Source organism: Callithrix jacchus, chromosome 20 (assembly GCF_049354715.1).
Source record: "Callithrix jacchus isolate 240 chromosome 20, calJac240_pri, whole genome shotgun sequence".
Classification (NCBI taxonomy): domain Eukaryota; kingdom Metazoa; phylum Chordata; class Mammalia; order Primates; family Cebidae; genus Callithrix; species Callithrix jacchus.
In genome coordinates this window covers 868,621-994,241 of record NC_133521.1, presented here as the reverse complement: position 1 = coordinate 994,241, position 125,621 = coordinate 868,621, and the positions used below count along the sequence as shown (strand labels likewise).

At 50.3% G+C, this 125,621-nt stretch overlaps 2 protein-coding genes, 3 long non-coding RNA genes, 1 other non-coding gene and 1 pseudogene across 19 annotated transcripts; 3 read left to right on the top strand and 4 right to left on the bottom strand.

The window, feature by feature from the left end:
- Positions 1-5,265: 5,265 nt before the first annotated feature.
- LOC144580599 (uncharacterized) lies at positions 5,266-19,311 on the bottom strand. The gene is made up of 3 exons (XR_013530520.1): positions 19,225-19,311; positions 6,996-13,568; positions 5,266-5,872 (listed from the first exon to the last, which is right to left on the bottom strand). It is a non-coding gene; the product is annotated as an uncharacterized LOC144580599 (long non-coding RNA).
- Positions 19,312-21,352: 2,041 nt separating this feature from the next.
- LOC118150991 (U6 spliceosomal RNA) lies at positions 21,353-21,452 on the bottom strand (annotated as a pseudogene).
- Positions 21,453-23,501: 2,049 nt separating this feature from the next.
- On the bottom strand, positions 23,502-41,589 carry LOC144580545 (uncharacterized). Of its 2 annotated transcripts, XR_013530192.1 has the most exons (9): positions 41,506-41,589; positions 38,746-38,804; positions 37,378-37,449; positions 32,447-32,543; positions 30,448-30,506; positions 28,620-28,807; positions 27,820-27,915; positions 25,476-25,564; positions 23,502-23,676 (listed from the first exon to the last, which is right to left on the bottom strand). It is a non-coding gene; the product is annotated as an uncharacterized LOC144580545 (long non-coding RNA). The 2 variants fall into 2 exon arrangements; XR_013530193.1 differs by lacking the exon at positions 32,447-32,543.
- Positions 41,590-43,063: 1,474 nt separating this feature from the next.
- On the bottom strand, positions 43,064-47,858 carry LOC144580582 (uncharacterized). Of its 4 annotated transcripts, none has more exons than XR_013530465.1 (5): positions 47,778-47,858; positions 44,675-44,793; positions 44,048-44,264; positions 43,659-43,747; positions 43,064-43,126 (listed from the first exon to the last, which is right to left on the bottom strand). It is a non-coding gene; the product is annotated as an uncharacterized LOC144580582 (long non-coding RNA). The 4 variants fall into 4 exon arrangements; XR_013530463.1 differs by lacking the exon at positions 47,778-47,858 and adding an exon at positions 45,360-45,535; XR_013530464.1 differs by lacking the exon at positions 44,675-44,793 and having other exon boundaries at positions 43,659-43,771.
- Positions 47,859-48,549: 691 nt separating this feature from the next.
- On the top strand, positions 48,550-77,059 carry LOC118150987 (mesoderm induction early response protein 2-like). 10 transcript variants are annotated; one of them, XM_078358205.1, is made up of 14 exons: positions 48,550-48,587; positions 51,973-52,056; positions 53,609-53,751; positions 58,137-58,262; positions 58,993-59,116; positions 59,661-59,752; positions 60,470-60,539; positions 70,394-70,545; positions 70,892-70,973; positions 71,049-71,143; positions 73,720-73,844; positions 73,989-74,077; positions 74,972-75,392; positions 75,954-77,059. In XM_078358205.1, exons 3-14 carry the CDS (start codon positions 53,617-53,619, stop codon positions 75,973-75,975), a joined length of 1,533 nt encoding a protein of 510 aa, XP_078214331.1. In that variant the 5' UTR covers positions 48,550-48,587; positions 51,973-52,056; positions 53,609-53,616; the 3' UTR covers positions 75,976-77,059. The 10 variants fall into 10 exon arrangements, 8 of the variants coding, with proteins under 8 accessions (XP_078214331.1, XP_078214332.1, XP_078214330.1 ...); XM_078358204.1 differs by lacking the exon at positions 48,550-48,587 and adding an exon at positions 48,610-48,851; XR_013530461.1 differs by lacking the exons at positions 48,550-48,587; positions 51,973-52,056 and adding exons at positions 52,923-53,204; positions 73,015-73,189 and having other exon boundaries at positions 73,720-73,823; positions 75,954-76,089.
- Positions 77,060-88,486: 11,427 nt separating this feature from the next.
- On the top strand, positions 88,487-99,007 carry LOC144580594 (phospholipid phosphatase 2-like). The gene is made up of 6 exons (XM_078358347.1): positions 88,487-88,544; positions 91,786-91,937; positions 92,529-92,806; positions 96,917-96,974; positions 97,199-97,375; positions 98,731-99,007. Exons 1-6 carry the CDS (start codon positions 88,493-88,495, stop codon positions 98,878-98,880), a joined length of 867 nt encoding a protein of 288 aa, XP_078214473.1. The 5' UTR covers positions 88,487-88,492; the 3' UTR covers positions 98,881-99,007.
- Positions 99,008-108,277: 9,270 nt separating this feature from the next.
- Positions 108,278-108,418, top strand: LOC144580629 (U4 spliceosomal RNA). The gene has a single exon (XR_013530541.1). It is a non-coding gene; the product is annotated as a U4 spliceosomal RNA (small nuclear RNA).
- The last annotated feature ends 17,203 nt before the right edge of the window (positions 108,419-125,621 follow it).

The window sequence follows — 125,621 nt, the reverse complement described above, 5'->3', positions numbered from 1 at the left end:
GTCAGAAGTTCAAGACCAGCCTGATCAATATGGTGAAACCCTGTCTCTACTAAAATTACAAAAATTAGCCCAGCTTGGTGGTAGGAACCTGTAATCCCAGGTATTAGGGAGGCTGAGGCAGGAGAATTGCTTGAGCCTGGGAGGCAGAGGTTGCAGTGATCCAACACTGTACCACTGCACTCCTGCCTGAATGACAGAGCAAGAATCCATCTCAAAAAATGAATTAATATACTAATGGATTAATTAAAAGTTCTTAGCCCTCAGACATACATTTGGAAATATTTTACAGCGGCAAAAGCAGAAACAAACAAAATAACTTCATCTTTTCTCAGGTACATCCAGGCCCTTCCTGGCCACCAACCATGCTCCAGGCCCCTCTCCAGCTATTCCTCCTTCCCAGCATCCTCTCTGGCTTTCCCTTCCACCCACAGCCTCCTCTGCCCAGATTCACGTTCACTCTGCTGGGCCCTGCAGCAGGTCCAGCCATCCTGCATGTATGCCTAGCCCTCTCTATTTCTTGCTCCCCTAAGTAAAAGAACTTGTGTTGGCTGCAGGGACCCAAAACTGGCCCAGACACAGCTCCACTGGCTTCAAAGTGCCACGAACTACAGAGCTGACAGTACTGGAGTCAGCTCAAATGCCTCTTCCAGGAAGGCCCCATCGACTACCCTCAGTGCCATAACACCTAACCCCCAGACCTATAGGAGATATAGCCCATAGGTTAAGAGCAAGGGCTCTGGGGCCAGATTGCCTGCTTGATGGTATATCCTGGGTCCTCCATTAGCTGAACTACCTTCGATAAGTTACTCCAATTCTCTGTGCCTCAGTTTCCTCCTCTGTAAAGTGAGGATACTAATAGCTATGGCCACACAGTGCTGTTTTGAGGATCAAATAAGTTAATGTATTTAAAAAGGCATCAAAATATAATGTATCACTATTGGTGCACTAATGGTGACAAGGCACCCTACAAATGTTTAAGATGTTAATCATAGGGCAACTGGGTGTGGGGTATATGGGAACTCTCTGTACTGTCTTTAATAAATGAAAGCTCCTCAAATTTCTATAGCTAAGATTACAAGCACTCACCACCATAACTGGCTAATTTTTGTGTTTTTCAAGAGATGTGGTTTTGCCATGTTGGCCAGCCTGGTCTCCAATTCCTGACCTCAGGCGATTCACCTGCCTTGGTCTCCCAAGTGCTAGGATTACAGAGGTAAGTCACCCTGCCTGACTGTAGTGGGATATTTCCTGCAACATTTGATGAACAGAATATTAGCATTCTTAGTGTCATTTTTATTTTCCTCACACTATTTCTCTTTGGACTGAATTACAATAACAGAAGTAAACATCAAATTATAAAAGTTAAAGAGCAATGCCTGGCTCAGTGGCTCCTGCCTGTAATCCCAGCACTTTGGGAGGCCAAGGCGAGTGGATCACGAGGTCAGGAGATCGAGTCCATCCTGGCAAACATGATAAAATTTTGTTTCTACTAAAAGTATAAAAATTAGCTGAGCATGGTGGCGGGCACATGTAGTCCCAGCTACTCAGGAGGCTTAGGCAGGAGAATCACTTGATCCTGGGACACGGAGGTTGCAGTGAGCTGAGATTGTGCCACCTCACTTCAGCCTGGTGACAGACCAAGACTCCATCTGTAAAATAAAAAGTCAATTCCAGGGAAGGCCAGCCCAGACCAGGCCAGGCCAGGCAATTCCAGGGAAGAAATGTGAGGCCAGGCTATTCCAGGCAAAAAAAGGCCAGGCCAGGTCAGGCTATTCCAGAGAAGGGAAGGCCAGGCCAGGCAATTCCAGGGAAAGGAAGGCCAGGCCAGGCCAGGCTATTCCAGAGAAAGGAAGGCCAGGCCAGGCAATTCCAGGGATGAGGAGGCCAGGCCAGGACAGGACAGGCCAGGCAAGTCCAGGGAAGGGAAGACTAGGCCAGACCAGGCCAGGCCAGGGAATTCCAGGGAAGGGAAGTTGTGGGTGAAGATAGAAACTGCAGATTAAAGAGAATCATGACACATTTATCATTTTCATAATTTTAATGAATGTTGAATGAAAAGGTATGACTTGCACATAGGCATTTATCTGAAGTTCAGAAATTCTCCCACCTTACTTTAGTTTCTGCAGCTTCTATTGTATCGGGCAAATGAAACATATATATTTAAACTAAACACAAACAACATATGTAGTTATTTTTTATCAATCGATCTATTCATCTAATTCCCTATTTGTACAAAAAGACTTTTGAATTAATTATCACCTTTTTTTGTGAGTCAGTCTCACTCTGTTACCCAGGCTGGAGTAAAATGGTACCATCTCGGCTCACTGCAACCTCTGCCTCCCGGGCTCAGGTGGTTTTTGTCCCTCAGCCTCTCGAGTAGTTGGGGTTATGGGCGCCCTCCACAATGCCTGGATAACTTTGGAATTTTTAGTAAAGAGAGTGTGTCACCATGTTGGCCAGGCGGGTCTCGAACCCCCAACTTCAAGTGATCCACCCACCTTGGCCTCCCAAAATGCTGAGATTGCAGGCATGAGATATAGCACCCAGCCATATCATGTAATGTTGAGTTATTTTTTGGTAATTGAAATTTTCATTTGTTACTTCTCTGTCTCTGTCTCTCTCTCAACAGGGTCTCACTCTGTTTCCCAGGCTGAAACCTCAAACTCCTGGGTTCTAGTGATCCACTGCCTCAGCCTCCTGAGTAGCTGGGACTGCAGGTGCTCATTACCATAACTGGTTTATAATTTTTTATAGAGATGGGATCTTGTTATGTTGCTCATGCTTGTCTTGAACTCCTGAGTTCAAGTGATCTTCTCACCTCAGCCTCCCAAATTGTTGGAATTACAGGCATGAGCCACATGCCCAGCCTCTTTTACTTTCTATAGGACTTAGATTACTTTATAATAATTACAAACAATTTTTTAAAAAGCCATCATTATTCTAAGCCTTTCAAAATTAAGCAGTAATTAAGAATGAGCTACAGAAAGTAGTATTTATTCAGCACCAATTATATACTAGGTATTTTGCATATAGTGGACCACCTAATTGACATATCAAGGCAGGAATTATGATCTTGATTTTCTGGGAGAGAAAATTGACACAATTATTTCTTAACTCTAGACTTACACAGTTACACAGCTGCTGCCAAAACAAGTGCCCATCCCAACAGCCTCCACCTTCTGCTTTTATCAAATTCAACCCCCTACTTCTGCCTCCATATCTGTGTACAAGAATGTATGCATGCATGCACACATGCACGTGTGTGCGCATGTGCACACACACACACACACACACACTCCTGCAGTATTTCATCTGCCTAGGCCAGGAAATTGTCATGACAAACCAAATGCAATAACTATTTCCTTACAAAAGCTGTTATTCAATATCGCCAGGATTTGGGAAATAGTTTGATTCCACACTGATGAGGGTCACAATGAGGTTTCAAGAGAAGCAATTACAAAGCATCCTAATGAATGCAAAAGGCTATGATGTTCAGATACATCAAGCCCTTTGAGATGCTCCACTGGAAGTTCGTTGAGCTGCCAAGTACTATTGACTCAGGGTCGTCTTGGTCCATGGTCATTAATAATGATACTTTGCACTTCTTTCCTATTTGTGCTAAGGCTCGTTTCGAAAGCTGGAAGCAGCTTATCGATTTCTGGGTATGCAAATATCTCTTTCACAATGTTTATGGGGGGTGTGTGTGCATGCTATGAAAAGGTATACACACAAATATTCACATATAAATATATACACACATATCTACATGTGTTTATACTACACTAATTAAAAGGTAAATCCTTAATGATCCATAAAGAGAAAATGGCAGACCAGGTGTAGTGCCTGACACTTGTAATCCCAGCACAGTGGGAGGTTGAGTGGGGAGGATCAGTTGAGCCCAAGAGTTTGAAACTGGGTGAGACCCTGTGTCTACACAAATATAAGAATTAGATGGGAATGGCAGCTCTCCCACCTACTCAGAAGGCCAAGGTGGGAGGATCACTTAAGCCAGGAAGGCAGGAGTTGCAGTGAGCCGAGATCACACCACTGCACTTCAGCCTGAATGACAAAGCAGTAACTTGTCTCAAAAGAGAAAGAAAAAAAATTGATATCCCAGAAAACTTTAAAATATCTATATATTCACAAAAGTATATAACCATAGTATATTAATCAAAAAGTAAATTATTAGTTGTACATGACAAGCAAAGGACAGGCCATGGATGATGGTTCATGTTTGTAATCTCAGCAGTTTGAGAGGCCCAGGAAGGAGGATTATTGTTGTCCAAGAGTTTAAGACCAGCTTACCTGAAAAACTTGGTGAAACCCCATCTATATTAATAATACAATGTGATATGGCTGGCCTAGAGTTAGAACCTGTACACTGCCGTTTTATAAAAGACAAAACTGTTTCCATTCTCCTCACAATACCTGCTAACCTTGGCCTCTGTAAACTGCTAGTTTACTTTGCAGAATGCAAAGACGTAAAGCTGCATACCTTCTCTTATCTGTAACTGCCAGAATTGGTGGCCTTTGTTTACCGGTAATGACCAGAGGAAGCACCCCCAGATAATTCCATCCTGATGCAAAGTAACTAAAAAATCTGTGGACCCCACACCTGCCCAAATAATGTTAAACTAATGTTTATCTTGACTTCTGTAAACCACTTAAGTGGCAACTGGAATGACAAAAGTCGCCTGGCCCTTGGACTGTCCAGAGCCCCATCACCCTCCGCTCTGCCCACGAGGTGATTTACAGCCCCTGAAATGTCTGAAGACTTTAATCCCATCCCCACTCCTCACCTCCACTCCCAAGGTGGTTTTGCGGGTATAAAAAAATCTTGTCACCCGTCTTTCTCTGCCACGGGCTGGACAGACGTGGGTCCTCTGTGGTCGCCGGCAATAAACCCTGCAATTTGGCATACTTTTGTCTTGGTGTTGACTTTCTATGCTTGGCCCGATACAACAACAAAAATTAGCCGGTCTTGGTGGCACGCACCTATCATCCCAGCTACTCAGGAGGCTGAGGTAGGAGAATCACTTGAACCCAGGAGGCCAAGGCTGCAGTGAGCTGAGATCCTGCCACTGAACTCTAGACTGGGCAACTGAGTGAGACTCCATCTCAAAAAAAAAAAAGACCAGCCTGAGCAACAGAGAACCAACTTCTCAAACCAAACCAGAAACTAGTCAGAAATGGTAACGTCTGCCTGTAGTCCCAGCTACTGAAGATTATGACTGGGGAAAATCAGTGGAGGCCAAAAGGCCAAGGCTGCAGTGGAGACATGATCACATGATGACACCCAAGCCTGGGTGACAGAGCACGAGGATAAAAAAGTTAACAGGAAAAAATATAAAAAACAAGACCTGAAATGAGCAGCTACCATGTCCAGGGCAAAGACAGACCGACAAAGCAGAGGCTTAATCTGCTCTGAACCCCCAGAAGACAAGAAAAACAATGAGACATTAAATAAAACAGACCACACTGTAAAATGACACAGGCAGAATTTACTACAAATCGGTCAGAAATACACTTTCAAGATTAAAAGTAGACATAGGCATTTAGCCAAGGCACACTGTGAGAAACTAAACACGAGAGTCCAGGGAAGCTTTGGGATTCTAGATGCAGTTGAAAATCAAAGACATATAGAGCTGGATCGACAAGAGGCCATTATAACGCACGTGCACTGCAGAAAAAGCCACCATGAGAGGAGATGAGACTTGAGTGTCCATTAAGAGGCAGGAGAAGAGCCCGAAGAGGCCATAGTGAGGCAGGAACTGAGGTGAAAATGTCCACGGCAAAACAGGAGTTGCATCTTCAGAGGCAGACATGACTAAGCAGATGGTCTTGGAGACGCCAGTGTGTACGAAAGGAAGACCTGCCAAAAGGGTTGAAAAACAGCTATTAAATAAGCCTCAGGAGGCCCACATGAGATAACATCTAGGCTTTGATAGACAGCTTTGAGGAAAGCACTGTGTCTGTCCGGACCACCGGGAGGCCGAAGGAGGGCCTGAAAAGTCCATATGAGGAAGGCTGAGGTGTACAGTATTTACCAAGACATGGGAAGAAGCTGGGCCTGTGATGCTTCTTGCAAGGAAAGACTGGGGCTTCCAGACACAGCAGGGAGGAAGAGCTGGGCCTAAAGAGGCTGACCTGAAGACATTTTGGGAATAAAGAGGATGCCAGAATGCCAGTGCTGGGCCTGGCAGGGCCACCGGGAGGCACCAGCTTGGTCTGATGGGGACACGGGGAGGCTGGGGGAGGGCCTGAAAATAAAGGCTGCCACAGAGGCAGGAACTAAGCCTGAGCAGTGGCCACGGTGATGCCACGAGCTGGGCCTGGAGGGTCCATTGAAAAGTGGAGGGCGGGCCCGGAGAGGAAGCTTCGGGCCTGGATAAGCCGCCAGGAGGCAGGAGCTGGCCCTGGAGAGTCCATGAGAGGCGAGCTCAGCAGAGGAAGGCCGCTACGAGGGAGAACCTGGGCCTAGACTCGAGGCCAGCGCGAGGTGAAAGCTGGGTCCGGAGACGTTTGTCACAGGCATGAGCTGGGCCTCAATGAATCAGTGTCAGGGAGGAACTGGGCCTGTGGACATAGCCGGGATGCAGGAAAGCAAGCAGGATCTTGGCCTGGGGAAGCCACCAGCAGGCAGCAACTGGGGCTGGGGAGGCTGTGGGAAGTCCAGGGCTGGCCTGGAGCAGCCAACATCAGGCGGTAGCAGGGTCTGTCAAGGCCACCAGGAGGCAGAATGGCAGCCTGGAAAGCCCCACTTGAGAAACCTTTGGCTGACAGATGAAAGGCCGCAGAAAGCTGGCCAGGGGCCGAGCCAAAAAAAGCTGCCAGAAGGCAGGACGGGCCGGTAGACAGGGCCAGGAGGAGGATCTGGATCTGGGGAGTCCCCCAGAGAGGAGGCATACGCTGGACCTCCCGAAGAGGCTGACAGGAGGCAGAGGCTGGGCCCACGGGGCCTTTGGGAGGCAGAAGCTTGACTTGGAGGAACCCACCTGATGAAGTTTTGCGCCCATGAGGAGGAGACGCCAGGAGGGCAGGAGCTGGGCCTGGAGAGGCTGAATTCAGGACCTAATACTGGGCATCCCATGGCCAGCAGGAGGAGGCAACAGGAGCTGGGCTGGCAGAAGCCGACTTGGGAATGTCTGGGGCCTGGAGATGCCCTGGGAGGACAGGAGCTGAGCTCAGAGAGGCCACTAATGAGGCATGAGCCGGGTGGGCCTGGAGAGCCTGAGTCGGTAGTCTGAGCTTTTGGGCCTACAAAGGCCATCGGGAGCTGTGCAGGAGCCAAGTCCACAGAGGTTGCTGCAAGAAAAATTCGCATGTTGGGCCTGTAGATGCTGCCGAGAGGAGGCGCTGGGCCCAGAGAGGCCGACCTGAAGATGTTCTGGACATGAAGAGGATGCCAGAAGGCCAACGCTGGGCTCGGCAGGGCCCCCGGGAGGCACTGGCTTGGCCCCAGGGGGCCATGAAGAGGCAGGGGTCTGGGCCCATGGAAGCAGGCTGCCACAAAGGCAGAAGCGGAGTCTGAAGGGTCCTCTGAGAGGCGGAGGCTGGGCCCGAGGGCCTAGCACAGGCAGGAGCCCGGTGTGGGGAGGCTGGGCCCAGAGAGAAACCTTCAGGCCCTGACAGGCCGCCGGGGGACAGGAGCTGGCCCGTGAGAGTCCATCACAAGTGAGCTGGGCTGAGAAAGGCCGGTGCGAGGGAGGACCTGCGCCCAGAGTAGAGGCCAGCGCCAGGACATAACTGGCTCCACAGGCGTCTTTCAGAGGCATGAATTGGGCCTCAACTGGCCAGTGTGAAGGAGGCGCTGGGCCTGTGGATGCAGCCAGAATGCAGGCAGGCAGCCAGGCAGGTAGGCAAGATCTTGGACTGCGGAAGCAGCCAGCAGGCAGCAGCTGGGGTCGCAGAGGCTGCGGGGAGTTCAGAGCATGGCCCTGGGGCCCAGTCCTGCTATGTCCTCCCGCTGGCCTTGGGAGGCCCAAGCACTGGGTCATGAAGTCTGCCTCAACAGGTCACCCTCCTGCCCTCCTGGCAGCACCGTCCAACGTGGGTGCAATACACCATCACGTGGTCCCCTCCAGAACCAGCTCCTACGTCCCAGTGGCCCCCTCGGGCCCAGCTTCTGATTCCCATCAGGTGGCCTCTCCAGGAGGCCCATCCTCTGCCTCCCTACTGGCAGCCTCACCAGGCCTGGATCCTCATCCTGGCCACGTCTACAGGCCCACGTTTTGCCCCCGCTAGCCTGTTTTGGCTTGGCTCCAGTCCAGCTCCCAACAGCCTTTTGTCTGTTGGTGTGAAGCTTCCTCAGGTGGGGCCTTCTAAGTGTCCCTTCTGTTGAGGCCACCGGGAGGCAAAAGGCAGGCCCGGAAGGCCTTACCTGAGAAAGCCTTGGGCCGACAGACTAAAGCCCGCCGGGAGCTGGCCAGGAGCCGAGCCAAAACCGCTGCTGGGGACCAGGTGTGATAACTCACGCCTGTAATCCCGGCACTTTGGGAGGCCGAGGCGGGTGGATCACGAGCTCATGAGATCGAGACCATCCTGATCAACATGGTGAAACCCCGTCTCACCTAAAAATACAAAAAATTAGCTGGCCATGGTGGTGTGTGCCTGCAATGCCAGATACTCAGGAGGCTGAGGCAGGAGAATTGCCTGAACCCAGGAAGCGGAGGTTGTGGAGAGCTGAGATCGCACCATTGCACTGCAGCCTGGGCAAGAAGAGCGAAACTCAATTTCAAAAAAAAAAAAAAAATTAGCTGGGCACAGTGGCGGGTGCCTGTAATCCCAGCTACTCAGGAGGCTGAGGCAGGAGAATTGCCTGAACCCAGGAGGCGGAGGTTGCAGTGAGCCGAGATTGCGCCATTCTACTCCAGCCTGGGTAACAAGAGCAAAATTCTGTCTCAAAAAAAAAAAAAATACAAAATATTAACTGGGCATGGTGGTGCATGCCTGTAATCCCAGCTACTCAGGAGGCTGAGGTAGGAGAATTGCCTGAACCCAAAAGGCGGAGGTTGAGGTGAGATGAAAACACACCATTGCACTCCCGCCTGGGTAACAAGAGAAAAACTCCGTCTCAAAAAAAAAAAAAAAAAGGCTGCCGGGGGCAAAATGTGGGCCCGTAGACGTGGCCAGGAGGAGGATCCAGACCTGGAGAGGTCGCCAGTACAGAGGAAGAGGCTAGGTGTCCAGAAGAGGCTGAAGGGAAGCAGGAGCTAAGCCTAGGGGGCCTTTGGGAGGCACGAGCTGGCCCTAGAATGGCCCACGTGATGACGTTTGCACCCATGTGGAGGAGACTCCAAGAGGACTGAAGCTGGGCCTGGAGAGGCTGAATTCAGAACCCAATGCTTGAACCTGCAGAGGCCAATAGGAGGAGTCCGGAGCTGAGCCTGGAGAAGCCAACTCTGGGACATCTGGGGCCTCTAGGCACCCTGGCTGGGCAGAAGGTGAGCCCGGAGAGGCCAGCATGAGGCATGAGCCGGGTAGTCCTGGAGAGCCTGAGTCGATGGTCCGAGCTTTTGGGCCTACAAAGGCCGTCAGGAGCTGGGCAGGAGCCGAGTCCACACAGGTTGCTGCAAGGCAAATTCAGAAGTTGGGCCTGTAGACGCTGCCGAGGCGGCGCTGGGCCCTGAGAGGCCGACTGAAGATATTCTGGACACGAAGAGGATGCCAGAAGGCCAACACTGGGCCCAGCAGGGCCCACTGGGAGGCACTGGCTTGGCCCCAGGGGGCCACGGGAAGGTTGGGGTCTGGGCCTGTGGAAACAGGCTGCCACAAAGGCATAAGTGGGGTCTGAAAGGTCCTCTGAGAGGCGGAGGCTGGGCCCGAGGGCCTAGTGCAGGCAGGAGCACGGTGTGGGGAGGCTGGGCCCGGAGTGGAAGCTTTGGGCCCTGACAGGCCACCGGGGGACAGGAGCTGGCCTGCGAGAGTCCATCACAAGTGAGCTGGGCTGAGAAAGGCCGGTGCGAGGGAGGACCTGCGCCCAGAGTAGAGGCCATCACCAGGCGATAGCTGGCTCCAGAGACGTCTTTCAGAGGCATGAATCGGGCCTCAACTGGCCAGTGTGAGGGAGGAGCTGGGACTGTGGATGCAGCCAAGATGCAGGGAGGCAGGCAGGCAGGCAGGAAAGATGTTGGCCTGCGGAAGCAGCCGGCAGGCAGCAGCTGGGGCTGCAGGGGCAGCGGGGAGTCCAGAGCTCAGCCATGAGGCCCAGTCCTGCTTTGTCCTCCCGCTGGCCTTGGGAGGCCCAAGCACTGGGTCATGAAGTCCGCCTCTGCAGGTCCAGCTCCTGCCCTCCCGGCAGCACCCCCCAACATGGGCGCAGTATATCATCACGTGGTCCCCTCCAGGGCCAGCTCCTGCATCCCAGTGGCCCCCTGGGGCCCAGCTCCTGATTCCCATCAGGTGGCCTCTCCAGGAGGCCCAGCCTCTACCTCCCTACAGGTAGCCTCACCAGACCTGGATCCTCATACAGGCCACGTCTTCGGGCTCAATTTTGCCCCCGGCAGCCTCTTTCGGCTCAGCTCCTCGCCTGCTCACGGCGGGTTTTCATCTGTCGGCATGAAGCTTCTTCAGGTGGGGCTTTCGGGCGTCCCTTCTGCCTCCCGGTGTCCTCAACAGAAGGGACACCCAGAAGGCCCCACCTGTGAAACCTTTGGGTTGACAGACAAAAGGCCGCTGGGAGCTGGCCAGGAGCTGAGCCAAAAGATGCAGCTGGGGTCCAGGCGCAGTAACTCACGCCTGTAATCCCGGCACTTTGGGAGGCAGAGGCGGGTTGATCAGGAGATCAGGAGATCGAGACCATCCTGGTCAACATGGTGAAACCCCGTCTCACCTAAAAATACAAAAAATTAGCTGGGCATGGTGGCGTGTGCCTTAATCCCAGGTACTCAGGAGGCTGAGGCAGAAGAATTGCCTGAACCCAGGAGGCGGAGGTTGCAGTGATCTGAGATGGCGACATCGCACTCCAGCCTGGGTAACAAAAGCGAAACTCTGTCTCAAAAAAAAAAAAAAGTAGCCAAACACGGTGGCACCTGCCTGTAATCCCACCTACTCAGGCAACTGAGGCAGGAGAATTGCCTGAACCCAGGAAACAGAGGCTGAGGTGAGCCGAGATTACACCATTGCACTCACCGCTGGGTAACAAGGGCAAAACTGCGTTTCAGAAAAAAAAAAAAAAAAAAAAAAGGCTGCCGGGGGCAAAGCTTGGGCCCGTAGACGTGGCCAGGAGGAGGATCCAGGCCTGGAGAGGCCACCAGTACAGAGGCAGAGGGTAGGCATCCAGAAGAGGCTGATGGGAGGCAGGAGGTAAGCCCAGGGGGCCTTTGGGAGGCACGAGCTGGCCCAAGAAGGGCCCACGTGATGATGTTTTGCACCCATGGGGAGGAGACGCCAGAAGGACTGAAGCTGGGCCTCGAGAGGCTGAATTGAGAACCCAATGCTTGAACCTGCAGAGGCCAATAGGAGGAGTCTGGAGCCGGGCCTGGAGAAGCCAACTCTGGAACATCTGGGGCCTATAGTCACCCTGGGTAGGCAGAAGGTGAGCCCGGAGAGGGCAGCGTGAGGTATGAGCCAGGTAGTGCTGGAGAGCCTGAGTCGATGGTCTGAGCGTTCGGGCATACAAAGGCCGTCAGGAGCTGGGCAGGAGCCGAGTCCACAGAGGTTGCTGTGAGGCAAATTCAGAAGTTGGGCCTGTAGATGCTGCCGAGAGGAGGCGCTGGGCCCCGAGGGGCCTACCTGAAGACATTCTGCAGCTCGAGAGGATGCCACCAGGCAAATGCTGGGTCTAAGAGGGCAGTCTGGAGCACCAGTTTGGCCTGAGGGGGCCACTGGGAGGCCAGGAGCTGGGCCTGTGGAGACAGGCTGCCACAGAGGCAGGAGCTGGTCTGAGCGGAGCCCACAATGAGCCCACGAGCTCGTCTGTGGGGGTCCACTGAGAGGCAGATGCTCAACCCGGAGGGGCTTAGCGCTGGCAGGAGCCAGGCCTGGAGAGGCCAGGCCTGGAGAGGAAGCTTCGGGCCTGCACAGGCCGCTGGGATGCAGGAGCTGAACAGAGAGTTTATGAGAGGCAAGCTGGGCTAAGAAAAGCCGGTGCGAGGAAGAAACAAAAAATACAAAAAATTAGCTGGGCATGGTGGCGCATGCCTGTAATCCCAGCTCCTCAGGAGGCTGAGGCAGGAGAATTGCCTGAACTCAGGAGGCGGACGTTGAGGTGAGCCGAGATCACACCATTGTCCTCGCGGCTGAGTAACAAGAGCAGGACTGCATTTCAAAAAAAAAAAAAAAAGGCTGCCAGGGGCAAAGCTTGGGACCATAGACATGGCCAGGAGGAGGATCCAGGCTTGGAGAAGCCACCAGTAGAGAAGCAGAGGGTAGGCATCCAGAAAAGGCTGATGGGAGGCAGAAGGTAAGCCCAGGGGGACTTTGGGAGGCACGAGCCGGCCCTAGAAGTGCCCATGTGATGATGTTTTGCACCCATAAAATGGAGACGCCAGGAGGACCGAAGCTGGCCCTGGAGAGGCTGAATTGAGAACCCAATGCTTGAACCTGCAGAGGCCAATACGAGGAGTCTGGAGCCGGGCCTGGAGAAGCCAACTCTGGGACATCTGGGGCCTCTAGGCACCCTGGGTGGGCAGGTGAGCCCGGAGAGGCCAGCGTGAGGCATGAGCCGGGTAGTCCTGGAGAGCCTGAGTCGATGGTCTGAGGGTTCGGGCCTACAAAGGCCGTCGGGAGCTGGGCAGGAACCGAGTCCACACAGGTTGCTGTGAGGCAAATTCAGAAGTTGGGCCTGTAGACGCTACCGAGAGGAGGCGCTGGGCCCCGAGAGGCCTACCTGAAGACATTCTGCGGCACGAGAGGACGCCACTAGGCCAATGCTGGGTCTAAGAGGGCAGTCTGGAGCACCGGTGAGGCGAGAGCTGGGTCCGGAGAGGTTTGCCACAAGCATGAGCTGGGCCCCAACAGGCCAGTGTGAGGGGGGCGCTGGGCCTGTGGACGCAGCCAGAATGCAGGCAGGCAGGCAGGCAGGCAGGCAGGTAGGAAGGCAGGCAGAACCTTGGCCTGGGGAAGCCACCATCAGGGAGCAGCTGGTGATGGGGCGGCTGCGGAGAGTCCAGAGCTGGGCCCGCTGGGGCCAATGTCAGGTGGTAACAGGGCCAGTCCAGGCCACCAGGAGGCAGAACAAAGGCCCGAAAAGCCCCACTTGAGAAAGCTTCGGGCCTACAGAAGAAAGGCCGCTGGAAGCTGGTCAGAAGCTGAGCAAAAAGCAGCTGCCGGGAGGCAGGACGTGGTCCAGTAGATGAGGCCAGGAGGAGGATCCGGGCCTGGAAAGGCCACCAGAAGGGAGGCATAGGCTGGACCTCCCGGAGAGGCTGAGGGGAGGCAGAAGCTGGGCCCCAGGGGGCCGTTGGGAGGCAGCAGCTGGCCCTGGAGGCACCCATGTGAGGATATCTTGCACCCATGTGGAGGAGACGCCAGGAGACCAGGAGGTGGGCCTGGAGAGGCCGACTTCAGGACCCAATGCTCGGGCCTCCTGAGGCCAGCAGGAGCACACAGCAGGAGCAAAACTCCATCTTCAATGACAATAATACTAAAATTATTAAGTATCAATATAAATAATCCTTTTGTTTCTTTGAGACAGAGTCTCACTCTTTCCCCAAGGCTGGAACCAAGCATATAATCTCGGTTCACTGCAACCTCTGCCCCACCTCCCAGTTCAAAGGATTCTCCTGTGTCAGCCTCTGAAGTAGCTTGGATTACAGGCACCCACCACCATGCCCGGCTAATTTGTGTTGTTGTTTTTTGTTTGAGACGGAGTTTCACTCCTTACCCAGGCTGGAGTGCAATGGTGCGTTCTCGGCTCACTGCAACCTCCGCCTCCTGGGTTCAGGCAATTCTCCGGCCTCAGCCTCCTGAGTAGCTGGGATTACAGGCACGCGCCACCATGCCCAGCTAATTTTTTGTATTTTTAGTAGAGACGGGGTTTCACCTTGTTGACCAGGATGGTCTCGATCTCTTGACCTCGTGATCCACCCGCCTTGGCCTCCCAAAGTAATCTTTGTTTTTCAGTAGAGATAAGGTTTTGCCATGTTGGCAAAGCTGGTCTTGAACTCCTGACCTCAGGTAATCCACCAGGCTCATTCTCCCAAAGTGTTGGGAATGCAGGCGTAAATCACTGCGCCCAGCCCGATTAACATAGTTTTTAAAACACTGATTAGTCAGGCAACAACACCGGGCAGGGGTCTCCTCATTCCCAGTGATGAAAACCACACTCCATGGCTCCAGGGTTGCAAGGGCTGCAGAGCCAAAAGGCTCTGACTTGAGATTTCATTACTTTATTTGTATTGCGAGACAAGGTCCTGCTTTGCCACCCAGCCTGGAGTGCAGTTGTGCACTTGTAGCCCACTGCAGCCTCAATGTCCTGGGCTCAAGCCATCTTCCTGCCTCAGCTCCCCAGTGCTGATACTACAGTTGAGTGCCACCATACCTGGCTAGTTTGTAATTTTTTTGTAGAGTGTGGAGTCTTGCTATGTTGCCCAAGCTGGCCTCAAACTCCTGACCTCAAGAGATCTGCCCACCTCAGCCTCCTGAGTAGCTGAGACTACGAGTACACAGCACCATGCCTAGCTACATTTATTTTATTAAATTTTGAAAAACATTTTTGTAGAGAGGAGGTCTTGCTATGTTTCCCAGGCTGGTCTTGAACTTCTGCTCTTAAAAGATACTCCCATCTCTGCTTCCCAAAAATCTGGGACTACAGACATGAACCACTGCACTGCACCTGAAGAGATTTCTTTAATCTAGCATCCCATATTTGGTAACACTGGACAAGGCTGTAGAGTTTTCAACACTTAATAATTCAGTAAGAATCAAACTCAACCTTGACCCCTGCCTTCTCTCACACCCCACATCCAGTCTGTCAGGAAATCCTGTTGACTGTCTTCACCATGTACTGAAGATCTCCACCCAGCAACTCACTGGAATCCTCCCCCCTACTTCTCTCTTCTGACCATCTCTCACCACCACCATGACCCTGGTCAGGACCACTATCATCTTCCACCTGGATGTTACCACAGCTTGACCCCCATGCTTCTACCCAAATCTTCCCACAGTCTTTCTCAACTCAGCAGCCAGAGAATGCTTTTACATCAGGAGACAGATCACGTCCTGACAGATCAACTCCTGACAGATCAGGAGACAAATCAGATCAGAATCTTCCCACAGGTCCCATCTCATAGTAAAAGCCAAAGCCCCAGCAATAGCCTCCCAGGGCTTACACAATCTACACCGATCCCCACCCAGCAACTCCATGGCCTCCTCCCCTAATTCTCTCCCCCTCTCCTGCTCCACTGGCCTCCTTCCAGAGCCTCGGACACATTATTCTGTTGTTTCTGCCCACAATGCTCCTCCTTCAGCACCTCGACCACCTCCTTCCCCTCTATGTCTTTGCTCCATTTTCACTTAGGAGGCCACCCCTGACCTTTCTATTTAACACCGCCATCTGTCTCCATTTTTACCGTGTTCATGTTTTTTTTGTTTTCAAAACAAGATCTCACTCTGATCCACCGAGGCTGGAGCAGAGTGGTGCAATCACAGCTCGCTGCAACCTCGAATTCCTAGGCTCAACCGATCCTTCCACCTCAAGACTCCCTAGTAGCTGGAACGACAGGGGCATGCCATCATGCCTGGCTAATTTGTTTTATGTTGAAATGGGGTTTCACTCTTCTTGCTCAAGCTGGAGTGCAATGGTGCAATCCCAGCTCACTGCAACCTCCACCTCCCAGGTTCAAGTGATTCTTCAGCCTCAGCCTCCAAAGTAGCTGGGATCACAGCTGTGTGCCACCATGCCTAATTTTCATATTTTTAGTAGAGATGGGGGTTTGTCATGTTGGCCAGGCTGGTCTCAAACTCCTGACCTCAGGTGATCCTTGGCCTCCCAAAATGTCAGGATTACAGGAGTGAGCCACCACACCCGGTCAATTTAATTTTTCGTAGAGACAGGGCCTCACTATGTTGCCCAGGCTGATCTTGGACTCCTGGCCTCAAGTGATCCTCCTGCTAGGATTGCTAAAGTGCTGGGATTACCACCATCAGCCACGATGCTTGGTGTCATGTTTATTTCCTCTTGCTGCTGCCACAAACTACTGTATATTAGTCCCTTGAAACACCACAAATCTACCAACTTACAGTTCTGCGAATCAGAAGCCCAAATTAGGTCTAATAAGGCTAAAGTTAAGGTGTCAGCAGGGCTGCATTCCTTCTCGAGGCTCTAAAGTGTTCCTTTGGCTTTTCCAGCTTCTAGAAGCCACCCCCATTCCTTGGATCATGGCCATTAACTCCATCTTTAAAGCCAGAAGTGAAACCTCTGCACATCTCCCTCTCTAACTCTGCTTCCACCACCACATCTCCTGCTCCAATTCTGACTCTTCTAACCTCTTTCTTTTATAAGGATCTTTGTGACTGCTGGGCATGGTGGATCCCACCCATAATCCCAACACTTTGGGAAGTCAAGGCAGGAGGTATATTTAAGGCCTGGAGTTTGAAACTAGCCTGGACAACATAGTGAGATCCCACCTCTACAAAAGCATAACAATAAATATTAGCCAGACATGGTGGTGAGCGCCTGCAGTCCCAGCTACTTGAGAGGCTGACGTGAAATAATGACTTTAGCCCAGGAGTTTGAGATCAGCCTGGGCAACATAACTGAATCTCATCTCTACAAAAATGAGCTGGGCATAGGTGACATGCATGTGTAGTCCCAGCTACTCTGAAGTCTGAGATGGGAAGATCACTTGAGCTCAGGAGGTCAAAGCTATAGTGAGCTATGATCATATCACTGTGCTCCAGCCTAGATGACACAGGGAGATTGTCTCAAAAAAAAAAAAAGAAAATAAATATATACTTGTTCTCTGTCCACGGTTCCTGGCACAGAGCTTTGAATGCTTATAAAGACCTCAGTCATAGAGGTTGATAGCATCATCTTTAGTTTTAATATTTGGTCTTGGCCCCAGCTTTCTAACACAAGAGACTCTAAGAACTTTGGAATCTCCAGCATGCTAGGATGCATTTGGGGATTCTTATCCCCAGTTGAGATGACTGGGTGGCTGCATGCTCCTTGATTTCTTCAGGAGGAGGGCTGATTGCCAGAGAAAGCAACCACATGATTAGAGGATTAGAACTTTTAGCCTCACCTGCTGAACTCCAGGAGGTGAGAGTGGCTGAAAATTGATTGAATTACCAATGGCCAAAGATTTTATCAATCATGCTTGCATAGTACAGCCTCTGTAAACACCCTGGACAACAGGGTTTGCAGAGCTTCTGGGTGCTGAACACAGGAGCTGCTGGGAGGGCGGCGTGTTGAACACAGGGCATGGAAGCTCTGTGCACCTCCCACTTACCTTCCCTTGGGCATCCATCTTTCATTTCTTTCTCCCTTTCATTCCTTTCTTTTTCCTCTTTCTTTTTTTTAAAAGACAAGTTCTGGCTCTTTTCTCCAGGCTAGAGTGCAGTGGCACAATTTCAGCTCACCATAACCTAAGTTTCCCCAGTCCCCAGCTCAATGCATCCTCACCTCAGCTTTCCTAGTAGCTGGAACTACAGGTGCACACCACCACACCTAGTTATTTATTTTTATTTACTTTTTGAGACAAAATCTTGCTCAGTAGCCCAGGCTGGAGTGCAGTAGCATGATGTCAGCTCACTGCAACCTCTGCATCCTGGGTTCAAGTGATTCTCCTGCCTCAGCCTCCTCAGTAGCTGGGACTACAGGTGCATATCAACACACCCACCTAATTTTTGTATTTTTTATAGAGAGAGGGTTTCACCATGTTTCCCAGGCTGAACTCAAACTCCTGCATTTAAGAGATCCTCCCAACTCAACCTCCCGAAGTGCTGGGATCACAGGCATGAGCCACTGAATCCAGCATGCACATCTCTTTCACTGGCTGTTTCTGAGACATATCCTTTACACTGAACCAGGAACAGAAAACGAACTGACAGATGTGGTGGCTCACATCTGTAATCCCAGCACTTTAAGTGACTGAGGTGGGAGGATCACTAGGGCCCAGGAATTTGTGGCCAGCCCAGGCAACAAAACAAAATCCCATCGCTACAAAAAAATAAATTAGCCAGATGTGGTGGTGCAGGCGTGTAGTCTCAGCTACTAGAGAGCGGGGAGGACCACTTGGGCCCAGGCAGTTGAGGCTGCAGTGAGCTATGACTGCAACATTGCACACCAGCCTGGGCAACAAAATGAGACCCTGTCTCTCAGAAAAAAAGAAAATAAACTGCTTTTCTGAGTTCTGTAAACTGTTCAAGCAAACGATTAAATCAAAGAAGGGGGTCTTGAGAACCCCTGATTTTTAATAGCTTGGTCAAAGGTACAGGTGAAAACCTAATACTTGCCATTGGCATCTGAAGTGGGGGTAGTCTCATGGGACTAAACGCCTAACCTGCAGGGTCTGTGCCAGCTCCAGGTAGTGTCAGAATAACATTGTGGGATGCCCAGTTACTATCCGGAACACTGGAGAATTTGGTGTATGAGCTCCACACACACAGTCAGTCAGTCAAAGTGTGTGACTAGAGAGAAACCTGGGCTTTTCTTTCACCTAGCGGCCTAACTGCATAGGAGAAGCAATACATGGTGCTCATGAAAAGAGCAAGCATTAAAGTCAATGCAGTCCCTACAGCTGACTCAGCTTAATATCCATGTGAGCTTGGGGAAATCACTCATCATCCCTGTCTTTATCACCTCATTCATAAAATGGGGATAACTGGTACCTGCCTGTGACTTTTTGAGAATTCAGGAAATATTACACTTGATGTTACTGTGATCATCACACCTATTCCAAACTATCTGACAGGGACAGTGATGGATGATAACATCACCAGATCAGAAACCGTAGTGAGGTCTCTCAGGCAAAATTCCATACAAACAAATTACTGTCTCTCCAGAGCCTTCCTGCCACACCTAATTCCCCACTCCCTGAACCGAATGTGCCATCTTAATTGTCCAGGTCTTTACAGTGCTGGTTTCCCTGCCCATTCCCCATCCCTCCACATCCCCCTTCGCTCCCTACTCTCACACAACTCTTCCTCATCTTTCAAAGGCCAGTTTCACTGTCACCTTATCTGGAAGCTTCTCACACTCTCCAGAAGAGCTTCCCATTGCCCGTGATGCATGCACTATTATTTGATCATTTTTGAGTTATTGTCCAAGTCTTTCTGTACCTGAGTAACATGATGCCCAGTCTCCTCCTGAACTCTGATGTCTTTCATGGTAGATGCAGCTGGAAGTGACAAAAAGACATTCTTTAAAAATAAAAGAAGGAATGAGGCGGACATCCATCCAATCCCATAAAAATTTTATAAGATACATGAAAAGCAAACAAAAGCCAAGAGCTTCTAGGAAAAACAGTAGAGGGAAGGTGTTACTGGGAGACATGCTAAAGGGTTAATTTTTATTGTATTTTACTTTTTTGAGAAAGAATCTTGCTCTATCCCCTAGGCTGGACCGCAGTGGTACAATCACATCACAGCTCATTGCAGACTCAACCTACACGACTTCAGCAATATTCCAACCTAATTTTTATTTTATTTAAGAAATGCATTCTTACTGTTACCAAAGCTGGACTACAGCTTACTGCAGCCTCGACCTCCTAGGCTCAAGTGATCCTCCAGTCTCAGTAGCTGGGACTACAGGTGTGGACCACAATGTCCAGCTCATGCTATCTTTAATTTTTTTTTAGAGACAATGTGTTGCTATGTCGACGAGGCTGGTGGTGATCCTTTTCCCTCAAGCAGTTCTCACACCTCAGCCTTCCAAAGTGCTGGGATTACAGGTGTGAGCTGCCACACCCACCGCAACCTGCTGAGGAGGTTAATTTTTAATGATATAAAGAGCTCAAAGCAAATATTAGAAGGAGCCTAAATGGCTATAGAGGCTGACTGGTCAATTGTGATATATCCATATAATAAAACATTAGGCAACCATGAAAAGGATTCAGATAGATCGATAGAAATTGACAAAGATGTCCACGAAATATGAAAATGAGAAGTGATATTCAATTAGCCCATATGTATTTGAAGAATATGGCCAATTATTTCCTGAGATAAGATTATGGGTCTAATGCGTAAAGGAAATTTTTCACTTCTTCATTTAAAAGTCTTTACTATTTTTATAATTTAATAAAAGATTAAATATATAGATCATTAATTAGTAAAAGACATGGTAACTCTATAAATAAACAGAAAAGACATGGACAGCCCAGCCTTGGTGGCTGACGCTTATAATAGCAGCACTTTGGGAGGGGGCAGTGGGAGAATTGCTTGAGGCCAGGAATTCCAGACCAGACTGGGAAACATGGCAAGACCTCGTCTCTATTAAAAATAAAAAATTAGCCAGACAAGGTCGCATGTGCCTATAGTCCCAGTTACTGAGGTGGAAGGATCACCTGAGCCCAGGAGGTCAAGGCTGCAGTGAGTCGAGACTGTACCACCATACTCAAGTCTGGGCTACAGAGTGAGACTTGGTCTCCCCCCAAATAAAGAAGGAGCAAAATAGAAAGCTAGCTGGGCACGGTAGCTCACACCTGTAATCCCAGCATTTTGGGAGGCTGAGTCAGTTGGATCACTTGAAATACAGAGTTCGAGACCAGCCTGACCAACATGGAGAAACCCTGTCTCTATTGAAAATACTTAGCCAGGTATGGTGGCACATGCCTGTAATTCCAGCTATTCTGCAGACTGAGGCAAGAGGATGGCTTGAATCCAAGAGAAGGAGGTTGCAGTCAGCAGAGATTGTGCCGTTGCACTCCAGCCTAGGAAACAAGAGTGAAACTTCATCTGAAAAAGAAAGAAAGAAAGCGACAAAGAGAAAGCTAATAAACTAAGATAAGAAAATATATATTAAAATGTAACAAAATTTATGAGGTCTTTCATTTATTAAAAATAATCAAACAAAAAATAACTTGTGATTGTACCCTGTGCCAGCAAAGGTGCAGTGAAATGGGCATTTTCTTTTACTATTAGTGATGTTAAATTGTATACAAGCCTTCCACCAGGGTAAAGCTTGGAAATTTTTAAAAAAGAATACAGTGACTCACTCTACTGCCTCCTCCAACTCCTGGCCTCAAGCAATCGTCCCACCTCAGCCTCCCAAAGTGTTGGAATTATAGGCCGACAGCCACCATGCCTGAAAGCTCGGCAGTTTACATCAAGTGTAACAAGAATGCCAATGTCCTGTGACTCACAGTAATCTCCTTTCTGGAAATATCATCTTCGGATACAATTCAACCTAAGCAGAAGGTCATATGCACAAACACGGTGAAAATCTAGGAGTAATATTTTTCTGTTTTAAAAACATATGGAACACTTCACAAATTTGCACATCATTCTTGCACAGAGGCCATGCCAATCTCTCTATTGTTCCAACTTTAGTATATGTGCTACTGAAGCAAGCATGAGTAACTTAAGATAGAGCGGTTAAGCAAAATAAGGAAGAGTTATGGGGAACTTAGAAATCTATGGTATTTATAGGCACCTAGTAACAGCTCAGTAAATATTAGCTGCTACTTTTATTATCTTTATGGTAATTCCACTGAATTAACAATTGTCATTTAAAATTTACCACTGTCATGGAACATCATGTATTTAACAGTGTAATTGTAAAAACAGATAGAGGCTGGGTGTGGTGGCTCACACTTACAATCCCAGCAGTTTGGGAGGCCAAGGCAGGTGGATCACCTGAGGTCGGGGGTTCAAGACTAGCCTGACCAACATCGAGAAACCCCATCTCTACTAAAAAATACAAAATTAGTCAGGTGCGGTGGTGCCTGTAATCCTACCTACTCAGGAAGCCGAGGCAGGTGAATCACTTGAACCTGGGAGGTGGAGGTTGTGGTGAGCTGAGAGTGCACCATTGCTCTCCAGCCTGGGAGCAAAAGAGCAAAACTCCATCTCGGAAAAAAAAAAAAAAAGTCCCAGCACAGAGACTCACAGCCGTAAGTCAGTCACCAGCAGCCAACATGAGATATTTGATCTACATGCTACAGGACAAACTGTTTAGGATGAATGACCTTGTCTCCACCACCCCGTTCTTCAAGTCCCTCCTGCCCAGTAGTCCCTACACTCTGCTGACATGACCCACATTCACAGGACTCTCCTGACCCCTTTGCGTGTTTACTCTTTTTTCCCCAATAACTATTTTCTTTTCTGGATACAGAGTTCACCTCTGTCACACAGGCTTGAAGGAAAGTGAGGTGATTATGACTCACTGCAGATTCCATCTCCCGGGCTCAAGTGATCTTGCCTCCCAAGTAGTTGGGACTACAAGCATGTACCACCATACGTAGCTAAGTTTGTTATGATGATGACGATGATTTTGAGATGGAGTCTCACTCTATCATCCAGGCTGGAGTGCAGTGGCACGATGTAGGCTTACTGCAACCTCCGCCTCCTGGGTTCAAGTAATTCTCCTGCCTCAGCCTCCTGAGTAGCTGGGATTAGAGTCATGCACCAGCAAGCCCAGCTAATTTTTGTGTTTTAGTAGAAATGGGGTTTCACCATGTTGGCCAGGATAATCCCAATCCCTTGACCTTGTGATCCGCACGCCTCGGCTTCCCAAAGTGCTGGGATTAAAGGAGTGCTGGGATTAAAGGCATGAGCTGCTGTGCCTGGCCAACCGTTTTTATTTATAAACTACTGAGCCTCACATGTATGCTTATAACAATGCAAAACAGACGAATATAGCAATCGTATGCCAACACTTACCAGACTGTGAGGGGCACAATGACAGAAGTACCGAGTGGGACTGAAATGCTCCCAAGGGGCTTTTTGTCGCATCATAGAGAATGGGGTGAGACATCTTGGCTGAGGCTAAAGATGAGCGAAGATGAGAGTCAAAGAGTGATGATGAGGGTAGGGGAAGGCTTCCTGAAGAAGGACACCAGTAAAGTCCCCCAAGGAAACTGACATTCCACGTGGCTGGAAGGGAGGGATATGGGGAGGGTGGTGCAGGATAAAACTGGAAAGGTAAGCCGAGGCCAGCTCTTACCAGGCCCTGTGGCCAAATTAGTTTGGATTTTATCTTAAAGGCAATGGGAAGTCACCAGCAGGTTTTAATCAAGTACCATTTTGACCCAAATTTGCCTTTTAGAAAAATTCCTCTGGCTTCAGTGAACAGGCTGAAGTGAGCAAGCCTGGAAGTCAGGAAGACAACTGGAGGCCTTCCCGATAAGCCAGTACCGAAGAAAACCGCGCCAGGCATGGCGGCTGCTGCCTATAATCTCAAAACTTTAGAAGTCTAAGGTGGGTGGATGTCTTGAGCCCAGGAGTTTAAGACCAGCCTGAGCAATGTGGTGAAACCACATCTCTACAAAACACAAAATATTAGTTGGGTGTGGTGGCTCATACCTGTGGTCATACCTCAGCTACCCCAGAGGATGAGGCAGGAGGACAGCTTAAGCCCGGGAGGTTGAGACTGCAGTTAGCCGAGATCACACCGCTGTGCTCCAGCCTGGGCAACAGAGGGAGACTGTCTCAAAGAGAAAAAGAATCCCATTCTTCACCTATTAGTGCCCCAATGTTCTCATGAGAACCTTGGTGATGCAGTGAATTCAACTGTCATTGTAATTCAGCAATTCACACATTTAAGTTTGTGTTTGATTTTTCATAATATCAACCCTGTGGAAACAAGAAATATGGAATTGTGTTTGGGCTATCATGGAAGCTCTCTGGATCTTAGACCGTGACTTATGCTAAGACGTGAGCTTTGCGTTCTTCTCTCTGTGAGTGCTCAAGCGCAGCAGTCCCCAGGTTTTATGGCACCAGAAACCAATATCATGGAAGACAGTTTTTCCACAGACTGGGGGCAGGGGGTCCGTTTTGGAATACTTCAAGCACATCACATGTATTGTGCACTTTGTAATTATTACACTGTAGTATATAATAATCATATACCTCGCCATCATGTACAATCAGTGGGAGTCCTGAGCTTGTCTGTTTTCCTGAAACTAGATGGTCCCATCTGGGGGTGATGAAAAATAGTGACAGGTTATCAGGCATTAGATTCTCATAAAGACAGAGCAAGGTAGAACCCTTGCATGCACAGTTACACAATAGGGTTCCTGCTCCTATGAGAATCTAATGCTGCCACTGACCTGACAGGAGGTGGAGATCAGGCGGCAAAGAGGGGAGTGGCCGTAAATACAGATGAAGCTTTGCTCGCCCACCTGCGGCTCACCTCCTGCTGTGTGGCCAAGTACAGGCCTGTGATTCAGGGATTAGGTGCCCCTGCTCCACTGCATCCAAAAGGACCCTCCCCACACCAGTCTTCATCGTGGTCAAGTACAGAAGCCACTTAGCTCCTAAGGCATGTGTCTCAGCTGGCATTTCATCACAATCAACAGTAAGTGGCACCTTGAAACATTATGTGGTCACTTCCTGAAAATCACCAGCATCCCATTTCCCATTGACAAGAAGTTCAACGCTGCCCCTTGGATAACCAAACCTATGCCCAAATCCCATTTTTTGTGGGTCTTTCTCCCAGAACCCTTCCTAGAATCAGTTCTGTATATGTCAGAGTCCAATCAAAAGGCATAAATCACCCAAAGTTTAAAGTGGAAAAATTTAAAATAAAAAAAGCAACTATGTAACCAGAAAACACCATATGAGAGATTGGTTACAAAAGTAAAGAGAACTCTAGAGAACATAGGGCTAGCAGAGGCCAGACATGGTGGCTCATGCTTACAATTGCAGCAATTTGGGAAGCCAAGGCAGGAGGACTGCTTGAGGCCAGCAGTTTGAGACCACCTTGGAAACACAGTGAGACCCTGGCTCTACCAGAAAAAGAAAACAAAGGCCAGGTGTGGTGGCACACACTTGCAGTCCTGGTTACTTGGGAGGCTGAGGTGAAAAAATTGCTTCAGCCCAGGAGGTTAAGGCTGCGGTGAGCCATGATTTCACCACTGCACTTTAGACTGGGCTAGAGAGACCCTGCCTCAAAAAAACAAAGTATAGGACCAGCTGTTACAATGAGCAGTAACTTCCTACTGTCCCTACACTGAGATCGAGTGACCAAGGAAGGGATTCCCCACTCAGGCTGAGATCCAGGCCCCCTTGGAGAGGGCACAGTCGTGGGTAATTCAATGGCAGAAGTGCTGCATTACCACATGGTGGAACATGCTAGCAATATGCCCTCTGCAATTTGCTGAAAATCCACCTTCTAGGGTGCTAGCTTTACCTATTAGTAAACAGTTGTCTCACCACAAAACCACCCAGGCAAATGCAGAGAAACTGCTGGTCACTGCCTGCTGCTAAGCACCATGCAGGGCAGCAGCCTGGTGCAGCAAAAGCTCAGCGCCTGTGAAGATGTGCACACGACTAGAAACAAAAGCCTCTTAGAACGCCCCTTACAACAGCACCATGTACTGACAACATTTAATAATGCACCAGTTGACAGAGGAAGCATTTAAGGAACCCACCTCTATGTTTGCAGAGCAGGCAGTGAAGGGTGAATTTGGAACTGAGGAGCAGTCATTGGACGAATAGCTGGTACCTGACACATTTCCATCTACCAAAGAACAAAAGGAAGAGAGAAAAATGAGATAAAAAACAGGCATGGTGGTTCTCACCTGTAATTGCAGCAGTTTGAAAGGCCACGGCAGGTGGATCACTTAGGTCCAGGAGTTTGAAACCAGTCTGGGTGACATAGAGAAACCTTGTCTCCACTAAAAATTATTAAAAATTAGCTGAATATGGTGGCATGTGCTGTAGTCCCAACTTCTCAAGAGACTCCTCGGTTCAAGCAATTCACCTGCCTCAGCCTCCCAAGTGGTGGGGATTATAAGTACGCACCACCATGCTCAGCTAACTTTTGTATTTTTAGTAAAGACAGGATTTCACCATGTTGGCCACATCAGTCTCAAACTCCTGACCTCGTGATCTACCCACCTCAGCCTCCCAAAAGCTTCCGCCCTGTCTTTGCCCACTTAATCTAAGAAAACTAAGCTAAAATACATTTTGTAACCAAACCTAAATGAAGCTAAGTGGTGTGGCTACTATACTCAAAATACTTGAAATTCCCTTCACACAAAAATAACTATCTGGAAGCCAAGAATGGCTATCTGGAAATCAACATCCTCAGAGTACATTTCAGGGGAAAACTAGAATATGTCAGTGTAAACTATGAAAGTCCAGAGCCTTTGTTTGAGTAAGACTAGGTGCAGCAAAACCATGGGCTCCATGCATGATTGGTATTGTAGAAGAGGCCACAGGGAGTAGAAGTAAACATGACACCCTCGGCTGGGCGCAGTGGCTCACATCTGTCATCCCAACGATTTGTGAGGCCGAGGTGGGCAGATCGTTTGGGGTCAGGAGTTTGAGAGCAGCCTGGCCAATATGGTAAAACCTCGTCTCTACTAAAAATATAAAAATTAGCCAGGCATGGTGGCAGGTGCCTGTGATCCCAGCTACTTAAGAGGCTGAGGCAGGAGAATCACTTGAATCCAGGAGGCAAAGGTTGCAGTGAGATGAGATCACACCACTACACTCCAGCCTGGGCAACAGGACAAAATTCCATCTGCCAAGTTTCTTCTAAACCCAATTTAAGGCACCATGTACCACAAACCAGATAGCAAGATAATTAAATAAACTGTAGCCTTTTTCATGCCATCCAGTTACATCTTGGTCAGTTCACAAACATGTTTCAGCCAATGCTAAAGGAGGTTTTCTCTTTAGGAGTCCTCTCTCCCTTTGCCCTGCTTAACACAAGACTGCACACACAAAGAGAACAAAGACAGCCCCGCTTCAGGACATGCTACACTGAAAGAACCGACTGTCCCAAAAAGAGAGGGCTCCACACTTCTCTGACAACTCCACAACAGACCAGCTACACACAAATGCCTGAAGTAAGGAAGTCCATTAAGAAAATGAACAGTTAGTGAGATCAAGACTTCTGACCCAAAGGGCCTGCAGCTGGTCTGATGATTCATCAAAAAGTCTGAATTTAAATGGAGACATACTGGACTGTGACATGTAATAAAAGAACTGAAGCAGCAAAGTGTCTTGGTTTGGGTTTCCTTTCCACTGTATACAGCTCCAATGAATAGAGAAGTGAGGCACGCCTGTGGTACTCCTGACACATCTGGGATAGTTCCCATCCACAGTGGTTGGCCTTTGGGATTATGCACACATTGCAGGGTCATTACCCATCTGTGCTAACCTAGAATGTCCACATAAAAGCTTCTGCTTAGAGACTGCAGAGAAAAATGTCAAACCTGAAAGCCCATGAACTGTCTCAGCCAGGGGGAACACATGAAGGAGACACTACAGAATCTCACATCAGAAGCCCAATTTCAGGTTGACCTCTAAAGCTTTACGATTGTGAGTAATCAGCTTACTTTCGCTAGGCTCTGTTATTCTCACATCAATCAACAGAAAAACAGACTGAATAGTCTCCCAGATCAATTCCAATCTTAACATCCTCTGGCTTTATGATTAAAGAATGATACTAATTAATAAGGTTGAAACTGTGGCTTAACCCCGATAGGAGCCTGCTGGGATTATGATAAGCAAAACTAGTCCACATGGACAGAGCCATTCTGACCACATCCCTCCCTATGCCAGCTATCATACAGATATGCACCACTGGCATGAGAAGTCCCTTCCACACAGGACTGACTGATTCAACAATAAGCTGATTTATTCATTCAAACAACAAATATTTCCTGAGCACCTTCTAGGTATTTAGGGTTACAACAGAACAAAACAGACGAAATCCCATCCCTTACTTACATGTTAGTGAAGGAGGAGGGGGAGTCAACTTACCTTTTAGCGAAGGAGGAGGGGGAGTCAGACATCAAATAGGAAATATAATGAAGGATATATTTTATGTAGGGCAGTGCTGGGATTCACTCAGGGTGGCTGGAAAAATATTAAGGGAAATATTAGGGAAGTATAGAGCATAGTCTCAAACCTTTGGGAAGCCGAAAAGTTTTAATGAGCCAGGCTGAAGCCAGCCAGTTCTTACATTCGAGCTTTAAGTCATAAGGTGAAGATTAAGATAATAAAAGCTTCCCTGGTTGAGTCTGTTTACCCCACATTCCTTTTTCTCAACTCCGTTTACTCATGTAAACTTCATGCTAGCTGCTCCTCTAAGGGGGAGGTTGAAAAAGAATTACTTTTTAATGGTATTTATTCTGGACCTCAGAACCAAAAGTTTTTATCATTCTTAAAACCACTCTTTTAACCATGTTAATTATCCACAAGCATGTTAACTTAAAACCTCTGTTGCTGCTTCTATACTGAATAAATGCAAGAATGAACAAGGAGTCAATTAGCTGCAATCACTCTCTAAAAGCTGATGATACCCTAGCCCAACTCTTACACTGTATTCTGTATGGAAGGGCATATTTTATTCATCCGATACTTACACTAAATAAATCTTGGTGAAACTAAATGTGAAATTGTAAGTACAAAGTGAAACTAAGTGAACTAAATCTTAGTGAAACTAAACGTGAATTGTAAGTACAAAGAAGTCACGAGAGGGAGACAAAAGGCCCAAGTTAATCAAATTAATGTCTCCTTAGGGAAGACACCGAATCTGTGTCTGCAGGTCATCATCTTACCTTTTCATAACAAATTTAATTTGATTGCCCACTTGAATGATGTTTTCCAGCCTTGGGATTCCCTATCATGAGGGACTTCTGAAAGGAATGTCTTCCAGTACTTCTTCCACACACAGATCATTCGCATGTCCTTCAAATTTTTGGTCTTAAAAACAATCTTCAAAGATTAAACTTTGTTTTTCAATATCCTTAAACAGAAGACAAAGAAAGAAAATCATTGTAGACAATAAACAACAGAACTGAAGCTGGTGTGCAGTGGCATGATCTCGATTCCTTGCAATCTCTGCCTCTCGGGTTCAAGCAATTCTCCTGCCTCAGTCTCCCAAGTAGCTGAGATTACAGGTGCCTTCCAGCATGCCTGTCTAATTTTTGTACATTTTTAGTAGAGACAGGGCGTAACTATGTTGGCCAGGCTGGTCTCCAACTCCTGACTTCAGCTGATCCACCCACCTTGGCCTCCCAAAGCGCTGTGATTACAGGCATGAGCCAACGTGCCCAGCCATAAACACTATTTGGAAGCAGCTTTTCACTACTATCTGCTCGTGACTGCAAGACCAGCCTGATCATTAAAAACCCTTGTCTCTACTAAAAATGCAAACTTGGCTGGGCATGATGGCACATACTTGTTATTCCACCTACTCGGGAGGCTGAGGCAGGAGCATTCTTGGAACCCAGGGGGCGGAAGTTGCCATGAGCCAAGATCACACCACTGCACTCCATCCTGGGCAACGAGAGTGAAACTTCATCTCAATGTATGTATGAATAAATAAATAAATAAATAAATAAATAAATAAATAAAATGAAAGTCAATCACTGGCCAAATGTGGGTGGCTCATATCTGTAAGCCCAGAATTTTGAGAGGCCAGGGCAGGTGGAGCATTCCAGGACAGGAGTCTGAGAGCAGCCTGGCCAATGTGGTGAAACCTCATCTCTACTACCTATGCAGAAATTAACTAGGCATCGTGGCAGGTGTCTGTAATCCCAGATTCTTGGGAGGCTGAGGCAGGCGGATCACCTAAGGTTAAGAGCTCAAGACCAGCCTGGCCAACAGGGTGAAACTCCAACTCTCTCATACAAAAATTAGATGGGCATGGTTGTTTGTGCCTGTAATCGCAGCTACATGGGAGGCTGAGGCAGGAGAACTGCTTAAACCCAGGAGGTGGAGGTTGCAGTGAGCTGAGATCACACCACTGCACTCCAGGATGGGCAACAGAGCAAAACTCCATCTCAAAACATAAGAAGAAGAAGAAAGAAAACATTTGCTATGGGGAGACCAGAAATGTGATCTGCTGGCAGTCCTTCCATTTTAGGAAATCTAAACAGTGTGAGTCCATCCTGTTTTGTCCCTCTCCACTTCAGAAACAAAACCAGTAACCGAATCCATTCCATTTCTTTCAAAAGACATCTAACAATTAAGAGATGATATGCATGGCTCCATACTCTAAAAGGAAACCTGATGTCCTGGGTATCACAGACAGTTGATGAATGCTTGTTCATTTGACTGCTGTAGACTTCAATAATAAACTGTTCAATGCACTATGCCAGATAAATATTGCATCTCAGAAGTAGAACAAATACTGTTATTTTAGTTCTGTCTACACATAAATGCAATAGTTACACATATTTATAATGGGTTAATACAAACAAACGGAGTTAATTGTTCTAGAGAGTAACAGAATTTGGACAACGTGAATTCTCCTGTCCTGACACATAATCAGTAGTTAGAGGCATTTTATTTCACGTGAAAGGTACCATTATAAAACCAACGGTAAGCATTAAATAATTATTGCACACGATCTTCTCATCTGAGTTAATACTGAAGACCTACCTCCTGAAGCTGGTTTATCAAGTTGTAAATCTTCACGTGTAGAATTAGTAAGTTCATGTCTGAAAGGTGAGAATAAACATTTACTATTCACTATGTAATATTCAGCAAAGTATTATCCACTAGTACATATTTAACATTTAATCATCAAGGGTGGTTTTGAAAAGAAAAGACAGGCTGGGGGCAATGGCTCAGACCTGTAATCCCAACACTTTGAAAGACCGAGACAGGCAGATCATGGGTTGAATGTTTGAGACCAGCCTGGCCAACATGGTGAAACCCCGTCTCTATTAAAAACACAACATTTAGCCTGGAGTGGTGGCAGGTGCCTGTAATCGCAGCTATTCAGGAGGCTGAGGCAGGAGAATTGCGTGAAGCCAGGAAGCAGAGGTTTCTGTGAGCCAAGATCATACCACTGCAATCCAGCCGGGGTGACAGAGCAAGACTCTGTCTCAGGAAAAAAAAAATTAAGAAAAGGTCATCTGAATGCTTGAGCACAACTAAATCTACAGAGTAACAAAACAAAATAACAATTGCAAATTGTCTCATCAGGTGCTTCATGGAGCATGTGTCCTCACAAGTAAAGTGGTAACTTGGCAACATACAGCTCTTTTGAAGCATACTCCAAATATCTTTAATCGGATTCTTTAATACCACATTGCATTCAAGGCTATCTCCCGCTCAACATCTATAAACACAATCATATATTCCCTCATATGCTTTAAAAGTCTCAGGCCTAAAAACAAGACATGGATACCATTTTCTTCCATCTACCAAAGAAGGAAGGGAAGAGACAAAAGAGAGAGATAACCAGGTATGGTGGTTCATACCTGTAATCCCAGCAGTTTGGGAGGCCAAGGCAGGTGGATCACTTGGATCCAGGAGTTTGAAACCAGACTGGGCAACATAGTGAAACACTGTCTCTACTAAAAATACAAAAATTAGCTGAGTGTGGTGGCACGTCAAGGTAGTCCCAACTTCACAAGAGGCTGACATAAAAAGATCATGAGCGTCTGGGAGTTCGAGGCTGCAGTGAGCCATGATCACACCACTGCATTCCTGCCAGGGCGACATGGTGAGATCTTGCCTCAAAAGAAGAAATGCTGGTGAAAATGTAGAAACTGGAACCCACATACATTACTGGTGGGAACATAAAATGGTTGAACCACTTTGTTTGGGTGTTTCTTTTCTTGTCATTTTCATTTTATTTTTTTAAATAAAGACAGGGTCTTGCTATCTTGCCCAGACTGGTCTTTTTCAACTCATAGGCTCATGTGATCCTCACACCTCAGCCTCTCATGTGGCTGGGATTACAGATGTGAGTCACCACACCTGACTGGTAGAACAGCTTTGGAAAACAGTTTCTCAAAAGCCTGAATGTACACTATCATAGAATGCAACAATCTCTCTCCTAAGCATTTATCCCAGAGAAATAAAAATATATGTCCACACAAAATCCTGTACATGAATCTTCAGAGAAGTATTATTCATAATGGCCAATACATGAAAACAACCCAAATGTTCATCAACTGATGAACAGATAAATACAATGTGGTGTGACTCTACCATGGAGTATATTGTTCAGCCAAAGAAGGAAAGAAATACTGACACATGCCATGACATGAAGAAACTCTGTAAACATTGTGCTAGGGGCGAAAAAAAAAAAAAGCCAGCCACCAAAGATCCCCACGTACTGCACAATCCTATTTCTATAAAAAATCCAGATTATGCAACTCTATAGTGACAGAAAACAGATCAGCGGTTGCCTATGGGAGCACAGGCGTATAGGGGGAGTAGGAACTGATGGCAAAGTAATGTAGATTTCTCTATAGGGTAATGAAAACTTCTAAAATTGATTGTGGTGACAGATGCACAGCTCCATGAACACTCTAAGAACCACTGAACCGCATACTTTGATGAATCAATTGTAAGGTATGTTAACTATATTTCAATAAAGCTGTTATTTAAAATAAATAGGGGGCTGGGCACAGGTGGCTTGTACCTGCATATAATCCCAGAACTTTGGGAGGCTGAGGCAGGAGGATCACTTAAGGCCAGGAGTTAAAGACCATCCTGGGCGACACAGCATGATCCCATCTCTACAACAAAAAATAAAAACATTAGCTTTGCGTGGTGGTGTACATCTGTAGTCCCAGCTACTCAGGAGGCGAGGCAAGAGAATCAGTTGAACCTGAGAGGCAGAGGCTGCAGTGAGCCACTGCGCTCCAACCTGAACAACAGAGTGAGAATCTGCTTTAATAAAAAAAGTAAAAATGAATTTACTAATCCCTGCTCTGAAGCCACATCCAAACAGAACTCTAAAAAAAAACATTCAAGTAATTTACATGGTGCTATTTATATACAGATCTCCCATGCACCTCTGAATGTAACATTTAAATATTTTGCAACAGGATGGCTGGGAGTGGCTCAAACCTGTGCATGGTGGCGCATGGCCGTAGCCCTAGATACTACTTGGGAGACTGAGAAAGGAGGGTAACTTGATCCCGGGAATTCTAGCCCAGCCCAGAAAACATAACACGACCCTGTTTCTTTAAAAAGAAAAGTCAGGGAGCTCACTAATAAATTACTTCGGTGCGATCAATAACTGCTATCACAACACTACCACAAACTCCAAAATGATATCTATTGCCAGACCTTTCTCCTTACTTCTGCACTCATTTACCAAACTGCCTCCTCCACCTCCACAACTCAACTTGAATGTCAACTTGAAATTGATTACTTTATTTATTTATGTGTTATTAGACTGGCTTTCCTCTAACATCTAAAGAGTTGTCTTAAATTCTTATTTCATGTTATTAGCATCAAATCTGAAGGGATCTAGTGTAGGAGCTCTCTGATATAAGAAACACGTGTTTGTGAGAAATCACACAAAGTGAAATAATCATAGCTATAACAAGAAATATGCCCATAAATAAATAACAGTAAAAGGTTAGAAGCTTTCGGTCATACTAGAGAGTAATGTAAAATCAAATTATTCTGTTAATTCAACAAGAAAATATATAAACCTAATTCTGACAAACTTTCTATGAAATAAAAAAGAACCATATGTTGGGGTTGAAAGTGAAAACTGGAAGTTTTAGAAAGAGGTCAGACCAACTGGAGAATGTGCTCATCACGCATCACCAAGGCTGTCCCAATCACACCCTCTGCCTCGTTATCCCCCCTATTCCACTTAACTCTTTCCCAGACCATAACCCCTTCTCCATAGTAAATATGGACCATAACTCCATATTTACTATGGAGATACTTCCATAGTAAATATCTCCTACTTACTACATATTTCCTCAGCAGATTAAATGCTCCGGAATGCATGGGGCAGGGCACTGTCTTCCACACTGCCCAGTTTCCAACACCTGAATCACAGCTACCAAATCACTTCAGGATTATGAGGTTGGAAGTAGTGATTATTTCCTCAATACTTGCAGTGGTTCACAGCAATGAAAATCCTAAGATTTCCTTTCCCCTTTCGGGGACCATAAAGACGGCAGCAATACCATCAGAGGCATTTGAACCAGAGCAACTCCATCTACAATAGGAGCTGGGTAAAATGAGGCTGAGACCTACTGAGTTGCATTCTCAGATAGCTAAGGCATTCTGAGTCACAGGCTGAGGAAGGAAGTCAGCACAAGATACAGTTCATAAACACCTTGCTGATAAAATGGGTTGTAGTAAAGCAGCCAGCCAAAACCAAGATGGGGACGAGAGTGGCCTCTGGTCGTCCTCACTGCCACTACACTCCCACCAACACCATGACAGTTTACAAACGTCATGGCAACGTCTCAAAAAAGGAAGCATAAAAATAATCCATTCCTTGCCGGGCACGGTGGCTCACACCTGAAATCCCAGCACTCTGGGAGGTCAAGGTGAATGGCTCACCTTAGGTCAGGAGTTTCACAGCAGCCTGACCAACATGGTGGAATCCCCATCGCTACCGAAAATGGAAAATAAAATTAGCTGGGTGTGGTGGTGCACACCTGTGATCCCACCTACTTGGGAGGCTGAGGCAGAAGAATCACTTGAGAACCTGCTTGAGAAGTAAACAAGACAGGCATGATCTGGGCTGTCAGAGCCACTGTGCTGAAGCAGGAGGAAAAAGTCAGCCAACAGCGCTCTGTGGAAAATGAAAGGCGGATGAGCCAGTGAGCCTCGAGGCTGAGGTGAGACAGTGCTAAGTGAAGACCTCTCCAACATGGTGATGTTTCAACTGTGATGCTAATAGAAAGGAGACGCACAGAAAGCCCTCAACTAACAGCAGTCCACAAACATCAGCCCTCAGCGCAACAGTGCCAGGAGGCTGTGACCTGAGAAGAAGAAAAGCACACAAATGACCAGAGTGGCTGGAACAGAGCAAGCAATCCACAGACCGCATGTGGGAAAAGCAGAGGAACGGCAGAGGGCAGCTCACCCATGCCCCTGCAGACCCAATCAGGGGCTGTGACGTTTACTCCAAGTACAGTGCAAGGCACTACATATGACAGTCCAGAGAATGACAGGCTCCACCTCCTACTTTCAATGAGCCTGACCTGGCTGCTCTGTGGCATGGCTCTAACAGCACTGGCGGGCAGTGGAGGAGGATGGAATAGAACCTGGGCTTTGTGTTCGGCTAGAGTCAGCAGGCCTTGCTAGGCTGGATACGGAAAGGGAGACAATCATACCTCAGAGTAACTCCTGGGCATCTGGCTTGGGCAGCTGGTAGACCGAGAGGAGCTCATGGAGAGGGAAATGGGGACTTGGTCTGGGACACATGAAGCCTGAGGAGGGGTCAAGCAGATAGGTCAATATAGAGGTCTGGTATGAGGAGCATCTTCAGGGCCAGGAATGAGAGTCTCAAAGACACACACAATATAATATTTTTAAAAGGAGGGCAGCATGGGATTATCTGTAAGTAAGACACAGTAAGAAGAGAGAAAGAGGCTGGGCAAAGTGGCTCATGCCTGTAATGTGAGCATGTGGGGAGGCCAAGGAAGGCAGATCACGAGGTCAGGAGTTCGAGAACACCCTGGCCAACATGGTGAAACCCCATCTCTACTAAAAACATAGAAAAATTAGCCAGGCATAGTGGCAGACATCTGTAATCCCAGCTACTCAGGAGGCTGAGGCAGGAGAATCGCTTGAACCAGGGAGGAAGAGGTTGCAGTGAGCCAAGACTGCACCACTGCACTCCAGCCTGGGTGACAAGAGAAAGATTCTATCAGAAAAGAAAGAAAGAGAAAGAAAGCAAAAAAGAAAGAAAAGGAAAGAAAGAAAAAGAAAGAAAGAAAGAAAAAGAAAGAAAGAAAAAAGAAAGAAAGAAAAAAAGAAAGAAAGAAAGAAAGAAAGAAAGAAAGAAAAAGAAAGAGCAAGCTAGCTCAGGATGAATTTGATGGCTGGCACTCTCTGGTCTAGAGAGGATGAGGGCAGGGGCCTTGAGAGACTGAAAATGAGACAGAGAGAGCCAAGGAAGAGTCCACATAATTAGACCATTTCATAAAAAATGGGGGGTAGAGAACAATAACCTAGAATTCTGTTGAGAAGCAGAATGAAAATGGGGCCGAGAGCAACTCTGGGTGGCAAAAGGTCTTGAGTGAAAAATTAAAACTAAGTATTTTGAAGTGTTGATGAATTATTTAAGGAACAAGATAGAAAAGACAGGTTGGCTGAGGTTGTACCTTCAAATGCCCAGTGGTGGCTACTGCCAAAGCTCTCTCCGTTAGTACAGAGTGGCACCCAGGCACAGGTAAAGCCCAAAGAAAAGAGGCTTCCCAATGGTGTCAATCCTCCTGCAGAAAACCTTTGACTCTACAGAAACATTGACTCAGTAAGAAGCATATGTGCTTCCATTACCCGACTCTCTCCTCTTACACAGGATTAAAATTTCCATAATCCATGCATATTAAAAACTGTAGGATGGCCAGGCATGGTGGCTCACATCTGTAATCCCAGCAATTTGGGACGCTAAGGCAGCTGAACCACCTGAGGCCAGGAGTTTGAGACCAGCCTGACCAACAAGGCAAAGCCCTGTCTCTACTGAAAATATAAAAATAGCCAAGTGTGGTGGTCATGCCTATAATCCCAGCAAGTCGGGAGGCTGAGGCAGGAGAATCACTTCAAACTGGGAGGCAGAGGTTGCAGTGAACTGAGATCCCGCCATTGCACTCCAGCCTGGGTGACCGAATGAGACTCCATCTAAATTTTAAAAAAAGAAAAGTAAGAGAGTCCAGGTTTAGTGGCTCATGCCTGTAATCCCAGCATGTTGAGAAGAGGGGGAATCAACTCAGGTCAGGAGTTTCAGGCTACCCTGGCCAGAATGATGAAACCCCATCTCCACTGAAAATACAAATATTAGCCAGGCATGGTGGCAGGTGCCTACAATCCCAGCTATTTGAAAAGCTGAGGCAAGACAAGCGCTAGAACCTAGGAGGTGAAGGTTGCAGTGAGCCAAAACAGTGCCACTCTGCAGTCCAGCCTCAGCAACAACACTGGAACTCCATCAACAAAAAGAAAAAAAAGAAAAAAAAAAACCCAGTAAGCGAAAGCCTGAGCTGAGTCCTACTCATTGTATTTACTTTCCTAAGATAAAACATGAAAAACATTACCACCGGGTGTGGTGGCTCACATCTGTAATGCCAGCACTTTGGGAGGCCAAAACGTGGGAATCACAGAATGAGGAGTTCAAGACAAACCTGGCCAACATGGTGAAATCCATCTCTACTAAAAATATATAAAAATTAGCAATACATGGTGGTGTGTGCCTGTAATCTCAGCTACTCGGGAGAGTGAGGCAAGAGAATTACTTGAATCTGGGAGGCGGATGTGGCAGAGAGCCACTGTACTCCAGCCTGGGTGACAGAGCAAGACTCCATATAAAGAAAACAAAACAAAACAAAAGACATCACTCAGTAATATACTTTGAAGGAGGAAAAAGAGGCTTACCAAATTTTTTGCAGAAAAGCTGATCCACTGTCTTTCTTCATTTGGTGATTCTGGCACACTGTTCTTCCTTTGCTGTTGAAACACAAAAATACACGTTTTCCAAATGAAATGGGTTCACTAATTTGGGTTGTTAAATATTGTTATTATTATTATTTTTTTTTAAGATAGGGTTTCACCATGTTGGTCAGGCTGGTCTTGAACTCCCGACCTCAGGTGATCCACCCACCTTGGCCTTCAAAGTGCTTGATTACAGGTGTGAGCCACCATGCCCAGCCTAAATATTATTACTATAAAATAGGCAGTATTTTTTCATTCCTGTGACTAAAATTATTTCTAAGATTCCAGAATGTACTTATTACTGAAACAGTGATAACACTGAACAGAAAAAGGAATAACCAGACATTCATTAAAGCTGGAAAAAAGCAGAACTCGGTGTGCTCAAGAACAGCTAGCAGGCCAGGCACAGTGGCTCACGCCTGTAATCCCGGCACTTTGGGAGGCCAAAGCAGACAGATCACCTGAGGTCAGGAGTTCAGGAGCAGCCTGGCCAACATGGTGAAACCCCATCTCTACTACAAATACAAAAATTAGGCAGCCATGGTGGCAGGTGCCAGGAATCCCAGCCACTTGAAACATGAAGTAGGAAGATTTGCTTGAACCCAGAAGGTGGGAGGATACAGCAAGCTGAGATCATGCCGCTGCACTCCAGCATGGGGAACCCAGCAAAATTCCATCTCAATAAACAAACAGACAGACAGACAGACAGACAGACAGCTAGCAGGCGACATTTGCTATGGGGAGACTAGGGACATATCTTGCTGGCAATCTAAAATTTAGATTTTAGTAAATCTAAACAGTTTAATTCCATTCTGTTTTGTCCCCATACCACGCCAGAGCCAAAACCAGTGAGAAAATCAATTCTATTTCTTTGAAAATGCATCTAACAATTAAGACATGATATGTATGGCTCCACATTCTAAAAGGAAACATTCTTGTGTTCTGGGTATCGTGAGGATTTGACGAATGCTTCCTCAGTTGACTGGCATAGACTCGGAACAATAAACTGTTTGATGTACTGTGCCAATTAAATCTTACATCTGACAAGTAGGACAAAGATTGTTGTTTTACTTCTGTCTACCCATTTATCCACTATCTACACATATTTATAATGGGTTAATACAAAGAAAATGAGTTGACTGTTTTAGAGAGTATTGGAATTTTGACAACATGAATTCTCTTATCCTGGAAAATAATTAATAGTTAGACACGTATTATTTCAGGTGGAAGCTACCATTAAAGAAATCAATGTTAATCATTAAATAATTATTGCACATAATCCTCTCATCTGACTTAAGACTGAAGACATACCTCCTGAAACTGGTGTATCAAGCTGTAAATCTTCAGTTATTGAATTCATAAGTTCATGTCTGAAAGGTGAGAATATTTAATATTCACTAGGCAATATTTAGCAAAGGAATATCCATTAGTACCTATTTAATCCCCAGTGGTGGTTATAAAATGAAAAGACAGGCTGGGCACAGTAACGCCTGCCTGTAATCCCAACACTTTGGAAAGCTGAGGCAGACAGATCACAAGGTCAAAAGTTTGAGACCAACCAGGCCAACATGGTAAAACCCATCTCTACTAAAAACACACAGCTTAGCTGGGCATGGTGGCAGGCACATGGAATCACAGCTACTCGGGAGGCTGTGCTGGAGAACTGCTTGCACCCAAGACGGGGAGGTTGCAGTGTGCTGAGGTCACATCACAGCACTACAGCCTGGGTGACAGAGCAAGACTCCCTTTCATAAAAAGAATTAAGAAAAGACAATCTGAATGCCTGAGCACAACTAAATCTTCAGTTGAGGTTGCTACAGAGTAACAAAAAAAAAATTGCAAATTGCCTCAGAAGTTGCTTCATGGAGGATGTGTCCTCACAAGTACAGTGGTAACTTGGCAACACGCAGCTCTTTGAAGTATACTACAAAAATCTCAAGTGGGATACTTTAATATTGCATTGCATTCAAGACCATTTTCCTCTACATATCTATAAAAAGAATCATATAGTCCCATATATGCTTTAAAAATCTCAGGCCTAAAAGCAAGACATGGGTACTATTTTCTTCAGCAAAAGTAGCACAACATTGTAAAAGAAAATGTAAGTTGCAGCCAGCCAGGTGTGGGCGGTGTTCGTGTTTCAAAAGCTAACACTGGCATGTCTGACTCAAGGCTGGACCCAGATAAATTAAAAAGGGGAAGATAAAAAATACAGAAAATAGGCTGGGCACAGAGGCTCATGCCTGTAACCCCAGCACTTTGGAAGGCCAAGGAAGGTGTATCACAAGGTCAGGATTTTGAGGCCAGCCTGGCCCATATGGAGACTGAGGCAGGAGAACTGCTCGAACCCAGGAGGCAGAGGTTGAAGTGAGCCGAGATCATGCCACTACACTCCAGCCAAGGCAACAAGAGTGAAAACTCTGTCTCACAAAGGAAAAAACATTCCTTTGGGAAGTCCTTCGACATAAAGATCTTCAACGTGAGACTGGCGAAAAGGGTATAGGATCATCAACAGACCATTGGCTTTGACTGCTTGAGGTATAAGGACAAAAAGAAAGAGGGAGATCATTTCAACACAATCTGTATTGCTCTTTAACTTTTTATTTTTCAGATGGAGTCTCGCTCTTTCACCAGGCTGAAGGGAAGTGGCACAATCTCAGCTCACTGCAACCTCCGTGTCCCAGGTTCAAGTGATTCTCCTGCCTAAGCCTCCTGAGTAGCTGGGACTACACGTGCCCGCCACCATGCTCTGCTAATTTTTATACTTTTAGTAGAGACGAAATTTCATCACGTTTGCCAGGATGGCCTCGATCTCCCGACCTCGTGATCCACCCGCCTTGGCCTCCCAAAGTGCTGGGATTACAGGCATGAGCCACTGAGCCAGGCATTGCTCTTTAACTTTTATAATTTGATGTTTACTTCTGTTATTGTAATTCAGTCCAAAGAAAAATAGTGTGAGGAAAATAAAAATGACACCAAGAATGCTAATATTCTGTTCATCAAAGGTTGCAGGAAATATCCCACTACAGTCAGGCAGGGTGACTTACCTCTCTAATCCTAGCACTTGTGAGGCCAAGGCAGGTGAATCACCTGAGGTCAGGAATTGGAGACCAGGCTGGCCAACATGGCAAAACCACATCTCTTGAAAAACACAAAAATTAGCCAGTTTTGGTGGTGAGTGCTTGTAATCTTAGCTACTTGGGAAGCTGAGATAGGAGAATCACCTAAACCCAGGAGGCAGAGGTTGCAGTGAGCTAAGATCACCCCATTGCACTCTAGCATGGGTGTCAAGAGCAAAACTCCAGCTCCAAAAGAAAAGAAAAGATAGGTAGATCCCACTACTTTAAGGCAATGGAGATACACTCAGACTTTCTACAGAAATCTGAACCACATTATAAAGTGAGAAAAACATACCAGCTAGTATTATTTAATACATATAGTATGGAATGGGAGAGGTAGTATTTTCAAAACATAAACATTAGTGTAACCTTATTGGACTTATAAAAACAATTTTTTTAAATAACAGAAACAGAAGATTCCATGAACTGCAACTTTTAAGCTGGCATTTATTTACTCAAGATTCAACTAATAGAACAGCTTTAAAAAGTCAAGAGCTGGGCTGGGCATGGTGGCTCACACCTGTAATCCCCACATCTTGGGAAGCTGAGGCAGGCAAATCACCTGAGGTACACTGTTCCAGACTAGCCTGAGTAACATGAAAAAAACCCCATCTCTAATGAAACATAAAATTAACTGTGGCATATGCCTGTAATCCCAGCTAGTCTGGAGGCTGAGATAGAAGAATAGCTTGAACCCAGGGAGTTGCAGAGGTTGCAGTGAGTCGAGATTGAGCTATTGCCCTACAGCCAGGGCAACAAGAGCAAAACTCCATCTCAAAAAAAAGCCAAGAGTTAGCCAGGTGGGAGTGGCTCACACCTGTAACCCCGGCACTGTGGGAGGCCAAGGTGGGTGGATCACCTGAGGTCGGGAGTTTGAGACTAGCCTGGCCAACATGGTGAAACCCCATCTCTACTAGAAATACAAAAATTAGCTGGGCATGGTGGCACTCACCTGTAGTCCTAGCTACTAGAAAGGCTGAGGCAAGAGGATAAATTCAACTTGAGAAGTGGAGGTTTCGGTCAGCCCAGATCACACTGCTGCACTCCAGCCTGAGTGAAAGAGCAAGACTCTGTTTCAAAGAAAAAAAAAGTCAGGAGCATGAGGAATATTAAAATCAAACATAAACAATAGTCTCCCATCAAAACAGCTCCGTTTATTTGCTATCAGTATGTGTTAAGGTCTATCTGCTAAACACTGATATTTGTACTAGCGTTTCAAGTGCACATTAGTGCTTAGATTTAATATCCTTTGCTGTACACTACACTTGAATATCATACTTTCATATTACAGAAAAAGTATCTTTCCCTAAGGCAATCACCATTAATATTGCTTTAAAATTATAAAACGTGAAGACTGTTTTTATAGTTTCACAACAGCTGAACATTGATTTAAACAAATTAGTTTTAAACAAAATCTTATTTTTTAAGATTATTTTGTTTTAAGATTATTTTAAAGAGAACAATCTAATAAACGACCATCACAACAAAAGCCCCACAACATAATCAGTTGCACCTTATAAAAACAAAACACTGACATTTATAACAATTGTCATTCAATATATAAAACAGTGAATTCCTAAAACTTTAATAGCAAATGATTTTAACTCAGAGTAGTACTAAATTAACAATATCATAAAAACATAAGCTGGGTGTAGTGGCTCACACCTGAAATTCCAGCACTTTGGGAGGCCAAGCCGGGTGGATCACTTGAGGTCAGGAGTGCAAGACCAGTCTGGCCAGCAAGGTGAAACCCCATCTCTACTAAAAATACACAAGTTAGCTGAGCATGGTGGTGCACGCCTATGATCCCCACTACTTGGGAGGCTGAGGCAGGAGAATTGCTTGAAACCGTGAGGCAGAGGTTGCAGTGAGCCAAGATCTCATGCCACTGCACTCCAGTCTGTGCAACAGAGCAAGATTCTGTCTCAAAAAATAAGTAAGTAAATACAAACATAAGGAAGATGCATTTATTATGTATCTATATACCCGGTGTTATGTGAAGCACTGTAGCATGTTATCAAATCTTCCAGATAGATCTTCAGTTCCCATGACCACTAAAGAGCAGACTAAGCCTCAGACAGGATAAGAGACTTGGCCAAGCTGACCTCGTGATCTGCCCACCTTGGCCTCCCAAAGTGCGGGGATTACAGGCATGAGCCACCATGCCTGACCAAATACTGAATTTAACAAAGCAGATAAAGAGAAACCATTAGTTTAAAAATAAACAATATTAATTAAATCCCTAAGATCCAGGGCTTTGCAATAAATATGTAAATGAATCCCCAATATCCATGCTGAAAGTTTAAAAGAAATGCTGACTGATAATTTAAGAGATACAACTTTTCCTTAGCTTTGCAGTAACCTAGAAATTAGAATGTTCCTAATGCTTGGACAGACACTACAAGATGAACACTGACTCCATTGTGTAAACTCTCATGAACAAAGTATTACAGGACTTTTCCAGTTTAGACATACCATATTTTCTTTCAGACAGTTCTTCAACATACCACATTTTCTTTCGGATAGTTCTTCAATGTGTTTATGTAGATCGGTGATACCATCACTGCATTTCTCTGAAAATTGAGCAAAGGTTGATTGTCAATAATACATCCCTATGTCAGAGCAACATTAACATATGATGACGTATTTCCTATATTTTACTTCTCAACAGTCCATATCATTTTACTGCTTTTGAAAACATTTTTCCCTTTTGTCGTGGTTCTTATAATTAAATTAGAGACTGTGAGAAAAGTTTTAAAGTTTAGTATCTTTTTTTTATCCTTTTAATTTCTGAAGAGGAAGAGGGCAGAAAAGATCAATCAAATTAAATAAGACAACAAGGAGGTCACAATGAGAATGTCTCCAGGGGTCTTTTAGCAAACTTCCTAAAACACGTCTCAGCTGTGTGGAAATAAGACTTTACAGCAACCAGTGAGGTGATGCAGGCCTGTAATCCTAGCACTTAGGGAGCAGAGGTAAGTGGATCGCTTTGAGCTGAGGGCAACAGAGAAGAAACTACCGTCCTCTCCCCCACCTTCCGCTACCCCCTCCATGTCCCCATCTCCTCCAAAAATACAAAACTTAGCCAGACATGGTGGCAGGCACCTGTAGTCCCAGCCACTCAGGAGGTTGAGGTAGAAGAATCACTTGAACCCAGGAGACAAATGTTACAGGGAACGAAGACTGCAGCCAGCCTGTGCAAAAGAGCAAGACTCCATCTCAAAAAAGAAGAAAAAAAACAAGTTTCAGAGAAACCCCAAAGCAAAAATCCCAACCCTTTTCCTTCCAATCACTGAAACACCAGGAAGGTCTAATAGTTTTGCAGCATACCTGTAATAGGCTGAGAGTGACCCCCCAAGATGCTCATAACCTAATCCCAGGAACCTGTGAACATGACTTTGCATGGTAAAAGGGGCTTTGCAAATGTAATGAAGTTCAGGACTTTTGGCCAGGAAGATTATTCTGGCTTGTCACAGTGGGGTTGATGTACTCACCCAGATCCTTATCAGAACAGAGCAGGTGATGGAGAGCGATGGGAAGTGTAGTGTTGGAAGCAGGAACCTCCAGTCATTCAAGAAGGGCAGCACAAGCTGAGGAGTGCAGGAAGCCTCTGGGGTCAGGAAACTCATTCTCCTACAGAGCCTGGGAAGGTACCTGCCCTGCTCCCACCTTGAGTCAGTGGGACTGACTTTAGAATTCTGGCCTTCAGAACTGTAAGGGAATACATCTGTGTTGCTTTTTTTTTTTTTTTTAGATGCAGTTCTGCTCTTTTTACCCAGGTTGGAGTGTGATGGCACGATCTCGGCTCACTGCAACCTCCGCCTTCCAGGTTGAAGGAATTTTCCTGCCTCAGCCTCCTGAGTATCTGGGATTACAGGCATGCACTACCCGACCCAGCTATTTTTGTATTTTTAGTAGAGATGGAGTTTCTCCACGTTGGTCAGGCTGGTCTCGAACTCCCGACCTCAGGTGATCCACCCGCCTCAGCCTCCCAAAGTGTTGGATTACAGGCATAAGCCACCATGCCCAGACACATCTACGCTGTTTTAAGCTCTAAGTGTGTGGTAATTTGTTGCAGCAGAAACAGGAAACTAGTATCGTAGTGAAGCCTCAAAACCCACCTGAAGGGGCGGGGTGCAGTGGTTCATGCCTGTAATCCCAGTTTGGGAGGTCAAAGTGGGCAGATCACTTGAGGTCAGAAGTTTGAGACCAGCCTGGTCAACATGGTGAAACCCTGTCTCTGCAAAAAAAAGAAAAAAAACTAGCTGGTGTGGTGGCACATGCCTGTAATCTCAGCTACTTAGGAGGCTAAGACATGGGAACTGTTTGAACCTGAAGAGGGGGAGGCGGAGGTTGTAGTGAGCCAAGATTGTGCCACTGCATTCCAGCCTGGGTGAGAGAGCCAGACTCCATCTCAAAACAAACACAACCCCACCTGAAGAAAGTTTCCAGTTTGGTCAGCAGTCCCCCACCCAACCCCCAGAAGTAGACCTTTCCTCTTTATGGTTTTTTTTTTTTTGGAGATGGAGTCTCACTCTGTTGCCCAAGCTAGAGTGCAGTGGCATGATCTTGGCTCGCTGCAACCTCTGCCTGCCTAGATCAAGCCATTCTCCTGTCTCAGCCTCCTGAGTAGCTGGGATTAGAGGCAAGCACCACCACACCTGGCTAATTTGTGTGTTTTGAGTAGAGACAGGTTTTGCCATGTTGCCCAGGCTCTACTCAAACTCCTGTCCTCAAGTGATCCACCTGTCTCAGCTTCCCAAAGTGCTGGGATTACAGGTGTGAGCTATGGCACTCAGCACTTACCAAGGCCTTTGACAGCATGCTTCTCCAGGTGATCAGTCCTTGTCTGGTCTGGCTCTGCCACACTCTCCACCACACCAAGTTGGAATCCTTAGCTACTTTTCAGAAGAGGAGGGTGTGTACTTTAATCCCGGCTTGGTATGGTTCAGATCTGCATTTAACTCATGGAACCTGGCTGCTTCCCAGGCCCCGGAGGAAAAAAGGTCTCTCCGTGGATATGATACAGGATGAGCCAAGACCATGCTGCTGCACTCCAGCCTGGGCTACAACAGTGAGACTCCATCTCAAGAAAACAAAAACAAAAACAAAAAAACAAACTCCTTCTAAAAGAAAAACAAAGACAAAACAAAAACAAATGTGGCATGGCAAAGAAAATAATTACTGTGCTAAAGACAGTTTCATAGAAAAAAAAGACAATAAAATAAGCTGTCTTTTTAGATTAGTATAGTAGTTATTCTTATTTTACAGCTAAACAAATGAGCTCAGGGCAAGTGTGGTGGCTCACACCTGTAATCATAGCATTCTGAGAAGCTAAGGCAGGTGGATCATGAGGTCAAAAGATCAAGACGATCCCTGCCAAAATGGTGAAACCCCATCTCTACTAAAAATACAAAAATTAGCTGGATGTGGTGGCACGTGCCTGTAGTCCAAGCCACTCAGGAGGCTGAGGCAGGAGAATCACTTGAACCCAAGAGGTGGAGGTTGCAGTGATCCAAGATGACACCACTGCAAAAGAGCAAGACCCCGTCTCTAAAAAATAAAAAATAAATAAAATAAAAGAGAAACCGGCTCAGAGAATGTTATTTGATTGGACCATGTTGCATCTCTGGACAGTGAAGCTGAGAGCAGACTTCATGTGTAACTCCCCCAGCCTACCAGGGTGCCTCTCATAAAAAGAAGACATCTAAATTTGGCCTAATATACAAAGATGCTGGAACGGTCAATTCTACATACAGTACTTCCATGTTCATCAAGGGAAACCTTAAGGGAAGGGAAGGTGAAAATGCTTCTAGAAGGGACTGGACACCAGTGACCTTACTTGTTGCCTTTCGGCTCTTCCTCCAAGGCTAACAGTCACCTGAAACTACTGACTGATCCAATCAACGGGAGAAAATGGTACCAAGGTTACCAACATCAGGCAAATTCACTTGAGGACCTATGTGTGTGCTCTGACAGACTAAAACTGCTTTTGTAAAGGATACTGTACTTCAGAAAAACATAATCACATTAACAACTAATAACACGGTAAAATGCTGTTGTGTTAAATGCTACTTTAGAAAAATATGCTCAAATGTAGGGAAAAAAACTGTGATAGAAAACTATGCATCAATTATCTAGCTAGCCATCTAGAGACATGGTCTCATTCTTTTGCTCAGGATGGAGTGCTGTGGGATGATCCTACTCACTATAGACCTGCTCCTGGCCTCAGGTCATCCTCCTGCCTCAGCATCCTAAGTGGCGGGGGACACAAGTGGACACAGTACACCTGCCTTTTTTACTTGTTTGTTTTGTAGAGTCAGGGCTTCACTACATTGCCCAGGCTGGTCTCAAACTCTGGAGTCTCGCTCTGTCAACCAGGCTAGGGTTCAGTGATGTGATCTCGACTAACCGCAACCCCTGCCTCCTGGGTTTAAGCAATTCTCCCATCTCAGCCTCCCGGGTAGCTGGGACTACAGGCATGTGCCACCACATGTGGCTAGTTTTTGTAGAAACCGGGTTTCATCAGGTCGGCTACACTGGTCTTGAACTCCTGATGTCAGGTGATCCACCTGCCTTGGCCTCCCAAAGTGCTGGAATTACGGGTGTCAGCCAGGAAGCCGGGCCTCGGACTTTGGTATTAAATAGCCTAACCCAAGTGGGGCGCCTCGGCTCACACCTTTAATCCCAACGACTCTGAAGGCCAAGGTAAGAAGATGGCTTGTACTCAGGAGTTGGAGACCGGCCTGGCAAAATGGGAGCATCTGCCCCCTCCATCTCCACAGAAAAATACAAAATGTTAGGCCAGGCCTGCGCTGTGCCTGACTCATTTTTGTATCTTTTTGTAGAGACGGGGTTTTGTCCTGTTGCTCCCACCTCGGCCTCCCAAAGCGCTGGTATTACGGCCCAGGCAGCCTCAGTTTTTCTTTAAGCAGCCCCCCAATGGGGCACGCCTGGATAGTTTTCTTTTTTATTTTTTTAAGACAGGGTTTACCTCAGTCTTGCAGCCTGGAGTGCTGTGGGAGAATCACAGCTCATCGCAGCCTTGAACCCTGGGGTTCAATAGGTGGGAGGCTGAGGTGGGACTACAGAAATGGGGTCCCCCGGTTTGCCAGGCTGCTCCTGAGCTCCTGGCCTGAAGGAAACTTCCCACCTCCCCAGGGTCCGGACGCACTTTCTCTATTTTTAACCACAGAAACAGGGTGATGGGTCGGAGTCTGTTACCTCCCCTTCTCCAGCGAGCAGCACACAGGATGCAGCGGGAGGTGGAGGTGACCAGGCTCTGCCCTGCGGAGAGGACAACCCAGCTCCTACCTCCGCGTGAGGTCGCCAAGGTCCGCCTCTGTGACGTCGCGGGAGGCCCATCTCTGTGCGCCGGAGGAGCCCCGCCTGACGTTCCTGGAGGCAAGTCGCCGTGACATCGCGGGAGGCCCGTATGTGCGCCGGACGCCCGTCGCCGTGACGTCACTGGAGGCCCGTCTGTGCGCCTCAGGCCCGTCGCCATGACGTCGTGAGAGGCCCGTCTGTGCGCCGGAGGAACGCCGCCTGACGTTCCTGGAGGCACGTAGCCCGTGACATCCCGGGAGGCCCGTATGTGCGCCAGACGCCCGTCGCCGTGACGTCACTGGAGGCCCGTCTGTGCGCCGCAGGCCTGTCGCCATGACGTCGTGAGAGGCCCGTCTGTGCGCCGGAGGAGCGCCGCCTGACGTTCCTGGAGGCACGTAGCCCGTGACATCCCGGGAGGCCCGTATGTGCGCCAGACGCCCGTCGCCGTGACGTCACTGGAGGCCCGTCTGTGCGCCGCAGGCCTGTCGCCATGACGTCGTGAGAGGCCCGTCTGTGCGCCGGAGGAACGCCGCCTGACGTTCCTGGAGGCACGTAGCCCGTGACATCCCGGGAGGCCCGTATGTGCGCCAGACGCCCGTCGCGGTGACGTCACTCGAGGCCCATCTCTATGCGCCGGAGGAGCGCCGCCGTGACGTCGTGAGAGGCCCGTCTGTGCGCCGGAGGCAGGTCGCCGTGAAGTTTTCAGAGGTCGGCCCCTCACGCGGAGCCAATAGGATGTAGCGGCGGTGCTGCTGGGTCTTCTAGGAGCGCTCATGCTCCTAGAAGCCATTGATGGAAGCCGTTGCAGAGCGGGCACTTACGCGGACACAGGCTCCCGACTTGCTGCCCTCACCCAGAAGCTCCAAAGAGGAGTTTTGTTTTTTTTTTTGAGACAGAGTTTCGCTTGTTAACGCAGGCTGGAGTGCAGTGGCAAGATCTCGGTTTACTGCAACCTCCGCCTCCTGGGTTCAGGTAATTCTCCTGCCTCAGCCTCCTGTGTAGCTGGGATTACAGGCGCGCGCCACCACGCCCAGCTAATTTTTTGTATTTTTAGTATTTTTGTGTTTTCCTTATCGAGTTGTTTCTATGTTCTTATCAAAGTTCTTTATATGTTCTCAGAACAAGTTCCTTACCACACAGATGACTTTTCAGATGTTTTCTCTGATGTTCTGAGTTGTCCTTTTACTTTCTTGATGGCAGCCTTTGAAACACAGAAGTTTTTAATTTTGGTGAAGTCGTTTGTCCATTTGTTTTTTTGTCACTTTTCATTTTGGTGTCTTGTCTAGGAAACTGTTCAAATCCAAGGTTACAGTTTCTTACCCCCGCATCTGCAGATTCCATCAAAAGCTTGCAAATATTTATTCCTATATTTTCTCCTAAAAGTTGTACGGTTTTAGCTCCTGTATCTAAGACCTTTGATCCATTTTGAGGTCATGTTCACATATGGTGTGAGATAGGTCCAGCTCCATTCTGTTGCATGTGGATATTCAACTGTCCCAGCACCATTTGTTAAAGACTGTTCATTCCCCCGTGGAACTGCACTGACACTTGTTGACTGTGAATGTGTGAGTTTATTTCTGGGTTCTCAGTTGTTTCATTGATCTTTGTGCTATCCTTACAGCAGCGCCACACTGTTTTGATTGCCATGGCTTTGTGGTGAGTTTTGAAATCAGGAGGTATTCTCTTTCAAGATTGTTTGGGCTGTTTCGGGTATCGTGAGCTTCCATTATGCTTTTTGGAATCAGCTGGTGGGTTTCTGTGACGAAGCCAGCTGAGGCCCTGATGGGGATCGTGCTGAGCCTGTCTGTGAACCCATCGGTGTGACACCATCTTGATGCCTTCTCAGCCATGCACACGGGATGCCCTTTCATGCACCAGGATCTTTCCTTCAACATACTTGGTCCGCTCAGGGGCTGTACCCCTTTCATGCTTCTCTGGATGCTATTGTAGACGGAATTGTTCTTTTAACTTTCTTTTAGTATCGTTCGTTGCTTTTACGTAGAAACAAAATGGATTTTTATGTGTGGATTTTGTCTATGCAGCCTTGCTCAACCCACTTTAGTTTGAATTGCTTTGTAGATCATGTCACCAGCACCAACCAGCACAGAGATAGTTTTACTTCTTTCTTAACAATCTTTCTTTTTTGGGGGGGGTCAGAGTCTTGCTCTGTCACCAGGCTGGAGTGCAGTGGCACGATCTTGGCTCACTCCAACCTTTGCCTCCTGGGTTCAAGCGATTCTCCTGCCTCAGCCTCCTGAGTAGCTGGGACTACAGGCGCGTGCCACCACACCTGGCTAATTTTTGTATTTTTAGTAGAGACGGGATTTCACCATGTTGGTCAGGATGGTCTTGATCTCTTGACCTCATGATCTGCCCACCTCGGTCTCCCAGGGTGCTGGGATTACAGGCATGAGCCACTGTTTCTGGCCTTTTTTTTTTTTTTTCCTGAACTGGAGTCTTGCTCTGTTGCCCAGGCTGGAGTGCAGTGGCACAGACTTGGCTTACTACAACCTCTGTCTCCCTGGTTCAAGCAATTCTCCTGCCTCAGCCTCCTGAATACCTGAGATTACCAGGCACATGTCACAATACCCAGCTAATTTTTTGGTATTTTTAATAGAGACAGGGTTTCACCATGTTGGTCAGGCTGGTCTTGAACTCCTGACCTCAGGTGATCCACCTGCCTTGGCCTCCCAAAGGGCTACAACCAATCTTGGTTCTTTTTATTTTATGTTCTTGTACTGACTGCACCCTGCAGCTCTCTGTGGCGCGTGAGAGGTGAGAGTACACATCGTTTATGCGCGGTGGCTTAGAGAGTGCATCCAGCCTTTCACTGTTGAGGGCTGTGCTGAGTATGGTTTTCCCTAGATGCTCTTGGTCAGATTGAGATGTTCCTTTCTGTTCTGAGGTTGTTGGGTATTTTTCATTATGAAAGGGCGTTGGATTTTGTTGAATTGGACGTGTTGAGATAATCCTGTGTTTTGGTTTTTTTATTTTATTGATGTGGTGTGTTATAGTAATTGAGTTTTGGTGTTGAATCAACCTTGCATCCCTGTGATAAATCTTACTTTTTCGTGGCTTATGATCGTCTTTATACATTGCTGGATTCAGTTGCCAGTATTTTGTTGAGGGTTTTTGTGTTTGTGTACATGAGCGATGTTGTGGGTTCCTGCGGTGGTTCATGCAGCACTTTGGGAGGCCGAGGTGGGTGGATCACTTGAGGTCAACAGTTTGAGACCAGCCTGGGACAACTTGGTAAAACCCTGTCTCTACTGAAAATACAGAAATTACCCAGGCGTGGTGGTGCGCACCTGTAGTCCTAGCTACTCGGGAGGCTGAGGCAGGAGAATCACTTGAACCTGGGAGGCAGAGGTTGCAGTGAGCTGAGATTGTGCCACTGCACTCCAGCCTGGGTGACAGAGCAAGGCTCTGTCTCATAAAGAAAAAGAGAGAGAGAGAGAGATTGAACATTGTAATAATGGTCACTTATGGTTTTGTTGGCCCTTTTATAAAAAAATGGAGGTAATTTATAAAACATAAAATACACCTACTTTAAAGTTTATAATTCATTGATTTTTAGTGTGTCCACAGTCACGCAGCTTTTGACTCCAAGTCATTCTGTCATCCCCATTAGCAGTCACTCTCCCACCGTCCCTCTCCCTGGCTCCTGGCCCCCACGAGCCCCTTTCTGTCTGTGGATTGGTCTGTTCGGACCGTTCTGTATCAGTGGACCCCCTGCCATGGCCGTTGGTGTCTGGCTTCCCGTACAGCGCGTGCTGTTCTTGAGCTTCGTCCAGTTGCAGCATGGGTCAGGACAGAGGCCTGTGTGTGGGTGGTTTTCAGTGTCACGGGATGCATGTCCTGCCTGGGGCGAGACGGCCTTCACCCTGCAAGCGATCCTGGGTGGGAGGTGGCACTGGTGGCAGCCCACGTGTGTGCTGCACCCAGTGCCCTCCAGCCCTCAGAGGCGGAGACAAAGCGCCTTCCCTGCTCACCGAACGGGCTCTGACCAGCGCTTGCTCTTGGCTGCCACCCTGTGATGTCCAGCAGCAGGACTTGGACCAGCTGAGCTAACCCTGCTTCTCTTCCTTCGCAGGCCTCCTCGCTGGGGAGGCAGAGCCCTCGCGTGGTCTCCTGCCTTGCACACAGCCTGTGCCCTGGGGCTTGCAGACAACAGCAGGTACCTTCCTCCCTCCTCCCCCCACCCAGGTCTGCCAAGCCCTTTGTGGCTGTGAGAGACAGAATGCCCGCTGGGCCTGGCTGAGCTGTGACCAGCACCCTGGCTTCCAGAGTCCAGGGTGTTCCAGCTCCCACCCGATCAGATGGAGCTGTGGGGAGCATGGTCAGGACTCCATCTTCCTGTTCTCTAGCAGAGGCAGGGAGCCCAAGCCACCCAAGACCATCCTCAGAGCCCAGACCCCCAGCAGAGGACCCAGGCACAGGCCTGCACCAAGCTGAGGGCCACCTCATCTTGCTGGGGTGCTGGGAAGGGGGACTTGCTGAAGGATGGGGGCTGGAGAAGGCGGGGTGGGGGAGACAGGCAGAACCTGGTTCCCTGCACCTCCCTGCGCCGATTCTGCTTGCCGGAGGGGCATCGAGGTCCCAGGCCACCTTCTGGCCACCTGTGCTGGGCCCACAGGGTGGAGTATGAGTGGACCAGTGTCTCAGTGACTGTTCCTTCTTCCCCTTGCTGCGCTCCCGTGGGCCAGGTGTAGGGCTGCATCTCTTCATGGCATAAAACTCATCCACACCACAATCTCCAAAGAAGGCACTGCTGTCCCTATTTTCCCTACATGGCTCCTCCAGAGACGCCATGGCCACTGAGGGTCCAGGTGTACCCAGGCGGGTCCAGGTGTACCCAGGCAGCTCTAGGTCATTCTCTCACTCGAGTGAGGCGCCTGCCACCAGGGTGTTCCACGTCCTGCAGCTGCCTGTTCTGTGCGTGGGCTGTGCGTGCTGCGCCCCTGTGTGTCCAGCCACGCAGGCTCTGTGGCTCCCCTTCTAGAGGCTTCCTGCCCTGGACTCCCGGCCCTGGGGCCCCCAGCCTTGGACTGCACTGCTCCTTGTCTGGATTGATTGAATCCTGGCTATTTCCTTTTGTTTGTTTTAAAGTTTGAGTAATTTGAGACTAAACATGGAGAGAAATGGTGACACACCCCAGTTCTTTTGGGGAAACCCTGGGTCTGATGACAGCCATCGTCTGTTGGTCTGTGTGTGTTGCACAGCAGCTTCATGTGGCCCTGCAGGTGGAGCGTGAGGGACTGGCATTGTCCAGGTCCCACCGGCACTGCCCCTGTATGGTCCTTGATGCTGTGCTGACTCACGCAGGTGAGGGTTCAATATCACCTGTTTCAGGAGCTGTGGAGCCCGGCGTGCACCCAGCTCCATGAGTCCTGCTGCTCCCCCTGCCATAACGAGATGGGTGTCTGTCTTCTTCTAGTCTGCGCTCTCCAAATCCTCATAGACTTCCCTGTTCAGGAAGACAAGCAGTCCCTCAGAAAGACACCCCTCTTAAAAAAAAAACCCTTGGAATTAGTGTGTGCAGCTCACCAGCTGTGCCCCTGTGTGCTTGAGTTGTGGGGTTTCCCAGTGGGGACTCACGTGGGAGGCTGACCCTGCGGTGCAGAGGGTCTCACCCCTAGGGCTTCCCCTGCCCCAGGCATCCACAGTCTCTGCAGGGTGGTTGGGACAGGCGGGCAAGGCGCTCACCTGGGCTGCCGTCTTCTCCCCAGCGGTGTCCATGGGCTCCGGAGACCATCAGTTCAACCTCGTGGAGATCCTGTCACAGAACTACAGCGTTGAGGGGGAGTGTGAGGAGCCTTCGAGATGCTCAGACAAGCCCAAGGAGGAGCTGGAGAAGGACTTCATCTCCCAGGTACTTGGCTGAGGTATTGGGTGGAGCCCTCTGGGATCAGCCTCACAGTTTCTGTGCAGTCAGATTCATGTTGGCAAGTGCCAAATTGTGCCTCTTTCTGCAAAGTGCCAGGCACCATCCGAGGAGCTGCACTCACTGGTGACCGGGTCTTCCATGGGCTCTCTGAGCAGCACGGTGGCTGGGCATTAAGCCAGCTGCTCTCAAACCCTCTGGTCTCAGAACCCAATTTGTACTCTTCGTAATTCTTGAGCATTCCGAGGCAGTGTAGACTGGGGAAAAAAATTACTGAGCGTTTTGGCCAGGCGTGGTGGCTCACACCTGTAATACTAGCACTTTGGGAGGCCGAGGTGGGCCGATCACCTGAGGTCAGGAGTTTGAGACCAGCCTGGCCCACATGGTGCAGGAAAAAAAAAAAAGAAAAAAAAAAACAAACAAATGACATTTTGTCAATTTTCCTTTACTTTCTTAATGAACTTGGTTAGAAAGAAAAAAAGGCTGGGCATGGTGGCTCATGACTGTAATCACAGCACTTTGGGAGGCTGAGACGGGAGGATCATCTGAGGTCAGGAGTTCCAGACCAGCCTGACCAACATGGTAAAACCCCACCTCTACTAAAAATACAAAAATTAGCTGGGTGTGGTGGCGCACGCCTGTAGTCCCAGCTATTTAGGGGGCTGAGGCAGGAGAATCACTTGAACCTGGGAGGCGGAAGTTGCGGTGAGCTCAGCTGAGCTGAGATGGCGCCACTGTGCTCCAGCCTGGGCGACAGAGCAAGACCCTGTCTCAAAAAAAAAAAATTATTGAGAGGTTTAAGGAGCTTTGCTGATGTGTTTTATCTATTGCTTTTTCACTACACTAAAAGTTAAAGTTGACATGTAGGAATACTTATTTGCTAACTCATTTTAAAATGACATGAATAGGCTGGGTGTGGTGGCTCATGCCTGTAATTCCAGCACTTTGGGAGGCCAAGGCGGGAGAATCAGGAGGTCAGGAGTTCAAGACCAGCGTGACCACCATGGCGAAACCTTGTCTCTACTAAAAATGCAAAAAATAATTCGCCAGACATGGTGGTGTATGCCTGTAATCGCAGCTACTTGGGAGGCTGAGGCAGGAGAATTGTTTGAACCTGGGAGGCGGAGGTTGCAGTGAGCCAAGATTGTGCCATTGCACTCTAGCCTGGGTTACAGAGCGAGACACCATCTCAAAAAATAAAAATAAAATAGCTTGAACAAGTCAGTTATGTGTTAATATAAATATTTTTTTGAAAATGAAAGAAAACCTCTGTGTTCCAAAAGAAAAAAGAATTAGTGAGAAGAATGAGTTTTTCGTTTTCCAGATCTCTTTGAATGTAGATGCATATATGAAAGTCCAGCTTCTGGTCTTTTTTTTTGACCAAGTCTTGCTCTGTTGCCCAGACTGGCGTGCACTGGTGAGATCTCGGCTCACTGCAACCTCCGCCTCATGGATTCAAGCGATTCTCCTGCCTCAGCCTCCTAAGTAGCTGGGATTACAGGTGCATGCCACCATGCCCGACTAATTTTTTTTTTTTTTGTATTCTTAGTAGAGACAGGGTTTCACCATGTTGGCCAGGATGGTCTCCATCTCCTGACCTCATGATCCACCCGCCTCAGCCTCCCAAAGTGCTGGGATTACAGTCATGAGCCACTGTGCCTGGCCTAACCTTTTGATTTTATTTTTGTAGAGGTCTTGCTGTTTTGCTAGGTCTGGTCTCAAACTGTTGATCTCAAGCAATTTTTCTGCCTGGGCCTCCCAAAGTGCTGGGAGTGTAGGTGTGAGCCACCATACATGACTCAAGTTCTTTCTTTCTTCTTTGTTTTGAGACAGAGTGGGGTCCTTTTGCCCTGACTGGAGGGCAGTGGTGCGTTCTCGGCTCACTGCAACCTCCACTTCCCTGATTCAAGCGATTCCCCTGCCTCAGCCTCCCGAGTAGCTGGGACTACAGGCGCCCACCACCGTGCCCAGCTAATTTTTGTGTTTTTAATAGAGATGGAGTTTCACCGTGTTGGCCAGGCTGGTCTTAAACTCCTGACCTCAAAGTGATGCTCCCACCTCGGCCTCTTATGCTTGGATTACAGGTGTGAGCCATGCCTGGCCTGCTTCTGTCTTTTAAGGGAGATGTTAGTCTGTTGTGATAAGGTCTTATGGTTGAAGTACAAATACAGCCTCATACAGATCCATTGTTGAACAAGGAAGGCGTATTTAAGTTTTTCAGATATTGGTGGGTGATCTTCGATGCTACAGCAAAACTCAGCCAGTGGTAGTTTTGTAAAGGGTAGTTGTGGAGTGGAGTCTGAGACCATTACCAGCGAACCTCACAGTTAAAGAGGCAGAGAAGTCGGTGCATGGGGTCCCGCAGAGTGGCTTCCGGTGCTGGCTCTCTTCCTGGCTCGCGTGTCCTCACATGGTGGGCAGAGAACCCGAGGGAGCCCTCTGGTGTCTTTCTTAAAAGATTACTAATCCTGCTGGATCAGGGCCCCACCCTCATGGCCTCACTGGACCTGAGTCACTTCTGTAAACGCCTCGTTTCCAAGTACAGTCACGTTGGGGGTTAGGGCTAACGGTCAGTGTCACTGCCGGCCTCATCACAAGTTTTGTAAATGTTGAAATTTGGCAAGTTCATGTTGTCAAACCCAAGTTTGTCAAAGTCTTGAGTTGTACGGCTGCAGCAGTTACAGCCAGCTGTTTCCGCTGAAGCAGCAGCCCCCGTTGCCTGCCTACGAGGCTCCTGTCTGAGCGGCTGTAGTCCGGTACTCCTCAGATGAAAGGACGGGGAGGGCCCCTTGCCTCGCCGCCCATTCCACGCGCTTCCTTGAGGGAGCCCTCACTCTGGTAGGCAGCAGCCGCTCTGCTTCCCATGCCCTCACGCAGAACATGGAGGCGCCTGCTCAGGATGAGACTTTACAGAATATGCCCGCCATCTTCTGAAGTGAAGCTGGGGAGTTTGCTTTTGGTCTGTGAGGGATGGGTAGTGGTGCCCTGACCGCGGCTTCCATGGGCGCTGGGCTCTTGCCAGCTGCTGGCGCGGCACCATCAGTGTGAGTGTGAGTGAGTGAGGCCCAGCACGGAAACCGTGGCTTGGTGCTCTTTGGACAGGGCTTCACCCGGGGCACCCAGGGGCCTTGGGACCACCGTGTCAGCCCTCCCACCTGCATACTCCTGGCGGTCATGGGCATACAGAATCTGTCTGTCCCCCGGGTCCTGTGAGAACTAAGGGGGGACTCGGTATGGACATTCCACCTGGGGAAGGGCTGGGAATGGGCCAGGAGGTTCTTTGTGGACTTGAAGCCCCAGAATGAGTCTGGGCAGGAGCTGGGGTGGAGGGGAGGGTTCAGGAAGGTGGGTGCTGGGAGTGACCCCCAGGGCCGGGTGGAGTCTGGGAAGGCAGATGTAACCTCAGTGGTGTAGAGGCTCGCTTGAGGGGGAGCATGGGGATTTGAAAGCAGCACTGGAGAGGATGATGTGTCTTCCTTCCTGGAGTTACGTGCCCTGTTTCTACTTCTGGGCATGCTGCATTGGCTCAGCGTCAAACCGTGTTCATCACGGTGCTCTCATTCCAGTTTGTGATGGCGAATTCTCTGGTTATTCATTTTTGACCCAGTGTGAATTGACAGCTTCTCCATTATATTTATGAAGCATCCATCTGGTTGTGCAGTTTTCTTCTTCTTTTTTAATTTTTATTTTGAGATAGAGTCTCGCTGTGTCGCCCAGGCTGGAGTGCACTGGCGCAACCTCTGCTCACTGCAACCTCTGCCTCCCGGGTTCAAGTGATTCTTGTGCCTCATCCTCCCGAGTAGCTGAGACAACGGGAGGCACACAGCTTATTTTTAGTGGAGACGGGGTTTTGCCATGTTGCCCAGGCTGGTCTTCAACTCCTGGCCTCAAGTGATCCGCCCTCCTTGGCCTTCCAAAATGCTGGGATTACAGATGCGAGGCCCTGTGTCTGGCCTGTCTATGTAGTTTCCTGAGGGTTTTTTTTTAAGCAGGAATAAATGTCAGATTTTACCAAACGCGTCTTCAGGTTACTTTTTTCCCCTTTGATAAAACTGATGTTGAGTTAAAATGGTAGCTTGCCAGGTGTCACACCATCCTTGTATTCCTGTCATTCACCCTGTGCGAGGAGGCACTGGGTAGGGTGGTCCACTCTTCCTGGCTGGTGACCCCTGTGTTCCAGTACCTCTCTGAGGGATTGCGAAGGGGCTCAGGCTGGGCCTGAGCTCTGGCTGGGGAGTGCTTCGTGGGGGGAGCTGCTGTGGGTGTGTCAGAGTCGCCCTGGTTGTGGCCAGCAAGGCTCAGGTGAGGGAGAGGGGACAGGAGCCCCCTGAGTAGTCCCTCCTGATGGGGCCCTGTTCCCCTCCCCAATTCAGAGCAGCGACATGCCCTTCGATGAGCTGCTTGCACTCTATGGCTATGAGGCCTCAGACCCCATCTCAGAGTGGGAGAGCGAGGGTGGCGACGTGGCCCCCAACCTCCCAGTCATGACCCTGGACAAGGTGAGTGAGTGCCCTTCCTGGAACTGGCTCCCAGCAGAGGTGCAGGGACCCGGGGCTGCCTCTCAGCAGGGGGCGTTCAGTGAGAGAAGCACAGAAACCCCCAGAACAAGTAGAATGTGGCCACCTGTACCACTCCATCGGGGTTGAAATGGCCATGGGCATGAGGCTGGACCCTGGCCTTAACCCCGGGCCACATGTCCTTCTGACGTGGGCGGGTGGAGGGGCAATTGGGGCCTGTCCTGGAGAAGTGCACCTGGGAAGGCAGAGGAACCGTGACCTGGCCGCCTCCCCGGGACTGGGCTCTCTGACATTAGGTACCCAGAGGTCACTGCTCAAGAGTTGGGCATTTGGAGCAGGAGAAGGCTGCATTGCAGAAGGTCCACACCAAATGCGTGGCCAAGAAAGAGCCACATGCTCTGGGCGGTGCCCAGTGGCGGCTCTGACTGTTCCCAGCTCTGGTGGCTGGGTGTGGGCTCCCCTTGCACTGTGCACCCTCGGGTGCCTCCAGCTCCTTATCTGAGTCATGGGAATAGCGCCCCACGTGTCCAGTTCCGTCCCTGCTTCCCTCCCCCCAACACTGCCCCCTCGGCCACCTCCATTTCCTTTTCTGCAGAATGGGTGTCGGCCCCACGTGAGCCACAGGGAGCCCTCAGCCTCTTCACTGTTGTTATGGCTAGTGTTACCCTGAGACTGCTGAACTGTAAAACGTTCTTTACTTTTTTGTTAAAAGGAACAAATAGTGAAGGATTTGCTTTCAGGGGAAGAAGAGGAAGGGCCGCAGTCATCTGCTGACGACCTCACCCCGTCCATGACTTCCCACGAGGCCTCCGACCTCTTCCCAAACCGGAGTGGATGTAGGTGACTCTGTTCCAATCCGCTGCTGCGCCCAGGCCCCTGGCCAGGCAGGGGTGATGCTGAAGGGTCCTGGGGCTGGTGTGGGCCAAGAACTTGTCACAGATGAGGGCGGCTGCCTGGTGGGAAGCGTTGGTAGCCCAGGGGGTGCCTCGCTCTCCCCCACCCTGGCCAGTGAGCAGGGACTCTCGGAGTGATTCAGTTTAGACAAGGGACAATGTGTTGGTTCTCATAGCAGAGCTGGAGACGGCACCCCCATGACCGTCCTCCCCCACAAGCCTGTGCGCCAGCTTTTCTGGGAGCTGAGGGCTCAGGCCCAGCGGTGCAGCAGCAGTGTGGAAGGGAAGGGAAGACCTCTTTCTTCAAAGTGCATCCAGGGTCCTGGGTTCTGTGCCCATCCACATCCCGGTGTCTGGCCAGGGAGGGGGTCAGAGCCTGGGGATCAGGTGGATGGAGAGTGGGAGTGGAGGGTCTTTGCCTGGAGAAGGGGCTGTGCAGGCCGCCAGCAGTGGAGACCCTGAGGGACCTGCCTCCGTTTTCCCAAAGCTCGTTTCCTGGCTGATGAAGTCAAGGAGCCTGGCTCTTCTGCCTCCTCCGACACTGAGGAGGACTCCCTTCCTGCCAACAAATGTAAGAAGGTACGTGGCTCTGCTTCTCCCCAACCTCATATCGACCGCAGTCACCACAGCGGGGTCCTGCTGAGCCCTCTCCCTGGGTATGTGCCCCTTCTCAGAGGAGGGACGTGCTGCTTGACCCTGGGGTGGGCTGGGACCGGAGCCCTGGCTCCTGCTGCTGACCCAGAGTGTCTCTCCTCTGACATCCTGTCTGGGCCTGCCAGGCCAGTGTCAGGGCACAGCCTTCTCTCACACACCCAGGCCTCTGCCTCCCATCCTCAGACCCCAGAACTGGCATCAGCAGGTCGATTGCACACATGGGTCTGGGGTCTGAATGGCGGCCCCTCTGCCTGAGCCTGCCACAGCACATGCAGCCAGCCTCCCTCCTCTGCTGGTGCTTTCTCAGTGTCATTGCACACATGGGTCTGGGGTCTGAATGGTGGCCCCTCTGTCCGAGCCTGCCACAGCACACGCAGCCAGCCTCCCTCCTGTGCTGGTGCTTTCTCAGTGTCATTGCACACATGGGTCTGGGGTCTGAATGGCGGCCCCTCTGCCCGAGCCTGCCACAGCACACGCAGCCAGCCTCCCTCCTGTGCTGGTGCTTTCTCAGTGTCATTGCACACATGGGTCTGGGGTCTGAATGGCAGCCCCTCTGCCCGAGCCTGCCACAGCACATGCAGCCAGCCTCCCTCCTGTGCTGATGCTTTCTCAGTGTCCTGATTCCCAGGCCCTTGTTTGCAGGAGATCATGGTGGGACCTCAGTTCCAAGCTGACCTCAGCAGCCTGCACTTGAACCGGCACTGTGAGAAGAGTAAGTGGGGCCTGGGGCGGGGAACTCACTTCTGCAGGGGAGTGGCCTGGTTGGGTGGCAGATCGTTGGACAGTCCGAGGGGCCCAGCCTGGTCAGGTGCCCGCCCTCTGTAGCTTGCTGGGCAGCCGAGCCTGTGGCTGCGGTGGGCCTGTCGATGCCTGCCCCTGCCCACTCTGCCCTGCTCTGTCCGTCTCTTGGGGTCTGCTCCCGTCACCCTGTGCAGGCAGACCCTCGGCAGTCCGTCCTGCCCCGCCCTTGACTCCAGCCGCCTCGCCCCAGCCGGGCCGCTGCCTTCTGCCCCGAGGTGCCTCCTCAGGAGCCCTGGGTCAGACGGGTTCTCTGGAGAGACCTGCTGGGTGTCCTGCGGCTTCCCCTGCCTAGCTCCCCCGCTCTGCAGGGCACTCCCTGTCCTGGACCTGATCTTTGTCTCTTTCCCCCTGGAGTTCAGAGCCAAGCCGCTCTGGCCCCTTCCAGGAGTGGCCTCACTTTCACACTGACTTGGGTCTTGCCTAGCCCCGGAGCCCTGTAGGCCCTGGGCCAGTGCTGCTAGCTCAGGAGCCTTCTCCAAGGTGATTCCGTGGCTGGGATGGACCGTGTGAGAGGAGGACGGAGGCAGGCAGGTGCAGCCAACCTGGGACATCCAGAAGGCAGGGTCAGAGGGGACACGGGACCCTCACCCAGAAAAGGCACCTGCTGTCACACTCTGGGTGGAACCCTGGCCTTGGAGCCTGTCATCAGGGCCCTTTCCCAACCCTGACTCACCCCATGAGGGTGCCCTGTCCTCGGCAGCCAGCACTGCTTCAGCCATGGGATGCCGCCAGCCTCTCCCACTCTGTGTGATGTCTGTGCTGTTGGAGTCATCTGCGTGCTTGTGTCTCATGTATTGTGCTGTGGTGCTTGGTTTGGGTGCCACGTTTGCCCACCCTTCCTGCTGTGGGCTGCTGTCATGGTTGGGCCCGTTCATGGCCGTGAACGCCCTTGTGCCTGGTTCGTGGATAGAGTGCTCAGGTCTCGATGGACAGCAGGGAGTCGCACGGTAGGCGTGTGCTGGGGTTAGGTGTGCTGCCCGAGTTTCTCACTCGTGATTTGTGGGAGTCGCTCACATTCTCGGTGTTTGACCCCGAGGGTGAGTTTGCCTGAGTTGAGAAGGACTTGTGGCGTCCTGTGTTTCACTGGCATTCCCTGGAGAGTGTGCTCACCATTTGGATATTCTCTCTGTGTGCCCAAAGCTTTCCCCGTTTCTGACTTGGGTGGTCTTTCTCTGACTCGTGGAGTGACTTACGCGTTCTGGAAGTGAGTCCTCTGTGGGCGCTGCGCCTGCTGCTGTCTGCTCCAGTGTGTGGCTTGCCCATTGACTCTGGGTGGTGTCTTCAGTCAAGTCCAGCTTACCAATCTTCATTTTAAAAGTAACGTGTTTGTGTCCTATTTAAGAGTCTTTGCTTACCTTCAGGCTCTCGAAGGTATTCTTCCGCGTTTTGTTCTAGAACCTTTATTGTTTTCCTTTCACATTTAAGGCTGTGATCCAACTTAATTTAAATCTTGGTGTATGGCGGCCAGGGCTGTGGCACACCCTGTAATCCCCGCACTTTGGGAGGCTGAGGCGGGTGGGTCACTTGAGGTCTGGAGTTTGAGACCAGCCTGTCTAACATGGTGAAACCCCATCTCTACTACAGATACAAAAATTAGCCAGGCGTGATGGTGCACGCCTGTAGACCCAGATATGCGGGAGGCTGAGGCAGGAGAATCACTTGAACCATGAGGCGGAGGTTGCAGTGAGCTGAGATTGCGCCACTGCCTTCCAGCCTGGGCCACAGAGCGAGACTCCATCTCAGGAAGATAAAAAGTCAATGAATTTTGGTGTCTGGTGTTAGGTGGTGTATGAAGTGTGGTTTAGGGAACTGTTTCCCATACGGATATGTGGTTGCTTCAGCACCACACGTTGAGAAGACTGTGGCCAGGTGCGGCGACTCTGTCTCCAACAGAAAATAAAGTCCATTCTCTCCCCCGCTGAGTTGCAGCAATGCCTTTGTGATAAATCAGGTGTCTGTGAAGTGTCTCCCTTCTCTCACCCTGAGTCATTGCCACACTGTTGCAATTGTTACACATTACACGTAAGTCCGAGGTGGTGCAAGTCTTCCAGCTTTGTAAGTTTTCGTTGTATGTGTATATGAGTTTAAGAGTAAAACTTAGGTTTTCGGCAGCTGAGAGGTTTTATTATTATTTACTCATTTTAGAGACAGAGTTTCGCTCTTGTTGCCCAGGCTGCAGTGCAATGGCGCAGTCTCATCTCACCGCGACCTGCACCTCCCGGGTTCAAGTCATTCTCCTGTCTCAGCCTCCGAGTAGCTGGGATCACAGGCATGCGCCACCATGCCCAGCTAATTTTTTTTTATTTTTAGCAGAGTTGGTGTTTCACCATGTTAGCTAGGCCGGTCTCGAACTTCTGATCGCAAGTGATCCTCCTGCCTTGGCCTCCCAAAGTGCTGGGATGACAGGTGTGAGCCTGTCATCCAGCCCTGGCGAGTTTTAATCTTAAAACTTAGGTAGATATACAGCTTGTCACTTGCCTCAAAAATAGTTGCTCGGGTGTTGATTAGGCTTGCACTGGATCTCTAATTCAGGGAGAATGGAGACTCCACTCTCCGGGTTGTCACCTCTGTTAAGACCTTCAATCTTAGCAATGCTGTGCTTTTCAGTAGAGCATCTTTTTTCTGAAATGGAGTCTCCCTTCGCCTTCCAGGCTCGAGTGCAATGGCACGAACCCAACTCATGGCAACCTCCGGCCCCCAGGTTCAAGCAGTTCTTCTGCCTCTATCTCTGGAGAAGCTGGGATGACAGTTGCGTGCCACCATGCCTGGCTATTTTTTGTATTTTAAGTAGAGACAGGGTTTCACCATGTTGGCCAGGCTGGTCTCCAACTCCTGACCTCAGGTGATTGACCTGGCTTGGCCTCCCAAAGTGCTGGGATCACAGGAGTGAGCCACCGCACCTGGCCTGCTTCTTTATTTTCTAAATTTGTGCTGGCTAGTCCAGTGCAGGCATGAAAAGATGAACTGATGGAGGACATCTCTGTCTTGGTCTCAGACTTGGAAAAAGTGGCCAGTGTTTCCCCTGTTAAAGTTGGCTGTGAGATTTCCGTGGATGCTCTATTAGATGGAAGCTCCCCCTCTGTTCCTCGTAGCTGACAGTTTTTCATGAATGTGCATTGAATTGTTTCAAATGCTCTCTCTGCATGGATTGAGACAGTCTTTTTCTCTTCTATTGTGCTAATGCAGTTAAGTACATAAATTGACTTTCTTTATTTTATGTATTTATTTTTTCGAGTCGGAGTTTTGCTCTGTTGCCCAGGCTAGAGTGCAACGGCGCCATCTCAGCTCACTGCAACCTGTGCCTTGTGGGTTTAAGCGATTCTCCTGCCTCAGCCTCCGAGTAGCTGGGATTACAGGCATCTGCCACCAGGCCTGGCTAATTCTGTATTTTTTACCAGAGATGAGATGTCTCCATGTTGGCCAAGCTGGTCTCGAACTCGCAACCTCAGATGACCCTCCTGCCTCGGCCTCCCAAAGTGCTGGGATTACAGGCGCGAGCCACAGTGCCCGGATTGCCGCAAGGCATCTTTAATGGTTGATGAAAATGCTGTCTTTCCCTGGGGCAGTGATTCATGCTCCACGTGAGCACCCAGGTTAATGGAAATTAACACATACAAGTTTGGTCCCTTCCTTCCTCAGTTCGATTTGCTCATGTGGATGATTTTTGCATGTATGTTCATGGAGGTACTGAGCTGCCCTTCTATTTTTATTTATCTGAGTCTGGTCTTGGTCCCAGGGTTGTGCCGCTTTCATGATTGTATTTGGAAGTGGCCTTTTCCTAACCTCTGGAGGAATTTGTATAAGATCATTATTTCCTCCGTGGTTCTTCAGTGGAGTCATCTGGGCCTGGGATTTAGTTTTATTTCTGTGGAAGGTTTTGAATTATAGGTTCAATTTATTTATTTACTCAGAGACAGAGTCTGGCCTCTGTCACCCAGGCTGGAGTGCAGTGGCGCGATCTCCACTCACCGCAGCCTTCGCCTCCTGGGTTCAAGTGCTTCTCCTGCCTCAGCCTCCCGAGTAGCTGGGATTGCAGGCACCCGCCACCATGCCAGGCTAATTTTTGCATTTTAGGTAGGGACAAGGTTTTACCATATTGGCCAGGCTGGTCTCAAACTCTTGACTTCAGGTGATGCTCGTGCTTTGGCCTCACAAAGTGCTGGGATTGCAGGCGCGAGCCACCGGCCAGGTTCATTTTATTTGACGTACAATAGTTTCTGTCTCGATGGGTTGTGTGTAGGAGGGGTTTACCGTGCCCTGCGTTGCTGACCCTGTTGGCGTCAGGCTGTCAGCAGACCCTTTCGCATCCTTCCTGGCATCTGTAGGGCGTCCCCTTTTTGATTCCTGATGCTGGTGATTTGCATTTCCTGCTTTTTCTTGTTCCCCCCTCAGCCTTCCTAGGAGTTTCATCAGTCGTATTACTCTTTATGAGAAACTCACTGTAGCATTGATCGTGTCTCTCTATTGCTGGTTTCTGTTTTGTGTTAAACGTGCGCTCTGAATGAAGAGACCCCCAAACAAGCTTTGTGTGAGCAACATGGCTGCTTCTTCACCCGGGTGCGGGCGTGCTCAGTCTAAAGTCAGCGCAGGGCGGCGGGACGGGAGGTGGTTTTGTAGGTTTGGGGTGGACAGTGGAATGTTGCAGAAGTTACAGTTCAGGGTGGCTTTTGCAAGCTGAGGGGGCCGAAGGGTCTGGAGTCACAAGGTTGGCCTTGGTCAGTTACAAAGTCCAGTTCCCTCATCAGCTGAGGCAGGAATAAGGAACCGCAGAAGGACATCTCAAGTTGATGAGCCCCCCAGGGGTTGATGGTTCTCCTTTTAGAGGTTTTCGTCTGGAGTGTGCGTGCTGGTCACAGAGGTCCATGGTGCAGGCAGGCAGAGTCTCGCTCTGCTGCCCAGGCTGGAGTGCAGTGGTACAATCTTGGTTCACTGCAACCTTCGCCTCGTGGGTTCAAACGATTCTCCTGCTTCAGCCTCCCTAGTAGCTGGGATTACAGCCATGCGCCACGACACCTGGCTAATTTTTGTGTTTTTAGTAGAGATGGGGTTTCCCTGTGTTGAGCAGGCTGGTCTCGGACTCCCAGCCTCAGGTGATTCACCCACCTCGGCCTCCCAAAGCGCTGGGATGACAGGCCTGAGCCACCACGCCTGGCCCTCTTCCTGATGTGTAATTATTACACTGTGGTCAGAAAACATCCTCTAATTTCAGTTCTTTGAGGTGAGTTGTGCCTCGCATTATGACCAGTATTTAATCTGTTTTGGTCAGTGTTCTGCGTGTTTGAAGAGCATGTGTGTTGTGCGGTTGTAGGGTGTTCTCCTCCGTGTGTTTCCCTTGGCCAGTTGGGTAGTTGTTCCCATCGTCTGTATTCTCACTCAGGTGTTTGGCTGCTTTTTGTATTTATTGAGAGCTCTGCAGTGACCTCCTCCAGTTGTGGATCTCGTTTCCCCGTTTAATTCTGCCCATTTCTTCTTCACATTGCAGCCATATCGTTACGTGCGCAGACGTTAGGATTGCTTTGTCTTGGTGTTGAGTTGTTTCTTCTGTCGTTGCGAAGTGTCCTTCTGTAGGAACCCTCTTCTTACCATGAGGAAGGACTGGACCAGCTGTAAACGTGACTCCGCGGCTTTTCATAGGTTTGTTCAGCGTCTGCTCGGCTTTCCCGTTCTCTCCACCATTCTGTGGTTTTTATTTGAAGCATATTGTCTGTAAATGGCACGTTTCAATCTTCTTTTTCTTTTGAGATGGAGTCTCGAGTCCAGCAATGCAATCTCCACTCACTGCAGCCTCTGCCTCCCAGTTTCTAGCAGTTCTCCCATGTAAGCCTCATAGCCGTGATCACGGGTGCCCGCCGCCACAGCCAGCTGAGTTGTGTGTTTTTAGTAGAGAGGAGGTTTCACCATGCCGACCAGGCTGGTCTCTAAAATGTAGACCTCAAGCGACCTGCCCGCCTCGGCCTCCCAACGTGCGCTCGAGCCGCCGTGCCCAACTGGATTTTGTTCTTAATTTGGTCTGATAGTCATTGTTTTTTAGGAGTTTTTAGTTCATTTGCGTTTTTTAGGTTACTTGTATGTCATGTAATTGTGAAAACAAGTGTGTAATGCCGCCATCTTGCTCTCTGCTTTCCGTGTGATCCATCTGCCCTTTGTTCTTGTGTTTTTGAGGTGGAGTTTCACTCTTGTTGCCAACGCTGGAGGGCAGTGGTGCGATCTCAGCTCGCTGCAACCTCCGCCTCCTGGGTCCAAGCAGCTCTCCTGCCTCAGCCTCCCGAGCAGCTGGGATTACAGGGGCGCCACCACGCCCGGCTAATTTTGTATTTGTAGTAGAGACGGGTTTCACCATGTTGGTCAGGCTGATGTCAGGTGATCCGCCCGCCTCGGCCTCCCTGAGTGCTGGGATGACAGGTGTGAGACATGCGCCCGGCCTGTTTTTCTTTCTAATTTTTTTTGTGTCTTCCTTTGGATTACGTAGCTTTGTTTTGTCTTATGATTTTAGTTCACTGCTTACCCTAGAGGTTACAGTGTGAGTTCTCATCACAGTCTACTTGGAAGTACAATGTGCTCATTTAACATGGACTGTGAGGCTCTGTGCGGTGGCTCACACCTGTAATCTCAGCACTTTGGGAGGCTGAGGTCACCGGAGTTAAAATTGAAGACCTGCATGGCCAACATGGGCTTTACTAAAAATAAAAAAATCAGCTGGGCATGGTGGGGGCGGGTGCCTGTAATCCCAGCTACCTGTCAGGAGAATCACTTGAACCCTGGAGGCGGAGGTTGTGGTGAGCCGATATGGCGCCACCGCACTCCTGCCTGGCGACAGAGCGAGACCCTGTCCCAAAAAAAACCAGAACTGCGTATCACAAGATGACACGTTGCTGTTTTAAACAGTGGACAGTCTCTGTGTTGACCCACGTGTGCCCTTCAGTTCCAGTGGGGTCATGTCCTTCAGCCTGAAGAACTTTTCACTCGGCCTGACGCTGTCTTTCAGCATTTTTTTTTTTCTGAAAAGCCGCGATTTTGCTTTCATTCCCTAAAGAGTATTTTCATGGTTATACGTTTCTAGGTTTTCAGCCTTTTTTCTTTCCGCACCTGAACAGTTTCCTTCCATTGCTTCCTGTCTGCCACCGTCTCTGTTAAAAGTCAGAGCCTGGGCCGGGCGCGGGGGCTCACGCCTGTAATCCCAGTGCTTTGGGAGTCCGAGGCGGGTGAATCACAAGGTCAGGAGTTCCAGACCAGCCTGACCAACGTGGTGAAACCTTGTCTCTATGAAAAACAAAAACAAACAGAAAACAACTCAGAGCCTGTCTTACTGTTTCTTTTGAAATCATTGTGCCGTTGTCTCGCCTCAGATTTTTTTTTTTTACCAGTTTTGCTGTGATGTGCGTGTGCACACGTGCCTCTGTGTGTCCTTGTGTTTGCCCCGAGTGTCCTGGCTCTGGGGGTTGGCATCAGTCGTCAGTTTTGAAGAATTCTTGGCTCTTCTCTCTTCAGATTTTGTGCCGCCGCCTCATTCTTTGCCTTTTCTGTGACCCGTGTGCATGTCTTTGAGGTTGCTTAGCTGTCTTACGCCTGTCCTAAACTCTGCTCTTTCTTTTTTTTTGAGACGGAGTCTCACTCTTGTTGCCCAGGCTGGAGTGCAATGGCGCGATCTCAGCTCACCACAACCTCCGCCTCCTGGGTTCAGGCAATTCTCCTGCCTCAGCCTCCCGAGTAGCTGGGATTACAGGCACGCACCACCACGCCCAGCTAATTTTTGTATTTTTAGTAGAGACGGGGTTTCACCTTGTTGACCAGGATGGTCTCGATCTCTTGACCTCGTGATCCACCCGCCTGGGCCTCCCAAAGTGCTGGGATTACAGGTGTGAGCCACCACGCTCAGCCTCTGCTCTTTCTTTGTAGCTCTCCGTTTCTTTCTGATCCCACTAGTTTGGTCTCGTGCTGTGCTCAGGCTGCTGGTAAGCTACTCCCTGGGTCCATGCATTCGGGTGCTGCATTTCCCAATCCTGGAAGGTCCTTGAGATTCTTCTGTATAAGTTTCAAGTCTCTGTGGAGACTCTCCGGCTCTTTGTCCGTTCTCTTAACATGCTGACCCTAGATAGATGTCTTCGTCTGCTGACACGTAGTATTGGCTGTGCAGACCTGCTTTGTTGTCTGATGTTTTCTTGTTTTATTTGGAGACAGGGTCTTGCTCTGCTGCCCGGGATGGAGTGCAGTGGCGCATTCGTGGCGCGTTGCAGCCACGACCTCCTGGGCTCAAGCGCTTCTCCCATCTTAGCCTCCCACGTGGCTGGGACTACAGGCAGGTACCACCAGGCCTGGCCACTTTTGAAATTTTCTGTAGAGATGGAATGTGCCGGTCTGGCCTCGACTGATCCTCCCACCTCAGCCTCCCCAAGTGCTGGGGTTGCAGGTGTGAGCCATCACACCTGGCTCACGTTTTTCCCTCGTGTTTCCCCATTCTTCACGTGCTAGGCTGCACGTGGTGCTACTTTTCTCCAGAGATGGCCTCTTTTCTTAGAGACCACCTTGGTCTAGGCAGGGCTCAGGCAGTGCCTGTGGAGATGGAGAGAGGTGGCTGTGGGGTCCGCCCACTTTCCTCGCAGGACTGCGGGGACCAGGAGAGGCCCTGCCTTGTGGGCACAGCACCAGCCCGGGAGCTGGTTGCGTGTCAGCTCCTGGTGGCAGTTTCCTGTGGGAGCGGTTTCCCGTGTGCATTTCTCACTGTCTCCCTCTGCACTGACGGCATTTGTTATTCGTTGGTTTGCTTCGACTGGGTTCCTGTGCCCCTTTCCTAGATAATCGAGAGGTGCTGGCACTTGTCCCAGACCTGGCCCTGAGCTCTCCCCTGCCTTGTCCCAAGCCATGTCCCTTCCCACAGCTGGAGGCTGCACCCCTCCCTTTGCTGAAAGCTGACTTCATCTGAAGTTGTCGACCTTTCCTCCCGTCAGCCCGTCCGCCACCTGCACCAGCTGCCAGGGGCAGGATGTCTCCCCAGTGGTGATGCACATTCTGGCCAAGGCTCTTCAGATCCCGCGGTTAGAGTGCGACGGTGCCTGTGAGGGCTTCTGCTTATCCATGGGACCCAGACCTCAGCTGCCTTCATCCGCTGTCTGGGGTCCTCAGGCCCCAGCTGCCTTCATCCAGAGTCTGGGGTCCACAGGCCCCAGCTGCCTTCATCCAGAGTCTGGGGTCCGCAGGCCCCAGCTGCCTTCATCCAGAGTCTGGGGTCCGCAGGCCCCAGCTGCCTTCATCCAGAGTCTGGGGTCCGCAGGCCCCAGCTGCCTTCATCCAGAGTCTGGGGTCCTCCGGCCCTGGCTGCCTTCATCCGCTCTCTCGGGTCCGCAGGCCCCAGCTGCCTTCATCCAGAGTCTGGGGTCTCCTTCCTGCTCCCTCAGGCCCCCGCATCTTGTAGCTGTGCAGCCTGAAGCCAGCCTCACCTCACTGGGGTCACTCCTTACATCCCCCTCTGCAGAGTCCTTGCTGGGAACTCCCCTGCCCCAGATCTAGGCTGCCCGCAGCTTGCTCTGACCCCTTGGCTGGATCAGGCGCCCCTGCTGACTGCTCCTGGCTGCCTGCGTTTGGTCATGAGGATACAGGCCTGTGTCTGGCACCCAGAGCCTGCCCTGGATCCAGCCTCACCAAGCCCAAGAGGAGCGAGCGACAGCATCCCCTGGGAAAAGGGGGGTGGGACAGTGCCTCTTCCCTGTCCTGGCATGTGTGGGTGCACAGTGGGTTCCTGCAGCAAACCCTTGCCCTCTGCTTATGCAGTCTACGAGAATGAAGACCAGCTGCTCTGGGACCCCAGCGTCCTCCCCGAGAGGGAGGTGGAGGAGTTCCTGTACAGAGCTGTGAAGAGACAGTGGCATGAGAGGGCCAGGCCTCAGCTCCCGGAGGGAGAGACTGTGAAAGACAGTGAGCAGGTGGGTGCTGCCGTGCTCAGGACAGGGGCTGAGGGGCCAGGCAGGGCAGGAAGGAGGCCATGGGTCAGGCGTGTGGGGGCCTGGGCATCGGAACAGCCACTCAGGTCGGAAGGGGGCCAGTTAAAGGCACGTATCAGGGAGGAGGCGCAGATGCTTCCCGATACCTCCGCAGGGGGATGTAGACACCCCTCAGTCTCTCCCTGGATAGATGTGCAGACGGCCTTGACGTCACTGGGGATGAGTGGTGTGGGCCGCCCTTGATACCATTCCCTAGAGGGTATAGACGGTTCTTGCCGTCGGCTCCTGGGGTGAGCCCATGGGAAGAGTCTACACGTCTTCTCGGCAGGCGCTGTATGAGTTGGTAAAATGCAACTTCAACGTGGAGGAGGCCCTGCGGAGGCTGCGGTTCAACGTCAAGGTGATCCGAGGTGAGCGGCGCCCGTGCCTGTCCCTCTGCTGCCCTGCCCCGGCGCAGCTCACCAGTCCCCCGGCCGTTTTTGCAGATGGGCTCTGTGCTTGGAGTGAAGAGGAGTGCAGGAACTTTGAGCACGGCTTCCGTGTGCACGGGAAGAACTTTCACCTGATCCAGGCCAACAAGGTGCGGGTGCCGTGGCCCTCCTCCCTCCCCCAGGCTCCGTGAGGGTCGGCTGGGCCCTCTGCTGGGGGGGGGCTTCTCCATTTGGGAAGGGGCTTCATCTGGTGAGGGGTTCTTCATCTGGGAGGGAGTTCTCTGTCTGGAAGGGCTTCTCCATCTGGGGAGGGGCTCCTTGGTCTGAGGAGGGTTGTCTGCATCAGGGGAGGGACTCCTCAGTCTCGGAAGGTCTGGGGAGGGGGCTCCTTGAGGTCTGGGGAGGGGCCGATGGTCAGCAGGCCCACAGCAAACGACTGACTGCAGGCCTGAAGCCCCGTGTCCGCCTCCTCACCGCGTGCCCATTGCTGTCTTCTCTAGTTTCCTCTGTTGACTGCTCTGGGCCCCTTTCCAGTCCCGAAAAGAACAAGGCTCTGGTTTTGGGGAGGAATGTGGTAGAAGCGGAATTCCTGTAGTCGTTCTGTCTCACATCTACCCCAGCACCATGGGCACCTCATTCCCATGTCCATGTCCTCAGAGAGGAGCCTGCTGGCTCTGTGCCCAGCACTGACCCCACAGCAGGACCCTGACCCCTGGGGACCAGGGGTCTCGGGGTTTCCTCCTCCAGGGACCCAGGTCCTTCTGCCACCCAGGGGAAACCCTCACAATAGGCGGGTGCTGCCGGGTGCTGCCTCTGCCCCTCCCTAGATCTTGGCCTCATCCTCTGTGGGTGTCTGCACGTCCAGCAGGAATGCCCTGTGTCCTGTGGCTTCTGGAGCGATAAGGTCCAGCTGTAATGACCAAGCGACTTAGAAGGAAACGCACCACGCTCCAAGTTCCAGATTCAGAGTCCTTTATTAATTAGCCGTTGGCCAAGAGTCAGCTCAGGCTCAGAGTCTCCCGGCCCCTAGGAAGGGGCTTGATTTCCCTGTATACCTTGATTTGGGTAGGGGAGGGGGAGCCTAGCTGGAGCGGATTTTACAGAAGCAGAGCAGGCGAGTTAGCTGGTGACCAGTGGGGAGGAGGTCCCCAGGATTGTTGGTTGCTAAGGGTATTTCCAGACAATCACCAATTGGGCTTTGAAGAGACTTACACACAATAGCAGGTGTGCTTGCCAGGCAGGACGCAGTTAAACTGTTAAATGGTGGGATGAGCAGAGTCAGCGTGGCCCAGTTGTGCACCCAAAGGGGCTGTGGTCAGGAGGGGGAAGCTCAGAGTTTACAGCTAAGATGGGGTCAGTGATGCTGGCCCAGGGTAGGTTATTACACAGCCTCTTGCCAGAGTCAGGCATCTCTGGCTGAAAACCCTCCCGTGGCTGACCTGTGGCTTCTCCGCCTCTGTCCACTCCCCTCTTAGGCGCTGAGTCCCCTCAGGACCTGCGGGCTGTGACCTTGTTACGCTGAGGCCGCTTCCGCCTTGTGTCCTGGGGCCTGATGCCTTCCCATGAATGGAGGAGGCGAGGCACCTGCCGGGGGCTGGTTGTGCAGCACAGGGCGTCCCTCTGTGACTGCGCGGCAGCCAGGGACTGTCCTCATCGGACTTCAGCACCACATGGTGCTTGGATTGGAGGCAGTCAGGACGGGTGTGGCTGCAGGGCAGTAGGGTTGCTAGCTGTGTTTCCGTAGCTCTGGGCAGGGCTGTGTGTAGCCAGCACATGATGGTTTGCTCTGTCTGGAATGGGACTGGGAGCTGGTGTTTATTTCAGCCTGGCCTTTTCCTGGGCAGCTCTCTCATGACGGGCATGTAAGGTTTGCCCTCTGGAGAGATTGTCTCGGTCTCACTCCCAGGCAGGACCCCATGCTGTGCTCGCAGGGGAGCATTGGGTGTCCTGGTTCTGGTTGTGGTGGGTTAGTTAACTAGGGTATGTACAGGTGAGGGGGTCTTTTCTGCCTCCCCAGCAGGGGCCTCAGACTCAAGCTTGCTGTGGGACAAGCCTCCGGGGCAGAGAGGCAGGAGGTGTTGGCAGGTGTGCGTCCAGCTCCATGCCAGGTGCTGCGCGGAGAGGCAGGAGGTGTTGGCAGGTGTGCGTCCAGCTCCGAGCCGGGTGCTGCGCGGAGAGGCAGGAGGTGTTGACAGGTGTGCGTCCAGCTCCGAGCCGGGTGCTATGCGGAACACGCTTGCCCCGCGTCCCTTCTTGTCTCTGCAAACTCCTGACGTGCATGTGTTTTGGCCTTTCCGTGCTGCATTGTGAATTCTGAGTTGGGTTCACAGAACCGGTGTGTCCTTCCGTGGGGTCTTGTGTGCACTGGGAAGTGCTCACTCGTTTGGCGGAAGAGCAGGTGCCACGGACTTGTGCGTTCGGGAGTCTGTGGACCCTGGAGGACCGGTGTGTGTGGCTGATGCTACAGAAAGGAAAGGGAGGTCTCAAGCCAGGAGCTGGGGGGCTCTGCAGGGGCTTGAAACAGGAGTCAGTGCCACATGCTGTGATCCCCCATTCGCTCATGGTGGGTGTAGCCCGTGGGCCTGAGTAGGGTCATGGAGGGTCTTGTATGATCTGAGCACAGCGGGTGCCGTGCCCCTTCTGTGCCATCCCAGTACACGTCCTGGGTTGGGGGTGCAGGGGCTGGCAGCTGGGGACGGAGGTGACACCTGATCCCTCTACACAGGTGCGCACGCGGTCGGTGGGCGAGTGTGTAGAGTACTACTACCTGTGGAAGAAGTCGGAGCACTACGACTACTTTGCCCAGCAGACGCGGCTGGGCCGGAGGAAGTACGTCCCGTCTGGAACCACGTGCGTGCAGCGCTGCTCCCCGGCAGTAACCATGGGAGGCCACTCCACCGGGAGTGGGCACGTGGGTGCCTGGGTGGCACCCCCTGTATGGGGGCGTCCCTTCTCTCAGCTGCTCCTGCCCTTCATGGTGCCCTCTCCCCACAGGGACACAGACCAGGACCTGGATGGCAGTGACCCTGACGGCCCCGGTCGCCCCTGCCCTGAGCAGGACGCCCTGGCTGGGATGCACACAGGTAAGACATGGGGAGCGTCACCTGCCTTGGGGGTGGCTGCTGGTCTGGAGCTACGAGGCCAGGTGGAGCCCCCCGTCCCTGGCGCCTGGGACGGGTGGGCGTCTGGGTAGTCAAGGGCCCGCCACGTGGTGTGGATGTGGCTCTGCACACCTGGCCAGGAGAGGGGAGGGCACGGACGGTGCTTGCCTGGGCTTGCTGAAGGGCTGCCTGTGGCCCACCCCCAGGGAGCCCCACAGGGTCAGGTGGGGTGCTTTCCAGGCCTCGGTGTCCCAGGAGGGCCTGCCCGCCCCTCACTGGGGACATAACCCCAGTCACTGGGACACTCAGGAAGGACAGGGTGTTGGAGCTGTCGCCAGCATCTTGCACCTGAGGCCGCCACGGAGCACGACGAGGCCTCGGGCAGTTCTCACCATGTCCGAGGGTGGAGACCTGCGGGGGCAGGTGGGGTGCAGACAGGGACCCTTTGCTCTCTTGCCCTGCGTTGAGCTGGTTGAGTCATGGGAGGGTCGCCCCATTTTCAGAATGCGGTTTACGTGGCTCGTTTGCCCAGGGGTGCCCACATCACCCTGCCCCCTAGTTCACTGCCCCAAGCATCATTTATACCCAAGTCTGTTGTTTCTGCTCTAGTTTTAAAGATGTGGGTTGTGACCCATCCAGTGATGTTATGACCTTTTAAGCTGGGGCCTCAGCCTGTGGCCTCACAGATGTCAGCGTAACTGGTTTGTTTTGTGTTTGTGCAGAGGCTTCTTTGAGTTCTACGGGCTATGCTGGACCCAGCAAGGTTAGGTGGGCGCCCGCCCGGTCCACAGCCTGCCGTGCAAGGTGACTGAGTGTGGCGTGGCTGCGGCCCAGTCTGTGGGCAGGCCCCACCCCCTGCTGCCTTCTCGTTCACAGAGCCCCTGAGCATGGATGGCACAGCTGGTGGTCTCAGTGAGCCTGAAGTGGCCTCTGGTGGCCCCCCATCCTCGGAGCCAGAGCCCTGTTCCTTCCAACAACAGCTGGACGAGCCCCCCGCTGTGCCCCTGCCCCGTCTGCCCCCAGCCCCGGCCGACCCAGCCTCGTACCTGCCAGCTGTTGCTGCTCCGGAGCCAGACGCCAGCCCGAGGTTGGCCGTGGACTTCGCCCTGCCCGGGGAGCTGCCCCTCATCCCCAGCCATGTGGACCTGGGTGCAGACCCGGAGGAGACGGTGGCCCCTGCCCAGGTGGCTTTGTCAGTCACCGAGTTTGGACTCATCAGCCTTGGGGACGTGAACCCCTTCCTGGCCGCCCACCCCACGTGCCCGGCCCCCGGGCTACACTCGGAGCCCCTGTCACAGTGAGTGCTGCCCAGCACCCCAGCTGAGGTCCCCCCAGCCCTCAGGCTGAGCTGTAGAAGGGGGCGGATTTGCCCCGAGGGCCCAAGGACAGTTTCTTTACTTTCTTTTCTACTTCTGGTTTGATTTCTGTATTTCCTGCGGGAGAATACATTCCTGTGGTCCACATTCTCCACAAACAGGGCAGGCGCCGGGCTCTCCCTGCCCTGCCCCAGCCACTAGCTCCCCCAGAGCATGGGGCCTGCTGCTGTAGGGGCTTGTTCAGGCTACTTGCACTGGTGTAGGCTGGGGGAGGCAGGGCTCGGGTCAGCCCCTGGCACCAGGCCGTGTGGACATGTGGACGTTGCTGACACTCACCTGTGTAGGTTCTGGGCAGGGGCAAGGCTGGGAGGCTCGGGTCAGCCCCCGGCACCAGGCCATGTGGACATGGGGGCATCGCTGACACTCACCTGTGTAGGTTCTGGGCAGGGGCAAGGCTGGGAGGCTCGGGTCAGCCCCTGGCACCAGGCCGTGTGGACATGTGGGCCTCACTGACTCTGCTTCTCTCTTGGTCTCCCCTGCAGCTGTAACGTGATGACCTGTTGATTCCTGGCTGTGGGCAGGCGTGTGTGGCCCAGACTGGACTTGGCGCTGCTGCTGGCCCGCCTCGGTCGGTCTTCTGACCCCTTCCCCCCTCTCAGGCCTTGGGGCAGCACCTCCTCTGCTTCAGAACACATCGGGACTGGGGTGAGGGAGCTGGGCCATGAGCCCCTGCCTCCAACCACACAGACTGGACCCAGGGTCATACCCAGCACCGTCAGCGCCCGGCACTGCTGCCCGGGTCCAGGCTACTGCCTGCACGTGGGGTTCATCAGGCGGCCAGGGACAGAAAGACCCGGCCCTGGGGACACCGGGCAGAGCTGGCCGCCTAGTCCCTTCCAGCCAGCAGAGGCGAGGGAAGGGGTCGCTGCCCCGGCGGGGAGACGGCAGGACGCCCCGCCCCACACCAGCGGCCTCCGCTGGGGCACCCTCAGCTCCCTACTGGGCTCTGTCTCTCCACACCTGGCAGGGCCGTGGGCTGCCTCAGCTGGGGGGGTCATGGGCAGCTGCTTCTCAGTGCCAACCCCTTGGGGCACAGAGCCATATACCTTGCTGTCCGGCTCCCCCCACCCCCCCACCCCGTCGTCTCCACTTCAGGAAAAGCTGCACTTTACACCCCCCTGCTGCCTCCTCCCCTCCATCCCTGCTTTCCGATCCTGAGCGGTTGGGGTGGGGGCCCCTCAGCAACCCCAGAAGTGGGTTTGAGGAGACAGGTGGCTTACACCCTCTTTGCTGCCCTCCCCCAGTACCAAGGCAGGGGCCCCCAGAAGAGCCAGCTGCCCTCGCCGCCACGCGGGCCCGACTCCAGCTCGTTTGCCCAGCCCTGCAGGCTTTTCTTCTGTGGGAGCGTCCCAGCACGCTGGCTCGGAGTCCCATTCTCCCCGCCCCTCGTCTGTCTGTTTACACGTTGGAGTGGGGTCCTCCGTGGGTGGGTGCCGTCGGCCTGTTGTGCCCGAGCACCTTTCCGAGTGGACTCGACCATCCCTCACCCCCACCAAGGACCACACTGTGGAGTGATAACTGCCTTGAACCCCCCTTGCTGTTTTATTTATTAAACTTGATTTGAAGCCCAGGGCACCGTGTGGTGGACTGGGTGGGGCTGGGATGGCGGGTGTCCTCGTCCTCTCCCTCGGGGCCTGCGTGTCTGTTCGACAATCTGGGGTAAGTTGTGACCAACGCAGGCAGGGGGTCCAGTGAGGGGACGGCGTGGTGGGCCACGCGTCGTCTGCTCGGTAAGGAGAATGTAGGCGCGATGCCGGGGTGTGTGTGAGGAGGGCCCGCGTCTGCCTAGAGCTGGTCGGGGCAGTGCCCTGGAAGTGACATTTGAGCTGAGCCTGAAGGAGGATGGGCCTGCTGTGCTGACTTCAGCAGAGTCTTGGCAGTGATGACAGCAGACACGGAGGTGACAGGCCTGGGCTCCCAGAGGCTGCAGGCACAGAGGGCAGGCGTGTGGCAGCGTGGGCACCGCGGGTCATGAGGCTGAGTTTGTTCTTGGTGTGGAAGCCACTCGAGGTCTGCGTTGTTCACATCTCTGCAGGGGCTGTTCAGACCATGTCAGTGGCGCCCCCTCCATGTCAGTGAGGGAGATGCGGGCATGGTGGTGGCGTGTGCCAAGGCCTGCGTGAGCCATGTGAGGGGCCAGCCCCCAGTTGGGAGGTGATTGGGTTGGCCTGAGGGAGGATAGGAAAGAGATGGGCCAGGACCACTTGTGTGTTGGGTACGGGAGAGTCAGGGTTCTCTGGTGAGCCAGGGCCAGGAGCTGTGAGAACCAGTGCCAGCCTGGGGGTGTGGGGATGGGCTGTGGTGTGGTTTTCTTTTCTTTTTTTTTTTTTGAGATGGAGCCTCGCTCTGTAGCCCAGGCTGGGGTGCAGAGGCCCAATCTCGGCTCACTGCACCCTCCACCTCCCAGGTTCCAGCGATTCTCCTAATCAGCCTGCCAAGCAGCTGGGATTACAGGCACGACCTACCATGCCCAGCTACTTTGTGTGTTTTTTTAGTAGAGACGGGGTTTCATCGTGTTGGCCAGTCTGGTCCTGAACTCCTGACCTCGTGATCCACCCACCTCGGCCTCCCAAAGTGCTGGGATCACAGGCACGAGCCACCGTGCCCGGCCTGTAGAGCAGTTTCTGTTGGAGCACTGGGGTCTGGTTTAGTTTCCTTCAGGCCGGGAAGGTGCTCTGTCTTCTGGTTCACCCTGCCTCCCGCAGGAAATCTTTAGTCCTCTCTTGGTTTTTTCCTCTGCCAGCTTTGACGGCGTTTTGCTGCCTCTGGTTTTGAGCAGTTTGATGAGGATGTTCTGTGAACATGGACAGTGTGTACCCTTTGAGACTGGCTCTTCGGTATTCATTTCGGAGCCCTCCATATCTTTTTGTGGCTCAATGGCCTCTCTTCCCTCCCCTCCCCTCCCCTCCCCTCCCCTCCCCTCCCCTCCCCTCCCTTCCTTTTCCTTCCATTCTTCCCTTCCATTCTTCCCTTCTTTCCTTCCTTCTTTCTCTCTTCCCCTCCCTCCCTCCCTCCCTCCCTCCTTCCTTTCTTTCTTTCAACAGAATCTCCCTCTTGTTACCCAGGCTGGAGTGCATTGGCGCGATCTCGTCTCACCACAACCTCAGCCTCCTGGGTTCAAGCGATTCTCCTGCCTCAGCCTCCCGAGTAGCTGGGATTACAGGCGTGCACCACCGTGACCAGCTAATTTTTGTACTTTTAGGTAGAGACAGGGTTTCTCCATGTTGGTCAGGCTGGTCTCGAACCGCTGGGGTTACAGGCATGAGCCGACACACCCAGCTCCTTCTCTTTTGAAGTAGATTTTTACAGGATAAAGAATTCTGAGTGGACAGTTTTTTTTGGGGGGTGTGTTAAAGTTGTAATTACGCCTGCTCTCTCTTGTTTCTGATGAGGAATTTCCCCAATCTTCCGTTTTCCTTAATATATGTAGGGGGAACCCTGCAGGTACCTTGGCAAGGGTCTGGAGCCTCAGCCTGTTCCCATATATATATTGATTTAGAAAAGAATTAGAAATGTAGGCACATAGTTATTCCTTCATATAATCGTATATAATCTTAGAGTTACTTATAAGGATATATACTCAATATCTTTAATCTTACTAGTGACTATCGGGTTATGAGGCATGGAACTGGGTGACATCGTGAACAAAGTGATCCTAAGTCATGATGTCCTGAGCCCTGTGTCACGCCCACGGAAGGGCTGCTGGAGGGCACCACGGCTGTGCGGCAGCACCCATGCTGGGAAAGCACCCACCATTTAGCCAGCTAGGGGAGGAGATGCCCAAAATGGCCGAGACATCTCCTTCCCAGGGCAGTCAGGAGAAAACGCTGCTCCTCCAAGCTCCTGCGGTGGGCCTGGCGGCTGTCAGGGGGACCTGCAGACGTTGGGGACTCAACTGCCTCTATGTGATGCTGGCTTCAGCGCTCACGTTCCATCCACGTCCACTCTCACGCCCCGCTTCTGCCCCCCGTTTCTCTTTTTCTTAAAAGCTGAGAATAATAGTAACATGATCTTAGTGTCCTTGAAGTTTCTGAGAAATACGCATTAGGTTTTCTCCTTGCCTCAGCTCCGTGAAAGTCCTGGGCCCCTGTCTCCAAGACACGAGACTTACGTGACCCCGTCACCGACCACCATTACCTCCCCTGACGTTCCCGCCCCCTGCTTTGTACTCAATAAATTCAGTCAGAGCGTCGAGGTGCTCAGGGCCACTGCAGGTCTCCACACCTCGGCTGGCAGTGGACCCCAAGCCCGTCTTCTCTAGCTCTGTGTCTGTGTCTTGTTTCTAAGGTTTATGGTCTCTGCACCGGCAGGGAGGGGCTCACAGAACCCTATAGGGCTGCACCCTATAAATGTGAAATCTTTGGACCATATAGATGATTTTCTTGTATTTTTTGGACTTTGACAGTTTGTGATGGACCTGGGTCTAGTTTTCTGAACTGAGTGACGTCGGCCTGAGGGTGGGTGCATTTTAACAGATTTTGAAGTCTTGACCATTATTTCTGAAAATGTTTGTTTTCTTTATCTTCCTTAGAGTTCAGTTTCTGGGAGAATATTTCTCAAATTTTTCTGATTTCCCACTCTCTGTCTTCCTTTTGGGCCTCTGGTACATGTGCCATGTGCTGGGTGTCATCCCACAGGTCTCTGTTCACCTGTATCATGGCCATGGTGTCCCACAGGTCTCTGTGTTCACTTGTATCATGGCCATGGTGTCCCACAGTCTCTGTGTTCACCTGTATCATGGCCATGGTGGCCCACAGGTCTCTGTTCACCTGTATCATGGCCATGGTGGCCCACAGGTCTCTGTTCACCTATATCATGGCCATGGTGTCCCACAGTCTCTGTGTTCACCTGTATCATGGCCATGGTGTCCCACAGGTCTCTGTGTTCACCTGTATCATGGCCATGGTGTCCCACAGGTCTCTGTTCACCTGTATCATGGCCATGGTGTCCCACAGTCTCTGTGTTCACCTGTATCATGGCCATGGTGTCCCACAGTCTCTGTGTTCACCTGTATCATGGCCATGGTGGCCCACAGTCTCTGTTCACCTGTATTATGGCCATGGTGTCCCACAGGTCTCTGTGTTCACCTGTATCATGGCCATGGTGTCCCACAGTCTCTGTGTTCACCTGTATCATGGCCATGGTGGCCCGCAGTCTCTGTTCACCTGTATTATGGCCATGGTGTCCCACAGGTCTCTGTGTTCACCTGTATCATGGCCATGGTGGCCCACAGGTCTCTATGTTCACTTGTATCATGGCCATGGTGGCCCACAGGTCTCTGTGTTCACTTGTATTATGGTCATGGTGGCCCACAGGTCTCTGCAGTAATGTGTGACGGGCCTGGCTGTTGTTGCATGGGTCTCTGTTCTATTTTCTGTCTCTGTGCTACTGCTTGGATAATTTCTTTTTTGTTTTGTTTTGTTTTTGAGATAGAGTCTCACTTTGTTGCCCAGGCTGGAGTTCCGTTGTGCGATCTCAGCTCACTGCAACCTCCGCCTGCCAGGCTCAGGAGATTCTCCTGCCTCAGACTCCCCAGTAGCTGGGATTACAGGCACCTGCCCCGACGCCCGGCTAATTTTTGTTGTATTTTTAGTAGTGACGGGGTTTCACTATGTTGGCCAGGATGGTCTCGAACTCCTGACCTCATGATCCACCCCCTTGGCCTCCCAAAGTGCTGGGATTACGGGTGTGAGCCACTGCGCCCAGCCTGTTTGAATAATTTCTATCAATGTGTCTTTGGCATTACCAGCCCTCTTTTCTGATAGTCCTGATTGCTATTTAGTCCGTGTCACAAAATTTTTAAATTGCCATATTGTATATTTTATTTTTAATATTTGCTCTTGGGTGTTTTTAATTTTTCTGTGGAAATTCTCCATTTCCTCACTTCCCCCCACCTTCTGCAATCTTTATCCTTTTAATAATGATTACTAATAATTGTCATTCTGTTGCTTTTTGTCTTTTTTTTTTTTTTTTGAGGAGGTCTGTTCCCACTGGAGTGGCAGTGGTGCGATCTCAGCTCACTGCAACCTCCACTTCCCAGGTTTGAGCGCTCCTCCTGCCTCAGCCTTCTGAGTAGCTGGGATTACAGGCACCTGTACCACACCCGGCTAATTTTTTGTATTTTTAATAGAGATGGGGTTTCACCATGTTGGCTGGGCTGGTCTCAAACGCCAGATCTCAGGTGATCCACCCACCTCAGCCTCCCAAAGTGTTGGGATTACAGGCGTGAGTGAGCCACCGCACCCTGTCATTTTCTTTCTTTTTTTTTTTTTGAGACGGAGTCTTGCTCTGTTGCCCAGGCTGGAGTGCAGTGAGGTGATCCCAGCTCACTGCAACCCCTGTCTCCCGGGTTCAAGCAATTCTTCTGCCTCAGCCTCCCGAGTAGTTGGGATTACAGGTGTGCACCACCACACTCGGATGATGTTTGAATTCTTAGTAGAAATGGGATTTCACCATGTTGGCCAGGCTGGTCTCAAACTCTTGACCTCATGATCCGCCTGCCTTGGCCTCTCAAAGTGCTGGGATTACAGGTGTGAGCCACCACACCTGGCCCAGAAGTTATACTCTTAAGAGCCAGTGCAGGGATGTCTGGGCCTTTAGAAACAGGGTTCGGGCGTCCTGATCCACATTACGATATTTCCCTGCTATCTGAACTGACGTTATTCTCGGGTGCAGTTCCCACTGTGGTGACTCCGGTGGCACCAGAAACCCCAGGCACACAACCTGGCACCTATGATTTCTGTGGGAAGCCTGTCTTGCCCAGCGGTTCCAATAAAACTCCCGGGTAAAGCTGGTCGCTGGGTCTTGTGCCTGCACCTGAATCAGGAGCTGCCGAACAGAAGGGGTTTTCTGGTTGGCTGGGCCCGGGTCCCTTGTTCATGTTCAGTAGTGGGGCTGGCCTCAGGGAGAAGGGACCGCAAGAGGGAGGACCCCATGGCCGGCCAGGCACAGCCACCCAGAGGCATGAGCGTCCTGCTTGTGTGGGGTCAGCACGGTGAGGACTAATTGGGCCTCCCCCAGACTTGTTCTAGGTAACCTCAGGAGAGCCCATACCTCTTGGAACAAACTGACAGTTGTCAGCTTCTCGGTGGCCGTAAGGAAGTTATTATTTGTTTATGTTAGTTTATTGAATGCTTTCCTTTTACAGAGAGGTCAAGAATTTGTATTCATGAGGTCAGGAGTTTGAGACCAGCCTGGCCAACACGGTGAAACCCGGTCTCTACTAAAGAATCCCAAACTTAGCTGGGCGTGCTGGTGAGTGCCTGTAATCCCAGATTACAGGAAAATTCCAGAAATGAAGGTCTTTTGTGACCTACCTGCTAATCACATATGGAAATCTGTTCTGGACAGAGTCAGTGGCCATGCCAGGAAGCGGGCCTTAGCCAGGGCATCCCTGGAGATCGGACCTCCTGAGACAGTTTCTGTAGGGGGGAATAGGGGAGGGAGAAAGTTGCCCAGAGCTGATGGTCTTGGCCTGGCCACTGTCCCCAGAGCCTCAGCCTCCCAGGCCCAGGCTGTGCTGAGGATGCCCTGGCTCGGGAGTGGCACTGTCTGGGTCTCGATTGACCTGACCCAGCTGTTCCTCTCGCCCTGGTGGGCCTTGTGGTTCCTGGGTAGGGTGGCCAGATAAAATACAGGATGTCCACTTAGATTCGAATTGCAGATAAACAAACATATGGGTCGGGCGCAGTGGCTCATGCCTGTAATCCCAGCACTTTGGGAGGTCGAGGCAGGCAGATCACGAGGTCAGGAGATCAAGACCATCCTGGCCACCATGGTGAAACCCCATCACTACTAAAAATACAAAAAAATTAGCCAGGCATGGTGGCGCGCCTGTAATCCCAGCTAATTGGGAGGCCGAGGGAGGAGAATTGCTTGAACCCAGGATGCGGAGGTTGCACTGAGCCGAGATTGTGCCCCTGCACTCCAGCCTGGGTGACAGAGTGAGACTCCATTTCAAAAAACAAAAAACACACATATAAGTCTATCCAATGCAGTATCTGGGACACATACTGAAAACTGGTTCGTTGCTCTTCTGCAATTCAGATGTAACTGGGTGTCCCGTCTGTTTCACAGGCATAAGGACTCAGCGAGGGGATCCTTGATGTTGTTTTTTTGTTTGTTTGTTTTTTGAGACGGAGTTTCGCTCTTGTTACCTAGGCTGGAGTGCAATGGCGTGATCTCAGCTCACCACAACCTGCGCCTCCTGGGTTCAGGCAATTCTCCTGCCGCAGCCTCCCGAGTAGCTGGGACTACAGGCGCATACCACCATGCCCGGCTAATTTTTTTGTATTTTTAGTAGAGATGGGGTTTTTCCGTGTTGGTGAGTCTGGTCTCGAACTCCTGGCCTCAGGGGATCCACCCACCTCGGCCTCCCCCAACGCTGGGATTACAGGCGTGAGCTGCCGCGCCTGGCCAGACAACACTTTCTAAGCTAAGAACTTTAGGAACGTTGATTTATTTTACCTTCGGGACAAGTTTACGTGATGGGTCCTATGACTATAATTTTTTTTTTTTTTGAGGCGGAGTTTTGCTCTTGTTACCCAGGCTGGAGTGCAATGGCGCGATCTCGGCTCACCACAACCTCCGCCTCCTGGGTTCAGGCAATTCTCCTGCCTCAGCCTCTCGAGTAGCTGGGATTACAGGGATGCACTACCGTGCCCAGCTAATTTTTGTATTTTTAGTAGAGACGGGGTTTCACCATGTTGACCAAGACGGTCTTGATCTCTTGACCTCGTGATCCACCCGCCTCGGCCTCCCAAAGTGCTGGGATTACAGGCGTGAGCCACCGCACCTGGCCTGATATTTCTTTGGTCTGTCTGTCCATCTGTCCGTCCGTCTGTCCGTCCAGCAGCCCCATTTCCTGCCCTATCTCAGGAGGCCGCTGAGACCCTGGCATGGGGCGCCGCCTCCATGTGTCCAGCAGAGGGCGCCCGTGCCTCCTGGAGGCAGCCCGGCCCCGCCTGCTGGTCCTCTGGCTTGAGGTCATGGAGGGAGGGGTGGGTGGTGGTCGGTGGAGGGCAAATGTTTCCTCACCCAGGCCCCAAGGCCTGTGCTGGGAGAGCCAAGAGCAGGGCCCTGCTGAGCACCTGGGAAGTGAGCTGGTGGACCGTGGTGGGCTGCGGTGGTCACCAGAGGCATGGCGAGTCCTTGGAGCCAAGCTCTTTGGGTCTGTGGATGCTCAGCAGCTTTGCGGACGATACGAGGTCTGCAGGTGACGCCTTCACCGGATCCTGGTTTTGGGGGCAGGGGTAGAGGCTGCCCTGCATCAGGAAGCCTTCTGAATGGGATTTCATTGTTTCGCTGGGGGGCCCCTGCGGCCTCCCCACCCTCGTGCTGTACAAGAAGCAGGTGGAAGGTAGGGCGCGGTGGTTCAAGCCTGTAATCCCAGCACTTTGGGAGGCCGAGGCTGGTGGATCACGAAGTTGAGAGATCGAGACCATCCTGGTCAACATGGTGAAACCCTGTCTCTACTAAAAATACAAAAATTAGCTGGGCATGGTGGCGCGTTCCTGTAATCCCAGCTACTGGGGAGGCTGAGGCAGGAGAATTGCCTGAACCCAGGAGGCAGAGGTTGCGGTGAGTCAAGATCGCGCCATTGCACTCCAGCCTGGGTAACAAGAGCGAAACTCCATCTCAAAAACAAAAAACAAACAGCAGGCAGAAACCAACTCTACCCTCAGGAACACACCGTTGCCCTCCACTGGCTCGGGTGTCATGCTGTGACCCAGTTAAAACTGTCAGCGAGCTCCCTGCTGCTGACCCATCCTCCAGGGGTGACCACCCCAGTAAGCGTTCCCTGAGCACCCACTGTGTGCCGGCTCGGGGAGGAGACGGGGACGGTGAGCCCTCGGGCACACCGAGATGGCACGCAGCACTTACAGATGAGGGGCAGGGAGGGGCCGTGCAGTCGGGGTGTCTGGGGTTCTGGCGGGGTTCCCTGCATGTGCGGTCGGGGTGTCTGGGGTTCTGGCGGGGTTCCCCGCATGCAGGGCTGCTGCCGTGTGCTTTTCTTCGGTGTGACCCAGTGCAAACGTCTCACAGACAGAGCACAGCAGACTCAGTGCTGAAGCCCGCAGGGCTGCCCTGTCCCTGACTGTCAGGTTATCCGATGATGCATTTAGGGGCACCCCAGGGACTGCAAAGTCCTAGAGGGCTTCTAAATTCAGGGGTCCTGGATTCTGACTCTGAAGGTGGCGGATTCCAACGCTTTTTCGTCTTCACCCCGGGAAGAAGTACCTTTTACATCTTGACCCAGCAAACACGTGACACCCGCCCACTCCGTGTTTTGTTTAATGAAGTTTCCCAGTGCTTGTCCCTGGGTCAAGTGTTTGACCAGCTGTTTAATCTTCTCTAGAAGCCCAGGTGGAAGCCACTGTCTTGTCCCCTTTATGCAGACAGAGACTGGTATCCACCCACTCTGCCTTCCCTGCCCACCGCCTGCACGTCAGACCCACCAATGGGTACCTGCTTGGCTCTAGGAGCCCCACGCCAGAAACCTGGGAGACGACTCCCGTTCTGGCCTTGGGTAAGGCACTTCACCTGTCAAGTCACAGAGAAGTACAGTGAGGGCGGGTGCAGTGGCTGGCTGCATTGAGGTGGCACCTACTCTGTGCCAGGCCCCCTTCCATCCCTTTCCCAGGTGTCTCAGTCTCCAAAACATGCATTTGGAAGCAGACCTGGAGCCATCCAGGTTGCGATGAGGCACCAAGGTGGCGGAGCCTGTGGAGCTGAGCTTGCTCGCCTGGGGGTGGTGGCCGGGCCCCCAGGGGCGGTCCTGTCTCTAGGGGACCCAACTTGGGGCCGTGTACCGCTACCCACTTCCAGCTCTGCCATCTGCGGGCGAAGGAGGACGGCGTGGAGGCCTGGCCTGTTGGCCAGCTCTGTCACTGCTGGGAGGCACCCTGGCCGCACGTTCTTCCTGTAAGGGAGGACCGGGCAGCTGGGGCAGCAGTAGATGCAGCTGAGAAAAGCTCTGACAGGACGTTCCCTGAAGTCAGCAAACGCAGGAGTCGACCCCAATCCTGACCGTAATCCTCATTCTTGCTTCCCCAACCAGATTTTAATCCTTGCCCTGCCCGGGGATTTTAAGGGCTGACCCAAATCCTGACCCAAGGGGAAGGATGGAAGGGGGAACAGCCTCCAGCCTCACCTCACCCTCTACCCTCCCAGGTTTACCTCCTCCCCTCTACTGGGTGTCTCCCTCCTGGCTTGGCCCAATCCCACAGCCCCCACCGTCTCCCCCCCCCACTGTGGCAAGCCCCTCCAAGTGACCTCTCCCTTGCCCCCCAGCGCACATTAGGTGCTCAGTAAAGAACCCTGCCTTTCCTCAACTCCGGTGTGATGCTGCACCGTCTCCAATGTAGCAGAAAGTGCACGTGGGCCGTGAAGACTACACGGACAGGCTGAAGTGTGGGGCAAAGTGCAGCAGGGACGCTGAGGGCGACATTTAGGTAGCATTTATTTATGCCCCGCACGCTAATCCCGACGGGAGCTGGAGCCGCAGCGCAGCCCAGCCCAGCCCAGCCCCACCGTGAGTGCAGCAGCGGAACAGGAAGCCACAGGGCAGCCTGCACCTTTTCCTCCCACCCGGCGCCACAGTGGTCTCTGCTGTCTCCCAGGAGCCCCTTGCCCCAGGTGCAGGTGGCTGAGGAGCTCCCAGCTCAAGTCCAGTTGCTGAGACGCACCCTGTTTTGGTGTTGCTGGGGCAGGGGGGCTGATGGTGGGTCTGAAGGTTCAGGGTGGCGGTGGACCCGGGGACCCAGCCCGGCCACGTCCCACCAAGTGACCGGGAGTGGCAGAGGTCAAGGCTGGACTCGGGAGGGGTGGGTCTGACACTCCTGAGGCCTCCTGGCTGGTCCCGGCTGAAAGGACCCAGTGTGGGCCCCTGGGGCCTCCGTTCCCTGGCTTGGGTGCCCTCAGCCCCCAGGCACCCTCAGCTCAGGGCTTCCCAGGACCCGGTGGGGGCACAGACCCCGGCGCCATTTCATGGTTCCCACCTCCCCGTGCCCCCGTGCTCTTCCATGAAGTGGGATCGGAAGTGTGTTGGCAGGAACGGCTCCGGGGCATGGGGTACTCCGGGGACACCCAACACCGTCTCCAAGGTGGGTGCTGAAGAACCTGAGCTGCTGACATGCCGGGGATCGAAGCGTGCGCCAGGATTTTGAGTATTAGGAGAAAAGAAACACCCCTGTCATGAAGCTGCGGGCCCCTTCCTGCTTTCGGAGGTTTTTTATTTTTTATTTTTCATTTTTATTGATTATTTTTTGGGGGACAGAGTCTTGCTACATAGCCGAGGCTGGAGTGCAGTGGCGCGCTCTCGGCTCACCGCAACCTCCGCCTCCCGGGTTCAAGCGATTCTCCTGCCTCAGCCTCCCGCGTAGCTGGGATTACAGGTGAGCGCCAGCCCGGCCAATTTTTGTACTTTTAGCATATACGGGACTTCACCATGTTGGCCAGGCCGGTCTCGAACTGTTGACCACAGGTGACTGGCCCGTCTCGGCGTCCCGAAGTGCGGGGATGACGGCTGTGAGCCTCCGCGCCCGGCGCTTTCGGGGGTTTAAAGGTGCGCAGCGCGGGTGTGACTTCCTGGGAGGAAAGTGGGGGGACCCGTCCTGCGGAGCCAGAGCGCATCCTCCCCGCGGCCCCGTTCGCCGCCTTCCTTCCCCACGCAGGGACCCTCGAGCCCGGCACCACCGCGCGCAGCTCGGAAACGCGCACAGCCCGGGTCGGGTCCCCGAACTCCAGGAGGACGGTTCCCGCGGCGCCCACCCGCTCGCCCCACCCGCTCCTTCCGGCGCCGTGGGCGGGGGCAGAGTCCACCCCTCCCCGGGCTGCCGCACCCGCGCGCCGCTCCCCTCCCTTCCCCTTCTCCTCCCCTCCCCGCCCTCTCCGTCCCTCCCCTCTCCCCTCCCCTCCCCTCTCCCACTCTCGGTCCCCCCCATTCCGCGCGGGGCGGGCTCCGCGGCCACGTGACCCGCGGCCGGGCCTGGACGCGCAGGGAGCGTCGGGGGCAGCGGGCATGCAGCGGAGGTGGGTCCTCGTGCTGCTCGACGTGCTGTGCTTGCTGGTCGGTAAGAGCCGCGGGGCCCCGGGGGTGGGGACCCTCCCGGGAAGGACACAGCCCCGGCTCCGCGCAGCTTTGCAGCGACCGGGAGGCTGCACGCCTGCCAGGCCTCGGGGCCCCCGCGTCTCGGGCCCGGGGGGCTGGGGGGTCTCGAAGCGCCCGGGGCGCCGGGGCTGCCTCCCCGCCCTGCAGCAGGAAGTGGCCGTGCAGGGACCGCGCTCACCTCCCTCCCGCCGCTCCCGGCCCGGGCAGTGATTCACGCGGGCGGCGGGCCCGGGGGGTGGGAGTGGCCGCGGATCTCCCGGCAGGACGTCCGCGCCTCCACCCCCGGGGTGGGCGCTCTGGGTGCCCGTGGAGGGGCTGACCCGGCCCTGGCGCGCAGCGCGTTCGGTGGGATTCGAACCCCTGCGCCTCGGGCGGGAGAGATACTTGGAGAGAAAAGCTGGGTCCCAGGCTTGGGGGCCTCGGGAGACCCAAACCTGTCCTGCGGGTTTTCGGGCCAGATGGGGGAAGCAGCGTCCCGAGGCCCCCCCAGGGTCCCGGGAACAAAGGCCGACTGTTTGTTCTGCGGCTGAAGGGACAATGGTCCCGCAGTTCTGTCACCGCGGGGGGCGGGGGTGCGCTCCTCCCCAGCGCGTTTCCTGGTTCCATGGCATCCGACAGCGGAGGCCAAGCCCTCTGACCTCCGAAGTAGGCCCTCGTTAGCGTGGGCCAGGGGACAGCACGAAGTCCCCGTGGGGTGTCTGCCGGCCCTGGGCGCCAGGTCCTGAGCAGCTGTCAGTTAAACGTGTGTGGCACTTTCTGGATGCCAGGCGTTAAGTGGCATGCAGATAACCGAAACGGTTCCCTTACAATGGCCTGAGAAGGAGGTGCAGCCTCGGGGAGACGCCTGCTGGAGGCCACACAGCCGGGGGGGTGGCGGCCAGGCTGAGGGCACCACCATTCTGGAAGCTTCAGCCCATCACAGTGCAGTCCACAGGTTCCAGACGTGGCTGTGGGGGCAGCGTGAGGGTGGGAAGGCTCCCAGGGGTCAAATGAGAAGGTGCCTGTTCCGGGGACCCCAGGGAGAGCTTTCCAGGCAGAAGGAGGCCTGGGGCCGGTTGTCATGGGGGTGTCTGAGTCTCTAGCTGGAGTTACTGGGGCAGGGAGGTCGGAAATGGAGGCCAACCAGTGTGAGCCTCCACCTGCTGAGAGCCGCGGGGAGGGGCTGGAGTCTGTCATTGTCCGGTGACCCTGACCTTCCACCGGGCGGCAATTGCAGGAGCCTCTGCCCTCACAGCAGCGCCAGCCACCGCTGCGCCCCAGCAGAAGACTCTCTGCCCCATCTGCCCAGTGCTTGCCTCTCCAGGCCCCTGCGCTGCCCCTTCTGTTCTGCATTCCCTCCGCCTCTCCTGCCCTGTGAGGCAGACCTCTCTGTCTTCACTGCATCATTTCCCCAGACTCAGCCAGCATCGAAGGCGTGCCGTGTCCTAGGACCCTTGCAGCTGGCATGCAGGGAGGAGTGCGAGGCTCCCTGTCCCTCCTCAGACTCTCAGAATTCAGAAGAGCCACGCTTTTCTGTCCTTGCCCTGCTGGGCCAAAGGACGCCCTGCCTTCATTTCTCTCTGGGGGAGATGCCCCACGGTTTTGCTGTGCACCTGCCACAGGGAACAGGGAGCTGCCCCCGCCCCTGCCCTCTGTAGTTGACTCCGGCTTCCCTGGCCACCCTCGGCTCAGCAGGGCCCCAGGAGCCCCAGTGCCATGTGACACCTTCCGTAAGTGTGGAATTCAAGAGAATGTGCCTTTGATCCCTGAATCACCATGTGGTTGGCATGTGCCCTGGCATGAGGGTCAGTAAAGGGCAGGGGCAAGCATGAAGGCACCTCTACTGTGCCCCTGCTTTGACCCTTTCCTGACTTCTGTGGCCAGCTCTTAGGTTGAAATAAGTCTTGCCTGTTTTAACAGATGTTCATTAAACATCTGCCCTGGCCAGGCTCTGAGCAGGATCCAGGGACTCTGTCCTGAACACGACAGGCCCCTCCTGGTGCTGGCAGGTGGAGGGGGCGAGATTAAGTCCAGTGTCCCAAGGTGACTGCATAATTCCACATGGGACCAGAGGGAAAAAGAGCAGACCTTCCCTTTTATTTTCATTTATTTATTTATTTTCTTTTTATAAATTGAGACAGAGTCTCGCTCTGTCGCCAGGCTGGAGTGCAATGGCGCGATCCCAGCTCACGGCAGCCTCCACCTCCTGGGTTCAGGCAATTCTCCTGCCTCAGCCTCCTGAGTGGCTGGGTTACAGGCACGCGCCACCACACCCGGCTAAACAGACCTTTCCTTTTATGAGGGGGACGCCCGTGTGGACAGCCTGGAGGGGAGATGAAGCTGAGCAGAAGTGAGAGTCACTTTGGTGCCCGGCATGTTGTCTCACACCTGTAATCTCGGCACTTTGGGAGGCAGAGGCTGGGGGGGGTCTCCAGCCTGGGAGTTTGTGACCGGCCTGGTCAACATGAGACCCCATCTCTACTTTTAAAAATAAAAATCAGGGCCGGGCGCGGTGGCTCACGCCTGTCATCCCAGCACTTTGGGAGGCCGAGTCGGGTGGATCACGAGGTCAAGAGATCGAGACCATCCTGGTCAACACGGTGAAACCCCGTCTCTACTAAAAATACAAAAATGAGCTGGGCATGGTGGCACGTGCCTGTAATCCCAGCTACTCGGGAGGCTGAGGTGGGTGGATCACGAGGTCAAGAGATCGAGACCATCCTGGTCAACATGGTGAAACCCCGTCTCTACTAAAAATACAAAAAATTAGCTGGGCATGGTGGCGCGTGCCTGTAATCCCAGCTACTCGGGAGGCTGAGGCAGGAGAATTGCCTGAACCCAGGAGGCGGAGGTAGCGGTGAGCCGAGATCGCGCCATTGCACTTCAGCCTGGGTAACAAGAGCGAAACTCCGTCTCAAAAAAACAAAAAAAGATATTTTGGGCAGAGAGAAGTGTGTGTGCAAAGGCCCTGAGGTAAGTGTTTGCTGGGTTTGTTCAGGGAGCAGAGGGGAGCCGTGAGGGGGAGAGGGCCTGGGGAGTTCGTGTGCATCCGAGGGCGGTGGGAAAGGGGTGTTGCTTGAGCCTCCCACGTGCTGTGAGGAAAAACTCTTCCTTGCTGTTGGTGGGAGCAGCGGTGGGAGGCCTCAAGGCCAAGGCATGTGTGGGGGCCCCACGGCCCAGCTGGTTGGAGAACCTCGCAGCTCCCAGGCTCTTCTCCCCTCCAGCCTCCCTGCCCTTCGCTGTCCTGTCGCTGGTGAACACTCCGTACAAGCGAGGATTTTACTGCAGGGATGACTCCATCCGGTACCCCTACCGTCCAGACACCATCACCCATGGGCTCATGGCCGGGGTCACCATCATGGCCACCGTCATCCTTGTAAGGCAGGAGGGGTTCGGAGGGACAGGGCAGGGGGGTGGGATGGGGTACAGGTAAGGTACGGCCTTACCCTGGGTTCCTGACGGGGGGTGGCACAGCCCTGCCCTGGAGGTCTTTGGGGGGCTGGGGGACACGCCCTTGTCCCGAGTGGTACTTGTGGGTAATAGGAACCCCCCTTTGCTTTTTGAGACAGAGTTTTGCTCTTGTTGCCCACGCTGGAGTGCAATGCAGGATCTCCTCTCACTGTAACCTTCATCTCCTGGGTTCAAGTGATTCTCCTGCCTCAGTCTCCCCAGTAGCTGGGACTACAGGCATGTGCCATCACACCTGGCTAATTTTTTATTTTTAGTAGAGATGGGTTTCACCATGTTGGTCAGGCTGGTCTTGAACGCCCGACCTCGGGTGATCCACCCGCCTCAGCCTCTCAAAGTGCTGGGATGACAGGTGTGAGCCACCGAGCCCAGCTAGGGCCCCTTTAGAGTCCCCAGCTCTGCAGCAGCCTTGGGGAGGCCCATGGGGAGGACTGAGGCCCAGTGAGGGCCCACAGCTGACCGGGACCCCCGCTGGTTGCTGCGGCTGCCCCCCACACAGGTCTCGGCGGGAGAAGCCTACCTGGTGCACACGGACCGGCTCTATTCCCGCTCCGACTTCAACAACTACGTGGCTGCCGTGTACAAGGTGCTGGGGACCTTCCTGTTTGGGGCGGCTGTGAGCCAGTCTTTGACAGACCTGGCCAAGTACACAATCGGTCGCCTGTGCCCCAACTTCCTGGCCGTCTGTGACCCGGAGTGGAGCCGGATTAACTGCTCGGCCTACGTGCAGCTGGAGAGGGTGTGCAGGGGAAACGCTGCGGACATCACTGAGGCCAGGTGGGTGTGGACGAGCAGCCTTCACTCCGGGGGGAATGGGAGCTGAAGCCGGATGGTGAGGAGCCAGCAGGCAGGTGGTCAGGCAGGAGTGAGGCCTCAGGGCCCCAGGTGCCCTGCAGACAGCAGGAGGCCGGGGGGAGCATGCTCTGTCTCCCCTGAGTCTCAGCCCTGCCCTTTTCGCTGTCTTCTTACCATCTCTACTGATAGGTCCTTAAACGTTTCACCTCATCGTCCTTTTTAAAAAATCAAAATATTGGCCCGGTGCAGTGGCTCACACCTGTAATCCCAGCACTTTGGGAGGCCAAGGCCGGTGGATCAGGAGGTCAAGAGATCGAGACCATCCTGGTCAACATGGTGAAACCCCGTCTCTACTAAAATTACAAAAAATTAGCTGGGCACGGTGGCGTGTGCCTGTGATCCCAGCTACTCGGGAGGCTGAGGCAGGAGAATTGCCTGAACCCAGGAGGCGGAGGTTGCGGTGAGCCGAGATCACGCCATTGCACTCCAGCCTGGGTAACAAGAGCGAAACTCCGTCTCAAAAAAAAAAAAAATTGTATAAGATAAAAGTCACCATTTGTACAGTTCATTTTTAGTGCATTCACAATGCTGTCCAGCCATCTCCTCTACCTAATTCCAGAATATTTTCATCTCATCAGAAGGAAACCCCGCAGCACGGATAACGTGGCAAAACCCCGTCTCTATGACAAATCAAAAAATTAGGCCGGGCACACACCTAATTCTTTTAATTAGGAAAAGAATCTGGGCACAGTGGCTCACAGCTGTAATCCCCGCACTTTGGGAGGCTGAGGTGGGTGGATTACCTGAGGTTGGGAGTTTGAGACTGTCCTGGCCAACAAGGAGAAATCCTCTCTCTACTAAAAATACAAAATTAGCCAGGTGTGGTTGGCACACGCTTGTAATCCCAGCCACTCGGAGGCTGAGGCAGAAGAATTGCTTGAACCCGGGAGGCGGAGGTTGCGGTGAGCTGAGATTGTGTCATTGCACTCCAGCCTGGGCAACAAGAGCGAAACTCCATCTCAAAGAAAAAAAAAATAGCTGGGCATGGTGGCGCGTGCCTGCAGTCCCAGCTACTGGGGAGGCTGAGGCAGGAGGATCACTTGAACTTGGGAGGTAGAGGTTTCAGTGAACCGAGATTGTGCCTACCCCAGGCTGGGTGACAGAGTGAGACCCTGTCTCAAAAAAAGGAAAGGAAAGGAAGCAAAGGACCCTTGTATGCACTGGCTGTCACTCCTCCCCCAGCCCCTGGCAACCGCCGCTATCCTATTTTCTGTCTGTGGATTTGCCTGTTCTCAATGTTTCTTATAAATGGAATCATACACTATGTGGTCTTTGGTGTCTGCTTTCTCTTTTTCTTTTTCTAATTTTTTTTTTTGAGACGGAGTTTCGCTCTTGTTACCCAGGCTGGAGTGCAATGGCGTGATCTCGGCTCACCGCAACCTCCGCCTCCTGGGTTCAGGCAATTCTCCTGCCTCAGCCTCCCGAGTAGCTGGGATTACAGGCACGCCCCACCGTGCCCAGCTAATTTTTTGTATTTTGAGTAGAGACGGGGTTTCACCATGTTGACCAGGACGTTCTTGATCTCTTGACCTCGTGATCCACCTGCCTCGGCCTCCCAAAGTGCTGGGATTACAGGCGTGAGCCACTGTGCCCAGATTCTTTTCCTAATTAAAAAAATTTAGGAGGGGCTGTGCAAGATGGCTCATATCTGTAATCCCAGCACTTTGGGAGGCTGAGGTGGGCAGATCACCTGAGGTCAGGAGTTCGAGACCAGCCTGGCAAACATGATGAAAATCCATCTCTACTTGAAATACAAAAATTAGCTGGGTGTAGTGGTGCATGCCTATAATCCCAGATGCTCAGGAGGCCAAGGCAGAGAATCGGTTGAACCTGGGAGGCAGAGACCGCGGTGAGCCAAGATCGTGCCATTGCACTCCAGTCTGAGTGAGAGAATGAGACTCTGACCAAAAAAAAAAAAAAAAAAAAAAATTTGGCCACACGTGGTGATTCACACTTGTAATCCCAGCACTTTGGGAGGCTGAGGTGGGCAGATCACATGAGGCCAGGAGTTCAAGACCAACATGATCCACATGGAGAAATCCCATCTCTACTAAAAATACAAAAGTTAGCCCGGCCTGGTGACGGATGCCTGTAATCCCAGCTACTCAGGAGGCTGAGGCAGGAGAATTGCCTGAACCCAGGAGGCGGAGGTTGCGGTGAGCCAAGATCGCACCATTGCACTCCAGCCTGGGTAACAAGGCAATTCTCCTGCCTCAGCCTCCCGAGTAGCTGGGATTACAGGCATGCGCCACCATGCCCAGCTAATTTTTGTATTTTTAGTAGAGACGGGGTTTCACCATGTTGACCAGGATGGTCTCGATCTCTTGACCTCGTGATACACCCACCTCGGCCTCCCAAAGTGCTGGGATGACAGGCGTGAGCCACTGTGCCCGGCCCTTTCTGTGTTTTTTTTTTCTTTTTTCCCCAGCATATGTTAATCTTTTTATTGAATTGAGGACTTTAATGAATCTCTGACTTTCAGTGGAGTGTTTAACCTATTTATTTATAGTCAGTGTAATCACTGATAAGGAAGGACCCCTCTCATTTTGTTTAGGGTTGCCTACGTTATATCTTCCTTTTTCAGTTCCTCGTCACTGTCTTTTTTTGCCTTTAATTTTTTTTTTCTTTTAGTGATGAGGGTCTTACTATCTTGCCCAGGACTTGAACTCCTGGCCTCAAACCATCTCTGCCTTCCAAGTAGCTGGGACTACAGGCATACATCACCACATCTGGTTGGTTTTTACATTTTTTTTTTTTTTTTTTTTAGAAATATGGTCTCACCATGCTGCCTAGGCTGGTCTAGAATGCCTGGGCTCAAGCAATCCTTCTGCCTCGGCCTCCCAAATTGCTGGGATTACAGGTGTGAGCCCCTGAGGCCGTTCAGGCTAAATAATCTTTTTCTCTCTTTTTTTTATTTTGAGACAGAGTCTGGCTCTGTTGCCCAGGCTGGAGTGCAGTGGTTTGATCTTGGCTTACTGCAACCTCCGCTTCCTGGGTTCGAGCAATTCTCCTGTCTCAGCCTCCCCAGTGGCTGGAATTACAGGTGTGTACCACCACACCTGGCTAATTTTTGTATTTTCATTTTTATTTATTTTATTTTTTGAGACAGAATCTCACTCTGTCACTCAGGCTGCAGTGCAGTGTATAGTGGCATGATCTTGGCTCAGTGCAACCTCTGTCTCCTGGGTTCAAGTGATTCTCCTGCCTCAGCCTCTTGAGTAGCTGGGACTATGGGCATGTACCACCACGTCCTGCTGATTCTTTGTATTTTTAGTAGAGATGGGGTTTTATCATGTTGGCCAGGCTGGTCTCGAACTCCTGATCTCAGATGACCCACCCACCTTAGCCTCCCAAAGTGCTGGGATTACAGATGTAAGCCTCTGTGCCTGGCCAGGCTGAATAATATTTTTTTTTTTAGACGGAGTTTCGCTCTTGTCACCCAGGCTGGAGTGCAATGGCGCGATCTTGGCTCACCGCAACCTCCGCCTCCCGGGTTCAGGCAATTCTCCTGCCTCAGCCTCCCGAGTAGCTGGGATTACAGGCACGCACCACCATGCCCAGCTAATTTTTTGTATTTTTAGTAGAGACGGGGTTTCACCATGTTGACCGGGATGGTCTCGATCTCTTGACCTCGTGATTCACCCACCTCGGCCTCCCAAAGGGCTGGGATTACAGGCATGAACCACCGAACCTGGCCCAATCTCCAAATTAAATAAAAAGAAATCTTCCCTCAGTTCCACGGATGGGAGAAAATCCTGAAAAGAAACGCAGTGAAAACGGAACCGGTGCTGCCTGCTTGCCCCTGGGTGCTGGGTTCAGGCCTCAGAGTCTTCACGGGTCACAGCCCCAGCTGGAGACTCTGATTCCATGATCAGATAACTGGACAGGGCAAAGGGAGCAGCCTCTGCTCCTGGGATCTGGTGGCATGTAACGTCAGCAGCTCCCGTGTGGAACTCTCCCTTCTGCGGGAGGGGCGGGGGCGAGGGGAGGTTGGAAGATGCCCAGTGAGTCACCGGCTGCCTCTCCCCTCAGGTTGTCCTTCTACTCGGGACACGCCTCCTTTGGAATGTACTGCATGGTGTTCCTGGTGGTGAGTCCGTTTCTCCGGGACTCCCTTCCCTGGACCTCAGTTTCTCCAGCTGTAAAATGGGTGGGTCGTGGTGGTGATGGGGGGGAGGGATAACTGACTTGTTTGTAAAAGCAGGAGGCCCTGGGCTGGCCGGTTTTGTGCCCCCGGCCTCGGAGCTGCCATCTGTGCAGTGGGCGTGGGGGTGCCTGGCAGGGCACAGGCTGAGGCGTCCTCTCCCATCCCAGCTCTACGTGCAGGCGCGGCTCTGCTGGAAGTGGGCACGGCTGCTGCGGCCCACAGTCCAGTTCTTCCTGGTGGCCTTTGCCCTCTATGTGGGCTACACCCGCGTGTCTGATCACAAACACCACTGGAACGACGTCCTTGCTGGCCTCCTGCAGGGGGCGCTGGTGGCCGGCCTCACGGTGAGCTTCTGACCCCGACTCACCCCTGTGCTGTCCAGAGACCACTCCCTGCCCAACCCTGGTCCTGCCCTGTACACTTGCCCCACGGAGTCCTCCCCTGGGTCCCCTTTCTCCAACCCTGGTCCTTCCCTGGGACCCCTCCTTCCCCCCATTTCTCCCCTGTGACCCCTACCCCAAACTCCAGTCCTTCCCTGGACCCCTCCTTCCCCCCCAGATCCTCCCCTGTAACCCCTTTCCCCAACCCCAGTCTATCCCTGGACCCCTCATTCCCTGGGACCCCTCCTTCTCCCTGATTCCTCCCCTGGGACCCCTTCCCCAACCCCAGTCTATCCCTGGACCCCTCATTCCCTGGGACCCCTCCTTCTCCCTGATTCCTCCCCTGGGACCCCTTCCCCAACCCCAGTCTATCCCTGGACCCCTCATTCCCTGGGACCCCTCCTCCCTGATTCCTCCCCTGGGACCCCTTCCCCAACCCCAGTCCATCCCTGGACCCCTCTTCTCCCCATTCCTCCCCTGTGACTCCTTCCCCCAATCAATCCATCCCTGGGACACCTCCTCCCCCCATTTCTCGTCTGGGACCCCTTCCCCCCAACCCCAGTCCTTCCCTGGGACCCCTTTTCCCCCCATTTCTCCTCTGGGACCCCCCAACCCCAGTCCATCCCTGGACCCCTCCCTTCCCCCCCACATCCTCCCCTGGGACCCCTTACCCCAATCCCAGTCCTTCCCTGGACCCCTTCTCCCCATTTCTCCCCTGGGACCTCTTCCCCCAATCCTAGTCCTTTCTGAGGGCCCCTCCCTTCCCCCCATTACTCCTCTGGGACCCCTTCCCCCACCCCCAGTCCATCCCAGGACCCCTCCCCTACCCCCCACATCCTACCCTGGGACCGCTTGTCCCAACCCCAGTCCATTCATGGAACCCCTTCTTCCCCCATTCCTCCTGGGGACCCCTTTCCTCAACCCCAGTCCATCCCTGGGAACCCTCCTTCCCCCATTCCTCCCCTGGGACCCTTCTCCCCAAACCCCAGTCCTTCCCTGGGCACCTCCTTCCCCCAGTTCCTTCCCTGGGCCTCCTGCCTGCACACCCCAGTCCATCCCTGGGAACCCTCCTAACCCCATTCCTCCCCTGGGACCCTTCTCCCCAAACCGCAGTCCTTCCCTGGGCCTGTCAGCACCCCAGTGCTCTCCACTGGTCCTTCACTAAGAGGGCTCTCTTCCCCCCAGAGGCACTCTTCCTTTCATTGCCCACCTAGGCCGCCTGCTCCCACTGGGACCCTGCTCCTCCCCCTCCTGCTCATGCCCATGTCCCTGGTGCCTGTCCAGCCCCTGCCTGGTCTCACCTTCCTCCTCTCTGCCAGGTCCGCTACATCTCTGACTTCTTCACAGCCAGACCCCCACAGCACTGCCCAAAGGAGGAGGAGCTGGAATGGAAGCCCAGCCTGTTACTGATGGTGACCCTGGGAGAGGCTGACCACAACCACTATGGGTACCCACACTCCTCCTCCTGAGGCTGGACCCCGCCCAGGCAGGGAGTGGCTGAGTCCAGCTGAGGCCAGCCCCCCAGGTGGTCCCTCTGGCCCTGGGTAGGCACTGAGGACTCTGGACGGGGACCCTGGGCTGATGGGAGGGGTGCAGGCTCTGCTGCCCCCCACCGTGCACTGGACTGGGGTCTGGGGATGCCTAGGTAGCCCTGAGCATTTGGAGGGGGACCTGTTCCCGTAGCTCCCCACATATCCCCATTCCTTTATGGGGTTAAGGGACTGAAAGATCAGATAGTTGCTATTTTGTAAAATGTAATGTACGTGTGGTTTTTAGTAAAATACGACATTGGTTTGATGAGTGGTCTCAGTGCCTCCATTCCTTACGGTCGTTCAGGGACGAGTTCCTGCCGTCAGAGGCGACTCACCTGCTGTGATGGTGGAGGGCAGCAGCCAAGCCCGCCCTTGCGTTTCTCCCTGCACGGCGCTGGGTTCAAGGGTCAGCTGGGTCAGCATACCCCTCCCCTCTGCTCATGTCCGCCCCTGTGCACCTGGGGGCCCCGCTTCTGAAATGGGTAATTCAGGGGCTGATTTCCCTGAAGTGATGGCAGAACACACAGAGCTCGCTTTTTCAACAGGAGGGTAAAGAGTACATTTGTCTTTTGTATCACTTAAGTGTCTGCCGATGTTGTGTTTGCACCTGTCTTACTCCCTCACCCTGCAGGCTGTTCCTATCAGGACTTAGCCTATGGGAAGGGTGGTGTAGCCCTGGGGGGCAAAAGTGCAGCCTGGGAGCCCCACCCAAGGGGCTGCGATGGAGACCTGCCCTTGGTGGATGGGAAGGAAGGTGACCCAGACCCTGCAGAACTCCAGCTGAACCTCAGGGACTCGCCTCCATGCAGGTGTCAGATGGGATCCTGGCCGGGAAAGTCACACTGAAGCCTCCCAGGTATCCTAGGATGCCACAGCAGGCAGTGACGCCCGAGGACGAACGAGGCTGTGTCTGGGCTCAGAACATGTCTCTGGCAGTGGGTTCCCAGCCAGATCCCACCAGCAGAGTCACCTGTATCAGGAGCAAATGGGAATGACCCAGGTGCCCTGACAGCAGCCGACACCTCCGTCTCCTCCCAGGTGCAATGGCCTTGAAAACCAGGACCACAGTGAGGGTTGAGCACCAGTCTCTGGGTGCAGCTACGGTGCACAGGACTCCGGTGTGATCTGCTGCAGGGCAGGTGGTCATGGTGGGACCAGCAGTGAAGACTGAGGAGAGGAGGAAATTTGGAGTGAGGGAGAGGACGTGGCTGAGTCCGGCTGCTGGCTTTGTCTGGGGGAGTCTGTTCTTCAGAAACAGCATGTGCACCCCACGGCTGTGAGAGCAGAGAACAAGGGCTGTACTGACCAGACCCATCCACAGAGGGTCCTCAGGAGCCGGAAGGGCCCAGCTTTGGGAGCCGGTGGCCTGTCTCGCTGTCTGGGTGCTGCCCAGCTGGACTATGCATGCGCTGCTCTGCTCAGAAATTCTCACAGGTTCCCAGTACCAAGATAGCAGGCAGGGTGGCAGTTAGGACACATTTCTCTTCCCACATGGAGCTCTGGGGAAGCTCTCGTGTAATTTTGGGTTTACACTGCCCACAGCCTTATGGTTTCATGGAAAAAAAAATAGTATTTTCTCTCATTGTACAAGGAGGATATTTTTTTCTGTTGTTTCTCACAGGAAACTCAGATTGTTAGCCATGTAAATGTCATTTCCCATGGCTGTGTCCTGCTGGCCTGGCATTTCTCCCACCTTCTGAGGTTAATTGGTTTTTGAAGACCTCCTCCTGGCCAGGCACAGTGGCTCATGCCTGTAATCCCAGCACATTGGGAGGCCGAGGCGGGTGGATCACAAGGTCAGGAGATCGAGACCATCCTGGTCAACAAGGCGAAACCCTGTCTCTACTAAAAATGCAAAACCTAGCTGGGCATGGTGGCAGACGCCTGTAATCCCAGCTATTCGGGAGGCTGAGGCAGGAGAATCTCTCAAATCCAGGAGGCAGAGGTTGCAGGGAGCCGAGATTGTGCCACTGTGCTCCAGCCTGGCGACAGAGCAGGCTAGGTCTCAAAAAAAAAAAAAAAAAAAGAAAGAAAAAGAAAACTCCCCCTGAGTATTTGATGATATGCAAGACTTTTCTGAATGTGTCAGCTACCATTAGTTACTCTGGTTATCATACATACCTTATTTTTTAGACACAGGGTGTCATTCTGCTGCCCAGGCTGGAGTGCAGTGGTGCAATTACTGCTCACTGCAGCCTCAACCTCCCAGGCTCAAGCGATGTTCCTGCCTCAGCCTCCTGAGTAGCTGGGACTACAGGTGCACACAACCACACCCCACTTTTATGCTTACTTTTTTTTATAGGTGCATATGGAAGTATTTAGGAGTGAAATTTTGTGATCTGTAAATTACAATTTTTTTTTTTTTTTTTGAGACGGAGTTTCGCTCCTGTTACCCAGGCTGGAGTGCAATGGCGCGATCTCGGCTCACTGCAACCTCCGCCTCCCGGATTCAGGCAATTCTCCTGCCTCAGCCTCCCGAGTAGCTGGGATTACAGGCACGTGCCACCATGCCCAGCTAATTTTCTGTATTTTTAGTAGAGACAGGGTTTCACCATGTTGACCAGGATGGTCTCGATCTCTTGACCTCATGATCCACCCACCTGGGCCTCCCAAAGCGCTGGGATTACAGGTGTGAGCCACCACACCTGGCTATTTATTCCTCAACTGAATTTCTGTTTGAATTGAAACAACATAAAATCCGAATTTCAATAACATTATTTACATTTTTTACGTTAGTTGCTAGAACCTGACGCAAGAAGGCAGCATTTCCTCAACCTCACCCGGCAGTGGTGTGGCTTGCAGCCTTCTGGGCAGCGTTGGGGATGGGGATTTGGGGGCGTGTGAGCCCCCAGGCTGGCTCAGCAGTGCGGACTGGGCCTTTTCCTAGAGGCTTCTTAGCCGAAAGCCTGATTGCCCACCCCCAGTCTCCTGAACAGTGAGAGGCACATTGTCCTGCTGTGTAGAGAATCTTAGTTCTTGCGTCTCCTGCCGCATATTTTCAGAAGCTGGACAGCTCCCAGGTCCTGTCCCCTGTCTCAGAAATGACTTCTCAAGTCATACCCTGCTGCAGCATTTTGTTAGCCTGTTTAGTTGTTCTTTGTTTTGAGATAGGGTTTTGCTCTTCTCGCCCAGGCTGGAGTGCAGTGGCACAACCTCGGCTCACTGCAACCTCCACCCTCTGGGTTCATGCGATTCTCCTGCCTCAGCCTCCCAAATAGATGAGATTACAGACACCTGCCACCACGCCCAGGTAGGTTTTTTGTATTTTTAGTACAGACAGGGTTTCACCATGTTGGCCAGGCTGGTATCGAACTCCTGACCTCAAGTGATCCACCCGCCTCAGCCTCCCAAAATGCTGGGATTACAGGCTGAGCCACTGCCCCCGGCAGAGCCTCTTCTGTGACAGCTGTGATTTGTTGGCTAGAAGCCCAGTTTTGTTTTTACTCTGACTTGCTGTTTTATAAGCAGGCGGCCTAGTTTAGACATTTTAATGGCATTACAGGGATGGGAAATCCCTGGGAAGAACTAGCCGACCAGGCAAGGTGTGTGGTGAGGGCATTGCATGACAGGTGGACCTTTAGGTTATTTGGAATGACTAAGTTACAGCAATGGAATTTATGAATGAATTAGCCAAGTGAGTAAATAGATGACTGAGTAAAGAAGACTTACCTGAGGCTGGGTGCGGTGGCTCACACCTCTAATCCCAGCACTTTGAGAGGTCAAGGCGGGCAGAACACCTGAGGTCAGGAGTTCGAGACCAGCCTGACCAATGTTGAGAAACCCCGTCTCTACAAAAAACAAAAAAACAAAATTAGCCGGGAGTGGTGGTACATTCCTGTGATCCCAGCTACTCGGGAGACTGAGGCAGGAGAATCACTTGAACCTGAGAGGCGGAGGTTGCAGTGAGCCGAGGTCACACCATTGTACTCCCGCCTGGGTGACAGGAGCAAAACTCCATCTCAAAAAAAAAGAAGAAGACGACTTACCTGTAATTCCGTGGCCCTCTGCCCTCACCTGGAGTCAGGGCAGGAAGGACGACAGATGTGGATGGGAGGGCATCGCTGCAGGTGCTCACCTGTCTGGCTGGAAACCCCTGTGTGGACAGGCAGTGTAGCCACAGCAGCAGGTGTGCTCCCCTCCTTCAGGGGCTTCCTGAGTCCAGGGCCACACCGTAGGCTGCACCTCAGGGACTCCAAAACGGAACACGAGGGACGTTTCATCATAACTGAGCAATATGCACAGCAGTGGACGTATCTAATAGGAAAGGCACTTCTATGCTTTTGGAGGACTTTGGGTGTTTTCCTTACTGTAATCAATCAATTAATTGGTAAAACATCCTAGTCCACATCCTGACCTATTATAGATATTTGAAAGCACCTTTTTCCAGACATTGGACAGTTAGTTGAAAATCCTAGACAGTTAAGTACGTGATTTATAATATTTGTGGACATTGGGATGCAGGGAAGGGCTGGGTGCGGTGGCTCATGCCTGTCATCCCAGCACTTTGGGAGGCAGATGGATCACCTGAGGTCAGGAGTTCAAGACCAGCCTGGTCAATATAGTGAAACCCTGTTTCTACTAAAAATACAAAAATTAGCCAGCAGTAGTGGCGTATGTAGTCCCAGCTACTCAGGAGGCTGAGGCAGGAGAATCGCTTGAACACAGGAGGTGGAGGTTGCAGCACTGAGCTGAGATCGCACCACTGCACTTCAGCCTGGGCAACAGAGCAAGACTCTGTCTCAAAAAAAAAAAAACCCCCCGCAGGGAGGATGTGACTTCCAGAGCTTAGAGCAGGCACACGTCCAGTGTTAACATCACACAAGAATCCAGCGGCTCCTTGTCACCTCCCGCTGTGCAGCAAATTCTGGACCCCATGGAGACTGAGACACGAACTGCCACCTTCAGAAACTTTTGTTCCGGAAAAGTCCTTGCACTTCAGAATGTCACACCATGCCAGGTGTTGTGCCAGGTGTTTTCTTCTTCTTCGAGGAGACTTGCTCCCGGCAGTACTGTTAGCCCGGCTGCCTCTCAGGTGGGAGTGCAGCTGAGAGAGATGCATGTTCACATCATGCAACACGAATTCAAACCATGAAACAGCCACGCCACCTGTGGAGGTTTGTTTTGCCGACCCCGACCTGGGCACAGATGAATGAATGCTCTCTCACGCCCACTACGGTGATTTTGAATGGGGTGGGGATGTTTGTTAACTTCCTTTAGGGGCGGTTTTAGCAAACCCAGCCATGACTCCCTGTACCTTCTTACATTTATTTGGTATAGGTTGAATAACAGAGGCTTTAAGTTAACACACTTGTGGATAATTAACATGGTTGAAAGAGTGGTTTTGAATGATTAAACTTTTGGTTTTGGGCCCAGAGAAAACACCATTCACGTGTGATTCCCCTTCGACCTCCTGCTGAGAGGACCGTACAGCACAGGGTTTACATGAGTGAACACTTAGAATAGAGGCAAAGGGATGTGGGTAAACAGGCGACCGGGGAAGCTCGATGGTCCCCGTCTTTCACCCTACGGCTTAACATTTTAACCTAATGAACTGGCTGCCTTTAGCCCATTCCGTTAAAACCCTTCGGCCTTCCAAAAGGTTTGAGACTGTAAATTTCTAACTTTCCCTAACATTTCCCTCCTGTTTTGCCAGGCCCCCTGAGTCAATCCCAACGCATGGTGAAAACCACGTTTGGAAACTGTAAGGTGCTGGCTGTGTGGAAAATCACTTGCATCCCCAGCGTTCAACTATAAAAAGACAAGTATTTATACTGAGAAGCACAGAATTTTGTGACTACAGTAAAAGATAACATGAGAGACTCCTGGCAAAATCTGGTGTGTGAAAATGCCCATACATAGATTACAGACAAATATATATCATGCTAATGGAGGTGCCGGTCACACTTTGGACCTCGTAATCAGGAGGCCCTCATCGGACCCTGCGAACCTGAGAACCTAGTTCCAATTCAGCTTCTGCCGACAAGGTGGGGTCAGGTGCTTGGTCACAGCCTCCGCTGGCCTCATAATCTTTGTCTTTTATTTTTATTTTTGAGATGGAATCTTGCTCTGTTGCCCAGGCTGGAGTGCAGTGGAGCGATCTTGGCTCACTGCAACTTCTACCTCCCAGGTGTTGAAGATTCACACTTTGAATGAAGAGATCCCCGCAGACAGGCTTTGTGTGAGCAACATGGCTATTTATTCAGCTGGGTGCAGGTGGGCTAAGGCCGAAAAGGGCGTTAGCAAAGGGCAGCGGGATAGGAGTTGGTTTTATAGGTTTGGGGCGGGCAGTGGAAAGTTACAGAGTAAGATCAGCTACAGTGGTGGGTTGGGGCAAGGAGTGTACATTTACCCTATGTTCAGTTACAGTGGCAGCTGGGGTGAGGCAGAAGAGCAGTGAAGATGACAGGATGGGTGAGAGGTATTCACATTATCCTAAGAACAGTTGAGATGGCAGGTGGGGTGAGGGGCTTGTCCAGGGAAGCTCTGCTGGGCACTCAGGAACAATGGCAAAGGCAGGCGGGCAGTGGGAGACGATCAGCCCAGGCAGGCAGGACTTCAGACCTTCAGGCTCCAGGCTTGCATATGGAGACCTGACACAGGGTTCAAGCAATCTCCTGCATCAGTCTCCCAAATAGTTGGGTTTATAGGTGCCCGCCACCATGCCCGGCTAATTTTTGTGTTTTTAGTAGAGACTAAAGATGGGGTTTCCCCATCTTGGCCAGGCTGGTCTTGAACTTCTGACCTCACGATCCACCTGCCTCGGTCTTCCAGAGTGCTGGGATTACAGATGTGAGCCACCGAGCCTGACCGCCTCATAGTCTTTGTCTGAAATACAGGGGCAGCGGTATTCTTTTCAGGGCGGTCCAGGGTTCAGTGAGACGAGTTATGCAGGTCTCTCAGCAAGCGACTTGGGCAAGGGAGAGGCTACACAGGTGTCTTCTTTCCACAGTTGCTCAGAGCAATTGTGAGACTGGAGAGTAGCCCAGGTGGGAGAGTGGCCGTGTGCAGGGAGGAGGTGACCCGGTGAGGAAGGAGACCCAAGCATCTAGGGTCACCTCCCCCTTGACTTCCACACTGCATTTCAGTAGAAGTAAAGGGTGGCCGACCGGGCGCCACCTTAATCGCCCTCCTATAGATCACAGGCATGGTGTGGGGGAATCTTTCCGGAAGGCGTTGTTTTAACTTAAAGGAGTTCAAGCCCCACCTCACACCCACTCCATGCACCAAGACCCTTGGAAGGCGTTGTTTTGACTTAAACGAGTTCAAGCCCCCACCCCAGGCCCACTCCATGCACCAAGACCCTTGGAAGGCATTTTTTTGACTTAACGAGTTCAAGCCCCCACCCCACGCCCACTCCATGCACCAAGACCCTTGGAAGGCGTTGTTTTAACTTAAATGAGTTCAAGCCCCCACCCCACGCCCACTCCATGCACCAAGACCCTTGGAAGGCGTTTTGACTTAACAAGTTCTAGCCCCCACCTCACACCCACTCCATGCACCAAGACACTTGGAAGGCGTTGTTTTAACTTAAATGAGTTCAAGCCCCCACCCCACGCCCACTCCATGCACCAAGACCCTTGGAAGGCGTTGTTTTGACTTAAACGAGTTCAAGCCCCCACCCCAGGCCCACTCCATGCACCAAGACCCTTAGAAGGTGTTGTTTTGACTTAACAAGTTCAAGCCCCCACCCCATGCCCACTCCATGCACCAAGACCCTTGGAAGGCATTGTTTTAACTTAAATGAGTTCAAGCCCCCACCCCACGGCCACTCCATGCACCAAGACCCTTGGAAGGCGTTGTTTTAACTTAAATGAGTTCAAGCCCCCACCCCACGCCCACTCCATGCACCAAGACCCTTGGAAGGCGTTGTTTTGACTTAACGAGTTCAAGCCCCCACCCCACGCCCACTCCATGCACCAAGACCCTTGGAAGGCGTTGTTTTGACTCAAATGAGTTCAAGCCCCCACCCCACGCCTACTGCATGCACCATGACCCTGTCACATGTGATTTCTAAAACTGTAACCCCAAGACCCTTTCACGTGTCATATCTGGAATTGTAACCCTGTGTAAGGCAGGGCTTCCGTTTGGTAGAGGAGCTTGGCTGGTGCAATTACGCCGCCTCGCTCCAGCGCGCCCTCTGCTGGTGGCCGGGGGCACTGCAGGGCCCTCGAGCTCACAGCGCTGGTGGAGGACGCGCGCCCTCTGGTGGCCACCCCGCCGCACCACTTGAGGTCGGAGTGCAGCGTCTTCACCGCCATCATTCTGCAAATGCAAACTGACAGGGACCCCAGTGGCCCGTGTGTTTCTAAAAAGGAAGAAGTGACAATTAATTGGAAACCATAAGAATAAAATAAACATGGATTCACATTTTACAATTTGTGGAAAAATTCACTCAACGTAGTCTTCACACTTAAAATGCAAAACTGTCAGAGGTGTCTTAACCACAGTGACTTTATTTTAAATAAAAGCTTTAAAAAAAGCTAAATCTTGGCAGGGTGCAGGGCTCACGAGTGTAATCCCAGCACTCTGGAAGGCCAAGGCGGGAGGATCACTTGAGATCAGGAGTTCAAGACCAGCCTGGGAAAATAGCGAGATCCTCATGTCTACAAAAAATATAAAAATTAGCGGGCATGGTGGTGCGTGCCTGTGGTCCCAGCTACCCAGGAGGCTGATGTGGGAGGATCGCTTGAGCCCAGGAGTTTGAGGCCGCAGTGAGCCAGCCATGATCACACCACTGCACTCAAGCCTGGGAGACAGAGTGAGACACACACACACACACACACTCTCTCTCTCTCTCACACACACACACGTTAAATCTGTTGGATTATATATTTAGGGATTGAGCACCTTTGGTTATAAAATATTTATGGTCGCAGGAACAAGTTAATAACTAAATAAAGACCGAAAACTTACAAAAATATACCAGTACTTTAAGCAAAAAGCATTCTTAATTTAAAAATAAATTTTCAAGGTAATAATACACTCATATATTATTGTTAAAATCAGTAGTAACAAAGAAAAGTAACAATACTCATAGCCCGACACAAACTGATCACAATCCTTTATAAGAGACAACACTATTCTTAATCACCTAGATAAACAAACAGTAAGTAATCCTGTTTGTACGTTAATGTGCTGGGATTACAGGTGCGGTTACTTAATGTAAACACTAAGTAATGTAAACATTAAGTAATTGCACCTGTAATCCCAGAACTTTGGGAGGCCGAGGAGGGCGGATAACTTGAGGCCAGGAGTTGAACACCAGCATGGCCAACATGGTGAAACCCAGTTTCTACTAAAAAAAAAAAAAAAAAAAAAAAAAAAAAAAAAAAAAAGCTTTGCACAGTGGCAGTATCGAGGCCAATGAGGTTTATCTGAGGCGCAATTATTGCTAATTGAAAACTTTTCCCAATACCCCACCGTGACGACTGGAAGTGTAGTCGGCATTGGCAATTTTTGGCAGTCTCTACGGGGATGGAATAAAATAAATAAATAAATAAAAATGGAAAAGAAATATAAAAAATTAGCCGGACGTGGTGGTGCACACCTGTAATCCCCGTTACTTGGGAGGTTGAGGCAGGAGGACCCGTAAACCCAGGAAGCAGAGGTTGAAGTGAGCCGAGATCATGTCATTGTGAGAAGAGTAAAACCCCATCTCAAAAAGTTGTTTTTTCTTTAAAACAGGTGCGTTCCTCCTCTTGCCTTCTTAGGACTCTGTGCTCTGTAACTTAGCAGTGGCTTATAAACGCTTTTAATATCACAAGAGTGTGCGACTTGCCATAAATTCCATTTCGTGTGAGATCCGAAATCCTGTTGTTGGGGTCTGGGACAAGACCCCTCTTCTGGAGACAAAACTGTACTAATTCTTTTCTTTTCTTTTTTTGTTGAGACAGATTCTTGCTCTGTTGCCCAGGCTGTAGTGAAATGGCGTGATCTCAGCTCACTGCATCCTGTGCCTCCCAGGTTCAAGCGATTCTCCTGTCTCAGCCTCCTGAGTAGCTGGGATTACAAGCACCTGCCACCACACTGGCTAATTTTTGAATCTGTAGTAGAGACAGGCTTTTCCAATGTTGGCCAGAGCAGTCTTGAACTCTTGACCTCAGGAGATCCACATGCCTCGGCCTCCTAAAGTACTGGGCTTACAGGCGTGAGCTACCTTGCCTGGCCGGCTTGTATCCTTGGGGATCGCTTGGATGTGGAGGGTGGAGGAAGAGGGGTGTCTCACAGATATCGCTCTTGCATTACCACCTGGGATATTAGGTACAAGGCTCTATTATTGGTGCGAGCCCTGAGAGCGTCAGCAAACAGCTCCAGGCGGTGTGGAGCAACATGCTGTTTTCTTGAGCGCCTGGGTGCGGACCGGCCCCAAGTGAAGCTGAGGCTGGGTGTTTTAGTCTCCTGTGAATGGGAAGTGTTCCAGTTGGACGTAACTGCTCTGTGGTGCCAGACGACCTCTCTCTGATCTTCAGGGGGTCCTTGTCTTCCAGCCTATGTTCTTCTGGCTTCTGCTCGCTTGCTGACCCAGCTGCAGATGCACGTGGTCTTGTACCTTGGGACTGAGCCTGAGGAGGGAGGAGTTATCCCCCCAAGTTTTCAGGCCCCGGGAACAATCTTTTTTTTTTTAATTTTTTATTGCATTTTAGGTTTTGGGGTACATGAGCAGAGCATGCAAGACAGTTGCGTATGTACACACATGGCAGTGTGCTTTGCTTTTCTTCTCCCCAGGCTATCCCTCCCCACCTCCCCCTCCCACTGGCCCTCCCCTTTTCCCCCCAATAGACCCCAGTGTTTAGTACTCCCCTTTCTGTGTCCATGTGTTCTCATTTTTCAACACCCGCCTATGAGTGAGAATATGCGGTGTTTCATTTTCTGTTCTTGTGTCAGTTTGCTGAGGATGATGTTCTCCAGATTCATCCATGTCCCTACAAACGACACAAACTCCTCATCTCTGATTGCTGCATAATATTCCATGGTGTATATGTGCCACATTTTTCCAATCCTGTCTATTATCAATGGGCATTAGGGTTGATTCCAGGTCTTTGCTATTGTAAACAGTGCTGCAATGAACATTCGTGTACATGTGTCCTTATAGTAGAACGATTTATAGACTTTTGGATATATACCCAGTAATGGGATTCCTGGGTCAAATGGAATTTCTATTTCTAAGGCCTTGAGGAATCGCCACACTGTCTTCCACAATGGTTGAACTAATTTACACTCCCACCAACAGTGTAAAAGTGTTCCTTTTTCTCCACATCCTCTCCAGCATCTGTTGTCTCCAGATTTTTTAATGATCGCCATTCTAACTGGCGTGAGATGGTATCTCAATGTGGTTTTGATTTGCATCTCTCTGATGACCAGGGACGATGAGCATTTTTTCATATGATTGTTGACCTCATATATGTCTTCTTTCGTAAAGTGTCTGTTCATATCCTTTGCCCACTTTTGAATGGGCTTGTTTGTTTTTTTCCTGTAAATCTGTTTGAGTTCTTTGTAAATTCTGGATATCAGCCCTTTGTCAGATGGGTAAACTGCAAAAATTTTTTCCCATTCTGTTGGTTGCCGATCCACTCTAGTGACTGTTTCTTTTGCCGTGCAGAAGCTGTGGAGTTTCATTAGGTCCCATTTGTCTATTTTGGCTTTTGTTGCCAATGCTTTTGGTGTTTTTTTCATGAAGTCCTTGCCTACTCCTATGTCCTGGATAGTTTTGCCTAGATTTCCTTCTAGGGTTTTTATGGTGCCAGGTCTTACGTTTAAGTCTTTAATCCATCTGAAGTTAATTTCAGTATAAGGTGTCAGGAAGGGGTCCAGTTTCTGCTTTCTGCACATGGCTAGCCAGTTTTTCCTACACCATTTGTTAAACAGGAAATCCTTTCCCCATTGCTTGTTTTTGTCAGGCTTATCAAAGATTGTATAGTTGTAGATATGTTGTGTTGCCTCCGGTGCCACTGTTTTGTTCCATTGGTCTATATCACTGTTTTGATTACTGTAGCCTGGTAGTGTAGTTTGAAATCCGGTAGTGTGATGCCCCCGCTGTGTTCTTTTTGCTTAGAATTGACTTGGCTCTGTGGGCTCTCTTTTGGTTCCATATGAAGTTCATGGTGTTTTTTTCCAGTTCTGTGAAGAAAGTCAATGGTAGCTTGATGGGTATAGCGTTGATTCTGTAAATTACTTTGGGCAGTATAGCCATTTTCACGATATTAATTCTTCCTAACCATGAACGTGGAATGTTTCTCCATCTGTTTGTGTCCTCTCTGATTTCATTGAGCAGTGGTTTGTAGTTCTCCTTGAAGAGGTCCCTTACGTTCCTTGTGAGTTGTGTTCCAAGGTATTTTATTCTTTTTGTAGCAATTGCGAATGGCAGTTCATTCTTGATTTGGCTCTCTTTAAGACTGTTATTGGTGTAGACGAATGCTTGTGATTTTTGCACATTGATTTTATATCCTGAGACTTTGCTGAAGTTGCTTATCAGTTTCAGGAGTTTTTGGGCTGAGGCGATGGGGTCTTCTAGGTATACTATCATGTCGTCTGCAAATAGAGACAATTTGGCTTCCACCTTTCCTATTTGAATACCCTTTATTTCTTTTTCTTGCCTGATTGCTCTGGCTAGAACTTCCAGTACTATATTGAATAGGAGTGGTGACAGAGGGCATCCTTGTCTAGTGCTGGATTTCAAAGGGAATGCTTCCAGTTTTTGCCCATTCAGTATGATATTGGCTGTTGGTTTGTCATAAATAGCTTTTATTACTTTGAGATACGTTCCATCGATACCGAGTTTATTGAGGGATTTTAGCATAAAGGGCTGTTGAATTTTGTCAAATGCCTTCTGTGCGTCAATTGAGATAATCATGTAGTTTTTGTTTTTGGTTCTGTTTATGTGGTGAATTACGTTTATAGACTTGCATATGTTGAACCATCCTTGCATCACCGGGATGAATCCTACTTGATCATGATGGATAAGTTTTTTGATTTGCTGTTGCAATCGGCTTGCCAATATTTTATTGAAGATTTTTGCATCTATGTTCATCATGGATATTGGCCAGAAGTTTTCTTTTCTTGTTGGATCTCTGCCGGGTTTTGGTATCAGAATGATGTTGGTCTCGTAAAATGATTTGGGAAGGAATCCCTCTTTTTGGATTGTTTGAAATACTTTTAGAAGGAAATGTACCAGCTCTTCTTTGTGTGTCTGGTAGAATTCGGCTGTGAACCCGTCTGGACCTGGGCTTTTTTTGTGTGGTAGGCTCTAAATTGCTGCCTCGACTTCTGCCCTTGTTATTGGTCTATTCATAGTTTCAGCTTCCTCCTGGTTTAGGCTTGGGAGGACACAGGAGTCCAGGAATTTATCCATTTCTTCCAGGGTTACTAGTTTATGCACATAGAGTTGTTTGTAATATTCTCTGATGATGGTTTGAATTTCTGTGGAATCTGTGGTGATTTCCCCTTTATCATTTTTTATTGCATCTATTTGGTTGTTCTCTCTTTGCTTTTTAATCAATCTGGCTAGTGGTCTATTTTGTTGATCTTTTCAAAAAACAAGCTCTTGAATTTATTGATATTTTGAAGGGTTCTTTATATCTCAATCTCCTTCAGTTCAGCTCTGATCTTAGTTATTTCTTGTCTTCTGCTGGGGTTTGAGTTTTTTTTTATCTTGCTCCTCTAGCTCTTTCAATTTTGAAGATAGGGTGTCAATTTTGGATCTCTCCATTCTTCTCATATGGGCACTTATTGCTATATACTTTCCTCTAGAGACTGCTTTAAATGTGCTCCAGAGGTTCTGGCATGTTGTGTCTTCGTTCTCATTGGTTTCGAAGAACTTCTTTATTTCTGCCTTCATTTCATTGTTTACCCAGTCAACATTCAAGAGCCAGTTGTTCAGTTTCCATGAAGCTGTGCAGTTCTGGGTTGGTTTCTGTATTCTGAGTTCTAACTTGATTGCACTATGGTCTGAGAGGCTGTTTGTTATGATTTCAGTTGTTTTGCATTTGTTGAGCAGTGCATTACTTCCAATTATGTGGTCAATTTTAGAGTAGGTGTGATGTGCTGAGAAGAATGTGTATTCTGTGGATTTGGGGTGGAGAGTTCTGTAAATGTCCACCAGGTTTGCTTGCTCCAGGTCTGAGTTCAAGCCCTGGATATCCTTGTTGATTTTCTGTCTGGTTGATCTGTCTAATATTGACAGTGGGGTGTTAAAGTTTCCCACTATTATTGTGTGGGAGTCAAAGTCTCTTTGTAAGTCATTAAGAACTTGCCTTATGTATCTGGGTGCCCCTGCATTGGATCCATATATGTTTAGGATCGTTAGCTCTTCTTGTTGTATCGATCCTTTTACCATTATGTAATGGCCTTCTGTGTCTCTTTTGATCTTTGTTGCTTTAAAGTCTATTTTATCAGAGATAAGAACTGCAACTCCTGCTTTTGTTTGCTCTCCATTTGCTTGGTAAATCTTCCTCCATCCCTTTATTTTGAGCCTTTGTGTATCCTTGCATGTGAGATGAGTTTCCTGTATACAGCACACTGATGGGTTTTGGATTTTTATCCAATTTGCCAGTCTGTGTCTTTTGATTGGTGCATTTAGTCCATTTACATTTAGGGTTAATATTGTTATGTGTGAAGTTGATACTGCCATTTTGATGCTAAGTGGCTGTTTTGCCTGTTAGTTGTTGTAGATTCTTCATTATGTTGATGCTTTTTAGCATTTAGTGTGATTTTGGAATGGCTGGTACTGGTTGTTCCTTTCTATGTGTAGTGCCTCTTTTAGGAGCTCTTGTAAAGCAGGCCTGGTGGTGACAAAATCTCTGAGTACTTGCTTGTTCACAAAGGATTTTATTTTTCCTTCACTTCTGAAGCTCACTTTGGCTGGATATGAAATTCTGTGTTGAAAGTTATTTTCTTTAAGAATGTTGAATATTGGCCCCCACTCTCTTCTGGCTTGTAGTGTTTCTGCCGAGAGATCTGCTGTGAGTCTGATGGGCTTCCCTTTGTGGGTGACCCGACCTTTCTCTCTGGCTGCCCTTAGTATTTTCTCCTTTATTTCAACCTTGTTGAATCTGACGATTATGTGCCTTGGGGTTGCTCTTCTTGTGGAATATCTTTGTGGTGTTCTCTGTATTTCCTGCATTTGAGTGTTGGCCTGTCTTGCTAGTTGGGGGAAATTTTCCTGGATAATGTCCTGAAGAGTATTTTCCAGCTTGCATTCATTCTCTTCGTCCCCTTCTGGTACACCTGTCAAACGTAGGTTAGGTCTTTTCACATAGTCCCACATTTCTTGGAGACTTTGTTCATTCCTTTTTGTGCTTTTTTTCTCTAATCTTGGTTTCTCATTTTATTTCATTGAGTTGGTCTTCGACTTCAGATATTCTTTCTTCTGCTTGGTCAATTCGGCAATTGAAACTTCTGCATGCTTTGCGAAGTTCTCATATTGTGTTTTTCAGCTCCTTTAATTCATTCATATTCGTCTCTAAGTTATCCATTGTTGTTATCATTTCCTCATATCTTTTTTCAAAGTTCTTAGTTTCTTTGCATTGATTTAATACATGTTCTTTTAGCTCACAAAAGTTTCTCATTATCCACCTTCTGAAGTCTAATTCCGTCATTTCATCACAGTCATTCTCCGTCCAGCTTTGTTCCCTTGCTCGTGAGGAGTTTTGGTCCTTTCTAGGAGGCGAGGTGTTCTGGTTTTGGGTGTTTTCCTCCTTTTTGCGCTGGTTTCTTCCCATCTTTGTGGATTTATCCGCTTGTCGTCTGCGTAGTTGCTGACTTTTCGATTGTGTCTCTGAGTGGACACCCAGATTGTTGATGATGAAGTATTTCTGTTACTTGGTTTTCCTTCTACCAGTCTAGCCCCTTCACTGTACGACTGCTGAGGTCCGCTCCAGGCCCTGCTTGTCTGGGGTGCACCTCTAGCGGCTGTGGCACAGCGAGGGATACTACCAGTTTCTTTTTCTGCTATCTTTGTCCCAGGATGATGCCTGCCAAATGTCAGTCTTTTGGATATAGAGGGGTCAGGGAGCTTCTTGAGGAGACAGTCTGTACTTTATAGGAGCTCAATTGCTGAGCTGTGAGCTCTGTTGTTCATTCGGGGATGTTAGGCTGCTATGTTTGATTCTGCTGCAACAGAGCTCATTAAAAAACCCTTTTTTTCTCAAATGCTCTGTGTTGGGGGTTTGGGCTTTATTTTTGGGTGTCTGTTGAGGTCCTGCCCAGCTAGGAGGCAGACTAGCCACTGTTTGCCTGCCGAGGTTCCGCCCTGCTGTTGTGTGGTTCGCCCTATTGCTGCAGACTCTGCTGTTCTGCTGTGTTCTCTGCCACGCCCTGCGGCAGAGTCTCTCTGTTGTAGTGGGTTGCCTTGGCAATGGCAGGCTGCGTCAGCAATGGGCGTGTATCTCAGTAGGGACAGTTGCCTCGGCAATGGCTTGCTGCGTCAGCAATGGGCGTGTATCTCAGTTGGGGCAGGTTGCCTCGGTAATGGTGGACGCCCCTCCCCCACAGAGCATCTCGGGCCGTCTGCATGGGTTTGAAATCACGGTTTTGTTCATCCCACTGGGCCACCCCTAACGCTCTGTCCCTGCAATCCCCTGGGCTGGCCCACTGTCCAAGTCTCGCTCAGTCTCAAGTCCAGCCCTCTCAAATCTCAGGTTGCCAGTTCAACAGGGCACCTGGACAAGCGCGCCCTGTGGGGAGCACTGGGCAGGGCCGGCTGCCGCCACCCCGACTGCCGGCTTCACCAGACAAAAGTACTGCCTGGCGTCCCATGTCTCCTCTTCACTTGGGAATTTCCCCGTTCTGTGGGCAACAAAGATCAGTCTGGAAATGCAGCTCCGACTCACCTCTCCACGGACTCAACGAGAGCTCCAATTCTGGGTTGTTCTCACAGCGCCATCTTGAGTCCTTCCCCCCCACCCCGGGAACAATCTTTCATTAGGGAGAGCAGGCTGGCTGATTCTTCTTTGTTTGGCACAAGTTGGTATTGCGGGTGCAGTGGGTGCCTCAAGCCGAAAGCTTGACTCCTCGTAAGGGCCAGACCCCACATGGCTGTTGCTGTGACCGCCAGGCCACTTTGAGGCTCAGAGAGAGTTTTGTCTGGCCTCCGTCCTGCACATGTTTATGGAATGCCTTCTCTGTGTTGGCAGATCTGGGGGTCCACCAGACAGGATCCTCTGAAGAGATCCCAAAGGTCTTTAGTCCGCTGTGTTTATCACATCACTTCCCCAATCAAAGATGAATAGAATATAGAGGCTTATTTAGTGATAGGGTTGCTGGTGCACCTGCGCTAGGCAGTGTTTTAATTCCGGAGACACCAAGGAGTTGAGACAGTCCTTTGCCTTCGAGTTTTGCACCTGGGAGTCCTGCTCTCGAGAGCTGTGTGTGTTAAAATGTCTGATTTGGTCAGGCGGGATCTGGGCTGACTGTAAGCTTAGGTAAGGGGAGGCTGGTGTCCAGCAAGTCTCCAGTGCCCCCTCAACATCCTGGTTCTTCTCCACCGATCTTCCAATTCTAGGACTGATGCAGAGGCCCTCAGAGGGACTTTAGAGGGGAGGTAGTCAGTGTGCTCTGTGGCTAGCTTGTCTGGGAACGTACATTGTAAATCCTCTACCAATGAAACGTTGGAAAGAAGTAGCGTTTCAGCTTGAGTTTCTTGTAAATGGCTTGCAGTCGTATAAACGAGAGTGTGTATACCACAGGGCAACATGAGGGTCCCTCTACCACCCTGTCTCCCAGCGGCCTAGGTGGGCATCTACACAGAATAATGTGTGCAGCCTCACTGTGTGAAAGTCCAGTGCTTTGTGCTTGGAGTATCATCAGGAAAAGGCCCCTTACTTGGAAGGTTGCCGAGCTGCCTCGGAGGGAAGGAGGGGGAGTGCGATGCCCCTGGGTGTGCGTTTCGCTCTCTAACAGGAGGCATGAGATAGCCTTGGTCTTATGGAGACCTTGGGTGTCACAGCTCACTTCAGCCCTGAGCAGCCTGATGCAGGCACTGGGCCCTGGTTCTGGAGGTGAGAAAACATCCTTGGATTCCACTGCGTGGCTGGCACAGTGGGCACTCAGGTGCCTATTTGGGGACTGCTGCGGAGTTCTGTGCCAGATGCAGTGGTGCACAGCTGGGAGCCAAGGGTCCCTGCTTCTGCTGGAGAATCTGGGCAGATGTAAAGGGTTAACGTTAGTGGTAGGGTTAGGGGTTAAGTATAGGGTTGGTGTTGAGGTTTGGGGGTTGAGGTCAAGGGTCTACAGTTAGAAGGTAGAAGGCAGAGAAAGAGACCATGACAGAAATACAGACGACAGAAGCCAAGCAGGGGACAGAGATACGGGATTCAGAGTGGGAAGAGACAGAGCCAGAGGGAATGGCAACAGAATGCACAGACTCTGAGTGGACGGCAGTCGGGGTGATGCTTCCAGGATGAGTGGAAGAGAGTTCATTCGATGACACAGACAGAGGTGAAGTTATGGAGGCAGAGAATGTGATCTCAGGTGGAAGGGATAGTAATATAAAAAGGGGGTGACAGAAAGAGAAAGGCATTGAGGCAAGATGAGGGGTACATGGAAGGTGCCTTGCCAGCCGTCCGGCAGTGAGAGATTAGGGGTGTGGGCAGACTTGGAAACAGAATTGTATCTTACAGAAGAGGAGAGTGATGGGGAGTACATGACTGAGACCCACCAGAGAAAGATCAGGACACAGAAACAGGAGCTGAATCACAGAAAGGGCAAAGAGAAAGGAAATGAGAGGGTCAGAGCTGTCTGAGACTTCATAAAGGGTGAGGACAACAGGCAAAAGCAAAGATAGGAAAGAGAGAAAAGACCCAGAGAGAGTGAGAGGGACCCACAAACCCGTGGGTACCTGAGACCTGCCACTCATCCCAGTACCTAAACCTAGGAAGTAATGAAACCTAGAATGTTTGAGGCTGTTTTTTTTTCTTTCAGTTTGGTTAAGTTATGACCTTGACTTGGAATTGTGATTTGAAAGATCTCAACACCGATGCTAGATTTGTGACCAAGTTTCTGAACCCTCCAGTCCTCTTTCATTGGCCCACGGTAGTCACGGCACAAAGCAGTGTGCAAAATCACTCTTTTTTCATTCATTTACTAAACAACTACTAAGTATTCACTCTATAGCAGGCATCATTCTGGGTACCGCGGAGACGACAGCAAAAAACAAAATCCATACAACCCACGCAGATTTCAACCTAGTTAGTGGACAAATAAATATGTAATGTCAAGTAGTGTTAAGTGCTAAAAAGAGAAAGGAAGCAACGCTGAGAAAAAAGAGTAGTTGAGGTTGCTAATAATGGCAGACTTGGTTATTCAGACGAACGTTCCCAGTAAAAAGGACTAAAATGGCAAGACTGTTTTTTTTTTATTTGTCCTGCAAGTATTTGCCTGGCACAGTAGCCTGCGACTGTGGTCCCGGCTACCTAGAAGGCTGAGGCCAAAGGACGCTTTGAGGCCAGGACCTCTAGGGTGTGGTGCACAATGAATCCAGTCGTGAATAGTCACTGCATTTAGCCTGGGCAACAGTTGAGCAAGTCGTTAAAAACATTGTTAAGGCAACAATGTTTCCTTAACATTTAAAAAGTATTAAGAAAAAAAATTTTTTTTTTTTTTTTGCCAATCAGTTTGAGCTTATGAGGTTGCTCAGGTTAGACTTGAACTGATGACCTCGCCTTCGAAAGCACCATGACCTCCGGCGGGAGACACTTTGGACTCCGGTCTGGGGCCCATCCTTTGGTCCCTTTGACTGCATAGTAACTGATGTAGCCAATCACGAGAGGCTTAGTGCTGACATCACCAGTCTTCAAGTTCAGGTAGGGTCCTGCGTTCCCTGGCGCCCCCTGGCGGAAGGAAATGGACCTGCATCTGACAGAGAGCAGCCAATGGGGTCAGCTGACTCCAGCAGGGTGCCGGTGCCAGGTCCGACACCCCTCACTCCCCCACGGCGACTCAAGTCACTTTCCGTCTCCACGTCCCAAGTGCCTGGAGAAGAAATCCAGGTGAGAGACAGAAATGCAAAAGGTAAGGAAAATCCCTGGCATCCAATTCTATACAATACTTGACCCACCAGGCATCCAGAATAGTGGGTCCAAAGAAGTGATGCAGGTATCCAATGAGGTAGGGCATAAATCCTTTAAAACACAGTAGAAAAGGGCATTGCATATTTTTTTCTAAAAAAGTATTGTCAGGGTAATTTTGTTTTTAACATTGGGGTACAAAGAGAATATTTATATTTTCTATAACCACGTAAAAATAAAATTTCGGTATTTTACAAGAGAGAGAATATTGAGATGGTGTATATACTTGAAAACAGAGTAGAAAAGGGCATTGTATATTTTTTCTAACAAAGTATCTTCAGAGTAATTTTGTTTTTAACATTTGGGTACAAAGAGGATATTTATATTTTCTATAACCGTGTAAAAATGAAATTTCTGTATTTTACAAAAGACAGAATATTAAGACGGTGTATATACTTTAAAAAATAGTAGAAAAGCGCATTGTATATTTTTTCTAACAAAGTACCTTCAGTGTAATTTTTTTTTTAACATTGGGGTACAAGGAGAATATTTATATTTTCTCTAACCACATAAAAATAGAATTTTGGTATTTTACAAGAGAGAGAATATTGAGACGAAGTATATATTTTAAAACAGAGTAGAAAAGGGCATTGTATATTTCTTGTAACAGAGTATCTTCAGAGTAATTTTGTTTTTCACGTTGGGGTACAAAGAGAATATTTATATTTTCTCAAACCGCGTAATAACAGAATTTGAATATTTTACAAGAGAGAATATTGAGACGGTGTAAATACTTTAAACAGAGTAGAAACGAGCATTGTATATTTTTTCTAAAATAGTATCTTTAGAGTAATTTTGCTTTCAACATTTGGGTTAAAATAAAGTATTTATATTTTCTGTAACCGCAAAAAAATAGAATTTTGGTATTATACAAGAGAGAGAATATTGAGGCAATGTGTATACTTTAAAACAGAGGAGAAAAAAGCATTGTATATTTTTTCTAAAATAGTGTGTTCAGAGTAATTTTGTTTTTAACACTGGGGTTAAAATAGAGTATTAATATTTTCTCTAACTGCATAAAAATTTAATTTTGGTATTTTACAAGAGAGAGAATATTGAGACGGTGTATATACTTTAAAACAGAGTAGAAAAGGGCATTGTATATTTTTCCTAACAGAATATCTTCAGAGTAATTTTGTTTTTAAAATTTGAGTTAAAATATTTATACTATCTCTAACCGTGTAAAAATAGAAATTCGGTATTTTACAAGAGAGAGAATATTAAGACGGTGTATATACTTTATTTTATTTTATTTTATTTTTTTAATTTTTTGTTCCATTTTAGGTTTTGGGGTACATGTGCAGAACATGCAAGACATGCCATGCATAGGTACACACATGGCAGTGTGTTTCGCTTTCTTTCTCCCCTTCACCCACATTTGGCTTTTCTCCCCAGGCTATCCCTCCCCACCAACCCCTCCCACTGGCCCTCCCCTTTTCCCCCAATAGACCCCAGTGTTTAGTACTCCCCTCTCCGTGTCCATGTGTTCTCATTTTTCATCACCCGCCTATGAGTGAGAATACGCGGTGTTTCATTTTCTGTTCTTGTGTCAGTTTGCTGAGAATGATGTTCTCCAGATTCATCCATGTCCCTACAAACGACACAAACTCATCATTTCTGACTGCTGCATAATATTCCATGGTGTATATTTGCCACATTTTCCCAATCCAGTCTATCATCGATGGGCATTTGGGTTGGTTCCAGGTCTTTGCTATTGTAAACAGTGCTGCAATGAACATTCGTGTGCATGTGTCCTTATAGTAGAACGATTTATAGTCCTTTGGATATATACCCAGTAATGGGATTGCTGGGTCAAATGGAATTTCTATTTCTAAGGCCTTGAGGAATCGCCACACTGTCTTCCACAATGGTTGAACTAATTTACACTCCAACCAACAGTGTAAAAGTGTTCCTTTTTCTCCACATCCTCTCCAGCATCTGTTGTCTCCAGATTTTTTAATGATCGCCATTCTAACTGGTGTGAGATGGTATCTCAATGTGGTTTTGATTTGCATCCCTCTGATGACCAGGGACGATGAGCATTTTTTCATATGATTGTTGGCCTCATATATGTCTTCTTTGGTAAAGTGTCTGTTCATATCCTTTGCTCAATTTTGAATGGGCTTGTTTGTTTTTTTCCTGTAAATCTGTTTGAGTTCTTTGTATATTCTGGATATCAGCCCTTTGTCAGATGGGTAAACTGCAAAAATTTTTTCCCATTCTGTTGGTTGCCAATTCACTCTAGTGACTGTTTCTTTTGCCGTGCAGAAGCTGTGGAGTTTCATTAGGTCCCATTTGTCTATTTTGGCTTTTGTTGCCAATGCTATTGGTGTTTTTTTCATGAAGTCCTTGCCTACTTCTATGTCCTGGATGGTTTTGCTTAGATTTCCTTCTAGGGTTTTTATGGTGCCAGGTCTTATGTTTAAGTCCTTAATCCATCTGAAGTTAATTTTAGTGTAAGGTGTCAGGAAGGGGTCCAGTTTCTGCTTTCTGCACATGGCTAGCCAGTTTTCCCAACACCATTTGTTAAACAGGGAATCCTTTCCCCATTGCTTGTTTTTGTCAGGTTTATCAAAGATTGTATAGTTGTAGATATGTTGTGTTGCCTCTGGTGCCTCTGTTTTGTTCCATTGGTCTATATCGCTGTTTTGATTACTGTAGCCTGGTAGTGTAGTTTAAATTCCGGTAGTGTGATGCCCCCACTGTGTTCTTTTTGCTTAGAATTGACTTGGCTCTGTGGGCTCTCTTTTGGTTCCATATGAAGTTCATGGTGTTTTTTTCCAGTTCTGTGAAGAAAGTCAATGGTAGCTTGATGGGTGGTATAGCGTTGATTCTGTAAATTACTTTGGGCAGTATAACCATTTTCACGATATTACTTCTTTCTAACCATGAACTTGGAATTTTCTCCATCTGTTTGTGTCCTCTCTGATTTCGTTGAGCAGTGGTTTGTAGTTTTCTGTGAAGAGGTCCCTTACGTTCCTTGTGAGTTGTATTCCAAAGTATTTTATTCTTTTTGTAGTAATTGTGAATGGCAGTTCGCTCTTGATTTGGCTTTTTTTAAGTCTGTTATTGGTGTAGACGAATGCTTGTGATTTTTGCACATTGATTTTATATCCTGAGACTTTGCTGAAGTTGCTTATCAGTTTCAGGAGTCTTTGGGCTGAGGCAATGGGGTCTTCTAGGTATACTATCATGTCGTCTGCAAATAGAGACAGTTTGGCTTCCACCTTTCCTATTTGAATAACCTTTATTTCTTTTTCTTGCCTGATTGCTCTGGCTAGAACTTCCAGTACTATATTGAATAGGAGTGGTGAAAGAGGGCATTCTTATCTAGTGCGAAATTTCAAAGGGAATGCTTCCAGTTTTTGCCCATTCAGTATGATATTGGCTGTTGGTTTGTCATAAATAGCTTTTATTACTTTGAGATACGTTCCATCGATACCGAGTTTATTGAGGGTTTTTAGCATAAAGGGCTGTGGAATTTTGTCAAATGCCTTCTCTGCATCAATTGAGATAATCATGTGGTTTTTGTTTTTGGTTCTGTTTATGTGGTGAATTACGTTGATACACTTGCGTATGTTGAACCAGCCTTGCATCCCCAGGATGAATCCTACTTGATCATGATGGATAAGTTTTTTGATTTGCTGTTGCATTCGGCTTGCCAATATTTTATTGAAGATTTTTGCATCTATGTTCATCATGGATATTGGCCTGGAGTTTTCTTTTCTTGTTGAGTCTCTGCTGGGTTTTGGTATCAGGGTGATATTGGTTTCGTAAAATGATTTGGGAAGGATTCCTTCTTTTTGGATTATTTGGAATAGTTTCAGAAGGAATTGTACCAGCTCCTCTTTGTGTGTCTGGTAGAATTCGGCTGTGAACCCGTCTGGACCTGGGCTTTTTTTGTGTGGTAGGCTCTAAATTGCTGCCTCGACTTCTGCCCTTGTTATTGGTCTATTCATAGTTTCAGCTTCCTCCTGGTTTAGGCTTGGGAGGACACAGGAGTCCAGGAATTTATCAATTTCTTCCAGGTTTACTAGTTTTTTGTGCATAGAGTTGTTTGTAATATTCTCTGATGATGTTTTGAATTTCTGTGGAATCTGTGGTGATTCCCCCTTTGTCATTTTTTATTGCATCTATTTGGTTGTTCTCTCTTTTATTTTTAATCAATCTGGCTAGTGGTCTGTCTATTTTGTTGATTTTTTCAAAAAACCAGCTCTTGGATTTATTGATATTTTGAAGTGTTTTTCGAGTCTCAATCTCCTTCAGTTCAGCTCTGATCTTAGTTATTTCTTGTCTTCTGCTGGGGTTTGAGTTTTTTTGATCTTGCTCCTCTAGCTCTTTCAATTTTGATGATAGAGTGTCAATTTTGGATCTCTCCATTCTTCCCATATGGGCACTTATTGCTATATACTTTCCTCTAGAGACTGCTTTAAATGTGTCCCAGAGATTCTGGCATGTTGTGTCTTCATTCTCATTGGTTTCGAAGAACTTCTTTATTTCTGCCTTCATTTCATTGTTTACCCAGTCAACATTCAAGAGCCAGTTGTTCTGTTTCCATGAAGCTGTGCGGATCTGGGTCAGTTTCTGTATTCTGAGTTCGAACTTGATTGCACTATGGTCTGAGAGGCTGTTTGCTATGATTTCAGTTGTTTTGCATTTGCTGAGCAGTGCTTTACTTCCAATTATGTGGTCAATTTTAGAGTAGATGTGATGTGGTGCTGAGAAGAATGTATATTCTGTGGATTTGGGGTGGAGAGTTCTGTAAATGTCTATGAGGTTTGCTTGCTCCAGGTCTGAGTTCAAGCCCTGGATATCCTTGTTGATTTTCTGTCTGGTTGATCTGTCTAATATTGACAGTGGGGTGTTAAAGTTTCCCACTATTATTGTGTGGGAGTCTAAGTCCCTTTGTAAGTCATTAAGAACTTGCCTTATATATCTGGGTGCTCCTGTATTGGGTCCATATATGTTTAGAATCATTAGCTCTCCTTGTTGTATCGATCCTTTTACCATTATGTAATGGCCTTCTTTGTCTCTTTTGATCTTTGTTGCTTTAAAGTCTATTTTATCAGAGATGAGAATTGCAACTCCTGCTTTTATTTGCTCTCCATTTGCTTGGTAAATCTTCCTACATCCCTTTATTTTGAGCCTTTGTGTATCCTTGCATGTTTGATGGGTTTCCTGGATACAGCACACCGATGGGTTTTGGATTTTTATCCAATTTACCAGTCTGTGTCTTTTGATTGGTGCATTTAGTCCATTTACATTTAGGCTTAATATTGTTCTGTGTGAATTTGATACTGCTATTTTGATGCTAGCTGGCTGTTTTGCCCATTAGTTGTTGTAGATTCTTCATTATGTTGATGCTCTTTAGCATTTAGTGTGATTTTGGAATGGCTGGTACTGGTTGTTCCTTTCTATGTGTAGTGCCTCTTTCAGGAGCTCTTGTAAAGCCAGCCTGATGGTGACAAAATCTCTGAGTACTTGCTTGTTCACAAAGGATTTTATTTTTCCTTCACTTCTGAAGCTCAGTTTGGCTGGATATGAAATTCTGGGTTGAAAGTTCTTTTCTTTAAGGATGTTGAATATTGTCCCCCACTCTCTTCTGGCTTGTAGTGTTTTTGCCGAAAGATCTGCTGTGAGTCTGATGGGCTTCCCTTTGTGTGTGACCCGACCTTTCTCTCTGGCTGCCCTTAGTATTTTCTCCTTTATTTCAACCTTGTTGAATCTGACGATTATGTGCCTTGGGGTTGCTCTTCTTGCGGAATATCTTTGTGGTGTTCTCTGTATTTCCTGCATTTGAGTGTTGGCCTGTCTTGCTAGGTGGGGGAAATTTTCCTGGATAATGTCCTGCAGAGTATTTTCCAGCTTGCATTCATTCTCTTCGTCACATTCTGGTACACCTATCAAACATAGGTTAGGTCTCTTCACATAGTCCCACATTTCTTGGAGACTTTGTTCATTCCTTTTTGCACTTTTTTCTCTTATCTTGTTTTCTCATTTTATTTCATTGAGTTGATCTTCGACTTCTGATATTCTTTCTTCTGCTTGGTCAATTTGGCTATTGAAACTTGTGCATGCTTCGTGAAGTTCTCATATTGTGTTTTTCAGCTCCTTTAATTCATTCATATTCCTCTCTAAGTTATCCATTCTTTTTTTTTTTTTTTTTTTTTGAGACGGAGTTTCGCTCTTGTTACCCAGGCTGGAGTGCAATGGCGTGATCTCGGCTCACTGCAACCTCCGCCCCCTGGGTTCAGGCAATTCTCCTGCCTCAGCCTCCCGAGTAGCTGGGACTACAGGCACGCGCCACCGTACCCAGCTAATTTTTTGTAATTTTTAGTAGAGACGGGGTTTCACCATGTTGACCAGGATGGTCTCGATCTGTTGACCTCGTGATCCACCCGCCTCGGCCTAGTTATCCATTCTTTTTATCATTTCCTCGAATCTTTTTTTATATCTTTTTTCAAGGTTCTTAGTTTCTTTGCATTGATTTAAAACATGTTCTTTTAGCTCGCAAAAGTTTCTCATTATCCACCTTCTGAAGTCTAATTCCGTCATTTTGTCACAGTCGTTCTCCGTCCAGCTTTGTTCCCTTACTGGTGAGGAGTTTTGGTTTTTTCT

Excerpts from the sequence above, each read along its gene's own strand:
- LOC118150987 (XM_035290036.3), top strand. The coding sequence starts at position 53,063 with ATGACAGCCATCGTCTGTTGGTCTGTGTGTGTTGCACAGCAGCTTCAT. Across the intron at positions 53,752-58,136 it reads AGAAGGACTTCATCTCCCAG|AGCAGCGACATGCCCTTCGA; the intron begins GTACTTGGCTGA and ends TCCCCAATTCAG. Across the intron at positions 73,845-73,988 it reads TACGTCCCGTCTGGAACCAC|GGACACAGACCAGGACCTGG; the intron begins GTGCGTGCAGCG and ends CTCTCCCCACAG.
- LOC144580594 (XM_078358347.1), top strand. The coding sequence starts at position 88,493 with ATGCAGCGGAGGTGGGTCCTCGTGCTGCTCGACGTGCTGTGCTTGCTG. Across the intron at positions 88,545-91,785 it reads CGTGCTGTGCTTGCTGGTCG|CCTCCCTGCCCTTCGCTGTC; the intron begins GTAAGAGCCGCG and ends TCTCCCCTCCAG. Across the intron at positions 91,938-92,528 it reads TCATGGCCACCGTCATCCTT|GTCTCGGCGGGAGAAGCCTA; the intron begins GTAAGGCAGGAG and ends CCCCCCACACAG.